This window comes from Girardinichthys multiradiatus, chromosome 3 (genome assembly GCF_021462225.1).
Source record: "Girardinichthys multiradiatus isolate DD_20200921_A chromosome 3, DD_fGirMul_XY1, whole genome shotgun sequence".
Taxonomy (NCBI): Eukaryota; Metazoa; Chordata; class Actinopteri; order Cyprinodontiformes; family Goodeidae; genus Girardinichthys; species Girardinichthys multiradiatus.
Window position 1 is genome coordinate 6,286,872 of NC_061796.1, and position 122,122 is coordinate 6,408,993.

At 39.4% G+C, this 122,122-nt stretch overlaps 2 protein-coding genes, 1 long non-coding RNA gene and 1 pseudogene across 9 annotated transcripts; 2 read left to right on the forward strand and 2 right to left on the reverse strand.

Annotated features, from left to right (window-relative positions):
• Positions 1-8,379: 8,379 nt before the first annotated feature.
• On the forward strand, positions 8,380-20,100 carry LOC124865054. The gene is made up of 3 exons (XR_007037436.1): positions 8,380-8,444; positions 16,235-16,328; positions 19,983-20,100. It is a non-coding gene; the product is annotated as an uncharacterized LOC124865054 (long non-coding RNA).
• A 784-nt stretch (positions 20,101-20,884) lies between these two features.
• On the forward strand, positions 20,885-70,581 carry spaca6 (sperm acrosome associated 6). 7 transcript variants are annotated; one of them, XM_047359799.1, is made up of 11 exons: positions 20,885-21,402; positions 39,880-39,933; positions 57,134-57,259; positions 57,329-57,415; positions 57,570-57,641; positions 57,847-57,870; positions 59,669-59,746; positions 60,235-60,338; positions 63,399-63,555; positions 66,343-66,523; positions 66,641-66,947. In XM_047359799.1, the coding sequence occupies exons 2-11, from the start codon at positions 39,909-39,911 to the stop codon at positions 66,717-66,719; spliced, it is 933 nt and encodes a 310-aa protein (XP_047215755.1). In that variant the 5' UTR covers positions 20,885-21,402; positions 39,880-39,908; the 3' UTR covers positions 66,720-66,947. The 7 variants fall into 7 exon arrangements, with proteins under 7 accessions (XP_047215755.1, XP_047215773.1, XP_047215746.1 ...); XM_047359817.1 differs by lacking the exon at positions 57,134-57,259 and having other exon boundaries at positions 20,889-21,402; XM_047359790.1 differs by lacking the exons at positions 20,885-21,402; positions 39,880-39,933 and adding an exon at positions 56,819-56,852.
• Positions 70,582-98,782: 28,201 nt separating this feature from the next.
• Positions 98,783-102,621, reverse strand: LOC124864594 (hyaluronan synthase 1-like). Its single transcript, XM_047359438.1, has 5 exons — positions 102,180-102,621; positions 100,924-101,613; positions 100,588-100,813; positions 100,357-100,489; positions 98,783-100,232 (listed from the first exon to the last, which is right to left on the reverse strand). The coding sequence occupies exons 2-5, from the start codon at positions 101,605-101,607 to the stop codon at positions 99,557-99,559; spliced, it is 1,719 nt and encodes a 572-aa protein (XP_047215394.1). The 5' UTR covers positions 101,608-101,613; positions 102,180-102,621; the 3' UTR covers positions 98,783-99,556.
• A 10,488-nt stretch (positions 102,622-113,109) lies between these two features.
• LOC124865573 lies at positions 113,110-115,149 on the reverse strand (annotated as a pseudogene).
• Between the last annotated feature and the right edge of the window lie 6,973 nt (positions 115,150-122,122).

Here is a 122,122-nt window from a genome sequence, read left to right on the forward strand (position 1 = left end):
TTGCCAGCAAAGAGACATTAGCGCACTGTGTCTCTCTGTCCAGACCCCTGGGCACCTGCGTAGAAGAGACAGAATGTAGCAAGAGTGGTGCTTTTATTTGGACAGTGACGTCACGGGGAGTCCGCTGTTACCCCTTTTCCTGGCTGTCCTGGAAGTAGGTTAATGCGGTTTATTTTTAAAGTTCCAGGAAAGTTCATACCGGACTTTCATGTTGTAACCATGGCTGTGGTCCCAACAAATGCACAGACTGGACTACTTTTGAAACTTCAGCCACTGACTTAAACCAACTAACTGATGTGGTGACATCATACATCAATTTCTGTGAGGACATGTGTGTGCAGACCAAGACATTCTGCACCTTTGGGAAAAACAAACCATGGTTTACTCCACATCACAGGACCTGCGCAGGGATAAGGCAGAAGCTCACAGCAGGGGAGATTTGGCGCATTACAGGCAGGCCAGGAACAAACTAACAATGGAGATCAAAGCAGCCAAGAGTTGCTACAGTGAGAAGCTAAAGAACAGCCTTTCTACTGGTGATCCTTTGGCTGTATGGACCGGTCTGAGAGACCTGACTGCCTAAAGGAGCCCCCCACCCATCCTGAACAGAATCATCGCCTGGCCAATGGCTTCTACTGCAGACATGACAGTAAGCCGTTCACACACCAATCCATCTCCTCCACATCCCATTCAGGAACAAATTCTTCCCATAAAGCAACCAACCCCTTACCTTCAGATCTTCTGCCTGCACTAAAGATCTCTGATGAAGAGGTAAACAGGCTCTTTCAGGGCATGAAAACAAAGAAAGCTGGAGGACCTGATAACGTCTCCCCATCATGCCTGAAAGCCTGTGCAAATCAACTCACCCCGATCTTCACACGGATCTTCAACAAGTCACTGGAGAAATGTGAGGTCCCCTCCTGCCTCAAACAATCCACCATCATCTCGGTTCCCAAGAAACCCACCATCGTAGGATTAAATGACTACAGGTCTGTAGCCCTGACGTCTGTGATCATGAAATCCTTTGAGCAGCTGGTGTTGAAGCACCTGAAAGACATCACAGGCCCCCTGCTGGACCCCCTGCAATTTGCTTACTGAGCAAACAGGTCGGCAGATGATGCTGTTAACTTAGGTCTACACTTCATCCTGCAACACCTCGACCACCCAGGGACGTACGCCAGGATCCCGTTTATAGACTTCAGCTCGGCCTTCAACACCATCATACCAGACATGCTCCACCAGAAGCTCACCCAGCTCAACGTCCCAGCCTCCACCTGTCAGTGGATCAACAGCTTCCTGACGGACCAACAGCAGCAGGTGAGACTGGGGAGCATCTTCTCCCGCAGCACATCAATAAGTACTGGTGCCCCCCAGGGGTGTGTTCTATCCCCACTCCTCTTCTCCCTGTACGCAAATGACTGCACCTCAGCGGACTCGTCCATGAAACTCCTGAAGTTTGCAGACGACACCACTGTCATTGGTCTGATCCAAGACGGTGATGAGATCAGAACTACCTTGAACTCAACCCACTCAAGACTGTGGAAATGGTGGTGGACCTTCGGAGAACACAACCTCCTCACACCCCCTCACCATTCTCAACAACACTGTGTCAGCTGTGGACCACTTCTGGTTCCTAGGAACCACCATCTCTGAGGACCTGAGATGGTCTTCACACATAGACACTTTTCGAAAGAAGGCCCAGCAGAGACTGAACCTCCTGAGGCAACTCAAGAAGTACAACCATCCTCAGGAGCTGCTAGTCATCTTCTACACTGCCATCATTCAGTCTGTCCTGTCTTCATCCATCTCAGTGTGGTTTGGCTCATCCACAAAACAGGACAGGTCCAGACTGCAACGAATAATCAGGAATGCACAGAGAATCATCAGGGCTGACCTTCCCTCCATCCAGGACTTATACAGGTCTAGGGTCAAGAAAAGAGCTGCCAAAATCTCTACAGACCCCACACACCCTGCACATAAACTGTTCAGAGTTTTACCTTCAGGCCGTTGCTACAGAGACAGTTTCTTCCCCCAGGCTGTTTCTCTGATGAACATGTAATAGAGTACCAAACAACTGCATACTGAAGTTGAAAATGCAACTTTGTATATATGTATATTTAAGGACATAAAGATATATGCAGAAATATATCTTATAAGGCACCTTTGTATATATGTATATTTTAAACAAAAAAATCCAGACAGCAAAGTGTACCGGAGTAAAAAAAAAAAGTTTCAAATTCCTTGTTTGTATGTACGAACTGATTCAGATTCTGATTCTGATTTTTGTGGCTGTATGAAACATGAAGTATCACAGTGGCGCCCATCTTTCACTTGATGCTGCTCACTGCTTGTCAGCTGGCTAAAGAAGGCTATTACCTGGCTTAAAAGAAAGAGACACTTGGCTGTTAGGAAATATTTCTACTCATGAAAAGGACATTGTCTTTTTGTTTGTTTTTTGTTTTAGTAAGTTCATTACTTTAAACCTATTGTGGTGAAGGGGTGACGATGGGTTCGTCCTGTAACTGGTAGGTTGACGGTTCGAAGCCCCTTTCCATCTGTCGCAGTTGTTGTGTTCTTGGGTAAGACACTTCACCTGCCTTGCCTGTTCATGGTAGTCAGAGGGCTCGGTAACCCAATGGCAGCCTCACTTCTGTCAGTCTGCCCCAGGGCAGCTGTGGCTACAATGTAGTCTACAACTGTCAGTGTGTGGAATTAAGTTGAACAACATAATCCTCTTAAAATAAAGTTCTACTCTAGTATTTTTGGCACTCATAATCATCACATGCAGAAGACCAATCATTATGCTGACATAATATGTGGACTCTCCCTGAATCCAGATGCTGTCATGTGGTGTCACATCAATATGTTTCTGTTTGTCGCAGCCACCCCTGGGTGTGGAGACTTTGAGTTAGATATTGAGATGCAATCACACATTAATTTAATTCAATTCAATTCAAAAATACTTTATTAATCCCGAAGGGAAATTAAATGCCGTTGTAGCTCATATTATGCAGGTTTCTTCAAAGATCCATTGTAGATGCTGATGGCTCTGGGCAGGAAGGATCTCCTGTAGCAGTCTGTCTCACAGCAGATCTGAAGAAACCTTTAACTGAAGACACTCTGTTGTTGTAGGACAGTCTCATGAAGAGGATGCTCAAGGTTCTCCATAATGTTCTTCATTTTATGAAGTATCATTTTCTTCACAATGATCTCCAGAGGTTCCAGAGGAGTCCCCAGAACAGAGCCAGCCTTCTTTCCCAGCCAGCATGTTGAGATGTTGTGTTCACATCATGGTGACATGTTTATTTCCATGAACATAAAATGTATCTTCAGTTGAAGCAGACTTAATTGCACACCGCTGCTGTTTGTTACACTAACAGTGAACTGATAACTGGTGTTTTTTACTATGTAAATGCTCTGCATTTCAGTGACAAACTGGGAAAATGTCATTTTATTGGTTCACCAGTTTTGTACACTTGAGAGAAAAGATAAATTGATGAATTTGGACTTGTTGAGTGTCACCCCCATCCCTTTCAAGACTAGTTGACAAGTCTTAATTAAAAACTTGGTCTAGCTGGCAGGGAAATTAGTTGCCAGGAACATCATTATCAATGGCAGCATTAAGCAATTTTTTTGGCAACGTTTACCGCTGCAATATATATGGGTCTGTTACGGTATATATGTGAAGCTTCTGACTGATGATCCATGCAGCCAGCAGCTGTTAAATAAGTGACTGACAGAGATCCTAGAAGCAAGTGCAAATACAGAAAAAAGCTAATGAGATTTGAACTTACAACCCTTGACATGAACTCTGAGTCTGACAGTTTCTCATTCATGGCCTGGACATCATCAACTGTTGTTAATGGAAACACTGGTCCCTAGGGCGGTTCGATTAACGCCGAAGCTTCTCTTTGCTTAAGCAAAGTATTGAGCATTTTGCCATGTAATTTCTGTGTTTCCTTCACTTCTTCAATTAAAGTTATCAGTTTAATAAACATGGCTTCTCTAACGCTCCTGGCAGTGTTTGAGCATGATGAGGCTTGATGAGACTGGGTGGCACTCGGGCTTCTTAGAGTTGGCGTGGCACTCGGGCTCCTCACAGTTGCCGTGGCATTATAGTCATTAGATGGAGTACTGGTGCTTCTTGGGTAAGCATGAAGGCTGGTTACTCTTACAGTTGGCTTATATGGTTTTAAATTGCTGCTAAAATCAAGGGGAGGAGAAGGTGGCAGCTCATCATCGCAACATGTGTCACAGTCTTCTTCATTCGTTTCCAGGGCCTGGACTTGCCTATATTAAGATAAAAAGCATTTTAGAAAAAAGTTGCTCAAATGTTATAAAGACGGCACTAGGTCTACAGACAATAATATATTGCTAATTAAATAACTTAAACAAGATTGTGCATTACCCAGCATTCCATCCTTCTGTTTTTGTTTCCATTTGTTGAAACAACAATACTAATTGGCTATGGGGCCAATTATTGTTGCAAAATTATTTGTGTGTGCATGTGAAGACCTGTGCATGTGTGTTATCGATCTGTGTGTGTGATAATATTTTAAAGTCACAGTGTCTCAAGAATAACCTCCATGGTTTTCTAAGCATAATAGTTAATTGGTTGTGTCAAAGAAACTTAAATTAGCAGTTATACGCCAGTAGCCTATGATGCAAAGATTTGTAAGCTTTTTATTTTTAAGCACCTATTGACTCATTAATGTTCACTAAAGTTCAAGTGTAATGCCACCCTGAGTGTTTGTATATGTGTACCATTCTTAAAACCTCGAAATGGACCTATTAAGTCTCACTATAGCATCAGTAAACCCTTAAACTAACAGAATTGGAAAGAGGGACATTATTTTGCATGCAAAATTTGGGGCTGCTGAGATTTGGGTACTTATCTGTGATAATGTACAAAATGTTATGTCACCCATAACTTTCTATTCCTCTAAGTTAAGGGAGGGATGCATTTTGTTTTTTGGCAAGGCTGATTTTGAGGCTGCCGAGATGTGTATAATTCATAATCCTTTGACCAGTTTATTCTGAACCTGCTCATCAAGCACCATGCCAAGCTGTGCTGCACTTCCACCACCACAAGTAAATTCTCACTCTTTGGGAAATAATGTCAGATCAGTAGCTTTATTGGCTGATATCATACCTTAAGCCCAAGTAACAGGATCAGTCTTGAAGCTGAAAAAGCTGGATCTTCCTACTCTCATAAATAAACAGGGCTACTGAACCTACAGTGGCTTGTAAAAGTATTATACCCCTTGAACTTTTCCACTTATTGTCACATTAAAACCACAAACATGATTATATTTTATTGGAATTTTATGTGAAAGACCAACACAAAGTGGTATAGAGTTGAGAAGAGGAAAGAAAATTATATATGATTTCTTTTTTTTTTCTTTTCTTTTTTTACAAATAAAAAACTCAAAAGTGTGGTGTGCAAAAGTATTCAGCCCCCTTTACTTTGAGTGCAACCAATTACCTTCTGAACTTGCCTGATGATAGCTAATGACTAAATAGAGTCCACCTGTGTGTAATCTAATCTCAGTACAAACACAGCTGCTCTGTGACGGCCTCAGAGGTTGGTTCAGAGAATATTGGGGAGCAAACAGCATCATGAAGTCCGAGGAACACACCAGACAGGTCAGAGATAAGGTTGTGGAGAAGTTTAAAGCAGGCTTAGGCTATAAAAAGATGTCCCAAGCTTGAAAATCTCATGGAGCACTGTTCAATCCATCCTCTGGAAATGGAAAGAGTATGGCACAACTGTAAACCTACCAAGACAAGGCCGTCAACCTAAACTTACAGGCCAAACAAGGAGAGCACTGATCAGAGATGCAGCCAAGAGGCCCATGTTGACTTTGGATGAACTGCAGAGATCCACAGCTCAGGTGGGGGAATCTGTCCACAGGACAACTATTAGTCGTGCGCTGCACAAATGTGGTCTTTATGGAAGAGTGGCAAGAAGAAAGCCGTTGTTAAAAGAAAACCATAAGAAGTCCCGTTTGCAGTTTGCCAGAAGCCGTATTGGAGACACAGCAAACATGTGGAAGAAGGTGCTCTGGTCAGACTACACCAAAATTTAACTTTTTGGCCAAAATCCAAAATGCTGTGTGTGGCGGAGAACTAACACTGCACATCACTCTGAACACACGATCCCCACTGTCGAACATGGTGGTGGCAGCATCATGCTCTGGGGGTGCTTCTCTTCAGCAGGGACAGGGAAGGTGGTCAGAGTTAATGGGAAGATGGATGGAGCCAAATACAGGGCAATCTTGGAAGAAAACCTGTTGGAGTCTGCAAAAGACTTGAGACTGGGGCGGAGGATCACATTTCAGCAGGACAATGACCCTAAACATAAAGCCATGGCTACAATGGATTGGTGTAAAACAAAACATATCCATGTGATAGAATGGCACAGTCAAAGTCCAGACCTAAACCCAATCGAGGATATTTGGCAACATCTGAAAACTGCTGTTCACAAACACTCTCCATCTCATCTGACTGAGCTTGAGCTGTTTTGCAAAGATGAATGGGCAACAATTTCAGTCACTAGGTGTGGAAAGCTGGGAGAGACATACCTTAAAAGACTTGCAAGTGTGATTGCAGCAAAAGGTGGTAACACAAGTATTAACTCAAGGGGAGTGAATACTTTTGCAGACCACCCTTTTCACTTTTTCATTAAAAAACCCCCGAAAAGAATCATGTATAATTGTCTTTCCACTTCACAATTGTATACCACTTTGTGTTGGTCTTTCACATTAAATTCCAATAAAATATATTTATGTTTGTGGTTGTAATGTGACAATATGACAATAACATTTTATAAGCCTCTGAAAATATGGTTTCTTAGACAGAAATTTAGTTGCAGTGCTTTCTGTGATAGGTACATTTACCTTCTTTGTCTCTTCTGTGGAATATCGTTGCCTGTTTGAAGATCAGATGTAGCCTCTGGTCGTGCAAGCTTGCGACGTCGAGCATCTTCATATGTGTCTGTCAAGCAACAAAAACAAAACACATGGTTCAAGAAGCGCGTCCCAATTGTGGCAAACCTCTGTAAAGAAAATGTGGAGAAAAAGCCATTTAGCAACTGAGGAATCATATTTCAGAAATATGACATGTACATGTGTTTTGCAAAATGTGACATAAAAAGAATGATCAAAATTGGACTCATAAATACATTAATAAGTATCCAGCAAAGGGGAGACTATCAATATCAAGGACAAAAATGGTAAACATTATAATATTATAATATTTAATTTCCCTTTGGGATTAATAAAGTATTTTTGAATTGAATTGAATTGAATTGAATAATAACCAAATTGGAAACAAACTACTTAAAGAAACTGCAATGTTAGATCTAGAAAAGAGACATATAGTGAGAGACACAATACATTTAAAACCTTTAGATCCGGGGACTTATAATGAGTAATTTTCTATTGAGCCTGTTCATGTATTCAGTACAGAAAAAAACATGTGTAACACTTCCTGTTCTGTGTCTCTACGTTGACATTGCTAGTTTCTTTGTGTATAAATGTGTTAAGTACGCTAAGACTCATCCTTTATAACATATTGTCAGAAAACCTTTGAAATGATGCACATTAGTCCTAAGTTTTAGATCAACAAACATAAGACTTGTAGAACACACAATTAGAGCAATTATCAAGTGCTGTAGTGCTAACTAGATCCTAACTGTTTGCAGAAAAGAGTGGAGATTAAATTATGAAATAATCACAGTACTTTCTCTGTTTTTGTACCATAATTTACTCTACATGCATTATATTATACTGTACTATATTATTGGATTTTATAATTATGAACTGGATCAATGTGAATCGAATTTGGAGCAAGTCTATTTTATGGATTTGAACTGTAGGAGGTGGTGTTTGCAACTATGGCTCCCAGAGTTATGAAGCAAATATATTAAATAAATAAATAAATAAATATTAAAAAACAGTTTTAGCCTGTACACTGATCTGGTCAAAATTGATACAGATAGATAGATTCAGACTGGACTCCTTAAAAACTTCGGACAGCCATTAAATTAAAGGCCAGCCTGGCAGAAAGTAATTTTGCCCATATGATTTGAGATTACCTTGATAGTTAATTATTAAGTAAATAAAATAAATTAAACTGAATTCATTTTGTTCTGTTATATTAATTATTTTATCTTGTGAAATTTATTTATTTTTTGTTTTAGGTATCATCTCTGAATAAAACATGTTGCACTGTACTTGGTTGTTTCTTTGTAGATGGTAGAGTTAAACTGCTATATCCCTCTGCTGCCACAAGGCGGGGCTGTAACCTCGGCAGTGCAAAATGTTTAGGTCTAATGAGCACATGTTTATTCTGTGGTTTTTGATGAGGGGAAGAAGAAAGCCCTGCAGCAGCTGAAAACAACTTGTCCAAACGTGATCTCTCATCTATACATCTTGATCAAGGTAAGTTTCTTGTTTCAATTTTTTCCCTACAGCCAGCGGTTTTTATCAGAGAAACAAAACCCATTTCAGCCACACCCTTCTACAGAATTGTCCTTTGCTGTACCTGCAGGCTATTTATTTTATTACTTGAGAATTTAATCATCATACTACATCACAACAATAATATTATTATTTCTGTGAAATCAATTGAATGTATTCAATTAAGTTTCAATTTTTTTGCAATGAAAATTTGTTGAAATTATAGAACTTTTATTTCAAAACTGTAAACAATGGTTGCCCAAAAAAGAAAATTAAAACCACATATATATAACAAAATGTATGAAAACAAGAACTACAGTCAGTGAGTACAATATACATTCACTGACCATTTATTAGGTACACCTTTCTATTACCAGCTTGGACCCCATTGGACCTTCAGAACAGCCCTGTTCTGCCCCTATGTGGCACAGGTTCAACAAGGTATCTGAAACCTTCCTCAGATATTTTTGGTACATAATAGCATGACAACATCACAAAGTTGCTGCAGATTTTTCAGCTGTACCACCATGTTGGAATTATGATTATTGATTAATTAATCTTTATCAATAATTATAATTAAAAATCATAATTTGACAAAATTAATTTCTTAACCAAAATCCTCATTTATGAATTGAGACCAGAGATGTCTTCTGGTGTTGTAATTGTGGCTCAACGCCTCTGATAATTACAACCGTTAAATACTCAGTAATAATTAATAACTATTAACAGAGATGTCACTGTTTAATCGACCGTTTCTACCGAAACGTGTGGAACTTCAACCTTATCTTGACTGACGAATCACTCTTGCACAAAATAAACACAAAACGCCTTCTGTTTATCTATGTGAATATTTATTAAATCACAGCCTGATACAATCCTCTCTTCCAATTTAATAATCTTCACCTACTCAATCATGCAAAGTTCTACACAAAAAGGGGGTAAAATATCTAACTAAACAAAATAAAGCAAAACAGCAGTTATGGCAAAAATGATAATATGACAAAGGGATGTGGTGGTGAGTGGGGGTTGGGGCGCAGCTCCAACTGTAACTCAGTTATACTCATAAAACCTCCCCCAACTCTGCGAGGTGAGCAGACAAAGGGTTATAAAACTTTTGGCGGCAAGCAAGCAAGCAGTAAGGTTGAAGACAAAGAAAATGGTGAATTTCACCATGAGGTTATTTTAACAGTCCAGTCTCACAGCGCACCTGCGCTTGCTCTCAGGTGTTCAACAACCCCGCAACACACACAAAGCTGGGTAGCACAGCGGCTTCCAGGCATCCAACACGGCACATCAAAGTTTCAATAAAAAGGTTACATGCACATATCATTCAGGACACATTAGATTAAATAGCAAATCTCATCGCACTAAAACCTCCTGTACCCTGCCCAGACTTTCTAAGAAAGAAATAAAAAGTAAAAGATGGGTGTTACTTGTCGTCGTCTTCCTTCTGAGCGGGGTTGAGAGAGAATGGGGTGGAAGTTGGAAGTTACTGTGCGTCCACAGTTAACTTCAGGAAAAGCGGTCAATCTTCGTCCTCTGGCCTCCTTGGCGAAAAGGAAAATATGATCTGACCATCACAGTCGACTAGAACAGAAAACAAGGTGGCTCCTTGAAACTCCGTGGTTTTTTAGTTACGTGTTAAACTCACGTCTTCGATCGGCAAAGTGAAATTTCTGGCCTTCTTATTCCAGAAACCTCAGTTATAAATTCTTCGTTGGCCAACGAGAGAGAATAAATGAGATCCACTCGGGACTCTTCTCCAGGTAATGCTTCAGATGTTGGTAACCGTGTCACGGTCTCCAGCTGAAGGCAAATGGTCAAAATGGGCGCCTTCCTATATAGCGTCCTGTGACGTCAGACTTGGGGCACCCCGTCACATCAGTCGCAATGTCCGACGGGATCTGTAGGAACGGACTGTCCTGGATACAAAATGGCCGAAAAGGCCAGGAGGCCTGGTGGCGTCCAGCAGCGTGCAAATGGTCCAATATTCAGCAGACAAGTGGTCCAACAACCACATCCCAAAGTAGTTCTACTGGATTAAAATCTGGTGACTGGACCCCATTGGAGCACAGTAAAGTCTTTGTTATCTATATGGAGCCAGTTCAAGATGATTTTAGCTTTGTAAGATGATGCATTATCCTGCTGAAAGTAGCTGCCAGAAGATATGTACACTGTGGGATGCTCAGCAACAGAAAGGCAATGGTGTTTAAAACATGCTGAGTTGGTGCTCGGGGACACAAGGTGACAATGTCTGCCATACCATTAAACAACTGCCACCAACCTGGACCATTGACACAAGGCAGGATGGATCCATGCTTTCATGATTTCTACTCCAATTTCTGATTGTTGCTGCTGAAATTGAGTCGTATCTCACCAGATGTTTTTTTTTTCAGTCTGTTGTCCATTTGTGTTGAGTCTGTGTGAATTGCATCCTTAAATTCCTGTTATTGTTGGCAAGTTTGGGACCTATGTGGTCTTCTGCTGGTGTGGGCCATCTGCTTCAAAGTATGATGGTCTGGTCGTTCAGAGATGGTATACCAAAGACCCTGGTTGTAATAGGTTATTCTTTGACCTACTTATGCTTGTCTTTCTTCTTAGGCATTAGTCTTCCAATAGTCAACTGAGGTCTGACATGAAAACTGAGGTCCGCTCAACAGCTGCTCACTAGATTTGTTTTTGCTCTTGTGGACCATTCTCTTTAAACCTAAGAGATGGTTGTGGGTGAAACTCCTGGCACTCCTGAAACCAGCACGTCTGGCACCAACAACCATGCCCTGTTCAAAGTCAATTAAATCTCCTTAACTTTCCATTTGGATGCTAAATTTGAACTTCGACAAATCATCTTCACCACATTTAGATTCCTAAATACATTAATTTGCTCAAAATCAGAGTGGCCGATTTGTTATTTGCATTAACCAGCAATTAAACAGCTTTACCTAATGAAGTGGCAAGTGAGTTTATGTTGTAATATTAAATAAAGAAACATTAAATCAACTGTTTCCTCAGTTATTTCTTAACAACTTTTTTTATGAATAAATGTACTTAAAATAAGGCTGGCTTTTTCAAAAAAGTAAAAAAAATATATACCAATAAATATGGAAGGTGCTGTACTTAAAATAACAATATAAACAGCTTTTATAATAATAACAAAACATAATAGTAATACTAATGTATGGTACTGTTAGTAAATACCTAATACACATATTGCCAGTTTGACTGTAATAATAGCATCCAAAATATGAAAGTTGTGTTTTACAGGACCGGTAATGATAACCCTCTCATTTCGCTTTGTCTGTGGTTAGTTTTAAAGAATAGTTAACTGTGAACAGTATTTCTGTCACATAGACTCGGTATTCTTTTGACCACAGAACTCTAGCCACAAAATGGCATGGGTCAGTCTCTCAGATCAATATTGCACCCATAAATACCAGCTAAAGCAGCAACGCAGTCTCAGAGACGGAAGGTCTGACACAGTGACATCATATCATATTAATAATACAGTCATGGGAGTGTTTGTTCTCTTCATAATCCCTTTCTTTGTGATTTGTATCAGGCTGAATTTGTGTATAAAAATGATTTATGTGATAATTTGGTTATATTGTGGGATTTCTTTTTAAATGCAATACTTAATATGCATTTCCAACATCACGTTCTTTTATTAGCGGTTAAAGAATTTCTACAAAGTATTTTGAGATACTGTAAAAATGATCAGGATAAAAATGAAGTAATAAAAGCGCTAGCTCTGACTACAGAATTATAAGCCATGTGATTCTACATACCAGCCTGAAAACAAATACTTTTCGTATCTAATCATCTGTTCATGTATGTTTGGCAATAATTGATGAATTTTGTTTTATTCTGAAAATATTGAAAAGGCTTAGTTTTATTCAGTTTACTGTGAAGAAATCCGCAAAGATAAACAAAAATAGATTCTAGTTTTAATTATCAGCATGAGTAAAGTGATTATTAAGCAGTGTCAGAGAGGAGTTTTAAATTTAAGTGTCAGCCTTTCAAAGTGCAGAGAACAAATTAAATATAAGCAGCAAAGACTCAGAAATCCTTCATAATATTGAGAAAAAAACATTTATTAATTTACCAGCTTAAATCAGCTTGCATCATTCATCACGGTCATCCACTGAAGTGCTTACTAAATTAAAAGGTTGCTAAAACTAGTGCATTTAATAATTCCCATACATAAAATGACAAAACAGCAACTCACCATACAGAAGCTAACTAACTCAACAGATGTTAAAAGCAAACAGAATGTATTTCTTCATTATGTCTGTACATATAATATTTCATTACAGTATTGTACGTTTGTTTGATGTGGAACAATATTTGGCCCCTCACAGATTTCTTTTGTTTTTGCTTTTTCATCACACAATTTTATATCAGACAAAGATAACTTTAGTATATGCTGAATATAGTTTTCAAATAATTATATCAGTTGGCAACAACAACAAAACAAACCCCCATCTAAACCAACATGGCCCTGGGTGAAAAGGTAATTTAGCCACTTGTTTAGTTTTGTATTACCTGTGATTAAGCACATTTTCTGGAAGGCAGAGCTCATCACTGCCAGAGATTTAGAATCAAGATATCGCGTAAATAGGACCTGTCTGACACAAAGATGGACGCTAAAAGATCTCAAAAAGCAGTACATCAAGCCCAAACCGAAGACAAGAACAGAGGAGAAATACAAAAGAAGCCATTGATATCTATGAGTCTGGAAAGTCGTTTCTAAGACTTTGGGACTCCAGCGAACCACTAAGAGAGCTATTATCCACAAATGGAGAAAACATTTATTTCATTTATTTATGTATTTCAGGAAAAAAGAACATAATTAACAGAGTCAAACATGATGGTGATAGTGTGATGGTCTGTGGCTGCTTCAGGACCCAAGCAACACACCATTACTGAAGGAACCATGACTTCTGCTCTCTCGCAGAAAATCCTGGAGGAGAATATCCGGCTCTCAGTTTGTGAACTTAAGCTCAAGCAAAATTTGGGTGAAGCAGCTGGATAATAATTTGAAGCACACCAGCAAGTCCAGATATGAAGGGTTAAAAAAAAAAAAGAAGATTTAATTTAAGTCTGTTCTGTACTCCAACTGAGATGTAGCGACATGATGGTAGACTGGCCATTCGTGGTCTAAAACCCTTAAGTGTGGCTAAAGTAAAACAAATATCTCAAGGAAAGTGGCCAAAACATTCCTCCACAGTGACATAAAACACTCATTACTAGTTATCCCAAACGATTGATGGTAGTTTCTGTCACCAAAGTTGGTACGATCAGCCTTTAGGCTGGGTTGGCTTCTTTTAATAAATTAAATCATCATTTTGAACCACCTTTTTATTTATTTATTGTAGTAAAAGTTTCTGACAAAGCAAATCAGGTTGGATTGTATTAACTGCACTGGAGAAATCAAAGAACATGATCCTCACAGTGCTGCTGGCTTTGTCCAGATGACAGAGGGTTTGTTGAAGCTGGTGTATGATGGCATCTTCAACTCCAACTCCACAGCGATAAGCAAACTGCAGGGGTCCTGATAGTTTATTGTTTGCTTACTCAGGTGGGCCAAAATTAGCATATTTATTTAATAAGCTGTTATAATACTTTTACTACCTTTAATAATATTATATTTTAAAAGATAATATTAATAAAATAACAATTATTACATATTGTATCCTCCAATGAGCACATTTTTGAATAATAATTTGAAGTGTTTTGTTGCTTTAGTTCTACATTCAGACTGTTCCACACCTTTACTCAATTTACTGAGACATAAAAACTCTTTCTGGTGGTTCTAATAATACAAGTTTGAAACTGAATTCACCTCTTAACTCATAAAGCCCTTCCTTCCCTTGAACAGTTTTCTGGTAGTTGTTTATTTTTAGCTTTAAATTAAATCAGAACTGTCAGTAATTTCAATATGTCAATAAATTAAAATTATTTTTATAACCTCTGCACAATAACTTAGATCATTGGTTAAACTAGAGCACAGTATAGCATGTGGAGTTCCATCAATAACAATGCCAGTAAATGTATTTTCAGGTACTCAATGTATATCTTGTTATCTGTATTTAAATGTCTGTGGGTGACCGACTGTTCCCAAGCAACATTATTTTTGTTTTGTTCATGTGTAAGTTATACCTAACTGCCTGCAGCAGCCCTGCTGCCACTAAATGCTGATTTCTCAAGAAAGAATTTTTGTAGCTCAAGACTGAAGCACGGTGCTTACTTGAATGCACTGTGATAGTTTAGACCAGGTTGGAACCCCTCTCTAGATTGTAATTTAACAAGCTTAGGATCCTCAGACCTCCTTAAGAAATGAAACTAAAAAACACAAATTAGATGAGCAAAACATGTTGTGCTATACATGTTACAACAGATAAAAGCTGTACTTACAAAGATAAAGGTAATAGATAAAGACAATAAATTGTTTATTGATGCTGTGTGTGCTGAGTTTATACCCCAGTTTAATTATTTACTAGTACTGGAGATGCAACAGTCTCTTTAGTTGTTTGTTTGTGGGCGTGAAGCTGAAACGTTTTTCTTTACCATTTCAATAAATGAGATTGTTTGTGACCACTAGAGGGCAGACCTGTGTTTTTTCTGTCATGCAGTCCATGATTCTGAAACACAAAGTCTACATTAGAAGCTGGACTGTTTTGGTTTCTCTGAACCGTTTATCACCTCTCATGCCCAACCTTCATGTATTTTTAATTTTTTTAATAGCCGGACAATGGTTGTTGGATGTTATTAGTCAAATGTTGTGATGATACCACTTGCTTAGGATCACATTCCAGTGTTATATCATCCAGCACACTTAAAGCCACTTCTCTATTTATACCCTGTTCCAACTTACAGCTCTGCATTGTCTCTCACTCTAACGTCACATATGACTCTCTGGCACCTTTAGGTTGCCGCGTTTGTGTGAGAACTTGGGGAAAGTGTGTTAGATCTGTGCAGAAACGTCTTTTATCACCCGTGGCTCCACTGGATCAAACTCACTGCCCCAGATGCCAACTCAAGAGTGAATTATCGCTGAGAGGGTGCCTGAGAGAGATGGAAATAGACAGAGAGGAAAGAGGGGGGAGGTGAGAGGTAGAAGTGTTGTATAGAGTGGGTGCCTTTTTGTACCGATTAGCATTGTTTTGGCTACAGATGGAAATTAAATAGTTTTCTCTCACTTTGTTTCCCTCTTGACTTGTCTCTTTTTCTTACTCTTTGCTCTTGCTAATCTTCTTCCCACTCATTTTTTTCCTGAGCTGAACCTGTGTAGGCAATCCTTATCATTAGCTGTAAGACTGATTGCTTTACTCTATCCTCGATCAATTACTTTCCTCAAAAAGTCACAAGTGAGTTTTTCCTATCAGATTTTCTACCTTTTAACTAATCCTGATGCAACCCTACAGACCTCACCTATGCCTGTGTAAAGTACTTCATCTGAAAACAATTTTTTCCCCATTTCTTTGTGTCATTTGCGCTCCTTAAAAGCTGGGCCAGCATTCTGCTGTGATAATAGGAACCCAGACAGAGATACATCATCCACAAACATGCGATTGTTCCACACATGCGCCACACAGGTGTCATGATTCTGCAGATAAGTATTGGAAATGAGACCACTTGACCTCAAAACGTGATAGCGCTTTTGCAGGAGCAGCTCCTTTTCTGAACGCGTCTGGCCGCATCAATGGAGCCCACACGCATGCACCACATGCAGCCTGCTTCACCTTTAAAAACATATTGATTTTTCTCTTTCACAGGGAGCTTAACACGATCGATTGCTGGGGTGCTTTCAAGTTCAGCGCCAGTATAAGCATCTCTTCCTCTCACACACATGCTGCCTTTTCCCCTCAGGTAATGATTGTCATTGGTCTATGGGAATAGTTTGTCTGCATTTAGAAGAAGTGTTTCTCTTTTCATCCGATCCATCTCCCTCCTCCTTGTGCACCTGCGCTGTGGTTAGGTATTGAACAAGAATTTGCTTCTCAAACCAAAAACGAGGCAAAGGCAGAGCACACCTTCTTTGACCTTTTATTATTGCCTGCCTTCAGCTTCAACACCTACTTTCTCCACCTTTTAGTGCTTCCATACCTCTGTGCATTTGCATTACAGCAGAAAATTACTTCGTACTAAAAATGTGTCCTCTATTTCTCAAAGAAAAACAAAGGTGTACATAGGGCTTTTACACATATTTTGCTATTTATTTATACTAAATGATGTAGGTGATTTCACGTTCAGTGCTATTCTCTGTTGTCCCCATCCAGCATAAACAGTCTCTGTGTTATATACGTATATATAGCATGGAGCTTCTAAGATGTGGATTCCAAAATCTTTTGGGATTCCTGAGAAAAATGTCACCTGTTTGACATAGAAGATTAAAGCTGAATCCCATTTTTGAGAGTCACTACTACCCCTAGATTTGAGTTTTCTATTGGTTTTAAATTTAAAGTCAAAAGGGGTAAGTGCATTGAGGAAAAACTTAGGACACCTTTCTGCCCTAATAGTTAGTCTTACACACTTCTGGTAAAATAACTTTAGCGAGGAACATCTTGTAGCCATCTATCAGTTTCTCACATCAGTCGGAGTAAAGCTTGTCCCATTCTTCACTTTTCAGCTGTGAGATGTTTGACAGCTTTCATGCTTGTTCAGCCCTTTTAAATTCACAGCATAGATCTGGACTTTAACTAGGCCCAGGACTGTCCATCTCTTAAATCTCGGCCAGCCCTTGGTGGATTTACTGGTATGTTTTAGGTTATTATCATGTTGTAGGAGGCAGTTCTTTTTTTACAAATGGTCTCACAATTTCCTCAAGCACCTTGTGACACACGGCAGATTTCATAGTGGATTTTGTGATGGTAACCTAGCCAGGTCCTGCTGAAGCAGAGCACCCTCAAACCATGACACTTCTAGCTCTATGCTTCACAGCTGGTATGTAGTTCTTTTCTTGAAATACTGTTTGGTTTATTCCAAACATGTCCTCTGATGTAGTATTGAAATAACTCATATTGGACTAAATCAACAGCAGCAAGAGCCTGCTGTAGGTCCTGTGGTGACATTTTAGGGTTCTTGGGAACTTCTTTTAGCGTCTTGTGGTCTGGTTGAAGGGTAAACCTTTTTTTTGAACATCCAGACCAGGGCATCTTGGCTGTCTGAATGTCCTGAACTTGTAGAATAGTTCTCTATGAGATGGGATGACTGATTTCAAATTCTTTTGTGACCTCTTAAAATCCCTTTCCAGACTTGTAAGCTGCTTATCTTTTCTTTCCAAGGCCTCAGACAGCTCTTTTGATGTCACCAAGATGTTCTCTCAACAACATTCAAGAGCACAACAAACTAAACGCCTGATGTTTAAACAGGGGAACCTTCTTCAAAACGCTTCAAATGCTGCTTTAAGTTTCGGAAAGGATAAAGTGAAGTCTTTAATCTAACAAAATGAAATCGTTGTCTTTGGTGCAAAAAAAGATAAAAGGTTTCAGTCCTGGACCACTGAAATTATTCAGGTCTATGACAGTGATGTTACATCTCCTCAAATCTAGTAAAGGGCATTTGCCTTAAAAGTTAACTTTGCTATTTAATGGCCTATGACATCTAAAGTTTGTTTTGGAGTCTTAACCAAAAGTCGATTCAAACCAAAGACAACTAAAGCACTTCTCTTTTTTAGTACGAAGTCTCTTAAAGCATCCTCATTTTATTCAGCTTTCATTGCTCTAAGTCTTGTGGTGATTGTTTTCCTCCCTTGTTTCTTTTTACATTCTGTAAAACCTGACAACAGCACTGTTTATCTCAGTATTAGCATGGGTCTATACAGCAATACTGTCATTTCCAGCATTTTGATTTCCTTTTTTTCAGTTCCTCTCTTTTATTCCCCTGACTACAGTTTAAACACAACATCCATTTCTGCTAAAGCAACCTCTAAAGTGGATTATGTTTAACACTTGGTATAAATAAGAACTACCTAACTGAATAATAAACAGAAAAATGTTTGGAAAGAATAAAGCAATTCTCTGCAGTTTTCCTTTTGAATGAGGTTGTGTTTCCAGTTTCATCGGTAGGAAACTTTTCTTCTATCACCTATATGTCCTCCCTGCTAACTGGTAGTCTTTGAAAACTCAGCAGTTAAATATGAAACTCCCAGTGGTGAGTTTTAAATATTTGTGGTATGAACTGGCTTAGTGGTTATTAACTCAGATATGTTATATTTATATATATATATATATTTCTTTTTACTTTTTCCTGCAGATTAACAGTTATTTATCTGCCTACCTACCTACCCATTTAATCTTTTCACATTTTGTCAAATTGCACCTGCAAAATTCAATGTAATATAATGGGATTGTATATGCTTGACCAACACAAAGCAATGCGCTGTTGTGAGGTTGGATGGAAAATGAGACAACTCTTCCTCTGTACTGCTGAATGTGTGTTTAGAGTCGTCCTGCTAGAAGGTGAACCTCTGTCATAGACTCAAGTCTCTTGCCATCTCTGACAGATTTTCTTCCAGGATTGATCTGTATTTAGATCTGTCTATCTTCCCGTAGACTCTCACCAGCTTCCCTTTTTCCGCTGAAGAAAATCATCCCCACAGCATGATGCTCCCACCACCTTGTTTCACAGTGGGAATTGTTTGTACTGTAAGGTGTTGGTTTTCCTCCACATAAAGTTTTTTGCATGTAGGCCAAAAAGTTCAGTTTTTCTCTCTTCTGATCAGAGCCCCTTCTTCCACATGTTTGCAGTGTTCCCTAACTTGGTTGTAGCAAACTGTAAATGGGAGTTCTTGCCAGATTTCTTTTTCTGTCCAGATTTGTGCAGTGCATGACTAATAGTTGTCCTGTCAAAAGGTTCTTCCAGATGAGCTGTGGATCTTTGCAGCTCCTCCAGAGTTACCATTGGCCTCTATGCTTTCCTATTGCTTTTCTTGCCTGGCCTTTCAGTTTAGTGGGTCACCATGTCTCGGTAGGTTTGTAGATGTGCCATATTCTTTCTTTTATCGTAGACGAACTCTATCGGACTCTGTTTGCTAATTGAATGCAATTTTTTGAACTGGAATTTATTGAGGGGAATCAGATCAGAGTAAAGGGGCCTTAATATATAAATCACACACAGTTTTAGATTTTTCTTTTAAATATTTAAACTATGTATCACTTTCTTCCACTTTAGCTATTCACTACTTTGTGTTGGTCCATCAGATAAAATTCCAATAAAATCAGTTGATGTTTGTGGTTGTAATGTGACAAAAAGTAAAAATGTTCGAGGGTTATGAATACTTTGTTAAGGAGATGTATTTAGTGCTAAAAGAGATAATAAAAATTCCCATGAAATATAAGCTCAATTTAAGTAATGTCTTTTTACCATAAATAAGACCTAATTTTGCATCTATTCCTAATTTTAAACCAAGTTCATTTTGAAACCTTTTTCTTCTAGGTTTGTCCTTTGGCTCAGATGTTTAATTTTATAATGCTTTAAATTGGCATGAAGATTTATTTTGAATCTGTGCTTTACTCCCCAAAGTCATGCAATGTGCAGATCAATTAAGTCTGTGACGTAAGAAGCAACGGGTTCTCCTGTGCCCCCACTGACCTACTATCGACTGGCGGCTATCTCTCACCCCACCCCACCACAATACCCCCGCCTCCTGCTGTCTCAACAATCAAATCAGTCAAGGTGAGTAGACTTTCCGCTCCTTTTTAATAAATTAAAAAAGGCACAGTCACCAACTTGTTTTATTTGCAAGCAGCCTTTTGCAGATTTGCGAGGTTGTGCTTGGAAAATGGTCTGACTTTAACCTTGCACATGAAGGCATGCACATCTGACTGCAGCCCTTCATGAGGTTACCCACCGTTCTGTGAGTTCTATTTCAGAAGCAGTCTGTTATAGAATGGTTCCCCTGCAAACGTTAACCATACACTCAAACTTAGTGCAGGCTTCCTCCAGGAAAAACAGATTTTTGTTCTGTTTTGGTCATAGTTTTTCTGTTTTACATCTTATGTATTTCTAAAGCTGATCCTCCAGAACCTTGAAGCACCAAACCCTTTCCCCTCCCCCATCTGCATTTCTCTTTCTGCCCCTTTTTGCCCCTCTGTCCTGTTCTGTCTCTCCTGCAAGCCGACTCTCTTTCCTGTGTGCTGGGGGGCCAGCGGAGGGGAAGAAAAGCACTCCCTGAGTTCAAGTGCACGGGCTTTAAAGACACAGCTGGTGCAGCAAACGGGGCCGAACGACAAGGGAAAAACAGCCATGGAAGGGCAGAATAATAAACCACTGACAACGTGGAGGTGGAGATGGGAATTATTTTATAAAAAGGGGAGATATTTGAAAAAAAAAAACTAAGGAAAAATGTCTCCTCCCCTTTTTTTCTCCACATATACTCCCTCCCACCTTCAGCTCCCTCCCTCGCTCTCTTCTCTCCTTCATTGCTATCCTGCATACATATACACACTCCCACAAACACGATGATTGATGTCTTTCCCTTCTCTGACCCGCTCCGTCTTTCTCAGCAACCCTTTCTGCAGCTCTTAGACTTTCCATTTGTTCTCGGGTGAAGTGTGCGGTGGAACTGGTTGTGCAGAGCTCCAGCACATGCTGTCCCAGATACACACTAAGCACCAGCAGCAGCAGTGGATCAGCGTGCCTCTCACTTTACCGCCTGTGACTTTATCCGCTGCCTTTTCCCTCCAGCACTCCTCCTCTCAGGACCGACTTCCTTTGTCCACCAGGCATGTTTCCTTTCAAAGTGCTGAACGCCAAGGGATGAAGAACAGACAAATGGTGCTTGGGGAGAAGATGAGGAGGCATTAGTGGATAAAATGTGATATTGCTGGAGCGCCATGGAGATGCCAGAGTGCCAAAAGAATATGAAAAAAACAGACTGAATATGAGGGAACGGAGAGGAAGAATCAGGTTGGAATCAGGAAAGAAGAAACACCGGAAAAAGGTAAAAAAAAAAAAGAAAGAAAGAAACTCACATTATAGTTTATTACTAATCTTAATCTACAAGAAAAAAATTTATTCCACTATGCTTTTCTGTTTTTGCTCTGTACATTTTATTTTCTCGGCCCCGTTTGTCTTAGTAAAGTCCTTTTCCTTCCTCCCTCTTTGGAACGTTTTCCCTCTAACCTCAGTCGTTATCCGTTAGCTGAGCATACATGTTTGCTCTAAGAAAACTTGCATGAAATAAGTTCAGTTCTAGCTGAATGTTTGATGTTTTTGCTGGGATGGGATGATGAAAGAGAAGGAGGAATGAAATTGGGCCACTGTTTTACTCCTCTTGTAAATCTTTATCTCTGTGTCCTGTGAGTGGTTTTGGTCTGGTTTTACTTCTGCTTTCAACTGATACGAATCTGAAAAATCACACAAGGTATTTGAATTATTTGTTCGTCATCCTGCCCACCTCGGAATTGGCGCGGCCCACCCCTCTACTTCCCGTCACTGTTTGTTTTTGGTCTCAGTATGCATCCCTCGTTATGCAGTTATAAACTAAACATAGTCTCTGTTCTTTTAAACATCTATAAACACTGAAATCAATTATCTGAATCCCGTTATGCTTTGAGCCCAACAGACACATGCTTTCGGTCTTGCATGTTCGTAACCCTCCCTCCATTGTTTAATATGGAGAAACAGTTGAGGAAAACTCATCTTCATCCATGCTCCTCATCCATGCCCATCTTCATCTCCATGAATGAAACGAGCTCTCACTCCATAATCCCTCAGTATTCAAACTCTCAATGATTACCCAGTCTGCCATTTACCGCCATTTGGCAAAAGATGAACAGCAGGGTTTCTCCTGATCTGCAAATCAAAAACCATCGAGTAAAAATGGCTTTATAATCTCAAACGATGGTGTTAACAAGATTTAACAAAAAAAAAAGAAAGAAAGAAAAAAAAAGTTAAACTAACATTTTTACGGCAATCAGATGACATGTTTGTCTTATTCTGTTGTACAAATGTGTTGTTCTAAAGTAATGTTAAAATAGAAAGGTAAACTCTGACACTGAAGTAAACCAGTCCGTAATAGCCCAGACTAATGTCAAGATCTAATCAGTGATTGGCAGATCAAACAGTGAAAGATTTTTTGATTTATTTTTTCCTTTTCATTAAATGCATCAAAACTAAGAACCTTCACCATTTTGGGCCTGTACACGCTTCAGCAAACAGCTTGTACTTTGATGTGTTTTTATTTTTATAAAAAGTCAAATAAAGATTAGGGATATATGCTTGGATGTTTAACTAGGCACAAAATTGTAAATTCGTCATTTTCTGTTTGATTTGAAACCACCTCAATTAAGGAACAAGCAGTGCATTTTTAATGGACTATAACATAGAATTGGCAATTGTGTCCAGAGCAAAAACCTGAAGTTAGTCTTGGCAAGGAAAAGGCCTGATTGGTGCATCTCTAATTCCAATAGAAACACTAAAAACTAGTTTTTGCCTTTAGACTGCTGGATAAGTTTATTTCACACATACATATACATAATAGAACATACTATGACACATTTATGTGCTGAAAATCAGAACATTGTTGATAAATCTTTTGGTCAACTATTTACTCAAAATTTAATTTTTAAAACATGAAAAGGAGCCAAATTCTAAGAACTGAGCAAGTGAGTTGTGTGGTGTAGATATGGGCTGGTTTGCCGAAATGAAGATACATCAAAGATTTAAAAAATCAGCATTCAAAAATTGCATACATTTTCTGTTATACTGTTCCTACAGTTCAAACGTTTTGAGTTTCTCCAACTTTAAAAGGCATAATAACACAGCACTGCCCCTGCCCCCACCTGATGTTGAGCACTGCTGGTCAGCTGGCTCCTATAGTTTTTGCTTGTTTAGATAGAAAAACAAATTTAGTTTTTTGGTAACATTACTGTTTTGAAAAATGTGAACTGTCATGGTTTGGAAACCAAAGGAGTGTTACCCCTCACTCTTATTAAGGTAGCAATCAAAACCTACAAGCTACAAGCGGGACTGCAGCCTAGATACCCGAGCAGATAGCCTGACTAATTATTTTGCTATTATTAGCTTGTTATGCTTGTGTTACTCTATAAATAGCAAAAAGTAAAACATTTAGTGAGATAAGCACTTAAAAAATAGAAATAGATTTGTATTTTGCTCAAGTCTCAGTATAAAAAACAAAATAACAAAGAATATGTGCTGGGAATAACACAATGAAAGTAATACTCAATATAATGGATTATTTTAGCAGCAGTAGGAGCAATGGTTGCTTCTCTTTTCTAAAGTAAAGGAATTCCTTAATTTTATCATTTTAGTGTACAATTTTTCTCTAAATATCATGACATTGGGAAGTTTGTCACGCCGTATGCTTGCCATAGCAGCACATACTTCAAGTAGAGTTGTCTCGCAGGACTTCTGCAGTGATAAATGTGGTGCTTTTCTCATTCAGCTGTGTCAAAAATATCATTCTGATACCAACGCACCTGAAATTTTACAGGTAGATCTTTCTCGTTGTTTTTTTCTCCTAGCCTTTTACTGTATCCTGTGATAAATCTCCTCTCTTCACCATTTTACTACCAATCCTTTGTTGGTTTTGATACATACATGTGACTCATGAAACTGTTCTGAAATAAATATCTCCATTGTGCCTGTGTTGTGAATCAAAACTTCCTATTTTTTTTTAAACCTGAAAGAGCAAAGAATATGACAACTGTCGTGAGCTGCATGAAAATCTTTGCTTAAACGACATCACTTCAATTGTAAAAGGTTTTTAGACATTCAATTCATCTCAACAGGACTGCCACTGATCATTTAAGTTAAAAAAACAATCCACGGGTATTTAAAACCTTTTCAACTCCACGCTGACACTTACTGGTCTCCAGCACATCTAAACATCACAGTCAACAGGAAGCCATTTATGTGCGTCACTTTATAAATCATAACTCACCATTTGCTATCAATTATGTAGTTCAGGTGTGAAAGAGATGGGAAAAGGGACCACACAGCAGGCACTGAGGTCCGGCACGGAGAGAAAGCTCCACACCATGTGACTGCTGTAGATGTGCGCGGCCGCTCTCTCACGGCCTGAGTGAGAGCTGTTCCCCCTGGACTCAGTGCTCCAGTTGAATCAGTGTTTGTCTGCCTTTTCTAGGACATGGGGGCTGAAATGGTGCTGGAGCAGAGAAAGCTCCATCTGGATACCCAAAGGGCTTTTCTACATTATTAGCACAGCGCTGATACTCTTTCTTTCTAAAGTCCACCACCAGTTTAAAACTCTTATCTTGTGTTTGGTTCTAGTGCAAAAGGTATCATTTTTAAATAAGAAATTCAGCTAATTCACTTTCTAATTTACATTACATTAATTTCTCACACAGGTTAGAATAATTTGCTGCTAACCATAGTATACTATAAAATGAAATGAGGTTTTGTTAATGCAATCAACATTTTATATTTCATAAGCTAGCTAAAGAAATCCCAAAGCTACATTGCTCTAGATATTCATTGAAAATTGATATTTTTTCCTTTTTTTTTTTAAGTTTTCCACCTGCATGGCCCCTGAAAGTCCTGTCATAAACACTGTAATACACACGTCATGCCAGTAGGCAACTTTGATTACATCAGATCCAACAACAAAACGTTTAGGGTAAAGGTCAAAAACACAGTGGAAATAAAGCCATTGAATCTCAGTTATAAGGGTTCCAAAGCAATTTCTAAGGCTTGGAAATCCACTAAGCTGTGAAAAGATTATCATCAAATGGAGAAAACTTGGAATAGTGGTGAATCTTCCAAGAAGTGATCAGCCTACCAAAAATACTAAGACTGACTTATCCTTGTGGTCACAAAAGAATCCAAAAGACCTTAATCATTCATCTACCTCAGTTAGGTTCAGTGTTTATGAACCAACAATTAAAAGAAGGTCGGGCAAAATTTGACTTAAATCTGAATCGGATTGGGTGGCATAATCTTAAACAGACCGCCCATGCTCAAAATGTGTTGAAAGAAAACACTTCTGCAAAGAATAGAGAGCAAAAATTCCCCCTCAGTGACGGAAAAGACTCATTGCCGGTTATTGCTAATGCTTGATTTTCAGATGTTTTTGCCAAGTTGGTGCAAGTTTGGGGCAATTATGTTTTCACAAGATTGAGTTGGATAGTTTTTTTGATTAATGAATTATCTTTCTTTGTCTGTTATTAAAATTTTACTTTGACAAAAAAGCAAAACAGAAAGAGATCTGGAAGGAGGCAGATAGAAAGAAAGAAAGAAAGAAAGAAAGAAAGAAAGAAAGAAAGAAAGAAAGAAAGAAAGAAAGAAAGAAAGAAAGAAAGAAAAAGAAAGAAGCTTCTATTGAAAACAGAAAATAATTATTCTTACTGATAAAAACAAACAGAATTAGTGGTGGTTTTCTAAGGTTTCTAACAGAACATGATGCATTTCTTGCTGTTGTGCTCGTTATAGAGTAATACAACTAGCTGATAGTCAATTAGGAGAGCTATCTGCAGTCAGCAAGCCTGCCGTCAGCTGTTTAATAGGCAAGTCGCCAACAGCTAACTGCTGTTTTGAAACAGCATTAGCTTAAAAAGAGGAATAGGGTGGCGCTACTTTTCCACAATATGACTGTCCATGTTTTTCACGACTGGAAATAGTCCCTTATGGCTGTATTTGCCTGCCTTGTAACTGAGAGAAAAGTGTAGCAGCCTTTTGATGAGGTGCAACGGGTGAGGAAAGTACTTCAAACTATCTGAGTGGTATGATGGAAACGTTTAACGATTTTAAACTTACTTTTTAGGTATACCTTGATTACAGTAGCCCCACCCATGCTTAATGCAGCCCTCCCGTGTAAGACACAAACACATTTAAAAGCCTTCACTTTGGAAATCATTTTTGAAAATCTGTTATTTTTACTACAAAGGTGCAAACAGTTGAAATTCTCACTTTTCCAAAAAACATTTGTTACTTAGGTTGTATACATGTGCCTAATATATTATAACATATAAATACTATAATTAGTCCCATATTTTAAAATGCCTAACTAATCCTCATACTATATAATTGTTTTACCATGCTCGTGTATTTTTATTGTAACAACTAAGTAGCTTACATCAATTACTTCAATCATTTCATGACTTAAATAGTCTCCTCATCTTTTATTTTATAAGCTCAGAACGACAGTACTCAGTCATCACATTAAAGAATATTATCTGAAGCTGAGCAATAAATCAACAAGACTAAAATACGGGAGTATTTAGGAAATAATGGCATCACCCTGTTTGTGAGCTTGCATGTAACATGTGAATGCCATGTGTTTGATGATTTCAAAAAATCCTTCCCCTCTCATAGTGAGCACATCAGAAAGACCTGATGACAAATTAAAATATTCTTCTCAGGATCCCATTTTAATTCTTAGCTTCTACTATTAGTATGACCTAAAGACATTAACTAGGACATTGAGTAAACAGTGTTGGTGTAGTGAAAGAGCAAGCCATTGAGTTTTTTATGAATAGGTTCATTTTCAGACAAATGAAAAAACAAGGAATTAGTTGACACAAAAGTAAACATTAAGTAAAGCTTAATTTACCCCGTATTGATTCAAAAAGTGTAACAGTACACATAAATCACAATGCAGTACATACCTCAGTTTTGGGGAGGAGAGTTTAAGAAATTGTCTATGAACAGCTTCACCTGAAAATAAAAGACATTTTAGAAATGTTTGTCTGGTCTGAACCAATGGCAGGTCATATGTCACACAAAATGTCTGACTATCCAAAAGTCTCTCTTACATTATAATAGAATACAGAATAAGTAATGGGAGTTTGTTTCAGTTAACTTAGCCTTCAGGATATAGGCACATGTACAGGTCCTTCTCAAAATATTAGCATATTGTGATAAAGTTAATTATTTTCCATAATGTCATGATGAAAATTTAACATTCATATATTTTAGATTCATTGCACACTAACTGAAATATTTCAGGTCTTTTATTGTCTTAATACGGATGATTGTGGCATACAGCTCATGAAAACCCAAAATTCCTATCTCACAAAATTAGCATATTTCATCCGACCAATAAAAGAAAAGTGTTTTTAATACAAAAAACGTCAACCTTCAAATAATCATGTACAGTTATGCACTCAATACTTGGTCGGGAATCCTTTTGCAGAAATGACTGCTTCAATGCGGCGTGGCATGGAGGCAATCAGCCTGTGGCACTGCTGAGGTCTTATGGAGGCCCAGGATGCTTCGATAGCGGCCTTTAGCTCATCCAGAGTGTTGGGTCTTGAGTCTCTCAACGTTCTCTTCACAATATCCCACAGATTCTCTATGGGGTTCAGGTCAGGAGAGTTGGCAGGCCAATTGAGCACAGTGATACCATGGTCAGTAAACCATTTACCAGTGGTTTTGGCACTGTGAGCAGGTGCCAGGTCGTGCTGAAAAATGAAATCTTCATCTCCATAAAGCTTTTCAGCAGATGGAAGCATGAAGTGCTCCAAAATCTCCTGATAGCTAGCTGCATTGACCCTGCCCTTGATAAAACACAGTGGACCAACACCAGCAGCTGACACGGCACCCCAGACCATCACTGACTGTGGGTATTTGACACTGGACTTCTGGCATTTTGGCATTTCCTTCTCCCCAACCTTCCTCCAGACTCTGGCACATTGATTTCTGAATGACATGCAGAATTTGCTTTCATCTGAAAAAAGTACTTTGGACCACTGAGCAACAGTCCAGTGCTGCTTCTCTGTAGCCCAGGTCTGGGGAATGCGGCACCTGTAGCCCATTTCCTGCACACGCCTGTGCACGGTGGCTCTGGATGTTTCTACTCCTAGACTCAGTCCACTACTTCCGCAGGTCCCCCAAGGTCTGGAATCGGCCCTTCTCCAAAATCTTCCTCAGGGTCCGGTCACTTCTTCTCGTTGTGCAGCGTTTTCTGCCACACGTTTTCCTTCCCACAGACTTCCCACTGAGGTGCCTTGATACAGCACTGTGGGAACAGCCTATTCGTTCAGAAATTTCTTTCTGTGTCTTACCCTCTTGCTTGAGGGTGTCAATAGTGGCCTTCTGGACAGCAGTCTTACCTATGATTGGGGTTTTGAGTGATGAACCAGGCTGGGAGTTTTAAAGGCCTCAGGAATCTTTTGCAGGTGTTTAGAGTTAACTCGTTGATTCAGATGATTAGGTTCATAGCTCGTTTAGAGACCCTTTTAATGATATGCTAATTTTGTGAGATAGGAATTTTGGGTTTTCATGAGCTGTATGCCAAAATCATCCGTATTAAGACAATAAAAGACCTGAAATATTTCAGTTAGTGTGCATGAATCTAAAATATATGAATGTTAAATTTTTATCATGACATTATGGAAAATAATTAACTTTATCACAATATGCTAATATTTTGAGAAGGACCTGTACTTGTATATAGCTTATATACCACAGGCAAAAAACAGATTTCAATATGGCTTTTTATTCGAAAAATGCAAAATAAGTAGATCGGTAGACTAGCACAGCAGAATTTTATTTCATAATTTTCACATCCCTAAGCTGAAAGTTAGACAATAACTTTGTCTCTTGGGCAGACTGGTCTGAGATGACCTAAATGCAGCTGTAGCTCAAATGACCATCTCTGAATGGACAAGACGTGAAACCTTCAAGCAGATGGACTAAAGCAGCAGAAGACCACATCGAGCGCCCGTCCTGTCACAGGTTCAACAAAACTGGATAATAAGAGATTGAAAAAATGTTGTCCGGTCCAATAAAAATCGATCTACGCTGCAGCATTCAGGCATGATGCACCATGTCACAAAGGTCAAATCACCTCAAACCAGTTTTTTCAACATGACAATAAGCTGTTCTCCAATGGCTTTCATAGTCACCAGATCTGTGAGCACTTTTGGGATGCATGAAACAGAAGATTTGCATCATGAATGTGAATCCAACAAATCTACAGCAACTGCGTGATGCTAGCTTGTCTATATGGACCGAAATCTGTAAGGGATGTTTTCAGCTACTTCTTTTCACAAAGACTTAAGGCAGTTAAGTTAAAAGGAGTTTCAACGTGGTACTAGCAAGGTGCACCTAATAATGTCACCATTGATTGTACATATAGAACAATCGTTCATAATAACACACCTCTATATACAACAAAAAATGAATAGATTGCCCCTCTGTGGGTGGAAGTTAATGTTTTCCACAGCATTTTCTCCTCCCAGCAGTGTTGAAATTATTTCCAGTAGGTGAGTTGATATCGATGAATAGCTTCCTCATGGATCGCCATGTGGCTGCTTTGTGTGCTCAAGAGCAGGCAGAGGCGGCAAGGTGGGGGTTAATATTTGCAGGCTGCAGGAATGTGTTTGGAGTCAGCAGCAAGAATTCCTCAGTTCTGCATTAGTAGGTCACAGTGCTGCCTCTTAGCTCGCCCATATCAATCCCCTCTTGTCTGTCTCTTTCTCTCTGCACAACTCTCATCTTCATTGCCACGTTCTTTCCCATCTCATTCTCGATGCACATCTTTTTCTTCTCTGTGTTCTCCCTCAACTTTTGATCCTCACCATTTCCCCTCTCCTCTCCAGCTCCTTAGATGTCTCAGACATCCTTAGAGCCCCAAGGGTAGGGGGTTGGGTTAAAAAAGGAGAGATAGAGAAAATGTCTGTGGATGTACTATGTTAGTGCAAGATCCTCATTTAACATTTATGGTGCAGGTTTCTGACACAAAGTCTTTGTTGATGTTGTTTTCTTGTGAATTTTGCTTTGCTTCAGTTAATCAGGTTTTTAAAATGATCAATTACTGTACAGGCATTAAAATCCAGCCAAAATTCACAGTGACCTCAACCCCTCTGACAGAAGTGGTCATTAACCTATTTGTATTATAGATTTGTAGCAGAGACCTAGTTTTCTTCAAATTAATTAACTACCATTTGTGTTGCTCTCATGCTTAGCCAAAATTGACTGGACTATGCAGTAAAATACACTACCAGTCGAAAGTTTGGAAACACCTTGTCATTCAATGGTTTGTCTTTATTTTTATCCCTACCTCTGGGAACTCAAACTGTTTCAGGTGACTGCCTCATGAAGCTCATCGAGAGAATGCCAAACATGTCCAAAGCAGTAATCAAAGTAAAGGAGGGCTATTTTAAGGAATCTAAAAAAATAAAATGTTATCTTTTAAAATTTTTTGTTTGCTACATAATTCTATATACTTTTGCTTCATAGTTTTGAGATCTTCACTATGTATCTACACAGAAGGTAATAAAACTAGGGAAAAACGATTGAATGACAAATTGTCCAAACTTTTGACGGAAGTTTATGTTATGTTTATTATATACAAATTATTCAATTTGAATGTATTTTTTCATTATTTTAATTAATTAATAATAATAATAACAATACATAATACTTATTATAGCACCTTTTTAAACAACAGTTACAAAGTGCTTTACATTCAAAAAATCTATTAAAACATTATAAATTATACAACAAAAATCACACAGTAAATGCCAAATCAAATAAAATATAAAAATAAATAAATAAGACAAAATGCAACAATAATAGAATAAGACAAGAGAAAATCAAGTATTAAAAGCCTTATTAAAAAAGTAAGTTTTAACCAACAATTTAAAAGATGACAATGAAGAGGCCTGTCCAATATTCAGCGGAAGAGCGTTCCACGACCTGGGAGCCCTGACCATAAAAGCCCTTCCTCCTTCTGTCTCTGGTCAAACTCTGGGAGTGGAAAGTAAAAGCAGATTAGAGGATCTGAGATTGCAAGAGGGGGTGTAGGGGGTAAGACGCTCAGAAAGATATGATGGAGCAAGACCATAAAGGGATTTAAAAACAAACTATAATTTTAAAAACCACAGGTAGCCGATGCAATGAGGACAGAACAGGAGGGATGTGCTAATATTTATGGGATCTTGTGAGAACTCTAGCTGCAGTGTTTTGTATTAGTTGAAGGTGATTTAGGAAACTTTGGGGCAGGCCAGCAAATAAAGAATTACAGTGATCAAGGTGGCAGGAGACAAAGGCGTGAATGAGAGTTTCTGCTTCGGAGAATAAAGTAAATGATCTAATTTTAGCAATATTTTTAACTTCACAAAAGGCCTACTTTGGTAATGTTCTCAAGATGTTTAGAAAAACTAAGATCTGAATTAAAGGTCACCCCCAAATTCCTGGCTTCATGAGTGCAGTTAAAACCAAGCAGAGAGAGGGACTGAGTTACTGGAGCCTTTAATGGATTATGAACAGGTAATACAGAGCTTACTCCTGTAATGATTGTATCATTCACAAAGAAAGGACACTGCAAATGCTTTTATAGATGAACTCACTGTTATAGGAGGTGTGATAAAACAGAAATGTCTTTGTATGCTGATGCCTTAGTTGCTTAGCTGTTGTTCTCATTTTAAAATAATGCTGAAGTTGATGAGTGCAGTGTCAAAAAAAGATGAAGAGTCAATGAAATATTTAAGAACCCTTTCTTTAGAACATTTCATTTGGTTTGTAGCTTTATATGACTGAAACAGCTTTATTATCCGACATATAAACTGCCCTATCTACACCTATTCAGAGACCTAGAACCACAGTGATAAAACTCTGTTGCTACTGGTACTGAGAACATTCCAGGAAACAGACCTACAGGCGTTGGACAATGAAACTGAAACACCTGTCATTTTAGTGTGGGAGGTTTCATGGCTAAATTGGACCAGCCTGGTAGCCAGTCTTCATTGATTGCACATTGCACCAGTAAGAACAGAGTGTGAAGGTTCAATTAGCAGGGTAAGAGCACAGTTTTGCTCAAAATATTGAAATGCACACAACATTATGGGTGACATACCAGAGTTCAAAAGAGGACAAATTGTTGGTGCACGTCTTGCTGGTGCATCTGTGACCAAGGCAGCAAGTCTTTGTGATGTATCAAGAGCCACGGTATCCAGGGTAATGTCAGCATACCACCAAGAAGGACGAACCACATCCAACAGGATTAAATGTGGACGCAAGAGGAAGCTGTCTGAAAGGGATGTTCGGGTGCTAACCCGGATTGTATCCATAAAACATAAAACCACGGCTGCCCAAATCACGGCAGAATTAAATGTGCACCTCAACTCTCCTGTTTCCACCAGAACTGTCTGTCAGGAGCTCCACAGGGTCAATATACACGGCCGGGCTGCTATAGCCAAACCTTTGGTCACTCATGCCAATGCCAAACGTCGGTTTCAATGGTGCAAGGAGCGCAAATCTTGGGCTGTGGACAATGTGAAACATGTATTGTTCTCTGATGAGTCCACCTTTACTGTTTTCCCCACATCCGGGAGAGTTACGGTGTGGAGAAGCCCCAAAGAAGCGTACCACCCAGACTGTTGCATGCCCAGAGTGAAGCATGGGGGTGGATCAGTGATGGTTTGGGCTGCCATATCATGGCATTCCCTTGGCCCAATACTTGTGCTAGATGGGCGCGTCACTGCCAAGGACTACCGAACCATTCTTGAGGACCATGTGCATCCAATGGTTCAAACATTGTATCCTGAAGGCGGTGCCATGTATCAGGATGACAATGCACCAATACACACAGCAAGACTGGTGAAAGATTGGTTTGATGAACATGAAAGTGAAGTTGAACATCTCCCATAGCCTGCACAGTCACCAGATCTAAATATTATTGAGCCACTTTGGGGTGTTTTGGAGGAGCGAGTCAGGAAACGTTTTCCTCCACCAGTATCACGTAGTGACTATCCTGCAAGAACGATGGCTTAAAGTCCCTCTCACCTCTGACCTCATTCCAAGAAAAATTGACGCTGTATTGGCCGCAAAAGGAGGCCCTACACCATACTAATAAATTATTGTGGTCTAAAACCAGGTGTTTCAGTTTCATTGTCCAACCCCTGTACATCCTAGCTTTCTGAAAGCTGACATTAGTGGTGGATTCAGTTTCAATTGGACAGTGACAGAGTTTGAGTATTTAGTTTGGGAAAATAAATATAAACATCACTTGCATTGGTGTTCCATCTTAGTAGATGGAGAATCTGAAAGCCCAACATGGCTGCCTCAGACAGAAAAGTAGTGCTAGCTGCATTAATAAACTCTTCATTTTTTCTTTTATTTGTTTGTATCTCATAACGTTTGGGAAAATATTCTGTAGACTCAGGAGACAAATGCTGAACCTTTTGGAAGATACATTTTGTTAAAAACTATCCCAACATTTCAGAAAAGAGCAACATACTGACAGTCAAACAAAGTGGTGGTAGTTTGATGGTCTGGGGCCGCTTTACTGCTTCAGTACTGGGTGACCGCAGAAATCTATGGAACATTTTTGCACCAGCCCTCTGTTGAATACTTTAAAAAAAAACACAAAAAAAATGTATATTGGCCTAGTCCCAGTCCAGAGTTTAAACTGATTGAGGTACTGTGGTATGACCTTAACCATGTTGTTCACATATGAAATGCATCCAATGTGGCTGAATTAAGACAACTGACAAAGATGACGATGCCAAAATTCTCCATAACAAAGTACAAGACTTTTTGCCAGTTATCGCACATTTTGTATGTCAGTTGTGACTGCAAGGTGTGGCACAACCAATCATGTTGAGGACAATAAAATTTTCAGCTTTTTTCCCTTAGATGACATTATTTAAAAACTGCCTTTTGTATTTACTTGGGTTGTCATTGACTGCTATAAAATGTGTTTGATAATCTAAAACACTGAAATGAGATAAACTAGGATAGAAGAAATGTAAAAGGTGTGCAAATACATTTTGAAGGGGCACTGCAGCTAGCCTAGTCATGAAGTACAAACACTACTTCTCACATTGCACCTTCTTTTCATATTCCAGTTCTGATTCCCAGTGCAAAAAGAGGAAAATGCAGCTCTGTTAATTTTACTTGTAAAAGAGGGATGTAACAGAATGTTGAATGGTTCCGAGAAATCTTTTTTGCTGTTGCAACAGAGATGGGTTTTATAAATCACAAACTGTTAAAAAAAACAAGGTATGAGTTTGTGTCATACTATGGAGGTCATAATGCCAAACACACGTTAAAACACTTTGTGTGTTTTGTACAAAAAAGACCAAAGGGTTGATGAATCTCTGATTTTCTGGATGTTAGAGCAATTAAAATCAAACTGTTATTACATTATTACAGTTCAAGTTTGATTGTCAAGGGGAAACATATGTACTGCTGCTTTGCTTGATAACAGGGAGTTAAAGCCAATAGTAATCAGGAGTTTATTGTATACTGTAGGCATTGAAGTTTGCTAACCTAGTGGTAAAGGGACTCAGTAAAAAAAAACCACTAGTTTAAGTCGAAAAAGATATATCTTATTTGCTTATGATGCAGAAAAAGTTAGTAAAATAAGTGTTTTAAAAACGTGAGACATCAATCAAGTTAGTTTTCATAATCCATTTAGGTTTAAATTTTTAAAAAACATGGTAATTAAAGGTTTTCAAAATTCCTAAATTTAGCTTTCTGAAAATCCTGACAAATGTGTCTGTTTATTAACTCCTCAGTAAGCAAAAATGTATTACAATTGAAAAACTCATTGTTACTGTGTGAAATATTGCTATTTGATAAAATGTGATCAATTTAATTAATTACTTTCCACTATTTATATGTATCTATCAAATATTTTATTTAATGTTTTCCAGCTTTTTCCATTTGTTTTAGCATTTTGTCTTTAGTCACTAGAAAGAACATCTTTATTTTACTTTATTTTTTCTTTACTTTATTTTACCTTAAATGAACTGTCTTACTACTCAATAACCTAAGTGGCAAAAATATATAAATCAGATTTGTGCACTTAAAACATATTATTTACTGACAGTGGTTTAAGTGTCACTACATCTCCTCTGGTAACATATTGATGGCATTCACAAGCCTCTCCATTACACTTTGCAGTGATAGACATGTTCTGCAATGGTGTTGGAGGTGTCAGTGATGCCTGCATCACACATTGCCTCCCTCAAGCGTGCCAGTTCTCTGGTGCCAGACATGGAGGGAAGAAGGAGGAGGTGGAGGAGGAGGAGGAGGAAGGGTGAGTGCGGTGTTAAGGAAGCGAGAGAAAATAAAGATGAAGACATAAAGAAAGAAAATTGTCTGAGAGCTGGAGACAAAGTGGGTTAGAAACGAGACAAAAAGCATAGAAACGTAAAGGCAAGGGTTTCATGCCAGAATATATAAGAAGGGGGAGGGTTTGGTTTTGCATTTAATTTCGGTCAGATAGGCATGGGCCGGAATGAGAGTTTTATGGCAATATACCCTTAACAAAAATACCACGGTTTTACAGCATTCAATTCACTTTATTTATATATCAATTTACAATAAATGTAGTTTCAAAGCACTTTACAAACGAAATCAATTCAATCCAATCATAGAGATTCCACATTTGATCTGAGTTTTCAGAAATGCCATCAAGTTCAGTTTCTTAGTATCAAAAGAGAATTTAAACAAAATAATATTTAAAACAAAAAAGCAACGTTTTTTCAACTGCTATTGCAAAAATATTATAACGTATTGATAATTGTAGTTAGTTGTTCCTACAGGTAAAAGTCTCTTTAAAATAAATGGCAGAGAAAGTCTGGAGCAAGCAGTTTCCTATCTGTAAAGCAGTCTCTCTCCATACTCGCCCCTACCTTAACTGTTTTGGTTCAATATGTGTTTAAAAGACAGATAGCGTGTCCTGGTGTGAAAACTAAAGGAGCATTACTGTGGTGAAGGTAAAGCTTTTTGGAAAGTACAGTCAGAATTCTAAGATCCTAAAGGAGTGCAGCTGTTAAGCAGCAGAGTGTAGGCTAGCTAATTAGCTTATATCTTGTTAGCTTTTTAGACTCCCAGTGTTTCTTTGCAAACACAAAATATCTTTATTTGAAAACAACTAATTCTTAAATCATTGTCATTTTTACATAAAACTGCTGACACTGATTTCAAACAGATTAAGTATTGACAAACTTATCCTCATTCTCTCGTCGCCTTTTTGTCTGTGAATGAAAATCAAAATAATAAATAGATATAGACTATTGTAGCTGCAATAATAAACATATAGCAATAGCATTGGACCTTTTTTTATCTCTTTTAAACAAAGGTGAATATATTCTTTTGGAGATTTTTGATTTATATTTTGTGTTAATACCGTGATACCGTGAAGCCGTATTATTTTTGACTTAAGGTTAATATGCCTTGAGAATCTTGTACCAACCTAAATGTAGTATAACATTTCTATATTGTCATTTTGATTTTGATATATACATATAAAGAAAGACATAGAGTACACACTGCCAAAATTTAGCAGTGGTTTTCCTGGGCTGATGCTCCCATTAGAGAGTAACATAGGAAGTCTAACATGCTGGTGTTAGCTAATTATTCAAGTTAACAGGTCAGTTAACCAGACTATGGTTGGCTGCTTAACAAAGATGCTACCCGAAGCTCTGCAACTGTAGTTTTAAATCTGAGTTACCATAAAGATGGTGCTCATTTAGTTTTCATGTCAGGACTGGCCATCTTTTTCATAGCAGGAAATAGTTCCAATCAACCAAATTTGTTTTTCTTATGTGACAGATATGCCTTAGCAGCTTTTCTTGCACTGTGCAGTAACAGGTGGAGAATGGGCAGTGCTGTGCTGCTCATTGCTCCATAAGCTAGAGAAAACTACATTACCCTCTGCATTTTTTTCTTCTCAAAAACACTTTGAATTCAGACATCTCAGTAAAACATTTAAAATCCTTCTCGTGGTTCTGTAAATAACTTTAACGGCTTCTCTGATAAGCTACCTAAAGTGACATTTGTATAACAAGGCCTTACATCAATGTCCAAATGCAATGTCAAACAAACTTTCACAAGTCAGGGATGAACAAGTCCATAGTGGAAGGGAAAGCTGCTGTCTACGACGGTTCTCTGGTCAGCATGGGTCAACAGGGCCACATTTGTAAGATGAAAGGAGAAGCTCCAGTTGGTTGCTTCCAAAGGGGAATAGGAGAGGTCAGGAAGTGTCCCCAGCACAAACACCAGACTCATTGTTCAAGTTCAAGGTAACACTGAGAAGGGTTTTCATTCACTTAGGTCAGCCTGCCAGCCTGTGACTAGTCTGTGTTTTTAAAAGGGCTCATAATTAGAGGAAAACATTGCCCTTGGCACCGTCTGACACTGGTGTGATGCTGATATAATTGTAAACTAATTATGCCACTTTTATCTATTTAATTAGGGGTTTTGATGCTGACTTGAGGGATGGGGCGGTTGTGGAAAGAAGTAGCAGAAAAGTTTCTTTTAAAATCTTAAAACATGAAATGTAAAATGTGCTCAGATGTGACCTGTGCTCAGGTGCCCCTTCAGACAATGAACAAGGTCAGAGCCAGAGGGTCAGATGTCAGACCACCCCCTCCCCTCCATCCCACTATATTGTGTCTGCTCACTCGTCAGCTCCTCATTAAGTCCTCACAGGGGAATTTCCTGTTCGCCTCCTTTGCTTCCCCATTCCTGCTCAAAATGGAGCAGCGTATTAGCTCTTTTTACAAAGCATGAATAATTAAATCCTTCACAGTTACTGTGCTGACAATGGGAACTAACGGCTTAAAGGTTGTAACCACACGCTAGGAATGCAAACTCTACTCAAAGGAGAACTGAAGCAGCTAAAAGTGCCAAACCTTTGAGTAGTCGAGGCCTGTAATTGATGACTTTGTGCTCTCAGTAAAATACAGTACAACACACACACACAGAGAGAGAAGCACACAGGCAAATAATTCAGCTTCTGACTCACTCCCTTTAACAGAAAGTCAATAACAATACAGGAATGATTAATCAGTCTCTCTGTGGCCCCTCCCTCGCTGCTCACCACCTTCCACGCTCTCTTCTCAACCCCTCTCGCCCTCTCTCAGGCTCACTATCGATCTGAATGCATTTGCTTCCCATTTATCCATTAGCATCCCTCCCCCCATCACGTATGTGCTGCCACTGCATCGAGTTGCCACAAAGAACCTTTTTACACAGGAGTTTCTTACAGGCGTGCAAACAGCACACACCGATGCAGTAGCGGGCATCAATGCGCCATGCACGACCTCCGACACTCTTGCGGACTCTGCACTCGGCCGCATTGCACCGAGGGATTTGGCTTGATTATTTTTGGCTGCATTGTAGTGCAAATTAGGAGGGTCCATTTCACTGTGCAGGTGCATTACATGTATTTGCGTTTGTATGTTCCACACACACTATAGCCTTAGGACAAAGCGGTGTTCTTTAAGATTTAACTGACAGCCACCCCCCCTCAGATTTTCCCCGGTTCCCCTCTTGTCATTCTGGATGGTGGCACACAGGTTGCCATGACACCAGACTGTTTTGTCTGCCCTTTGACCTCTTAAAGGGGTTCTGTGGTAAATCAGGCATTACATGAGAGGGCCAAATACAAGAGGGGGGTGGGAGGAAGGAGGGTGGTACGCATTTCCTCTGTTAAAATGAGGTCCAAAAGGTTCCTCTATACATCCGCTTTGTACCGAGCAAGAAGGTGGGGAGCCACCAAGAGGCTTCCAGTGAAACAAAGACACATGTGCACATGAAGGCACGGCAGCACTCTGCAAGGGTAAATGAACTAAGCTGGAGCTCCCAGGAGGTGGGGAGTTATTATGCTCATTGTGCAGTCGACCAGCTAAAGCTGTTTGGCTGCTTCTTTTGAAGTTATATTTATCAAGCCAGAGCAGGAGGCTTAACACTTGGAGCTGCGCTGCTTTGTTCATGCTGCAGAATGTGTGTGTGTGTGTGTGTGTGTGTGTGTGTGTGTGTGTGTGTGTGTATGTGTGTGTGTGTGTGTGTGTGCGCACAGAAATAGTTGTCAGATTCTGCGATTTGAACACCCTTAAATGTGTAGCTCAATAGTTTTGACAGGAGCCAATTTAAGCTGCAGTTTTACCTCCAGTAACGATCTTCTCTGGCACCTTTAAGCAGTGAGAACTCTGAAATGAAGCTGTCTGACAGACAGACTCTGCAGGTTATGTTGGGATGATTTGGATAATATTTAAATTAGATCTATTATTAACAACACTTAAGGAGCAGCACACCAAACAAATTGAGCATCAAATGGAACTTTGAAAAGGAGTGTACTTATAATGTAACCTGGTAGCTGAAATGTCTTTTTTTCTCTATTAATTCTTCTTAATAGGTCATGGTTTTTTATGTGCTGTTTTTTCTTTGGGTCACTTGCTTCATGCTATCAATTAAAATGTTCATGGTGGCGCCTTGTTCTGGCACAGAAAAATGTTGACTTTAGAACACGTTTCCCAGCGTTTAAATGGTGTATAAGGAAAAAGTCATATTAAAATTTGTCAGAAAGATTAGAAAAAGAGAGATCATGATGTGATTACTCTTAAGTGTTTTTTTATGTGAGCTGCTCAGGTCGCGTATCCTCAGCTGGTTAAATTTGACTTTTTGGTGTTGTGATGACAGCTTTATTCCTTTTAACGTCGATGCCTTGTGTCTTTGTGTTTTCTTTGTTTTTCAGTTGGCTTCAGCTTCACCTTTAAGACGGACATGCCGTACTCTATGTGCTCTGAAGGTAACATCTTTCCAGAGTATTTCTGGGCTCTTTATATATCTCAAATTTTTCATGCATGAAATATTTTTTAAAGACACAAACTGACACCTGCAGATTATAAGTCAGTATAAATGACTGAAACTCATTGTGATTTGGCTTTTCTGATAATGAGATTCTGACCATATCACCTTGAGGAAAAATATTAAATTGAATCTGCTTTATTTAAAAGAGAAAAACAGCAATCATTCCCACTGCTGCAGAAATGATACAATGCATTGATTATTACAGCTAACTACCTGATATAAGCTGGTTATTTCTTCAGGCTCTTTGGGTAGCCAGCCTCCATTCAGCTGCTAAACAGACATGCCGCTTGCAGTTTGCCACATGTAGTTTAAAATCCGCTTCTCCTGAAAATCAATGATGAGTGGCGTTTCTTTAATTTCCACATGAATGGAATGTTTTACGAACACCCAAATTTGTCTTTCTTGCATTCAAGGAAAAGTGTAAAAACCTCCTTTCAGCAGGCTGACTGGCAATGTGCAGCAATCAGTGGGGGCAGCATTGTTTTACACTTTGCTCTATGCAGGTGGAGAAAATGTTGGTCACTCCATCACCTTCTCTTGCCCTTCATTAAAAACCCAATGGTAGGAACTGTGTGACATATGAATCTTAGCGGTGAAAAAATGTATTTTTAAAACTTAGTCTATTTTGTTTCCGGTAGCAGGACCATCGAGGCAGGCAGACATATTGAGTTGTATCCCTAACATTGATAATTTAGGCCTCTACACAAACCAGAAACATAAAATAAAAACCACAGGGAGCCGGAATACAGCTGATGATGGTGTCGAGATACAGGCACACAAAGGTTTAAAAACATGCAGTTTCAAAACTGGTCAAGTTTTCATCCTACAGTTCCTGCGGTAGCACCTTTAATTACTGTTGACTGGAGATTTCTAAGGCTGTATGGGCCTCAGAGTAACACTTCGCCTCCTTTTACCAACCTGTTGCTGCTCGCTGCCGGTTGCCTGGCAGGAAGGCTTCTAAGATAAGACAAGATAAGATAAGATAGACTTTATTGATCTCACAATGAAGAAATAAAACTTGTTACACCAGCACTTTGTAACACAGAAGTATTGTGCAGATAGTTATTAAAACATGCAATCAAAGAAGGACAAGGTAAATGTGCAAAAACAAGTAGTAATAATAGAATAAAATATAAAATAAAATTACTTACAGTAAAAAGTAGTAAACCTTACCCTCAAAAACACAATGATGTGGAAACTAAAGGTGCAATACCAATCACTATGGAGTTTAGACGAAAATTCAGAATGAAAGACTCACCTTCACCGTCTCCACCGTCCAATGACTTCCCCGTGCGTCTCCCGGCCTTCCAATCAGCATCCTGTCCGCCTGATTCATCATTCAATCACCTTCCGACGCCTTGTTTTGAAAGAACCTTCGGCTGTGTTCCTCCTCGCTTATCAGTTGAGCTCATCCCTCCTCCACCCCACCTCCACCATCTTCCTTCACATCTACTCCTGGCTTCCTCGCTCCCTGGCCACCAATCCACCACCAGTGTCAGATCAGGGGGAAGACATATTTAAATGTAAGCCTTACAAATGATCATCTTAGCTCATGTCATTCTCAGCATTCATGTCTTCCTCCCAGGTCCGAGCGCCAAAGAAATAACCATGTAATTTCTCATCATTACAACTTTTCTAATTGCCATCCCTCTCTTTGTGAGTCTTTTCAGATTGAAACGGTAATTCTTAAAACTGCAATTGGAAGGCTATGTGCAGCATCTTTGCTAAGTCCTGTTAGGCTCTAGCAAATAGCAAAATTAACCAGCTAATATTAGCTTAATATGGAAATTTTACTCTAAAAATCCGGCACACACTGTCCTATTTTACTCTAGGTACTCCTGTCACAGGAAGATGCCACACCGCACGACTTGTTGCTGGAGCAGAATCACTTCAGAAAGATTTGACATTTGACGCAGGTAGAAGCACTCATGGGTGGCCAAAAGAAGGGAAAAGAAGACAAAAATAAGATGTTGGTCACAGCAAGAATCACATTTCCCTGATAATTTCTGACACTGCTGGATATTTCTCATCTTTGGTCAGGACGTGCAGCGCTGAATATTTACTCAGTATGTCCATATTCAAGCACACGACCTGAGATTTTCTTTCACGACAAAAGCTTTTGTCTGAGACACCCAATAAACGCACAGCGTGCAACCATCTTAAAACGCAGAACACATTCTGTGCAATATGCTTGACAACTGCAACTAAATTCGGTCTATGTTTCATAAAAGCAGTTAAATAATACTATACATTTGTGTTATTTTAAACTTTTGTTTAAATGAAAGGTTATAGTACTTTGAGAGTGTCATAACAGCCCATGTCTATCTGACAGATCAAAAGTTTGCTTTTGTGTGATTTTCGTTTTCATCTTTATTTGTCTGTCAAGATTTTTTAGCACATATTTTGAGTGTTTTTGAAATGTTGATATGACATGCATATCATGCTTAGTATGGATGATTTATCCTTGTGTCTGCATATTTGTAAAGCAAAACACAGTCTGGCAGTACGTTACAGTGTAATGCTAAAAAAAAACTGACAGCAGTGAATTAAGACATTAAAACATGCTCATGCAGTAGTCATAGTTTCAGTTCTCCTTACACATTTAGTTGTTATTGACTGTTTGGTTGGTGTTGTGCTTAAAATCTTACACATAACCTAGAATGAGTTACTAATTTTAGACTATGTTTATAACAGATAGTGATATCTCTGAGGAGCTTTGGGCCTTGAGTCTAAATATATATTTTATCCTTAAAAAATTTAGCTAGAAATAATTTCATCTAAGTGTTTTCTGCAACTGAGCAGTCATGTAGCTATTAATCATGTAGTAAGCCGCTGTGATGCAGCTTATCAAAAAGCAAAGGAGATGAAGATAATTTGTAACCTTTGACAACACGCCAATGTCGGGTGCCCTTCCAAGCTTTTTTTTTCCCCTGATTGTAACCAATCCCCGCTTTAAACCTCCGCAGTCTTCAGTGCCACATCAGGCACATTCTTCCAGCTCGCGTTTGATTGGAATCTTTGAAAGGGCGGCGTTACAAAAGGCCACTCACACACCAATCTCTGCCTGCGTAAATTGACAGCTGTGCCATGGCAACAGTTTGGCGAGTTGCCAGGCTCTCCAAGTTGCCAGGCACGAGGTTTCCATGGTAACCTTCGTTTTGCCATCTTGTACAGCAAGGTTGGTGTCGACTGAGGCGGATTACCGCAGGACAGAGAATTGCTTTCACCTGGGAGGAGAAAACGTATTCATATTTCAGCAGACCGTGGGTGCGCTCTGTAACATTAAAAAACATTGCAACATTGATGTAACCCCCCAGTCAGAGATGTTGCATGTATTATTCAAATGCAAAAGTAATCGTAGTGGTTACATATTGATATTTAAATCTGAGAACTGATGTATAAAAATTCAGGCCTGATAGGACAAGAGTTTTCCATTTTCGCAGAGGTACACGGTGTTCAGTTTATATAATCTACATCAAGAAATCACAGATAGAAAAATAGTTGTGTGTTGCTGGCAAATCCCACTGAACATTCCTTTACAGTGACACGGCAGTCTGTGTCACTGTAAAGGTTTGAGTAACAGTGATGGAGCATGCGAGGAATTTTGAACTTGGAGTGACACCGCCCCGTCTAGGGAGGGCATTTTGGATATGTTTCATAGCGCGGTACATTTTTCATGGTCAGGGCAGATCTGCTTTGAGGGGAAGTGAGAGGAAACTTGAGGGATAGCTTTGGCATAATTACACTACATTTCGGGGTGATTTCACTGTGAAAATATTGCAGACATGGGGGGTTAAGTAGAGGAGCTTGCGGGTATTAAAAAGAAGATTGGCTCCCCAACTGACCGACCAACCGTCCTTCTGAGAGCGAGGACGGGTGGAGGTATGACTGAGAGGGTAAGAGGCGGGAAGGAATGATGAATGAGTAGAGGGAGGTGGAAAGGAAGGCTGAAAGGGGCGCTGGTTAAAAGGGAGTTGCAGACATGGATTTAACTATATTTATGTTATTTATATTTTTCATATTCACAGAAAAGCTACACAAATCAAACATCTGTTGTTTTTGTGTTAGTAGTGTAGAATAATTTAGTTTAGGTTTGATCTATCTATATGTTTTATACCTTTGGGATTAATAAAGTATTTTTGAATTGAATTGAATGTTGCAGTTTTCAAGGATGTTTCAACATATGGTGGTCCTGATGTCTAAAAAGCATTAAAATAATTGTTTTTTTCTGAAATAGATTAATGGATTCATAAACCTCAAACTGTGTTCAATGTTTTACAATCCATTTCAGATTGTAGTATGTTAGCTTTGATCAAATGTATACCAGATTCCTTATAAAAAAAACAAATTTAGCCCCAGAATGGAAAGTTGAAACAGAAACTGACTTCAGCATCATTAGCTATTCGTCGTACGGCTGCATTTTCTGACACATACTAATCTGCCATTGACTGTATGTCACCAAAAGTTATAGAAAACTCGTTCAGGTCCAGCCTAAACATTACTTCCTGTGAACTCTCTCTGCTGTGACATAACCATGAAGTCAAGCTAACAATGTGGTTTTACATTGGCTGTGGATCTCTACTGTCCATTAAATGTTAGAACACAGATGTCCTAAGTGCAGAGGGATCATTTCAAAGGTTCCTGGTGTAAAGCTCTTGAATGTTCACAAGTCTAAAGTTTATTTTAATAGAATCTGCTATTGCATTTCTGCTCTCAATAATAGGATTCTCTCACTGGCATCTAGACAGCATATCATCTTGCCCCAGATATGTCTGAATCAGTGCTCGGAGTAACTTAACACTCCTGGCTTGTAGCTGTTGTAGTTGTTGGAATGTACCACTCTGCCAGCCATCCTGTAGGGAGAGCACCAATTATACATTGTGAGAGAGGAGAGAGAGCCAAAAAGGTTTTGGATTTTGAAATTCATCATTATTTTTGACATGGATGGAAAGTCTGCATTGCCTGTGAAGCTGCCTTCACCCAGATTAAGATGTCACAACTGACAGCAGAGCTGATGTTGGTGACAGATGGCAGATGGTTTTTAACCCGCGTGAAAACCTGTCAGCTATTTAGTGGAATCTGAGCTGCATTGATTTAACAGAACTTGGAATGGTTGGTAGGTTTCATCAGGGGAGATTAATGTGAGCGTAATTAGCATCTTTATGAGTAAAGATGTATTTTGTACACAACTGCGTTAAGACCGTGAAGCAGAGTGTTGTCTCTGTCAGTGTTGTTCTATTGCGAAGTCTAATGGCACTGAAATAATGGGAGGAATAGAAGATGTAGAATATGAAAGCAAGTTGGAATTTGTACGGTTACCAGTAGAGGGCGCCAACTCCTCAGGAATGAAAGGAATCAAGGTTGAAAGCCTTTTATAGTACTCCTATCAGCCTGAGAAGCTTTGTGGATGGAAAAAAAATCAGCTTCCAGGCTTGCGTCCTTGTGTGAAGAGTGATTATATAAGTTGTCCTTTTTGTTTTTTGTTTTATGTTGGGATTTTTTATCAAAAATACACAGTATACAAGAAGGGTTTATTTGTCTCACTGCAGTCACTGAATCAATGCACTATTCTGTGCAGGGCAGTTTCTACATGCACATGATTTCATAACTGGCAATGTAACCATTATTACAGAACCAAACTGCCTTTTCTATTCATATTTGTTTTTTTTTTTAGATATTTTATTACTCTTAATTTTTACTTTTTATATGTTTATGAAAATAGGTTTCCCTAATTATTATTTATTTACTTAAACACGTATATCTGTTATTGTTATTATTATTATTTGTTAAAAACATTTTCCTTTTTATAAACTCTTTTGTTATTTTCTTTTTATTTATCGTAACAATGTTTTCAGTTTCCTCATATATACCAATTCTTTGGCTTTGTCTGTAAATCTCTTTAAGACACTCAAACAAACCATAACAATTCCTTTAAGTTAAGATTGTTGACCTTGAAAATGTACTAATTTATATTGCAAGGAAGGTGTCAACAGTATGGCAGTACTACAGGAAAAGTATAGAAGGACATGAGGTAATTGGTTGTCTGGAGGACGGGAGGCAGACAGGTGCAAAGAGTGTGTTCACAGACATCTACGTCCTGCTGCTCAAGATCTTGTCTGGAGTGCAGCTCTACAATCTGGGCTCTGCAGAGTGAGGTAGTTGGTTGTATGGTTTCGCATAATAAACAGCACGGAGATAACTGTACAACCTTCTAGCTTTCCCTGCGGAGTCACTCGTTACGACGGCCAGCGTACTCCCAGCAGAGAAGTAAGTATGTTTTGTTACTCTCCCACATCATCACTTTCCCGATGCTTCATATCAGGACTTCCTGGGCTCTAACAGCTTTTATCCTCTCCAGGTTTAATAACGCAGAGTCCTTATGAAGTCTCCTTCCTGAGAGCTTGTGTGAGATTATGTGGGCTGTTACAGTGTGTGTGGCAGGTGGACGTATTTGCTGTTGGTGTGCAGTAATCAGTGGCTTCCACTGCAGCAGAAAGATCAAGCACCGTTGACAATCCTCTGTTTTGATCTAACAGCAGACCTTCAGACAAGAGTGAGAAAATGTTTGCAAGTAAAGGACAGGATACATTTATCAGATAGGTTCTTTTATTATTTTTTGATATAAAGAAAATACTCAGTGCTGTCCCAATGTCTTCTTAGCTCTCTTGTTCATTTCCCCTTACTTTAAATTGTTGACCCTAGATACTGAAACTTATCCTTCTTCAATACCTCTGATCCTCACAACGTTTCTATTTCAGATATTTCTGATTCAAGCCTATGTCTTCTTGATCAATATTGTTAATTTGCTTTCTGATGGAACCCTTCCTATATATTGAAGCCTGGAACTGGCATTACATGTGCACAAGTTATATTGCGAATCATAATAATAATAATAATAATAATAAAACTCCAGTCATTTTCAGATTTTCAGACATCTTAGATAGGGCTGCATGATATTAGGAAAACATGGAATATGTTATTTATTCGTGATCGCCACAGTAACACAACAAAAAGCAAAGACATTTTCTATAAAATAAAGCAAAAACTGAAGATTTGTGAGGAAACTGTAGCATTTTCTATGTTGTGGCACTGTTTTTGTGGTGCCTTGTTTAATGCTGTACCCCAAGGAAAACAATCGGTTTAATAAAAAAATAAAAGCAGGGCACCCAATAAATTGATCAAATAAAAAAGGTAAGTTATTGAGAAGAAAAGCTAGTATTAACAAAATTATTCATAGCTGCTAAGTGCGAGAACAATTAATAAGATAATTTCAGAGTCAGACAATTTGTTGAACCCTATGGGGCCAAAACCTTGATTTCTTTGAGATTTGGTTTGTGGTGTAATTACAGTAAAGTAAGATTAAAGTGTTTGGCCATGATGACCATTGTTACATTTGGAAGGAAAGGTGGAGCTTGACAGCCTGCGAACATCATCCCATCTGTGAAGTAAAGAGATGGCAGCACCATGCTCTGTGTCTGATGCAAGGTTTTTTGCATCAGAAGGGACTGGTCCACCTCCCAAAATTGTATCATGGAGAAAGAACATGATGTGGAAATACTGAAGAAAAACCCTTAGACATAAGTCAGAAAGTTACAGCTTGGGCACAAAAAGGTCTTCCAGACTAATCGTACAGCCAAATTAGTTACAAAGTGGCTTAAGAACAACAAGTTAAATGTTTTAAGGTGGCCATCACAAAGCCCTGATCTCAGTCTGTGAAAGAAGAAGGCCTACAAGCCTGATTCAATTACATTAGTTCTGTCTGGCAGAATAAGCCAAATTATCATTGAAAACCTCTGGAAGGATACCTAAAATGTTTGACCCAAGTCATACAGTTTAAAAGGGGGTTCTACTATATATTAATATTAATTAATGCTATATAATATTAACATATATGTACATTACTGTATTTTAAGAGAGTGAAAATAAATCTGCAATTTAGCAAATACAAATATTTTTGTTAGTCTGAACTGTAATAAAACAGGAAAAGTTTAGTTCGATTTAATGCTAGGCACTGAGAAAATATTGTTAGGGTTTATAAATATCTAGCTTCAACTGTAGCTTCTTTAAGCTTTTGCATTTTCTCTGACTTTATTTTCAGACTTCTCACCGCTCGTGGAAACCATTAACAGTAAATTTACTTCCTGCAGTAACAACTTTCACATCAAAGATGTTCCCCGACCTGGTACACTTTAGGTATAGTGCATTCACTGTCCAGAAAAGGTTGGATTTTTTTGTTTCTGACTGGTCAGTCACAGGTCAGGGATGGTCTAGATATAGAGACAAGATTACATGCAACACACTCAACAGTTTACCATAAATGTTATGACACCGTGAGCTAACATATCTCAAAATAAAAGATCATAAACCATTTGTTTATGTTTTGCTAGACTTTCTGATATCAATGCATTACTTTACACCAGGCCTATGACAGAAGCACTGTTTGCTTTACATTAACATGTTACTTTTACTTTCATGTTATCACTTCCACACCATTGCTCTATTTTCTTTTTATTACTTCCCCACCTCCCCTCAGCAAGTCAGACTGGTGCTTCGAAACAGCAGCCATCTGCAGTGCATTACAGTCAGCTCTCCTTTCTGCCTGGAAGGGTGAAAAAAAGAGGGCATATATCTAAAATGTGCTGAGTCTGCACAGCTAGTTGTAGCGTTCTTTATTGCCAGCACACAAAGATGTTCTCCTGCCAGAACAGACAGCTGGACATCAGGCGAGTGCAAGGTGTTAGGGAGGAAAGCTATATTATCTTATTGTTTTCTACCCACTACTGCTTGGCTTATTTTGTTTTTTTTAGATTTTGCACACTGCATACAGTATGTGTGAGCAAATTTCATGCAATTATCCTCTCAAAAGGCTTTTTAATATAAACCACCACCGAGTTCCTTGAAGCACCTGCACATGCAAATCTCATGCACAGAAATTCCTGCAATTCCAGTCGACAGGAACAGGTGTGATGAACAGCAACATGGCAATAATAAGCGCTGTGCAAAACCTCCTGGGATGCAACAGTGAACTGGAGCATCCCAGTCCTGAGACAGATGAGGCAGACACCATCCCAGACTGGTGATGTCATCCCCATGTTGCACTGCCAGTGCTTTGTCTCTCAGCGGCACTGCAGAGTACAGCCGCAGGCACACACACACCTGTCTGTGACATTCGGCTTTTGTCACTCAGGTTCGAAGACTGCTCGAGCCAAACAGGGCTGCTTTTTCCCTCAGCCTTGCAGTAAAATGGTGCCCCAGATAGCCTGCATCTTGGAGAGAGGTGCTCCATGGTCACCAGGAGGACCAGCAACACCTGCGCAATCCAGTCCACAAAAAACACAGGTTGACTGTGTGTGCTGTAAATATATAGGAGTTTGTCTTGTGGCAATAAAGCAGGAACAAATAAGGGGATATGTGCATCGGGAGCACATACAGAAGAGAACACTCACAGCACACACCATGGCAGATACTGTAAACACATTCAGACTGTTGTTGTTTCCATGCAAATTAGAGTGCCACGGCTTTGCCATATGACTGCAAAGATGATGGAGGCTCTTCAAAGGGTTTTATTGCATCAGAGCAGTGAACAAGACAACTGTTCACAGAAGGATTAATATACTGCTTAAGTAACAAAGACTAACATACGGGTAGTGGATGCATTAAAATTATATAGTAGGTATAGCTTTTCCTTTTTCTTACATTTATGCTAACAGGTTTAATCTCTGGAACACAGTGCTTTGCAAGACTATTCATACCCCATGAGTTTTTCCACATTTTGTCACATTACAACTACAAACTTTAATTCTTAGGCCTTTTTGTGCTAGACCAACACAAAGTAGCAGATAATTGTGAAGTGAAAGGAAAATGATACATGGTCATCATTTGTTTCACGAATAAAATCTAAAAATGTTGTGTGCCTTTGCATTCAGAGCCTTGAGTGAATACATTGTCGACCTAACTTTTGTTTCAGTCACGACTGCAAGTCATTTGAAGTGCTGTATGTCTACTAGCTTTACACATACAGAGAGTAAACATTTTTGCAAAGTAGTACAAGTCTTGGCACAGATTATCAATTTGACTTAAAGTCTGAACCTTGTCTAGGCCATTCTAGCACATGAGCATGCTCTGATATGAACCGTTTATTTGTAGCTCTTGCTGTATTTTTACAGGAATTTGTACATTTCTCCCAGTCTCAAGTATGCTGCAGATCTTCTTCAGGGATTGCATTTATTTAGCTCCATCCCTATTTCTAGCCTTGCTTTGCCTTTTGAAGAAAATCAGCCCCCATAGCATGACGCTGACACCACCATGTTTTAGTGTTGGGATGGTGTATTCAGGGTGTTAGTTTTCCTCCACACACAGCATTTTACATACGGGACAAAGAATGTAGTTTTGGTCTTACTTCACCAGAGAACCTTCGCCCACATCTTTGTCATGTCCTGTACATGGCTTGGGGCAAAATTTAAACAGAAGTCCTGATGGCTTTCTGTCAACGATGGCTAAGGTCACATAAGCTTCGGATCTCTCTAAAACTCCTCCAGAGTGAGCATGGGCCTCTTGACTGCTTCTCTGATTTATACTCTGCTTGTCCAGCTTGTCAGTTTTGGTGGACGGCCAAATATTGGTAGATATGCAGTTGTTCGAGACTCTTTCCATTTTCAGATGATGGATTGAACAGTAGATGTTCAAAGCTTGGAACATTGTTTTATTAGCTAACCCTCATTTAAACTTCTCAACTACTTTATCCCTGACCTACCTGCTGTGTTCTTTAAACTTCATGTTTGTTGACTAATGTTCTCTAACAAATCTCTCAAGCTTTCATAGAACTGGAGTATTTTTAATTAAGTTACTTGATGTTGGCACATCATAAATAAACCCAATAGAATAGATGGAAGTTTAGGGTTGCAACAAGATGTGTAAAACTAGAAGGCACTGTACATATTTCTATATGATATTTTCTGTGAATATCTGTCTGAACTTATTCTTAAAGTTCTCCAAATTGTCCATAAAGTTAATGTGCATATCTCCCCATATATTTGAAATATTTGGGAGTAACATAATTGAGCACATAATTTAAAAAATCTGATAGCCTTTTTTTAATTGCCTTTATTAGCTTGAGTGTTAACAGCTCTCCATCAAATCACAGGTCATGCCTTCTCCCATTTTAAGGCAATTATTCGTCTGTCCTTCGTAATTTGCTCTGAACGTGTGAGATGTCAGCACTGCGCTCTGTCATACAACACAGTCAGAACACTTTAGGGCCATTAATGATGCTTACCCATCAGCTGTAGTGTTTACGCTCCAGCTCGCTCAACAGACAGCCAATCAGTGGGTCCAAATTAGATTTACTTTCATTTCTGAATCCCCCCTCGAGGCTGTATGATTCTGTTATCCAGCAAACACAAGGGTGGCTCTCCATCCGCACCGATATTGGAATCACACCGCCTTTGGACATGTGGACAGATTGAGCAGCAAGTATTAGAAACATTAAATATGGAAAACAAAAAGTGTTGCAATTTCTTTGTGTGTGTGTGCAACACAAAGAGAGGTTGTGCATCCAGGGTTTGGTAAAAAGTCATAGGCCTCTTTGAACAGGATTTATTGTGTTTCGTCTCACCTCTGATGACAAGCGGTGTGATTAAGACACATTTTCTAATTGGCAAAGCTTGCCATGATGAGTTTATTTAATGTGTTTGATGTCACTCCAGCTGCAATTTGCCGCGGTGCTGGAGCTGCACCATAAATCCCGTAATCAATTTGATGACGGTGTGATTGGTGTACACATGGAAAGGAGGCAGTAATGTCAGCCTCTCAGGTTCATGAGACTCCCGGGCTTCATATTTTCCCTCAATTCACATCCTATTACAGATTCTGACCCTCCCCCTCCATCCTCATTCTGTGCTGTAGCCTCTCTGCTCATCCCCACTTCCCTCCCCTGCTCCCCCCCTCCACACACACATGCCCCTCTTTCATAGTCGCACACTTACAAGCGCACACACATGCACTCACTGCACTCTCTCTTTCAATCTCTCGCACTTTTACAAACACAGCTCACAGACTGGAGTGTCTGTCTCTGTGTGTGCTTTCTAGGGGGTTGGAGGAGGGTGTACTCGGGCTGCAGGGACATGAAGGAGGTAAAAAGAGGGGAGATGGAAGGATGGTGACTAGATAGTGAAGAAGAGGGAGAAAGAAAGGAAGGAACATGTGTGCTTTCACAAGCACACAACTGAGCAAGCCTACCCCCACACCCTCTTTCTCTCTCTTTTAATTTTTTCCCCATTTGCAGGCAGACACATTTGGTGACAGCAGCCCTGCGGAGACAAAAGGTGAAACGTCGCGTAGATGTTGTCAGGTAGGTATGGAGCAGAATAATGGAATCAATACTATTGTCTGTAACCCACCTGCTGCTGGGCTCCCTGTCTGGCCCCGGCAGAGACCATCAAGGGGAGAGGGAGAGAATGGGAGAGAGAGGGAGGGAGCTGAGAGGAGAAACATAATCATTCTGGCTGGGAGAGAACTGAAAAGAAGAGGCTGACTCTGAGGTGAATACCTGTTTTATTTGCGTTATACATTCTCATTCAGGATGTTAACGCAGATAATCAGATCTCTATTTCTGCATTGTCATCTGCAACTTTTTTCAGCACTAATGTATATAAAGCCACTGACATTAATTAAACAAATAATGTTATTCAACATTTACTCCTGTAAGTATATGCATGTGGTATTTTTTTGCAATTCAGCCTTCGTCAGTAATTATAGAGTGTCCAGGCTGCATGGGGTGAGGTTCTGTCTCTTTTAAGCTTACTTTGCACCTGTTTTCTAAACACAAATGACCTTGCATTAATAAAACATCTTTAATATTATAATGCTGGCAGCTGTCACTGTAGTATGTGTTCATGGAGTCACTGCAGAAACTTCACTCTTTTTTATGCTAATCTTTGTACTTTCTATTTTCCTTGATGATATGAATCACCATTATTTAAAAGAGAAGGTATATGCATCAGTGCAATTGTTGCAAATGTAGTCTATCCCCTATGGTCTGCTCCATGCAGCTGCTGTATTACTCGCGTGCAACATTAACAAAGGCAGTGTGCGAGATAACACCTATGCATATCTAAATTTGGCCTGCAAGCTTATGAAGTAAAATCGTTTAATAAACTATGTCATGTACAGTAGTTTGATTTGATGCAGAATATGACACTGCTAAATCCTGATTTTTATTAGGTATTTGTGTAAAATGTAAAAAAAAAAAAAAAAAACTAATAAAAAAGATTGGTTACTTAACAGATTTGCCAAGAAAAGTACAGATTTTGTTTGCGTTTTTCCCAGTTTTGAACATATGCAGTCCTCATCAGTCCATCCATGTGCTTCTGTCTGTCTACCAGTGGGTGGCATCACCTTCTAATGTTTCTGCCCATGAACTGTCTTTCTTTCATCAATGAAAACTGACAAAATGATTTTAACATGGAATAAGAAGTCAGTGTGATAATCTTTTTTTGTTTTTTTCATAGGAGAATATCTAACTATGGCCATTCTTATTTTATTCAGCTGTAGTTTCATATGAACTTCTGGTCCCGTCTTAAAGATTAATCTGCTATAAACTATAAAGATACAATTGCAACTTAAAGTATCTCAGGATGCATGCATGTAGACCCTATGTTTTTAAGTTTCCTGTGCACTGTGAAGCTTTAAGTATGCTTACAAGGAACAGCTGGAAATGCATCTTTATACAGTAGGTGACATGTAATGGTGATTAATTTTGTATCTTTTAAATATGTAAGTCTTGTGATTATGATTAATATTATAACATGTATCGTCTTTCTTTATGTTTTGTGTCTTAGCCTGTACTTAGTCTGGTTATGTTTCTTACATTTTAAACAACTTCCTTAGCTCAAAAAACCTATTAGACAGTTGAGTTCGCTCAATAAATCATGCTCCAGATGCGCATTACATTTACCAACACTTTAAAGCTAATTGTGTCTATTTAATTAATTCCTTTGCAATGGATTTAATTGATTCATTGAAGAAATTGTGTGTCGCCCTTCTTTGAAAAATGGGCTTCACATCTGCTTTTGCTGCACTGCAAAACAAATGATTATCGTGGAAGAGGTAATGTCGGTGTTTATGCAGCAGTTCTGCTTTAACTGAACCGTTTGGGCTCGTTTCTGATCCGCAGCAAAGCAGGAAACCAGGCCCATGCCGCAGCAGAATCCAAATGTCAGATGAGGTCATGTCTTTGTCTCGGTGCTGCGGCTCTGTGGCTCTTTCCATTAACACGTTTCAATTCGTCGCCTGGGTTTAGGTTTTTTTTCTCAAAAAGCTGCTGTGTTTTAAAACCTCTCAGTGTGTTTTCATTTTACAGTATGCCCCTCTGTCCCTGAGACCCTTAACCTGTGAGGTCGAAGCAGGTCACAGGTGAGGTCCTCGGGAACAGGGCTGCATTCAGTTTCATCGTTTTGAGAAATTTGGAAATATTTTACACTCTCATCATATTTTCTCTTCTCCCTGAAAAAGTAATCTCCAAAGCCATAAGGAAGTGTCAGATAGTGCAGTATCACAGTTTGTGTAATGTTGCTTTATAGCAGCGTGACTCCTTAGACTGTTTTACCACCTGTCATGTTACAATCAAGGCTTTTTGGTCTGTGCAAGAAGAGGGCTACCATGTCTCCCGCTGCCTCAGATTCTCTCAGGGGACCAACCCTATTGGCTGCCTTTGTGTTATTCTCCTCCGATTGGGGGCCAATAGGAAGACAGCCGAGGGTTGTGACCCCGTCATATATGTCGACTTTGGAGATGAAACTCAAGTTTTTCTTCTGGCTGGAGAAGTTGTTCTTATTTTTCTTTATGTGTTAATAAAATATCAACTTAAGGTATTTGTGTACATGTGTGCCAATAAGTTATTCACAAAACATCTCTTGGAAAAACACCTAAAAAGAGCCAAGAAAACCTATAAATCGGCATATAAGTTATTAGAGATGATCTAATCAGTTGGAGAGATTTCTCTTGATCGGCTCTGATCTGCAAGCAGCAGGTCAAATGGATTTTTCTTCCCCTATTCTATAAATGCATCAAAGCTAAGGAGTGATGCCCCTTTGCGGTCTGTAAATGCATCATAGTATCGACAATGGATTTTGAAAGTGTATACACCATTGCCGTAGTGCCAAAAAATAAATAAAACCATCATAAATTATTGCATAGCTTTTTTTTCCAAATATATCGTGATGCATCCTATAAATTTATCTGCAAAATAAACTGCCTGAAGGAAAAATAACATAAAAAAGGTGACAGGATTGCAGAAGTGTGCTTACTGATAAATAAAAACTTTGTCAAAGCACGATTTGATTTAATTTTCATATTCAGCCTTCTTTGGGAGTACAGTATCAGTATCTTGACAATTCCTTGCAAAAGCTCCTAAAATGGATCAGATCCAAGACATTTTCAGGTGACCCTTTAAATTTTTTGCCAAATTTGGTTTTTAACTTTGGCTAGGTCAGTCCAGCACTCTAATTTTCTTCTCTTGAATATGTTTTTTTTATTTTATTATTATTATGGGCACTTTTTTAATTCTGAAAGACAAAATCTTTCTTCAGCTTCCTATCAGACACCTGAAGGTTTTGGGTCAAAACTAATAAGATAATGAGGTAATTCAACACACTTTTAAAAATTTTTGTTGCATCTGAAAAAAAGCAACCCCAGATCTGCGGCCACCGTGTTTCATGTTTGAAAATGTTAAGAGTTAACCTTTTGCTATTGTGCCGCAAACATTAATGTTGGTTTCATTAGACCATAAGACATTCCTCCACATGATTTTAGAAACTATTAGCCGGTTTGGATTTTATCATTAGAGGACACATTTGTTTTTATTTTGGAGTTGTACTCATTTGTTCAGACATATGGAGAATACACAAGATTGTTGTCACATTAGGAACAAAACCAGACCAGAAATCTACTGTTTTTGGCTCTAACTGGTGGTCAGCAGATCCATTTCTGAAAAGTTTTTTCCAGAAAATTTGAAAATGTCCTGTTAGAAACCTCTGAGTGAGAAGGATTAGCAAAATGTCAGACAAAAGCCTACAGGCACAACAACAAAGACACACACACACTAGTTTATTTGGGATTTTCCATGTTCAGCCATCTGACTAACAATCAGACTTTGGCGGTCCTGGAGAACTCTCTTGCCTGATATTGATTGGCCTGTCTGTTCTGAGACAGATGAATGCATTAGTACCCAGCTCACCCTGCCACTGGAAATATATTAAGTTCATGTATTAGGCACCCTGTCTGGTTGCCATGGAGATACACCAGGAGCGAGGGATCGGGGAGAAGAAGGATGGGGTTGTGGAGGGATGAGGAGGCGAGTGGGGGATACAGGATGTGATGAGGCATTCGAGTTGATTTGTAGTCCTACTCCCTCTTCGTTTATTTCTGTCTGTCACCTGCGCGTCCGCTCTTACCTCCATCCTGTCGTCTCCCTTTGATTCAACACTTCAGTTTATTTTCCCTTTAAAACTGTGAAATTTATCAAGAAAGACGTGCAATGTTCATCTCATCAATTAATTTTGCTTCCCTTTTGTTCTTTATTTTTAACTAACTGGCTCCTACTTTCCATCTGGCAGTTTTCACAACTCTTTGGTTTATTTAAAATTGTAAATTTTACTTGAATTTTCTTGCTGATACCCTTCTTGCTTTGTCCTGACACATTCGTAAGCATTTAACTCCCTTTTTATCTGCCCCTCTCCCCCACATCTGCGCCACCTCCCTCCTCGGCTCACGCCATCTCTGTGCTCTGCAGTAAAACTGGTGCATTGAGGCAGCAGGAAATGGGAACCAGAGACAATAGAATGGAGGGAAGTACAGAAGGTACTGTCTGCTCTGAGACCCAAGCACTAACCCCACATGATCATGATCATTTGGATGTGTGTAAAATTTGTGTTCAAGGCTTCCAAGTTATCGTTGCAACTTGAAGAATTAGAATTTCTTCTTGTGTAGTCACCGTGGGAGTTGGATTTGAATAAAAACAAACATTTAGTTGAGTTTGGAGCTCCTGTTGAAAATGTACACAGCTACTTTGTGGCTTGCAAGTCTTAGTGTGCTAATTTGCCCCTTACTAAGCTGCTATGTGTGCTTCGTTAACGTACAAGACAGTCTTCGGCTGTGCTGGGGTCATGTTATGACAAAAGGAAACGTCAGAAGTGTGGACCGGTGCTTCAGGAGACTGGACCGTATATTCAATACGAATGAGGGCGTGATACACGCTGCAAGAGTGGGTAGGAGGCAAGTAGTCTATTTGTTATTTAATTCGATCAAAGCAAATATGTGATGTTTCCCTTTTCCAGGTAAAGGCTTTGACATCAAGCTGAAGGAGATCCTAGATGCAGTGATCCTCCCCTTGGTGGAGGAGTTTGACAAAAAGCTGAATATGGGTAACTAAAACATCTGCTCCAGTAGACAGCGAATGAGATGTTAAGTGAGGTCCAGAAATGAGAGGTTTCAGAAATGATGCCCTAAAGCATACAATTCACCTAGATGTTTTGAGCCAAATATCTCCTGTCTTCCTCCTCCTCCTCCATCTATCAGACAGCGTGTACGAGAGCAGGTTGCAGACAGCAGCAGACAATTTCATTGCAGCTGCCTCCAAACTGCCTAGAGGTGAGACATGGTCTCTTACTCATTTCCTTCATCTTTTCATCTAAAGTAAGGCACACATCGTATCATCACCACTCCCTCTGATCTCTTTAATCTTTCTGTGATAATCTAGTTACATCATTACAGGCTTTAAATAACTGTGGAAGCACAATTGCACATGCAGTAAATCTCATCATGAGTGAAGTAAAATCTTTCATTCTTTCCACAGTTTCTGGGTGTTTTCCTCCATGCGGTGAGTGTCGTTCCTTCTTTTGTCTCTTTAATAAACTCAGCCTGTTTAAATAAAATCTTTCCCCTTTTTTAAATGGATGCAGTGCCTTTCAAAAGACCTTGTACAGTTTTCATATTTTGTCTCATGACAGCCACAAACTTCATGATTTATTATTAGTTTTTGTGACAAACCAACACAACGCAGATCATAATTGTACAGTGAAAGGAAACGTTTTTGAACAAACAGCATTATATAGAACAAGGAGCACACCAGACAGGTCAAGGCTAAAGTTTTGAAGACGTTTAAAGCAAAGTTAGACAAAAAATATCTTAAGCTCAATCCATCATCTGAAAATGGAAAAAGACTAACAGACTAACAGTCCAGGCGAGGAGAGAATTTAAAAGAGAAAAAAAACATGTTTGATTTTCCTTCCTCTTTACAATTATGCATTACTTAGAGTTCGTTTGTCACACAAAATCAACTTAAAATGCACTATAGTATGTAGATGTCCTGTGACAATATGTGAAAATGTTCTACTTCAATACTTTTGAAAGGGACTGTAGTTCTGAATATTTGAAGAGTGGTTTTGTTAAACGGTTGCTAGATTTTAAGCGATGTCAGAACGTTTTTTTTTTTTACAAATAGTATCAAGATTTCACAAACTGAGTTTTAAAGAATCTGTAATCAGTGTAGAATATTCCACAGACAATGTGTCTTGTTCTCAAGCTGGGGTTTTAATGCCAAGGCTGTGAATGCTAAAGCATTCCCTACCAAACAAGATAATAAGTATTTCCTTTCTCACAAAATGAGGGACGGGGTTTCATGAGTCTCAAACTATGATTTAAATAATCTCTGTTTAGAGTATAAATATCCTTTCTGGTTTGATTAGTCAATGTATTTCATATTTCGAACTAAAAACGACCCACTCTTGACCAGACTCATTTAAACTGTCAAGTAGTGGATAGGAAGCTAAAGTCAGATGTTAATTTCAGTGTATATATAGTTTTTACTGTATCTTTCAAACTGTCACCTTTTACTCAAAATGCTGGCACACAATGGATTTGTAAAGTTGCAGTGAGATCTTGAAAGCTTTTGTAATCTAGTGTTATCAACCAAATTGGGTGGTTCTGGAGGATGACTAGTTAGAGAGGGATCAAGAGCAAAAGCGAACATCCACCATCTCACAGTAACTCCGTCTCAAAAGTGTCATATTGGTTTATATGAATGCTGTTTTATGAATGTTTAAATTGTTTTTTTATTCACATTAGGTGGTTTTCCTCTGAAGCGAATGATTATTTACGCTGGATATGGTAGTAGGAGGCAATGCCTAACCAATGATCTTCCTTAGTGAAACATAAACTAAGGGAGTTTAAAAATTGATAAAACTGCATTTAACTTGATCACTATTATATTTTTGCTTTAATTTTATATCAAAGAGTTAGTCTGATTGAAAAAGGCTGTTGCGTATTCCGTTCTCAGTCCATGTTTCACACAGGAAGATCATTGGTGGCGCATTGCTTCCGTCTTCTATTTCCTCTGTAAATATTCATTACCTTTAGTGTAAATAATCAGTTCAAGCAAACCTGATAGTGGTTTATAGCTTCATAAAATTGCATTTGCATAAACCCCTTTGATATTTTTTTGTTTTGACTTGTCTCATACCACTTGACTTTAGACAATCTGAATTTATCCTAAAAAGACACATCAAGGGATTTATCTCCTCCAGGTTTAAGATAGTACCTGTTTAGAACCTTTTAATAGAACCTCACTTTAAAAATCCCAAACCATCCCTTTAATGCTAGTTTCATGCTCCTATCAGGTTTTCAAAGTGCAGGCGCTGTGTACAACTGTATCACCTGCCAGTATGACTCCTGTGAATTCCCACTCGACTGTCCAGGTGAGAACATAACTCAGTGGGTGACAGATTTTGTTACATCACAGCTAAAGAAGATGTACTAATCCAGACTTGACAGATCCTTAAATAACTATATTTTCTCCCTCATATAAGTCCTGATCCCTGAAATGCTCTGCATTTGAACCTTCAAATGCTCTTAGCAAAAAAGTCAGGATTTGAAAACGAGACAGTGGAAAGGTTTTATTTCCACATATTATATCTTTTTGCGCAGAGCCCTCGAGGTTCTCTTTAAGTCGATGACTTCTTTATGCGGGGTGACAGCTGACTCCCACACACAGCAGTGTTCGTATCACCCCTGTACAGCTCAGCCAATGTTTAGCATATCATCACTTTTGCTGCACTCCTCAGAGACTAGGTTTAAGTTTTATCATTAAGGAAGGCTCAGACTGCAAGTGCTGCCCTATGTGAATGTTATCTGTATGTGTGTGTCTCTGTCTGTGTGCATGTGGGTGGCTATATGTTTATTTCAGTTGAAGAAATTGAAGTAATGGAGAACAGCGGGGCGCGAATGTGGTGTGGTGTGCCTTTTGACCTACCGAATGATATTGAGGTGATCTGGAGGTTTGCAGAGGAGGTATGCTCAAAATACATTGATCTGTATAGATCCATAACTGTACTTACAAAAGGTTTGGTCAACTTCTTAATGAGCTTTAGATGAAATTTTAAATAGATTATAAATAGAAACTTCTAGGTCTTCGTCCAACATTCTACTAAAGGTCCAGCTAAGAGGAACAAAATGACATAAAATAGACATAAAGGAAGACATTTCTTAAAAGAAACATGTTTTGCAAAGACTTCTCGACAAATAAAATAATACTTAAATGATACAAAATTCATTCAATAGGTGAAAATGTTTTCAAAATGTGACAAATAAACATATAATACTACAAATCATACTGAATTACTACGAAGGAATAAGACACGGTTTACCTGCTGCCATTACAAAACAAAATTATTCATACCCCTGGCAGATTTAGGTTTAAAGTAATATTTCAATTCTACATGTTTTTTCTGACTGGAATATTAACATTTTGGAGCAGCCCAGCCAGAGTCCTGGCTTGAATCTGATAGAAAATCTGTGGAGAATACTAAAGATTAGGGTGATGGCAAAGAGGCCTTCTAACCGCAAAGACTTGGAGCTCATCGAAAATACAAGCGGAAAAATGCTGAATGTCGCTTAGCAATTATAGGAAGGTTGAGTGCTAAAATACAATTGAAGGTTCTTCCTTAAACTTTGACAAGGTGAACATTTGACATACCACCTTTACAAAGGAAAAGTGTATGCATATATATATATATATATATATATATATATATATATATACAGGTCCTTCTCAAAATATTAGCATATTGTGATAAAGTTCATTATTTTCCATAATGTAATGATGAAAATTTCACATTCATATATTTTAGATTCATTGCACACTAACTGAAATATTTCAGGTCTTTTATTGTCTTAATACGGATGATTTTGGCATACAGCTCATGAAAACCCAAAATTCCTATCTCACAAAATTAGCATATTTCATCCGACCAATAAAAGAAAAGTGTTTTTAATACAAAAAACGTCAACCATCAAATAATCATGTACAGTTATGCACTCAATACTTGGTTGGGAATCCTTTGGCAGAAATGACTGCTTCAATGCGGCGTGGCATGGAGGCAATCAGCCTGTGGCACTGCTGAGGTCTTATGGAGGCCCAGGATGCTTCGATAGCGGCCTTTAGCTCATCCAGTGTTGGGTCTTGAGTCTCTCAACGTTCTCTTCACAATATCCCACAGATTCTCTATGGGGTTCAGGTCAGGAGAGTTGGCAGGCCAATTGAGCACAGTGATACCATGGTCAGTAAACCATTTACCAATGGTTTTGGCACTGTGAGGAGGTGCCAGGTCGTGCTGAAAAATGAAATCTTCATCTCCATAAAGCTTTTCAGCAGATGGAAGCATGAAGTGCTCCAAAATCTCCTGATAGCTAGCTGCATTGACCCTGCCCTTGATAAAACACAGTGGACCAACACCAGCAGCTGACACGGCGCCCCAGACCATCACTGACTGTGGGTACTTGACACTGGACTTCTGGCATTTTGGCATTTCCTTCTCCCCAGTCTTCCTCCAGACTCTGGCACCTTGATTTCCAAATGACATGCAGAATTTGCTTTCATCCTAAAAAAGTAGTTTGGACCACTGAGCAACAGTCCAGTGCTGCTTCTCTGTAGCCCAGGTCTGGGGAATGCGGCACCTGTAGCCCATTTCCTGCACACGCCTGTGCACGGTGGCTCTGGATGTTTCTACTCCAGACTCAGTCCACTGCTTCCGCAGGTCCCCCAAGGTCTGGAATCGGCCCTTCTCCACAATCTTCCTCAGGGTCCGGTCACCTCTTCTCGTTGTGCAGCGTTTTCTGCCACACTTTTTCCTTCCCACAGACTTCCCACTGAGGTGCCTTGATACAGCACTCTGGGAACAGCCTATTCGTTCAGAAATTTCTTTCTGTGTCTTACCGTCTTGCTTGAGGGTGTCAATAGTGGCCTTCTGGACAGCAGTCAGGTCGGCAGTCTTACCCATGATTGCGGTTTTGAGTGATGAACCAGGCTGGGAGTTTTAAAGGCCTCAGGAATCTTTTGCAGGTGTTTAGAGTTAACTCGTTGATTCAGATGATTAGGTTCATAGCTCGTTTAGAGACCCTTTTAATGATATGCTAATTTTGTGAGATAGGAATTTTGGGTTTTCATGAGCTGTATGCCAAAATCAGCCGTATTAAGACAATAAAAGACCTGAAATATTTCAGTTAGTGTGCAATGAATCTAAAATATATGAATGTGAAATTTTCATCATTACATTATGGAAAATAATGAACTTTATCACAATATGCTAATATTTTGAGAAGGACCTGTATATATAATTGAAACTCCTTTAACATTGTTCAAGATGCATCAAAATTATTCAAAATCTAATACTGCAAGAGGTATAAATAATTTCGGGCTTCACTGTATGTGGGGGTTGCTTGAAAGAAACACATTTGGCAAAGATCCAACAGAAGTATAAAAGAGCCCTAACAGAGTTTTTTTTAAATCCTTTAAAAGGCAGCAATCTATGCAAAACATGGCATTAAATAGATGCTGAATCACTATAAAAAGGTGAAAAGTGGTTTACATTACACACTTAAAGATGTGAGTTTGCAAATTAGCGAAAATAGCAAAAAGGAAACATACAAAAAAAAACATTACGAGAAGCAAAGATATCCTTTTTTCTTGCATTTCATCCTTATTAAAACTACAGGGAGGGTTATTTTTACATACTTGTGGCCTGAGATCCGTTGTTTCAAAACCTTAGCCACTGCTTATAGGACGCATTTCACTTTCATGTCTTTTATGTAGGAATCTGCAGCTAAAAAGGATTAAGCTTAACATAGCAAGCGGGAAGTATGCTTTAGAAGTGGAAGACATTTCCATTTTTTCTCCAAGTTATCTGAATTATGTCTAAAGTAGATTGTTGACCTCACCCTACAAATGTTACAAAACAGATTTTTTTTTTTTTTTTGCATTTTCCTTTTGTCCAACCAAAATCTGTTCTTGCATCTTACTAGCAGAAGCAATTCCTGTCGATAAACAGTGTACAGTTATATCTTCCTCCACAGGTCAAAACACAGGAAATGGACCAGTTTAAGGAGGTGACTGCAGGAGTGGACAGGCTTTACTCTATTCCATCAACTAGCTTGCAGCATCAGGGCACCTACCAGTGTGACATTTACTCAGGTAGTCGCTCCATTGTCAGGCTCTACTACTTCATCACAGGTAACAAGAACAGCCACAGTTTGAGTGACAAAATACAAACTGAGGCTTGTTATATTAAACGGTGTATATGTGACCGTTTAAAGGGAAGTTAGGTAAATGAATGTAGATTTCATCACTATATTTTGATCATGTATAATAGTAAAAAAATAATACGAATAAAGTGCAAAATTCAGAATATGAAATACAGCAGCTTGCTGAAGTTTTACGTCCAGTAGTTTTTCAGGTTTTCTGACAATATTTAAAAGTTCTTATTTGGACTTTACCTACAGTTTCACTTATTATTTGTTTATTCATCGCAACTAGAAAGTGTTTAAATGGAGGGCAAAAGAAGAAGTGTCATGCATAAAAACAAGTCTACAGCAGATGAATGGGATATTAAAGTCATATCTTTAGAAAAGCAAAGACCTCGAGAGGTATCATCTTTCAGTTGATCATCTTGAATGTCACATTTTTTACTAATGGTGCTTTGGTAATCCTAACATCTAATATTTTCTTTTCTTGCTAACTGTATTATTTTTTATTTTACTAAGATTTAACTGAAGAAATGGGTATAAATTATGGCTGTGTAACTATCTGCTTCTAACAAAGTACCTAATGATCCTATTAGAAATTTGTTCTTTGCTAAGTTGTCTATTGTGTGTTAGTCTAACACCGATATGTCTTTTAAGTATAGAAGTTTTTCATGTCTGGATGTTTATTCTATCAGAGTAAAGGGGTTAAATAAACTGAAAAACCTTCACCTAAAAGTACATAGGTATTGGAAAGAATCGCATGAGGTTTAAGGAACATCCTTTATACTGTACACCTTCAGAAAGTCTAAGGACATTAACATTAGTATCACTTTAGGATTACAAGAAAGCCTGGCTCCTCAGATTGAAAATATAAAGAAAGTCGGCTAGACTGAAGATTTTTGCTAAATATTTGTGTATTCATGGGAAATTTTTCATTACGGTTATTTGAGACATGTAAAACATTTTGTCACCAACGTTTGATTAAGAAATCCAAAGCCTACACTGTATACATACTGTACCTTGTAAAAATAATATATATATATATATATACCATGAGTTTTTTTTCACATTTTGTAGTATTTTATTGGGATTTTAGTAACAGACCAACACAAAATAGGGAACAATAGTTCACTGGAAATAAAAAAAAACATGGTGAAAGTGTGGTGTCCATTTGTATTCACCTTCTCTGAACCAATACCTTTTAAAACCGCCTCTCACTGCAAGTTTTTTAGTGCACCTCTCTACCAGCTTTGCACAACTAGGGACCAAAACAAACTCTACCTCACTCAGACTGGATGGCGAGTGTCTGTAAACTACAAATGTATTCATTTGTTTATTGTTTAAGTGTCCTGTCCCTCAGAGTGGCACTCAGAATTGTCTGAGTGCCAAGAAGAAGCCCATCAAATTTACTTTCACAAGTGGAGCATTACGGCAAACACTATAATGCTATATATGTATATATATATCTGGTTTAAATGAGCCCCCAATCAGAGCTGTCCCAGGATGAAATAGTCCCAACCCCCCAATGAATTCCAATCTCAACCCCATGAGTCCCCCAACCCCCACGAACCCAAACATGAATTCCTCCACAGGGCCACTCTTAACCAGGACACAGATATCAAACACATGTGACCAAACCCAGATACCATGAATCCCCTACCCACCGGGGCACACCCCCACAGATGAGCTCCACCCCTGAAAAGCCGATAAAGACTTATCCACACAGTGCAAGCTCCACACACAGCCCTGCTCCAAGAACATCCACCGCATCCTGCCCTCCACCACAGCACGCTGCGACAGCAAGGCAATGGTCCCGTGCATCGCCACCCCAGTCTCCGCCCTACAGCACACAGAGCAAAAAGAGCAGACACCACCAAGCACCCTACTCACAACAGAAACCCCGACCCCACACCAAGACGGGAGAAACTCACCCGCTCCCCGAAGAGATTCCCGGCCGCCGGTACACACCCAGGACCAGGCCTCACAAACACACAACGTCAATGTCACTGCAACGACAACCCAGGGAGAAACACCAACCAGCTTAGCTCCACCGTCAACCACCCCCCACAAACACGACAGAGAAAGTTCTCGCCAAGCCCATCCAACCATCGCCAGCAGCCTCAGCCCGCCCGTCCATTAAGCGTGCCCACCCTCAAGATCCTACATGTGTGTGTCATGAAAATATTATAATTGAGAGTAAAAGTTGTACATTAAAACTTGGGCCCAGGCTGTAAAACACAATTTAAAAGTCTTGCCTGAGATTCTGAATTGGATCTAGCTCTGAACTTTGACTGGACCATTCTGACCAATGAATGTGGTTTGATCTAAGCCATTTGGTCATAGTGCTTTATGTAAACAGGACTTCCTATGGCTTTACAACAACAGCTTTCTTCTTGCCACTCTTCCCTAAAGGCCAGGTTGTTGTTGTGCAGTACTAATTAGGTGATGTCTAAAGAAAATGGGTCTGGATTTTTTCGGGGGCGTTAGAAGCAAGGGGGCTAAACAATAGCACCCTGCTTTTTAGATTTTTTTGTATTTTTCCTTCCTTCACTATTATGTTGTACTTTATGTTGGTCTATCAAATAAAATACCAATAGAATATACTGATATTTGGGGTTGTAATGTGTCAAAATATGAAAATGTTTTAGGGGTATCAGTACTTTTGATTTAACAGCTTATATAGTTTTGAAACATCTAAACTTTTCTTCTACAGTAACACTCCCATCAATGCTTTTTAAAAATATTTTTTCCTTCTCTCTGTCTCTGTGTCTTTAAGTGACCCCCCAGCTTGTGGTAGGCCACACAAAGCTGCAGGAGATATTTGACCTGTCTCTGCTCCCAGGAGGGAAGTTACTTGTCACGCCTAGTGCTGCTCCTCACTCCTTTCTCCGACTCCTCCTGTTTCTTCTCACCACCTGTTTAACCACTTCACTGGTGCTGCTGTTCCTCTCCCTGGGGTGAAAACAAAGCTATTATTTGCACAGCACAAGATATTAGCAACATTGGACACCTGTCCTGTGAGCATGCATTTCTTAGGTAGTATTTTAAATCTCTTTTGTCATTGGGTGTTTCAGGGTCCTGTACTGTTCATCATTAGCAGAGGTAGACCACCCTGTAGGAGATTTGGATGAAGAGGATTATTTTGATTTTTAATTGTTGAGCTTGAATACTGTAGTCTTTATTAAAGATGTTCAAAAAGCACAGGGTATTTTGTGAAGCATTATGTCACAGTTAAATGTAAACATGTGTTTAACTGTTCTCACCACTAGAGGTCAGGAAACATGTTTTTATTAGAATAATCAACATGGTGGCTTTCTGTAAGCATTAAACATATTAAAACCAATTGTTTTAAATAAAGTACAACATATTTCTTACCATATACTTATTAGAGTGGCATGTTTTCATGAAAGTAGCTCAGTATATGCATCTTAATGTTGACTATACTTTTTAATTTACTGAAGCCACTTAAGTACAATCCTGACAGTTACTTTAAATATTACAATTCCACATATATACAAAAGCAAGAAGGAGCTTATTTGCTGCTCAAACATCAGCTGCTTTTGTGTACGTTTACAGTTTTTAGATCTGTATTAACCCTTAAAACCTTTGCTTATTATCCTCTCCTGTGCTTTAACATGCTAGTGATGTAAAAATGAGGCTGTACAAAGTACTGCATACTTGTGGAGTTGATGGGAAATGATACATTGGTTTCAAATATTTTTAAGGAATTAATTTTTTTAAAGTATCCAGTTCATTTGTTATCATCTCCGTTTTACTTATTAGTAAACTAAGATCTGACTGTATGCAATTTAAGCTCCAACTCCAACTGTTCTGTGAAGGCCTCAGAGGTTTGTTAGTGAACTTTACTGAACAAACAGTATCAATAAGACCAAGGAACACAGCAGACAGGTCAGGGAGAAAGATGTGGAGAGGTTTAGAGCAGGACTAAGTAGTATACCAGTATCCTAGGTTTGATCATCACACACCATCATTCAAAAATGGAAAAAATATGGCACAACTGCAAACCTGAAAAGACTTGGCAGTCTACACCTGTCATTTTAGTGTGGGAGATTTCATGGCTAAATTGGACCAGCCTGGTAGCCAGTCTTCATTGATTGCACATTGCACCAGTAAGAGCAGAATGTGAAGGTTCAATTAGCAGGGTAAGAGCACAGTTTTGCTCAAAATATACAGCAAGTCTTTGTGATGTATCAAGAGCCACGGTATCCAGGGTAATGTCAGCAAACCACCAAGAAGGACGAACCACATCCAACAGGATTAACTGTAGACGCAAGTAGAAGCTGTCTGAAAGGGATGTTTGGGTGCTAACCTGGATTGTATCCAAAAAACATAAAACCATGGCTGCCCAAATCACAGCAGAATTAAATGTGCACCTCAACTCTCCTGTTTCCACCAGAACTGTCCGTCGGGAGCTCCTCAGGGTCAATATACACGGCCGGGCTGTTATTGCCAACCTTTGGTCACTCATGCCAATGCCAAACGTCGGTTTCAATGGTGCAAGGAGTGCAAATCTTCGGCTGTGGACAATGTAAAACATGTATTGTTCTCTGATGAGTCCACCTTTACTGTTTTCCCCACATCCAGGAGAGTTACGGTGTGGAGAAGCCTCAAAGAAGCGTACCACCCAGACTGTTGCATGCCCAGAGTGAAGCATGGGGGTGGATCAGTGATGGTTTGGGCTGCCATATCATGGCATTCTCTTGGCCCAATACTTGTGCTAGATGGGCCAAGGACTACATTCTTGAGGACCATGTGCATCCAATGGTTCAAACATTGTATCCTGAAGGCGGTGCCATGTATCAAGATGACAATGCACCAATACACACAGCAAGACTGGTGAAAGATTGGTTTGATGAACATGAAAGTGAAGTTGAACATCTCCCATGGCCTGCACAGTCACCAGATATAAATATTATTGAGCCACTTTGGGGTGTTTTGGAGGAGCGAGTCAGGAAACGTTTTCCTCCACCAGTATCACGTAGTGACCTGACCACTATCCTGCAAGAAGAATGGCTTAAAATCCCTCTGACCACTGTGCAGGACTTGTATATGTCATTCCCAAGACGAATTGACGCTGTATTGGCCGCAAAAGGAGGCCCTACACCATATTAATAAATTATTGTGGTCTAAAACCAGGTGTTTCAGTTTCATTGTCCAACCCCTGCAGATACATTCTGTGCTAACATAAAGAGTAACATGTTTCACCATTAAAAGAATGAGATTTTGTGCAGGATGTATGGCTGTAGCTTAAAGACCACCAGAAGGTAGCAAAATACAGTTTGTCTTGCAGTCACACATTTTAGAATATACAGTACAGACCAAAAGTTTGGAAACACCTTCTTATTCAAAGAGTTTTATTTATTTTCATGACTATGAATATTGTAGCTTCACACTGAAGGCATCAAAACTATGAATTAACAAAAGTGGAATTATATACTGAACAAAAAAGTGTGAAACAACTCAAAATATGTCTTATATTCTAGGTTCTTCAAAGTAGCCACCTTTTGCTTTGATTACTGCTCTGCACATTCTTGGCAGTCTGTTGATGAGCTTCAAGAGGTAGTCACCTGAAATGGTTTTCCAACAGTCTTGAAGGAGTTCCCAGAGATGCTTAGCACTTGTTGGCCCTTTTGCCTTCACTCTGCGGTCCAGCTCACCCCAAACCATCTCGATTGGGTTCAGGTCCGGTGACTGTGGAGGCCAGGTCATCTGGCGCAGCACCCCATCACTCTCCTTCTTGGTCAAATAGTCCTTACACAGCCTGGAGGTGTGTTTGGGGTCATTGTCCTGTTGAAAAATAAATGATGGTCCAACTAAACGCAAACCGGATGGACTAGCATGCTGCTGCAAGATGCTGTGGTAGCCATGCTGGTTCAGTATGCCTTCAATTTTGAATAAATCCCCAACAGTGTCACCAGCAAAGCACCCCCACACCATCACACCTCCTCCTCCATGCTTCACGGTGGGAACCAGGCATGTAGAGTCCATCCTTTCACCTCTTCTGGGCCGCACAAAGACTTGGAACACAAAGGTTGGAACCAAAGATCTCAAACTTGGACTCATCAGACCAAAGCACAGATTTCCACTGGTCTAATGTCCATTCCTTGTGTTCTTTAGCCCAAACAAGTCTCTTCTGCTTGTTGCCTGTCCTCAGCAGTGGTTTCCTAGCAGCTATTTTACCATGAAGGCCTGATTCACACAGTCTCCTCTTAACAGTTGTTCTAGAGATGTGTCTGCTGCTAGAACTCTGTGTGGCATTGACCTGTTCTCTAATCTAAGCTGCTGTTAACCTGCAATTTCTGAGGCTGGTGACTCGGATGAACTTATCGTCCGCAGCAGAGGTGACTCTTGGTCTTCCTTTCCTGGGGCGGTCCTCATGTGAGCCAGTTTCTTTGTAGCGCTTGATGGTTTTTGTGACTGCACTTGGGGACACTTTCAAAGTTTTCCCAATTGTTCGGACTGACTGACCTTCATTTCTTAAAGCAACGATTGTCATAGTTTTTAAGGCCGACTTGACCCACATACAGAGGACACTCAGAGAAGAGTAAATTAAGTTTTTCTTTTATTTCTTTTCGACTCAGGAACGAGGTGGGCAGAGCGATCAGGAGACAGACTGCAAAAGAAGAACAGAGGTGAGTGGAGGAACAGATTGGAATATTCAAGCAAAGACCTATGCTCACTTTCCGGAAGGCGATCGATCTGCCAGGGGGAGAAACCGGTTCAAGTCTGTGGTAGTGCCTGCACGGAAACGATTGGAGCGATCTGATGTTCCAGTTAACAAAGTGGTGGACAGGTTGCGCTTCCAGCTGGAGGACTCGCAAGGGCAGCAGCAGATTCCAGTCTGGACAGGAGGTGGGTTCAGGAGGAAACCCCAGCTTGGCGTGAACAGCCTATGACGAAGGAAACAAGACGGATAATTAATCAAGGCTCAAAAAAACAAGTGGAGCTTCCAGAATTCAGCAGATAGTGGCCAGGTAAACACTACCACGGTAGGCAAAACACTCAGGTGTAGAAAAGCCAGCGAACCATCCTCATATAGTTCTCCAGCTGATGAAGCAACGACGTACACCTGTCAACACTCCGGTCTGCAGCTCCAGCGCCTCTTAGGGTGAGAGAACGTTAGTAACAGGCAGGTTGAACAACAGACTGTGACAATGATGGCCACTCGATTTCTTTACTTAGCTGCTTTTTTCTTGCCATAATACAAATTCTAACAGTCTATTCAGTAGGACTATATGTGTACTGTGTCCACCCCCTGCACAACACAACTGATGGTCCCACCCCATTTATAAGGCTTGAAATCCCACTTATTAAATCTGAGAGGGCACACCTGTGAAGTGAAAACCATTTCAGGTGACTACCTCTTGAAGCTCATCAACAGAATGCCAAGAGTGTGCAGAGCAGTAATCAAAGCAAAAGGTGGCTACTTTGAAGAACCAAGAATATAAGACATATTTTCAGTTGTTTCACACTTTTTTGTTCAGTATATAATTCCACGTGTTAATTCATAGCTTGGATGCCTTCATTGTGAAGCTACAATATTTATAGTCATGAAAATAAAGAAACTCTTTGAATGAGAAGGTGTGTCCAAACTTTTGGTCTGTACTGTACATTTATCTTTACCTTTGTGGTGACAGTAGTTCTGTGTCAGATCAAGGTCCTGAAATGATCTGGTTGCTAAAGACAACATCCTTAAAAACAAATATGTAAAAGAGGAAATATTTCCAATTGCAAAACGGATAATTTCCTAAAAGAAATGTGACATTGCTGTCATTTGCTTAATGACAGCAATGTCATCTTTTAGATTCCTCCTTGGGCTAAGACACGCTGTTTAACTGATTGGTTGAGGTAACCAGTGAGTTATGCCATCTTGAGTAAATACTGAAAACTGATTAATCCTTTCAGCTTTTCATTATCTTATTTACGAGGTTACAGAAAGAAGCACATAAGATTTTCTCCATCACAAATACAACATTTACCAAATATTAATGGATATTTTTAAACCTTTCATTCAACAGACCTACCATGAAATTTGACTATTTTGAGATTCAGGAATAACCCTGAATGATTAACTGTAAGCAGGATAGAAAAACAGAAAATACAGAAAAAATACATTGCAGCATGCTTTTCATGGCCACGTGTTTTTTTTCTGTGAAAATTAGCTAGTTTACGATATTAGCAAAATGCAGTATGGTCACACTGTTCCTCTAAATTAATGGTCAAGCCTTTCTTGAACGGCTTGTTTTTTTTTTTCTTTTCAACAATGCATTACGACAAGAAACGTTTTAGCCCTGCTTTACCAAACACAATAACGGGACTGAGTTCTTAGAAAAAACCCAGTTACACAGGCTGTAGAAGAACATTTTGTTTCATCTACTCAAAAGATAGACATCCAATGGAAAAACGTCAGAAAGTCCCATAAAACAGAACATTGTGTTTAAAGTTTCTCACTGAGTTAGTGAGGCTGTAGTATTGATAAACTTGATGCAACAGAGTAATGTTCGTTCACAGGCTGTAGTAGAACCTCCTGTTCTACACATTGGGTGTAAATATGGTGCTTTTCAGGTGCATGGAGGTGACATCGTACATCACTGCCACTGGTTATTCTTTCGGTGTATGAATTAAAATATTTACTATGTAGCCTTCTAAACATGTTTAGAGAAAATAGTATGATAAAAAGTCCAGTCATTCTAATAAAAACTAAAGAAAAATAAAGGGAAAAAAATATTTTACAGTTATAGCTGTGGTCTAAAATACTAGTCAACAGCTGGTTAACAACTAATATTTACACAATGTATCCTTTAGATGAAGTTCTGCACTTTTGATGGAGGAAAAATAAAATATAAATAAATTATATAGAGCTAAAGAGTCTCAATATTAGCAAATGCACAGGACAATTCATGTATTTCTGATCCACACACAAATATATATTGATTTATAAACTGCTGGTGGTCTGTGAACCTTACCTCATTTTTGTGTGGATTGTTGAGACTTTCCTAACTTGGCTCAATACACAATTTTTAAACAGGGAATGATCTGCAACTAATCAGTTAGCTTCCTTGTTTCAGCCAATCAAAAGAACACACCACATATGGGGGATGATTTACTTATAAGCCATTCACATTGACCCATTCAAACAACGGCGCCATATCTGTGTGAATTTCAGACATTTGAGACCTCAACCTGGCTTCTGGCAACGACCAGGAAGCAGTAAGTTCCAGCTCTCCAAATGGCCCCCGCCTGTCCCGCCAACACCAGCCCAGCGCCATCCAAGGGCAGAGAGCCCTCAGAGATCCCCAGAAACACCACAGGGAAGCCCCCACAGAGCAGCCGTCACCATGCGCCAAGCCCATCCAAATCTATGTTTGTGATGTCACCAAGAAGGCAAAGTGGTGGGCAGATTGGAACTGTACAGGTCCTTCTCAAAATATTAGCATATTGTGATAAAGTTCATTATTTTCCATAATGTCATGATGAAAATTTAACATTCATATATTTTAGATTCATTGCACACTAACTGAAATATTTCAGGTCTTTTATTGTCTTAATACGGATGATTTTGGCATACAGCTCATGAAAACCCAAAATTCCTATCTCACAAAATTAGCATATTTCATCCGACCAATAAAAGAAAAGTGTTTTTAATACAAAAAACGTCAACCTTCAAATAATCATGTACAATTATGCACTCAATACTTGGTCGGGAATCCTTTTGCAGAAATGACTGCTTCAATGCGGCGTGGCATGGAGGCAATCAGCCTGTGGCACTGCTGAGGTCTTATGGAGGCCCAGGATGCTTCGATAGCGGCCTTTAGCTCATCCAGAGTGTTGGGTCTTGAGTCTCTCAACGTTCTCTTCACAATATCCCACAGATTCTCTATGGGGTTCAGGTCAGAAGAGTTGGCAGGCCAATTGAGCACAGTGATACCATGGTCAGTAAACCATTTACCAGTGGTTTTGGCACTGTGAGCAGGTGCCAGGTCGTGCTGAAAAATGAAATCTTCATCTCCATAAAGCTTTTCAGCAGATGGAAGCATGAAGTGCTCCAAAATCTCCTGATAGCTAGCTGCATTGACCCTGCCCTTGATAAAACACAGTGGACCTCCTCCACAATCTTCCTCAGGGTCCGGTCACCTCTTCTCGTTGTGCAGCGTTTTCTGCCACACTTTTTCCTTCCCACAGACTTTCCACTGAGGTGCCTTGATACAGCACTCTGGGAACAGCCTATTCATTCAGAAATGTCTTTCTGTGTCTTACCCTCTTGCTTGAGGGTGTCAATAGTGGCCTTCTGGACAGCAGTCTGGTCGGCAGTCTTACCCATGATTGGGGTTATGAGTGATGAACCAGGCTGGGAGTTTTAAAGGCCTCAGGAATCTTTTGCAGGTGTTTAGAGTTAACTCGTTGATTCAGATGATTAGGTTCATAGCTCGTTTAGAGACCCTTTTAATGATATGCTAATTTTGTGAGATAGGAATTTTGGGTTTTCATGAGCTGTATGCCAAAATCATCTGTATTAAGACAATAAAAGACCTGAAATATTTCAGTTAGTGTGCAATGAATCTAAAATATACGAATGTTAAATTTTCATCATGACATTATGGAAAATAATTAACTTTATCACAATATGCTAATATTTTGAGAAGGACCTGTACTATTAGCCAGAAGCCATAGACAGGCGGACAGTGCCAGAGAGCATGTAGTTGTCAGCTAAATCTCCCATATAGTTTGGACATGTGCTGGTAAGTCAAAAACCCATTTGAAACATCCTTTTTCCTGTATAGTTCGTTCTATAAAGGATTTTGTATTGTATCAGCTGAAGGTTGGCATTTTTAAGCGCTTAAAGGTTGTTGTTTTCAAAAAGTACCTCGTAGGAACATGTTTTCTAATTTACTGAATATGACTGTAAAACAGATATTTTAACAAACCTCACTATACTCAACTTCAATACACACTATACAACTTATCACAATTTAGAGATGTTTGGGTTGTGATTTTTTTGTTGTGTATTTTGATCATTCCACTGTTATGTTCCTTAGGTTATTTCTTTGTATTTTAGATTATTTTTCTGTTAGATCTCTGTCAGATATTTTTTCTGAGTTTTCTTGTATTCTGTATAGGTCTATTAATGTGAATGTGTCTTCCACTTTCCACCACAGTCATTTGATATTAAATAGATTCAGCTCACCTGCAGCGTCTCATTCAGTCCGTAGCTTGCACCTGTTCTCCCATTTAAGCTCTCTGTTAGTCATTGTTCTCTGCTCGATTCTTTTGTTTTGTTTCATTCCACATCCCAATCTCCTCATGCCATGCAAGGTTTTGCTTTTTATTTCTATTATAATCCTCCTAATCCACCATGCCACTCTCGAGATCCTGTCTGTGCATTGGTCCTTCTCCAATCCCACATATTTTGACTATGGTATAGTTTTTTTTAGCTAGTATATATACATTGTCAAAAATCTAAATATATTTTTCATTTATAAAAACAGATACGTGTTTTTCTATGTTACATTCGCCATTTAGATATTGTTCTTCCTTAGCAGTATAAAAATAATATCTGCGGCAGGACTTTACACAGCATGCATGGGCAAATTAGGTCCTGTATATTTAAAATAAATTAGGGAAAACTGGTTATTTTCATCGTTTTTCAAAGGAGTGCCTTTGATGTAAATAACATCAGTTGCATCAGATATAAAACAAGCAGTACATACATCCCAACGCTGGAAAAAAAAATATGCAACCTTGCCACACATTTCCAATATCACTTAATATTTAAAAGAAGCATGAAAACAGAAAATCAGTCTTGCTTTTTAAGTGGCCTGAAAAGCACTATTAAACAAAAATCTGTCTTTATCTGTTAGATTAAGAATTGCAATAGGTAGGCCACAAAGGCAGCAGGTGAAACTCAGCATACAGTAGACCAGTTTATCACATGGCAAAAAGAGACATACCAAACAGCCAGACCTGCATACTCAACAATAAGGTCATTTTAAAGAACCTAAGGAACTTAACTGGAGTACTTGGAGAAAACCATGCAGGAGTATTAGAACATAAGAAACTCATTAGAAAATCCTCAGCTGAGACATAAGGACATTTCTTTAGTGAAAATAAAGTTGCTTTTTAAAAATGGTTAAACATTTCTAATATAATGTTTTGAAATTGAGAGTTTAGGATTGAAGAGTTTATTTTAAAACTGAGCCATCTGTATGCCATTATACTCTCAAGTCCACCATCAGAATATGTACGCTCACACAGTTTCTTGTAATCGTCTGAAGTGAGTATGAGTGTCTTCTTGGTGGAGAAAACACAATGTGAGCACAGACTGGGATCAGTGGGGCCTTATAAAGATCTTGTGGTGTATCTAAAAATAGTCAGACTCAAAGCTTGACTCTTTACTTTCCATCATACTTTCTGCTTGCCAGGGCAACTGGTCTTTGTGACACAACTAACCAGAAATGTAGGCTAGATGGGTGTGATTATTTCTTCCATATATTGTATTAGTCATGTTGGAAAAGTGCTAATTGAGTTTTTTTCTTGTATTTATGTATATAATTATACAGATTTTTAGGACAAGAAATTTGACAAGATTTGAAAATACAGATTTTTCAACCCTTAGACACTGATAGAGCAGAGCAGTGGTGAGTCTAACCAGGAAGTGTATTGTCAACCTTATAAGCCCTGTTATAGAGTCTAACTATTAGCTCCAGGATTTCATCTGTAGTGAGCAACCAGACAGGCAAACAGTATGACAGATTGGAAAGCATTGTTGCATGAAAATATGTTTTTGAAACAGATTGTCAAATTTGGCCTAATTCTACAGCAAACAACTTCAAACATGAACTTCACTATCACTTGAACTGGAAAAATGTACTGGAAAGTACACCAAAAATGTCTGGAAGTACACTATACTTTCTACTTGTACCTGATCAACATAATTTTGAAGTAACGCCACTTGAGCGCAGTTTTTGGCTACTCTGCCGTTGTCTCTCTAGAAGTTAGATAATATTACTGAGCTTCATGTATTATTTTTCAACAACAACAGACCAAGCATCAGGTTTAGATTGCCATCTTTAATAAATTACTTTGTCAGGACATTTACAAATGTCCTTTGGTATAGTCTACTCATATGCTGAACTCATCAAGCGTTGGATTGTTCACCCACTAATAGGGAACGTGAGCTGGGTTTAGACTGTCGTGAGACAGGTTAGTTTTACCCCTTCCCAGGATAACTCCTGGACGCCTTCCTCTCACCAGGAGGAGGCCCAGGACACGGCCCAGGACACGCTGGAGGGACTATGTCTGTCGGCTGGCCTGGGAACGCCTTGGGTTTCCCCCAGAAGAGCTGGAGGAGGTGTCAGGCGAGAGGGACGTTTGGGTGTCTCTGCTGAGTCTGCTGTCCCTGCAACCCGGTCCCGGATAAAGCAGAAGATGACGAGTACGAGTACAAGTACTCATATGCTGATGCAAGGAAACGGGGTTGTGTGTCTTAAATGCAAAAACAATTTAACAGCAGTCCAGTTGGATGGTTTTGGTTGATTGAGGAGTTACAATTTGGCATATTTATTTAAGAGTCAATGGGTTAAATAGGTGCAGTTTTAGTGGAAATATGGTGAATTATGAACTATCCAACAACTATTTCACAATTAGTTTAATTTAATTGTGAGATTCAAACATTTTTAGATTGATTATCTTGACAGTTCAACACTGGAGGAGGTTGGGAAGATATAGGTACGTGTGGGTATGAAACATGGGTATGAAGTGGTTAATGTGCAAATTAGGCTTGCTTTAAGAAAGCTATATTATAAAAAAAAACATTTGAAGTATTCATTACATGGGAATACATACAGAAAACCCTTCACTCTGAGCTGAAGCATAAACTTTCCTAAAGATCCAATAAATGAAACTGTTGATTTCCACATTGCTCCTCATGAGCTGTTAATGTCACTCATTATTGAAGCTTCCAAAGAACATACATGAAAACCCTTCTATTGAACATTTCTAGAAGTACTGGTGAACCACTCATTGTAAAGACATTCCACAATTTCACAAGTTTTACCTCAAGGGATGCCTCCAATGACTTCACAAAGTTTGGGAAAAGCTGTGGTCTCTGAATAAAGCTGGCATCTTTAAACTGTCTTTTTCATAGTTTCCAGTAAATGATTCCTCCTCCACCAGTATGAGTGTTCACACTGCAGTTGACCCACATGAACACACAGTCTGTAGATTATGCGCTCTAGTTCAATGACTGGCTGCAAGCCAGAAATAACAGAATGATTGAGCAGAGTTTTTTCTGTTCACTGAATGTGTTTCTTATACTTATACTCTCAGCTCCTCTTATCTCAGATTTCTTGTCCATGTCACTTTGGATATGCTTAATCTGAATATGATGCTGGAAAAAAAAAGCAGACAAATAAAAAGCAGAGCAAAAATTTATGTGGAAAATACTCTTTTGGAAATGACAAGTAAGAGCCACACCAAGACAAAAAAAAATATTTTATTGTCCTTTTAGAAAGCCAGTTAAGTCTCCTGATCTACCAGAAGAGTTTTTTTCATCTCTGCACTCCGTCCTCCAACATGGTGTCAGACCATATAATATAGTAGCTTTTGGAAGGTATTATAACGTCAGCTAAGCGGTCATGTTTTCGGAAAGTGTTACCACAATCAGCCGGAAGGTTCTCACACCCCAAACGGAGAAGTAAAGGTTAGGACGGCCAGCTGAGCAGCTCTAATGGAATAGGAGTGACAAAAGTCTGGGGCTGCAGATACCACCAGATGGCTGCTTAGGGTTTTCGTCAGACTAAAATGTGTGCAGGCTGACGTCATAGAGGGAGCCCCAGACAGACAGGGTGGGGGAGAGCAAGTTAACTACAAACAGAAGGAGGAAGTGATGCTTGGCTTTGTCATAAAGTCTGCAACAAACTACTCCTCCCTTTTTCTTTTTCCTTATGACGAATTGGAAGGTACAAAGCATCTGAGAGAATCAAAAACCCGTTTAAAATAAGGAAGAGACACCAAACTTCAACTGCCCTTATGAACTCCGATGATCAAGATTGTTGCTAAAGATTGGAATAATCTACTTCTGCAAAAAAGAAAATTAATCTGACCAAAAAGTTAGTTTAACTACCATCAGAGGTCAGGTTTTAGTGCAAGCAGATGTATCAGAGGTCCTCCACAGGTTTCCAAGTGGTCACAATAATCAAAACAATTCTGTTTAGTAATAAAGTGCCAAACTTACAACACATTTATTAGAAGGCTTTATGGAGAAAGCAAATAATTTCAATTTCAGTCAAATGAAACTAAGTTAATTCCAGTTCAAGTCTTACTCCTGCATTTGTCATGTTATTGGGAAGTCTTATTATCTGCATGCAGAATCAACCAGGGAACAGAAAAACGATAAAAGAATGGATTCATTTTTTAAAGCAGAGTAAAATAGTGTCAATGGCTTCTGGGAACGAGCGACAGCGCCTGTGGAAAGGGTGGAATGGTTAGAGGTTTGAGGAGAAACATGGATTAAATCAGAAGCATTACTGTGCTCAGGAAGACGGCGAAGACTGAGAGGGTGAATGATCCTTGTGAAAGTATGAGGGAGGTGGGTAAATTTCCAGGGAGATGTAGATGAGAGCGAAGTTGGGCAAGGTTTGGAGGTACAGTTGGAGATTGGACAGGGGAGAGTAGGATAGGGGTGGGTAGGGGCTGCTAGAGATGGAGGAGCTGCTTAGAATGTCCAAGTTACATTTTTGAGGACCCTTATCCATGAGGGTTCTGGTAATGGTGATTTGGGTCAGTGTGGAAGCCAACAAGGAATCTTCAATGTAGGAGGTTCAGAGATCACAGGGAGAGGAGCTCGAAGAAGGCATACAAAAATATAAATTTTAAAATGGTTTACAAGAAAAATCACTCAAAAAGAAACATTCTACCAGAAAGGTTGACCATCAGGAAAAAATAGTTGTCACATGGCTTTTAAATCTCCAGCAACCAAACAAGGAGATTATCAGCAGGTATGCTCTCTGCAGCCAGCAGCTGGGAACCATGCCATCCAGCAGAGATGCTACGTTCTGGAAAGACCTCGCACAAAACTCATTTATACAAACCAGGATCATAACACCATTAAGAAAAATGTGTTCCTCTTATTCCGTTTACAACCTTGTCCAGCATTATTTCCACGTCTTGTTGAGGAAAAAAAAAATGATAAATTCATTTCCATCTGCAATTGAATAATTTCCCACTAGGATAATTGTTTCTCGAACTGTGAACTTCCTTACCATGTACCTCAATGTGAACGTTGTCAAGAAAAACTTGGATCTTGTTTATTACCTCAGCCAAGGAGTCTTTGGTTGGCGTTGGTTTGTCCATTTGTCTGTTTGCAGTATATCTCAAAACGTCAAAAAGCTCTGAACGGATCTGAATAAAATTTGCAGACAGATTACTTATTGTAAAATGTTCATACAAGATGATTATATTTTGGTGGTGATGTGGAGCACCATCTGGATCCAGGATGTTTTTGAAGGATTTCATAAGTGCAAGACCATGGCGAAACAACTTGAATTTCCCACATGGTTCATCCCCTTGTCAGCAGCTGTCATGCAATGCCCAGAAGTCATCCAGAGTATAGCTCATCAGTATAGACAAAGCTAACTTGTTAAATACTATGTTTATATGGACATAAGTATTAGGAATGAAGTGCCAATAAAAACACATAATTTAAACGCGCCAATCGGAATATTCTGATCTGTTTCGGCTCAATCAGTAAGAAATTGTTTTACGAACAAGAGGAGTGGTTTATACCAATTCAAAATCCGACCTCCATGTGTGCTGGTGCATCATCGGCGCTCAGAAGGGAGCGCGTTAACTGAAAATTTTAACTGAGATGTTTTTCTAAACAGTGATGGAACAGGTTGCCAATCAATCGCAGGGCAACACGATTAACTAATTGCAATTAATTATTGTACGATTAATCATTAACATTTTAAAAATTACAGTCACGAGTAAAAATAGATTATGACAGGACACTGTCAGTCAAAATGATACATACAACGGAGAGAGTCTAGTGGAACCTTTGGCACTAAGAAAAGTCAGAACCAACACACTTCCACATTTGTTGTTTTTCTTCTTCTGTGGTTGTTTTAGGGACATTTGACAACTTTGAGCATGTCAAAGTGCTCCTATTCTGGAATAAGCTTGGTGCATGTAAACACACGTCATGATTGGATTATTTGATTTTGCAGCCATATAAAAGTGCATTCAGATTTATTAATTTTTGTTCAACCCAAACAATATTTGAATCCGATCAAGATATATTTGGAGCATGTAAACATAGCAAATGACCAAATTGCCTTAGTGGAGCTTTGTGCTCCATGATTGTTTTTTAGTTCCAACTGTTTTAACATTTAACACATTTAACATTTTTACACATCTTTATCCGGGATAAACAATAAATGTCAAAAGTGCAGTGAAACTGATTATGCTAATAAAATGCCATCTGGCAAAACAAATGTCCTGATTTTGAAAATCAGAATCCATCAGCTTTTTCTAAAACTTAACTTTGATTAATTCAACTGGCAACAGAAAAGCTACTTTTTTAATCAGAATAATATAAATTTAATTGAGGTATATCAATTGTATCTCATATAATTTTCTCTGTGTGCACCATTTAAGACTGATCAGGTGCCACTTAGGAAAGTACAAAAGGTAAGTTGAAATGAAGCAAAGGTAAAGGACACATCCTTTATCTCATGCATAGCATTAAAGTTCCTAACAGTAGTTATGGAGGCTAAAATGCTTTTAGCATGTTTATTTCAAAGTCATCTAAAGTTTCCTCAAGTTTTGACAAATTGCAGAAATAAAACATAAAATGCCTGTCTTATTTCAGGCTCCTTGGTGTTCTAATTAATAGTTTTATTTGGCCATAGCGAAGCGGAGTATGATGTGAATGGTCAAGGGAATTTATTCAGTGCTGTCGAAAAAATTGCCTAATCGAAACAGATAATAAGTTAAATGTATTGGTCCATGCACATAACCTTGTGGAACCCCATAACTAACTCAAGCGCATAATGAGAATATCTTTTATTGACCTTAGAAAGGTTAAGAGGACAGAAAAGATTTCAGCAAAAAACAGGCCATTGTGAAAACTGACGTTTCATTTTAAATCTGTGATCAATGGGACAGATGCTATAAAAACAAAATTACTTCCAATAAATTTGAATGGTGATAAAAAATTTAGTTGTACAGGAATTCATTGGTCAACAGACCAGATCCTTTTCCCGTATTTGTCTGGGTTTGGGTTTGTCGGGGACCAAGTTAAGAACAGGACAATAGCATTTGGGAGATTACCTATTTTTTCAGAGAAACCACATCAGTGGGTGTCATACACACAAAGCCAAACCCTGGAGTAAATGTCAAACTACACTAAAAACATCCAAATTAATACTTTACTTTCATTGTCCCTTTATTCCTATGTGCGAGTAAGTACAACAATCTCAGCACTTTTGCAGTGAATGCTTCCGCTTAGTGAATCCAAATGAAATTTAGAGAAATCTTTATTCAAAGCACTGTTTTGTAGATTATGTAAGCAGCATCCATCTGTCGGAAGCTATCTTTGCTTGTCCCACAGTGGTGTTTGTTAGAGTTGTGTAAGCCTCAGAGTACAGTGTCATTTGATCTTTTTTATTTTTGGCCCTTTGTTTTAGGCAGATGAAGAAATGTTTCTTAGTCATTCTAGGTTCTTCTAGTTTGTTTATGTTTGAAAAATCAATTTCTAAGCTTACATTTGAGGTGGGAATGGTAGAGATGTGACCATCTCTCATACCATCTCCTTGGAAAAGTTATATTGGGTCCTTGCTGTTTATGGCACTCATCAAAGTTGAGTAAGGCCAATGTTTTCAAAGAGTTTGTACAGTTTTTCCCTGATGGCAATTCACAGGTTTAAATTAATCTGTAAAAGGTATATATACATTCACTAGGCAATTTTTCAGTACAACTTACTATTACTAGGTCTCCTTCCCCCCTTGGTCTCTTTAGAGCTCTAGCTACTGTGGCAGGCTGGTGCCTGCCCAGCATGTTGGGGGTTCTGAGGGGTGTGTCCTGCTTGGTGTTGGGCGGGATTGCTGCCAGGGGTTTGTGGGGGCAATGGGCAACAATAGGGACAGGGTCCTGGGCTTGACCTGCATGGCAGGAGATAGCTGAGTTGGGAGATTTTGGTGCCCAACATCCCACCTGGTGCCTCTTTGGCCTGGAAGCTGCTGCTCTCCTGGTTCACTGACGACCTGCCACTGGGTGGGGTGGCATGCCTGAAATGCCAAGACAGGATATGTGAAAAAGGTTAAAAAAGAAACATTGCAACAATTAGTGCACATGAGCAGCACAGAAGAGGTAGCTTTGGCCCCCACAGGATCGGCAGTCGTATTCACTGAATTAGAATATTATTGAAAAGTTCATATATTTCAGTAACTCATTTCACTAACTGAAACACATTATATAGTTTAACTGCACACCGACTGTTTTAAAAAAAAGTATTTCTTGTAATTAGGATAATTTTCTTTTTACAGCTAATAAATACATTTAAAATTAGAAAATTACATCAGACCAATAAAAAACATTTTTAACACAGAAATGTGAGCTTAATGAAAAGAATGTTCAACACTTAGGTTGTTATTTTCAAAAAGTACTTTTAATCTGACAAAATGAGCCTCATCGGAATGTATATTCTACTTTATTCAAAATGAATGTCAGCACAGGTCGATTTGCAGTGAATTACAGGAGCATCAATTCTCTGGGTGATGCAGGACGCAGGAAGAGATGCAGGGCACTGAACCCCATGATTCACCACCATGGCCACATCCCTGAAGTTGGGGTGTTGGAGACCCCGCTCCTTTCTGACAGCAGAGTCTCCTCTAACCCAACTCCAAAGTGCTATTTGTTTCTAATGTCTTAAAATTGATGTGAAGGATGGGACCAAACAAAGCTTGAACACTTTAAGGTTCCAGCTAAAAGTGTGGTTTTTTGCTGCTGTAGCCCTTCTGCTTTTAGTGTTTAATGTGTTGTGCATTCGGAGATGGTTAACTAGTCTGCTCATTCTCCTCTGACCTCAGACATCAACAAAACATTGTCAAAACAACAGACCATTCTATATAAACCCAAGAGATGGTTGTGTGTTAACATCCCAGCAGATTAGCAGTTTCTTAAATTACTCTGACCAGTCCACTGCGGTACTAACAGCCATGTTAGGTCCAACGTCACTAAAAATGAAACGTCTTTCTTCCACATACTGATACTTATTATCTGTGTCAACAAGAAATCGAACAGGTGTACCTAATAAAGTGTCTAGTGAGTGTAGAGCCCTTCCTTGATCTGCCACCCCTGTAATCTGATCTCAGGAAGCAGACAACATTGGATTGATGCATTGACATATGGATTATATATAGACTATTTACCAGTAACAGTTCCTATTAGAGGAATCCAGCCACTTCCTTTTTTTGCTTTCGTGAAGTTCACATTTATGTATTTTTTCAAAGAACATGTCTTTTGATTTTACAGTTTTAACCCCTGCTGGTTCAAGTTCTGAGTAGGTTAATGGAAACTTTAGTATTTCTCTTTGTGCACAATTGACTGCCCAGGGACAGGTTTTTAAACCACATATATACCAAATAACTGATGCATGGAAAGCTTGATAGAAAGACTCAACTTTGATAAATAAAGGGCATGAACATCCATTTAATTTTTCTACTAATGTAGGATCATGTCATGGCAGAATCTGCCTGATCAGCGAGTAGTCAGTCATCCTCTATGAACAATTAAACTTATGCTTAAAATCCTATTTAATACCCATAACATTGGTGTAACTGTGGTTCCAAGTTCATTTGTCCCCTCAAAAGAAGAAAAACACAATGTGTGCTTATCATGCCTAATATTGTACCTCAAGGTTTTGTTCTGGGTTCTGTTCAGTTTGCTTTCTATACAGTCTACTTCTATGAGGGACCAAAAATGACAAAATGAAAAATAAATGTGTAAATAAATAAATACACATATAAATGTATAAATACATAAATACATAAATAAATACACATATAAATGTATAAATAAATAAATATAAGAAGAAATAAATACACATATAAATATATAAATGCATAAATGAATAAATATAAAAATAAATAAATACACATATAAATGTATTTATTTATCTATTTATTCATTTATTTTCTCCTTTTTGTGCATTTATACATTTATGTATTTATTCATTCATTTATTTATACATTCTTTCATTTATACATTTATTTATTCATACATTCATTTATTTATACTTTTATTTTACTTTGGGATTAATAAAGTATTTTTGAATTGAATTGAATTGAATTAAATTTATTTATTCCTACATTTATTTCTGTATTTCTACATTCCACATATATTTATTTCTGCTTTTCTGTCTCCGTATGTTAATGAGGTGGGTGGTTCTAACATTTGTCTTCAGCACCATTGGTTAGAACTGTGTGTATGATCCCGATCCTGCTGCTACTGCGTAGACTCCGGTACCGAAGTTCTTTTGGTAGGCACGATGGATGGTTCTCTTACAGCCATTGCCAATGATTTAAGGTCATTGGCAAATAATATTGACCAAAATAACTACCTCCATTTTCGTTTTGCACGGGTCATGCAGGATTTTGATCAGTTCCAAGCTGAGATGGATGTGAAGGTTGACTCCACTATATTGGACAGTCTGGAGGAAGTTGGCCGCCAACTTACTTCGGTAAAGTTAGAAAGATATTCACAGATTTGGCTTTTCCGGATCAATAACTCATCAGCGGAACACTGCCTCTACAAAACCAACACCTCTCTGCAACCACAGCAAGGCAGACATTAAGCTACAATCGTATTTTCCTCAAAACGAGCCTAACACCACGCTGGGAGACTTGCATTGGGCTCTATGCAGAGCTCGCTGCTCCTCAAATGCGCAGGGACCGTCTGCAAATTGCAACACCAGAAAAATATGATGGAGAAATATTCAATAAAGTTGCCAAGGAGAGCTGTATTGTCATTAAAATCATTGTATGTGTATGTGATCTCACATTTTTCATACTACATTTCTTGGATTGGAAATTAATACTTAAAAGAAATTGGAATTTCCCAAAGACTATAGCCTAAATAGCCAAATATTCAGTAAAATATGCATAAAATGGTCAATAACTTCACTATAGCATGTTGTACTCATAGCACATATAGATCACCTCATCTTGATCATACTATAACTCTTACTTTAAGAAAACTTAAATAGTTTTTTTTGTCATTTGTTTACCATTTTTCTTGCATTATGAGGGAGACTGCAGTGGGAATTGCCTGCAGGCTCCACATCACTCCAACTTGCTCATTGACAAAAGAAGAATTTAACTGGAATGACATATTTTAGTTCTAGTTAGTATTTTCAATTAAACTATGATTTTATGTATAGTAGCTTCATAATACATTAATAAATAAATTAACAATGTGTTATTTGTTATATTTTGAGGAGCAAACAAGCAGTAACAGATACAGTGCCTTGCGAAAGTACTCAGCCCCCTTGAACTGGTCAACCTCTTGCCACATTTCAGGCTTCAAACATAAAGATTAATTCTAATTTTTTGTCAAGAATCAACAACAAGTGGGACACAATCCTGAAGTGGAATGAAATTTATTGGATGTGTCAAACTTTTTTAACAAATAAAAAACTGAAAACCACAAGCAATTCCCACTGCAGTCTCCCTCATAATGCAAGAAACAAGACAGAAAATGGTTTTCAGGTGAACAGGATTTTGTGTGCAGCTGTAAGGGCTTCTTTAATATTGGGATTTTTATTATTCATTGTGATTTTATTTTATGTCATATTGCATGAACAAGCTGTAAGTCTTTTTTGTGTGCTCATGTAATGGCGTCCAATCTAAGGTTGTGACACACTGCAAACAGTAAAGGAAAAGTTTAATATTATTTGGTTATAATACAGAGTTATTATCAGTATAAGCAAGTCTACATCAATAAAGGCAATGTTATGTTTATTCAAAAGATTCAAAATGAGGTGCTCTATGTGTGCTATGAGTTTGATGGCACTACAACAGACTATAGTGAAGTTATTGACCATTTTATACTTATTTTAATGGTAATAAAATGACAAAAAAACTATTTAAGTACATTTTCTTAAAGTAAGAGTTGTAGTATGATCAAGATGACGTGATCTATGTGTGCTATGAGTTTGTTGGCACTACAACATGCTATAGTGAAGTTATTGACCATTTTATGCATATTTTACTGAATATTTGGCCATTTAGACAATGTTCCGGAAAAGCCGAATCTGTGAATGTCTCTCAAACCTTTCCGAAGTAAGTTGGCGGCCAACTTCCTCCAGACTGTCCAATATAGTGGAGTCAACCTCCACATCCATCTCAGCTTGGAGCTGATTGAAATCCTTCATGACCCGTGCAAAACGAAAATGGAGGAAGTTATTTTGGTCAATATCATTTGCCAAGGACCTTAAATCATTGGCAATGGCTGTAAGAGAACCATCCATCATGCCTACCAAAAGAACTTCGGTACCGGAGTCTAGGCAGTAGCAGCAGGATCGGGATCATACACACAATTCTAACCAATGGTGCTGAAGACAAATGTTAGAACCACCCACCTCATTAACATACGGAGACAGAAAAGCAGAAATAAATAAATGTAGAAATACAGAAATAAATGTAGGAAGAAATAAATAAAAGTAGAAATAAATGAATGTATAAATAAATGAATGAATAAATACATAAATGTATAAATGCACAAAAAGGAAAAAATAAATGAATAAATAGATAAATAAATACATTTATATGTGTATTTATTTATGTTTATATTTATTCATTTATGCATTTATATATTTATATGTGTATTTATTTCTTCTTTATTTATACATTTATATGTGTATCTATTTCTTCTAATATTTATTTATTTATACATTTATATGTGTATTTATTTATTTATATGTGTATTTATTTATTTACATATTTACTTTTCATTTTGTCATTTTTGGTCCCTCACAGACAAACGTAACAAGAGGTTAAATGTTATTCCTGTGTTAAAGAGATTATTTCCCAAAAGTCAAAAAGTAATTGTTTTAGAGAAACAGGTTTTCTCTCTCATTATGGTAGATTCAGGGTCAAATATTGCTACTAAAAGTTCTTAAAAGAAAGAGGAATTTTAAACACCTCCAAAACTCAGCGGTAACCATGTGTTTTCTATGTCAGCCTCAGGACAGATCCCACGGAGGAGCATTTTAAAGTCCATCGCATGTGTACCACCTGATGGACTCTCCTTCAGGTATTGTTTCCTGTTGTCAGTGTACCCCATTAATCTAACGGGTAGATACCTCTGAGAATAGGGTTAGTTTTACTGCAGAGGGTCTCTGTACAGTCTGACACAGTACTTCCAGTGGGGTACAACTTTGTCCACAAGCGTTAACTAGAGCTTGAATGGAAGATGCAAATGCATTGTTTTTACAGCAGCTGCTGGGAAGAGGTTAGATTAGCTGATTTTCACACTCTTCTGAGTTTATGAAGCCTGCTGACTTACACTGTACCTCATATCTGGTCCTGACAAAAGTAAAAGCTTGGTTCTGGATTTTCTCCTCTGGGAAAAGAAAGAAAATCTAATCACTTCTGTGTTGCATTGGAATGTAAACTCAATTGTTATTTTCTCTAACACCCCAACAGCAAAAATGTTTCAAAGTAATGGGTTCAGTTAAACACATCTTCCCTCGCAAAAACCTGTAAAATGAGGATGGAAAGATGTATTTTTGGTCTTGAAGGTAAGAAAGAATCTAATTGGACAAGTGGTACCACAAAAACTCTAATATCATGTTCTCTAAAGACTCTGCTTAGAAAGGCCTTCTTCCAGAAACTGTGGAACTACAGGGGTTGGACAATGAAACTGAAACACCTGGTTTTAGACCACAATAATTTATTAGTATGGTGTAGGGCCTCCTTTTGCGGCCAATACAGCGTCAATTTGTCTTGGGAATGACATATACAAGTACTGCACAGTGGTCAGAGGGATTTTAAGCCATTCTTCTTGCAGGATAGTGGCCAGGTCACTACGTGATACTGGTGGAGGAAAACGTTTCCTGACTCGCTCCTCCAAAACACCCCAAAGTGGCTCAATAATATTTATATCTGGTGACTGTGCAGGCCATGGGAGATGTTCAACTTCACTTTCATGTTCATCAAACCAATCTTTCACCAGTCTTGCTGTGTGTATTGGTGCATTGTCATCCTGATACACGGCACCGCCTTCAGGATACAATGTTTGAACCATTGGATGCACATGGTCCTCAAGAATGTAGTCCTTGGCCCATCTAGCAGAAGTATTGGGCCAAGGGAATGCCATGATATGGCAGCCCAAACCATCACTGATCCACCCCCATGCTTCACTCTGGGCATGCAACAGTCTGGGTAGTACGCTTCTTTGGGGCTTCTCCACACCGTAACTCTCCCGGATGTGTGGAAAACAGTAAAGGTGGACTCATCAGAGAACAATACATGTTTCACATTGTCCACAGCCCAAGATTTGCGCTCCTTGAAACCGACGTTTGGCATTGGCATGAGTGACCAAAGGTTTGGCTATAGCAGCCCGGCCGTGTATATTGACCCTGTGGAGCTCCTGACGGACAGTTCTGGTGGAAACAGGAGAGTTGAGGTGCACATTTAATTCTGCCGTGATTTTGGCAGCCGTGGTTTTATGTTTTTTGGATACAATCCGGGTTAGCACCTGAACATCCCTTTCAGACAGCTTCCTCTTGCATCCACAGTTAATCCTGTTGGAAGTGGTTCGTCCTTCTTGGTGGTATGTTGACATTACCCTGGATACCGTGGCTCTTGATACATCACAAAGACTTGCTGTCTTGGTCACAGATGCGCCAGCAAGACGTGCACCAACAATTTGTCCTCTTTTGAACTCTGGTATGTCACCCATAATGTGTGCATTTCAATATTTTGAGCAAAACTGTGCTCTTACCCTGCTAATTGAACCTTCACACTCTGCTCTTACTGGTGCAATGTGCAATCAATGAAGACTGGCTACCAGGCTGGTCCAATTTAGCCATGAAACCTCCCACACTAAAATGACAGGTGTTTCAGTTTCATTGTCCAACCTGTTTTTCTCAAAATATGACGTGGGGCTAATTTAGAGCTGTGAACTAGTGATTGAAACTCCTAAATCTGTTATTGTTGATGCCAGAAATAATAAACCCTTTAGTCTGAAAATATTTAAGGTATTTAATCCATTTTCTTTAACCTCTGCAGAAAGCTGTCATCAGTGTTTAAAGCAGTGGTCCTCAACCTGTGGTTCCTGGACACCTGAGGCCCGTGAGTCATAGATTTTGGTTCAGTGAAGAAAATTTAAATAAATCAATAAAGGTATGCCATTTAACTGAACAGAGTACATTCAAATAAAAAACAACAACCCAAAATACTACACTTATTAAATAAAAGATCTAAGCCAATGATGGGTTCTGGGTTTAAAATCTATTAATACTCAAATTAGGTTTCTACTCTGGGGAACACAGATTGAGGCTGAAGGTTGTTTTGGAGCCAGGGTTAGGATTCAGGAAATTAAAACTCATAGTGACTAAAGTCCTTTATAACAGAATAAAGGCAGAAATAATTAGGGTTCAAGAATTAAAATCCCAGGAAAGACCTTTGGGGGGCATAAAGGGAGGTAAAGTCCTTTATTTTAGGGATAAATAAAGGCCCCTCTTTTAACATTAAAGAGGAAGAGCAGCTCAAACTCCAGTCTCCTCCCCAGGGAGAAATGCTTGATTTCATGACAACTTGGATGAGTTTGAAAATGTTCAAATAAAGGTTTCATTTTTGGGGACATATAGGGTAAAAGAATAAGTAAATCCTTCACTACCTAGGATTACCAAACAAATTTCAAATTAGTACAAAAGATAATTTGAAATTACCAATATTTCAAATAATGGAACATTTTCTAGCATTTGAATTATAACAGAGGGGTCCTGAGAATAATTTTCTTCCCCAACTTTCAAAACTTTAATAACCCTGATTTAAAGTTTATTATGTCCAGTCTCTTTTGAAGTGCTATAATGAAATAAAATCTAGTTGGGGATTAAACTTAATTGTTAATTGTTCTGTTTAGGTTTTAACACTGCAGTGTTTGTGTCTGGGTATAACCATAAAATGTCAATACAGGTCTAAAAATAATTGTCTGCATTTAACCTGAGCAAAGCAAAGAGTTTCAGCAGCAAAACATTTGGATTCATATAAGAGAAGACTGCTGCTGTGCTTCTAAATTATTTGAGATCTCTTTGAATTGTGTGCGCTTATCTTTAAACAGGATCCTGAGGATTATCGATCAAAGCATCTGGAGATATGCTAAGAAAAACATTTTTGAAAAGAAATTGTTGAAAATGTCTTTAAATTACTGAAGCTTCATTAAGTCACTGAGTAGATTTGACGTCATTAAAACATTTATTAAATTTGATATTTACAATTTGATCGAGAAAAAAAATAAATAAAGTTTGGCCAACTGTGTCTCTGTCTGTGATGTTTGTCTTTGTTTCATTGGAATGAATGAGTGTTTGTTCATATGTTGCATGCTGGTGCCAATTAATTAAACAAGCTGAAAGTTCAAGATATGCCACAAATAAGGAATATATTTTGATAACAAACCTGAGTCATGATCCTATACTATAATTAATGATTAGGTTCAATTGGTAGGATTTATGCATTAAACCTGCATAATTTAAATTTACTCATCTTAAACCAAGACAAATCAAGATTATGTGACTCATTTAGAATTGAAACATTAAAATGAACTTCATAACATTTAATGTTTTATTGTTAAAACTGAGGTGACTGCAAATAGAAACAACCAGGTTGTTTTTTCCAAAATGTATTTAGGTAAATTCACAGTGGTGAACTCTGAGACTAATTTAATTAATACTAATTCATTTGAAATACATGATTATAAATTAATTTGTTCTTAATGAATAATTCTAATGATGTAAATGGCTAAAACATAGAGCCAACAAAAGCTATAAATATTTTAAATACATCAATCCTATGTGGTTCTAACTAGGTTAAAATTATATGCATGACTTGGAATGAAATTTAAAGGAAAATGCCACATTACCTACACAAACTGAAGCTAACAAAATTATAAAATAAACAGTCTAACAGGGAAAATAGACGTTTATATTAATGTATAAAATGAACGTTTTGAGGAGCGATCTATTGGCAAGAAGGAAATAGATTCTTAATTTCTTTAAATTATATGTAATGTGGTCTTGGTTTCAGAATGCAGATGTGTACATTTGTGTCCGCACACCTGGGAGGCTAGCAATTGGAAAATGGTGTCCGGACTGGACTTATGTGTACTGGAATTCAAATCCAAAAGGTTCTATCAACCCAAACTCTAACTATGTTCCACAGGGCCTGCGGCAACACATCAGTTTGATTAGAGACAAGTCCACCCAACAAGCTGACACCACTAGATATAATCCCCTGGTAATAACTGTCTGAGAAATGTGGAAGAATCCCTGGCCTACTGTTAAACGTGCAGAACTTAATGAACTTGTTTTGGTTTTAGGAGCTGATGTCTCTGGAAGAGAACCACTGGGATTGTTTCGAATTTAGTTTGTGGATCAACCTAAACCTCCTGATGAAGTTCTAGATATTACTGGTGTTAGCCCTTCTCCTAGCCCAACCACACCTCCTCAAGCATTGGTCACTTACTTAAATGTCTCAGCACCTGAAATAATGTTACAAGTTGAAACTGGATTTTCTGACAAAACACCTAGATAACATTTACGCTAAAAGCAATAACATAACAGACTGTAATGCCTATTCATCAGCCAGACCACAACTTTTCACTACTCCTCCCACGTGGTGTTCCAGATGAGTATAAGTTAGCCAATCCTATTGTCAATGGGTTTGAATCAATATTTATTTGGATTACTCCTAACAAAAACGTTGATCGCATTAAAGCAAACATCACCAGAGATGTAATGGTTGGCGTAACTGACCAATTATCCTCCAGTTCTCTTATGTCTTGGCAAACCAGAATGGCATTCCAAATAACAGGTCCTGATGGTTCAGTAACCAGAGCTCTGGATGAATTATGCACCCTGGCCCCCTGGTACCCTGACTCAAAGGTTTGAGTTTTGAAAGAGTTGGCAGCTCTACTGAGCACATCTCCAATGCTGTAAAAAATCCTTCTCTCTTGCAAGATTAAAATAAAGCTGATTCTGAGTGACAATCATCGGTCTCTGTCTTGGTAAAAACAAATTTTTCTACAACACCTGGAATCTGGAGGCTGACAGGTGCTGCCTATCTGGTCATCAGCCACGGTGCTATTAGGAGGACTGCCAGCACTTCAGCGGCTGACTGTTTTGCCCCCTGTGGTATTACAACCAGCTCTCCTCGAATCTTGTGTTTCCAAGTGTTTGTCAAAGCTAAGATCCTTAGTAACTACTCCTTCCACACAGGTCTTGCTCTATGCATCGTTACCTTGGTTTTGAAGAATCTTTGGAAAGTCCCACGGACCGTGAACCTCACCGGACATCTTACCTTGGCTGGCAGCCCGACCGGATCAGAGTACCGTTTCAGTTGCGAACCTTGTCCACCCTCCTCGAAGGATTACCTCCCTGGGTCCTGTTGGCACCTCACTCTGGATCAGCACTCATGCCTGACGCATTCTCTCCCTGGCGTATACCAACGCCCCATAAGTAAGCATATCTGCAAACTGCGTTTTGTTTCCATTGTCTATTACTTACCCTTGTTCCTCCCCATCACAGTTCAGCTTGGATTCCTTGTCACTGGACCCTCGTTCTAGTCTTCAAATAAAATAACTAAAACGTTCTTAGTTTCTGAGTGTTCTCTGCATGTGGGTCAGGTCGGCAGTCAGAACTATGACAGCTCTCGGTTATAAAAAAAAAACAACCCCATTGCCAGTTAAAAAGCATCAGCAAAAATCCTTACAGATGCACAGCATCCGATACCAGAGACAATATTCATGCAAAATAAATAAATTTTTGTCCATCACAACAGAAATTTGAGTTCCTAATAAGAATTAATCAGAATGAAAAGTAACAGAGCTACTCCAACCTGCTGCCACTTTGAGAGGCACAATTCTAGAATTTTTTGTCAGCTTTAGAAGAACTAAAGGCCAAACAGCACAAAAAATAAGTTTGACTAACTATAACTGCTTGGTCGAAACTGAATTTATTTGTCCTTTTGGATGGAGCTATCAATAATCCATTCAAATGATCCCAAGTGTCATTGTGATAGTCATCTTAAGACAATCTGTGTTATCAATATGAGGAAGGCTAGTGGTGTTTGTGAATGAGAGGTGGTGTAATGGGACGCATGTCCACATGAAGGAACAGCTCTGAACCCCGGACTGGGAGTTGTTTATTGTGGACATGCAGCCTGACTACCTCCCGAGGGTGTTTGGGCACATAATATTCTTTTGCGTGAACATCCCACCCTCAGCTGCTCCTGCAGCTGTGTGTGAGCAGCTCCACAGTGCAGTCACCCAGATCCGGACACAACATCCTCGGGCCCTCCTGCTGATAAGCGGGGACTTTCATCACGCCTCTCACTCCGCCACTCTACCAACCTTCACACAATACATCAAGTGCCATACAAGAGACAACAAGACACTGGACCTGCTGTATGCTAACGTAAGGGATACTTACATCTCCGCCCCCCTCCCCTAAAACACACCCATGATGAGTAGAGAGCGAGCACAGAAAAGGTCAATGGTCGTGGATTGAGGAGGCCAATGAGAGATTCCAAAACTGTTTCCAGACCACAGACTGGGGCATGCTCTGCAGTTCCTATGGAGAGGCCTGATCCACTGCATCACAGAAAGGAGAGTTCAGCACAAGCTCAAGTGGAGGATCAAAAGGACTACATGAAAAAGCTAGAGGAGCAACTTGCACAGAATAGCGTGCGGGATGTGTCGAGAGGACTTAAGAACATTTCTGAATTTGGACAGAGTGTCAGAAGGACAGCTGATGGAGATCAGTGCTGGGCAGATTAATTAAACTATTACTTTAACAGGTTTAGTTTTCCCCCCACTCTCTCTCCCCTCTCTTCCTGGAGATCCTTCTGCAAGGAGTTTGCATGTCTTCCGCGTGTATACGTGGGTTCTCTCCAGGTACTCTGGCTTCCTACCACAGTCCATTACTGTTATGTAAATTGGTCTTTCTAGGTATAAATGGATGCATGCATAGTTGTTTGTCCCGTGTGTCTCTGTGTTGCCCTGCATTGATACAAAATCTCAGACAGGGAAATCCAAAACTCCTTTTGCATAATAGTGCGTTGGGGTACACCCAAATTTATAATTATCTTGAATTTATAATGATCCATTGTCCTTAATACTACATGTGCTGGGGTCTGTCAAGGGTCACTTTGATGATTGTACAGCAAAATCTTTTTCTGTGATGTTACATGTCCTGAGGATAAGCCTTTTTCCATCATATTGTTTACTTTTATATCAATTCTCAATGGATGATTTACGATGCTCCTTCTCCTTTTACTGCTGACTAAAAGGCAATAAAAACAACCTCCACCCAACTGTTAAGAAAAACTCATTCCCCCTTGAATAGAATTCATAGGTCTTTTTATAGTTATATGTGTCATTTTAAAGTCATTAAGGAAGCTACAGTCCCACCCAACTCCTGTAACCAAGACGATGTACTGTTTGGGGATTCCTTGCGCATCCCCCTTATCTAAAGGGAAAGAAAATCATGTTCACTGTTTCTGAATAATTAGAGACCCACATGGAATATTTTTCCCTTATTTTTATTCAAAAGAATTTGTGTTATGGTTTTGCTGTCCTCTTTCATCACCCAGGCTGAAGTCACCGAGGTGGTTAAAAAGCTCCACAGTGGCAAGGCTTCGGGGGTGGATGAGATCTGCCATGAGTACCTCAAGTCTCTGGATGTTGTAGGGCTGTCATGGTTGACACGCCTCTTCAACATTGCGTGGCGGTCGGGGACAGTGCCTTTGGACTGGCAGACTGGGGTGGTGGTCTCCCTTCATAAGAAGGGTGACCTGAGGGTGTGTTCCAACTACAGGGGGATCACACTCCTCAGCCTCCCTGGTAAGGCCTACGCCAGGGTATTGGAGAGGAGAGTCCGAACGATAGTCGAACCTCGGCTTCAGGAGGAGCAGTGTGGTTTTCGTCCCGGCCGTGGAACACTGGACCAGTTCTATACCCTCTACAGGGTGCTCGGGGGTTCATGGGAGTTTGCCCAACCGGTTCACATGTGTTTTGTGGACCTGGAGAAGGCATTCGACTGTGTCCCTCGTGATGCCCTGTGGGGGGTGCTCCAGGAGTATGGAATCGGGGGCCCTTTATTAGGGGCCATCCGGTCCCTGTATGAGCGGAGCAGGAGTTTGGTCCGCATTGCTGGCACTAAGTCGGACCTGTTCCCGGTGCATGTTGGACTCCGGCAGGGCTGCCCTTTGTCACCGGTCCTGTTCATAACTTTTATGGACAGGATTTCTAGACGCAGCCAAGGGCCGGAGGGGGTCTGGTTTGGGGACCAGTGGATTTCGTCTGTTCTTTTTGCGGATGACGTGGTCCTGCTGGCCCCCTCTAGCCAAGACCTATAGCATGCGCTGTGGCGGTTCGTAGCCGAGTGTGAAGCGGCTGGGATGAGGATCAGCTCCTCCAAGTCCGAGGCCATGGTACTCGACCGGAAAAGGGTGGCTTGTCCTCTTCAGGTTGGAGGGGAGTTCCTGCCTCAAGTGGAGGAGTTTAAGTATCTTGGGGTCTTGTTCATGAGTGAGGGAAGAATGGAGTGGGAGATCGACAGACGGATCGGTGAGGCTGCCACAGTAATGGGGGCACTGTGCCGGTCCGTTGTGGTGAAGAGAGAGCTGAGCCGAAAAGCAAAGCTCTCAATTTACCGGTCGGTCTACGTTCCTACCCTCACCCATGGCCATGAACCTTGGGTTATGACCGAAAGAACGAGATCCCGGATACAAGCGGCTGAAATGAGCTTCCTCCGTAGGGTGGCCGGGCACTCCCTTAGAGATAGGGTGAGGAGCTCGGCCATCCGGGAGGGGTTCAGAGTAGAGCCGCTGCTCCTCCACATCGAGAGTAGCCAGTTGAGGTGGCTCGGGCATCTATACCGGATGCCTCCTGGACGCCTTCCTCGGGAGGTGTTCTAGGCACGTCCCACCGGGAGGAGGCCCAGGGGATGGCCCAGGACACGCTGGAGGGACTATGTCTCTCGGCTGGCCTGGGAACGCCTTGGGCTCCCCCTGGAGGAGCTGGAGGAGGTGTCTGGAGAGAGGGACGTCTGGACCCGGTCCCGAATAAGCGGAAGACGACGAGTACGAGTACGAGCTTTTCAGCTAACGACACTACTTCAGTATGGAGGAGACTCTTAACTACAGGACCCCTACACCCCATGCTGTGATGATACCCTGCCTGGCTGAGGATTTTTACAGTTTCTTCTGTAGGCTTGATTATCAGTCTTTCACACCTCATTCTCACACAAAGAGTCGACGTGCATCTCCCACCAATAACTCTACAACCCCTTCCTTTCCCCCTCTGTCTGCAATGAAGATCAGAGACAAAGATGCTAATAGGATCTTCCAGAAACCTCCAGGTCCTGATGGTGTCTCCCCTCTCTGCCTGAAAACCTGCGATGACCAACTGGCACCTATCTTTACTGAGATCTTCAACAAGTCTCTGGAGCTGTACAAGGTTCCCTCCTGCTATAAACACTCCACCATCATCCTAGTCCCCAAGAAACACACAATGACGGGATTAAATGACTACAGGCCTGTCGACCTGACCTGTCTGTGGTCATGAAATCCTTTGAGCAACTGATGTTGAAGCAATTGAAGGACATCACAGCCCCCCTGCTGGACCCTCTATAGTTTGCTTAACGGGCAAACAGATCAGCAGATGATGCAGTCAACTTGGGTCTACACTTCTTCCTGCACCACCTCGACCACCTGGGGATATACACCAGGATCCCATTTGTAGATTTCAGCAACATCAACCCAGGCATCCTCCCCTCTTAGTTAACCCAGCATCTTCTCCTGCTCAAGAACCATCAGCATCGGTGCCCCCCAAGGGTGTTTTTCTTCCCCACTCCTCTTTTCTCTGTACACAAATGTTTGCCCCTCAGCAGACCCATCTATGAAACCATGAAGTTTGCAGATGATACCACTTTTATTGGTCTGATCCAGGACAGTGATGAGTCTGCATACAGACAGGAGGTGGATTGGCTGGTCCACTGGTGTGCTCAGAACCACCCGAAACTAAACCTGTTAAAGACAGTGGTGATCAACGTGGACTTCCAAAAACAGGAACCAGCCTTTCTCGAGACCTCACACATAGGCAATGTTCAGAAGATGCCCAGCAGAGACTGTGCTTCCTGAGGCAACTCAAGAAGTACGACCTTCCACAGGAGCTGCAAGTCATCTTCTACACTGCCATAATTCTGTCTGTTGTGTGCTCATCCATCACTGTGTGGTGTGGCTCATCTACAAAACAGGACAGGTCAAAACTGCGACAAATAATTAGATCTGCAGAGAGGATCATCGGGGATGACCTTCCCTCCATCCAGGACTTGTACAAAATGAACACCTCACAGCCAGGGTAGTCAGCTGCTCTGCTGGAAACAGATAAGCACATTGCACTGCCACAACCCGCTATGTACATATGTATAAGTGTTATCTTTATGTGGTTGTTGTTTAGGACTGATGTTTGATATACGATGTGAACGATGGAAACTATGTAACAATGTATATGTTCAGGACAGATGAGCCTTTGAGTTTCTTGTATCATGTTATAGTTGGTAAGCTAATATTAGCACTATTGGCTAATACTGGCAAAAAACATAAGTGAACTCATGCTTTCTTTAAAGCATGAGTTCACTTAAAATAACAGGCAAATTTCCTTTGCCTGTTATTTTGCTGATGGTGGTCAGAGGGCTCGGTGGCACCTGTGTATGGCAGCCTCACTTCTGTCAGTGTGCCCCAGGGCAGGTGTGGCTACTATATAGCTCATCACTGTGAATGGGGGGATGACTAATTGTAGTGTAAAGCGGTTTGGGGTCTCTGGGGACTTGATAAACGCTATATAAGTGCAGTCCATTTACCATTTGTTCAGCTTTTTGGTTAAATGTAGTAAATAGAGTGAATTTGCTCCAAAAACTTTAATTAAAAACATTTTTTTAGCAGAATAAAATAACATTTCACATTGTTTTACATTTTTTAACATTTACAGCCAAGACACAACTAGAGAACAAATATATAAATGCATCAATTCATCAAATTCCAAGAAACAAAGTGCATTTGTAAAGTACTTTACACATAATGAGTAAACCAACTGTAATACAAAATGAATGATGAACTGTTATAATTCACAACTTCAGGCACTGATCAGAGATGACATTTTGCTTGTTGATGTTTCACAGTGTGGTGTACTCTACATACAGTGTGCAAGTTTCAAGTAAATCTGCAAAACCCCAGAGATGCAGCATTCAGTATTCAGTGCAATGAAGGAAAAGCATGACAAAGGGACAACTTAATCTTCATAAATATATCAACAACTATATACATGCACTATAGTATTATCAGTAGATTATAGTCATTCTAGAAATGACCAATATATTTTTCCCAGATTAAACTATCATAAATATCTTATAACAGGTAGTCTGCTTTATTTTTCCCTAATCAAGAGAAGCTTGAAGTTTCACAACAACCCCAAAAACTTCAGTTCAGATACTTCTGTGATGTGTAAAAATATCTCAGTATCAGTAAAATATTTGTCTTTTAATGACAAAGCTCTTTCAAAAAGTCTCTGTTGGTGGAAACACTATTGTTTTAACTGATAATAAGAATATTTCATCTCTTATTTAGTTTGCACAGACAAACTAAATAAATAAATAAAGTTATATTCATTTAAATGATCTTCAGTCTTTAAATCTACACACTAAGTGAGTAGCTTTGTCTGCGCTTTCTACATAATCTGCGGAACCAAGCCCAGTAGAGGAACATCATAAGCAACCAGTAACATAAGTAAGCCACACAACCAAAAACAAGAAACCTAATTTCCATTATCTTGGCTGGACTTGACCAGTTTTGTTGGATCTCCCTGTAGATTGTGTATCCAAACCCACCTAGAAGAATAGCAGCCCACACTGACAGCGGAAGCAGGGGGATGTAGTTACCAACCATCTTACGCCTGCCTGATGTCCCCCAGCTGCTTTTGTTCATTGTAAGAATGGCAAAGTATTTCGCAGGCAGCAAACTGGTCATGTACAAGGAGGAGTAGAGCGACATGAAGACCATCACAATGTTTTGGCGAAGGAGGCAGGCGTATGCTGCTTTCACCAGTCCAATGAGTTGGATGCAGCAAAGAACCCAGAGAATGTCCCACAGTGAGCCCGTCCAGAACAGCTGGATGATGGTGGCTGTGACAAAGAAAGGGAAAATGCCAGAGACGATGGACTCGTAGGTCATCCAGAGGTGATGCTTGTGCCACCACATGGCGTTGTAGAGCCACTCACGGAAGTAGGATTTGGTCCAGCGAGTCTGCTGGTTGAGCCAGCGAAGAAACTGGCCAGGTGTTTCTGTATAGCACTTTGAGCGAGCCGTGTATCTAAAACACAAGAAACAGAAAAACTTTTAGAAGCCTTAATAGTTAACATTTTCCAAATATGATGTTTCATGGGAAGTTTATTTTATCAGATTTTTTTTTTATGAAAATAAAAAAGGGTATGTACTTTGTGGAGTAGCCCATGCTCAGCATACGGTTGGTGAGATGCCTGTCGTCACCGAATGTGCAGTGACTTCCCAGAAATTTCTGATTGTACCAAGACTCCAGAAACTGCTGAAGGATGTCATTCCTGTACAAGCCTACATGAAAAAAAAAAGTTTTACTTAAAGTTTTCTCCAATGGCAAGTTTACTTAAAAACAAGACTTCTTTGATGCCTGTGACAATCATTTTACTTACCCAGGGGACCACTGATGCAGGACACACAGTTGAAAAAGGACTGGCAGGCCCGCTCAATGTTGAAAGCCATCCAGTACCTGAGGCTGCTCATGAAGCTGATGTAAGACTCTTTCAGGTTAAGGATCATGACGTCTCCTCCAACAGCACCATACCGGGGGTTGCTTTCCAATACCTTGCACAGCTCTACAGTGGCTAGAGGGTCCAGCTTGGTGTCAGAATCACACACCTGTGGAGCCAGAACGGTTGATTTTATCATTGAAACTCTGTAACTTTACATTTCATTTCACAAGATAGAGGATATTTTGGGTGCTTGAGCAAGAGAAGAAAAGTACATACCTGAATGTAGTCAACTGATGATCCCAGTGCCTTGAATGCTGTGTACATCACCTCCCGTTTCCCTCCCCACTTCTGCATGATGCAGACACACTGTTTGGTCTGGATCAGATGCTCCACTTCTTTTCTCTGAGGATCCTCTCCTATTACATAATCAGCATGCCCTCCGGTTCCCATTTCTTCATCCTGCTGAGCATTTGTGCGATCCCATGTGTGGTAGTTGTTTTTCCACACAAAGAAACCTGGATCCTGGTCTGCAAAAACCTCCCTGAACATGTCCATCATGTACCGATCGTCATTGGAGTTACCGTCTATCACCATGACGATACGCAGCAGCTCAGAGGGATACTGCAAAGCCTTGACAGAGTTGAGGCACTCTCTGAGATAGCTGGGATCTTCCTGGTAAGCCGAAATAGTGAATCCAACTGTTTTAGTATAGCTGCATGGCTTTGTGCGACTTTTCATCCGCCTGTGCTCGATAAGGGCGAACAGGCTTTGGACCAGAACGTGGAGCGAGAGCAGGAGTCCGTAAAAGCCAAAGGAAATGATCCCATACATGGATGTTGCCAGCTGGTAGCCCTCCACATAGGCCCAAACCATGACTCCCAGAACCAGCAGAGCAAAAAGAAAAGTCAGAATGGCTCGAAGGATATTGCCCAGCTTCTTTAATGAATGTTTCAACTTCATTTTGTTCTGTAGACCAAAAGACACCACAGACTGGTTAACTCATTAGAAAGATAAATGATGAGAAAACCTGCCAAAGGTCTCTGATAACTCTTGACAGCTTTAAGGCAGTGTGCAGACTTTTTCTAAATTTTGCTCTCAGTTTGACTAATAAATGCTCAGACAATAGGTCGGAATCAAGTGGTAAACCACTTAAATGAGTATTTAGACACGCAGATTTTTGAAAGACAGTAGCATTTTACAACTCAGAAGCAATAGTTTTGCACTGTATAAAATATAGGCATAGCTGAGCAGTATTGGTAGAATTGTTAAAAAAATATGAAATTAATAAAAATCTGGAATATGTTTGAATCAATGAAGGTATGGTAATTTAGAAATTTTATGTCATACAACATTTAAGATTTTATTATAATAAATATGTTATGTTGTAATATACAAAGTCATTGTTTTTCTTTTTTTTCATGAGTTAAAGTTAAAACATTAAATACATTTCAAATTATTGGAAGCTCCAGTTAAATAATTTCTCCCTCCTTTAATTAACAAAAAAACCGGCTTTTTTGTGTTTTTTACCTTACCTGATGTGCGGTTCCTTTGGCTTGAAATTTGCAGGTCACACATCCGTTGTTCTTTTGTCTGAATGTTTTTGGTATGAAGTTTTCTGCCTTTATAAGCACTGGGATGGGGCTACGTGCTCGCTTTTTAAGCCAAGGAAATGGTTAATGAAGCGCGCCCCCGCTGACTCAACTTTACGTCAAGTAGGATGGTGCGACCGGTGCAAACATTTGGTTTGTGTTTTTCTTATCCATGGAGACACCCTGAAAAAAACATATCTATGGGCGACTTTTTACGATCTATCTATCTATCTATCTATCTATCTATCTATCTATCTATCTATCTATCTATCTATCTATCTATCTATCTATCTATCTATCTATCTATCTATCTATCTATCTATCTATCTATCTATCTATCTATCTATCTAAACTTAGCGAAATGTATTATTACAATATAACCAGCTTCGCCTCAGCAAACCTTGCCAATACACTTTAGGTTTTTGTTCTTGCGCTGCCTCAAAACATGATGTCTAGTTATGACGTCACAGTAGAGAGAAAATAATGATGCTTTGGCTTCAAACACGTTGTTCGGTAGCTGAATGTTTCCCCCTGCTGGTTATTATGTAAAACTGCAGATTAAAAAAAAATTTAAGGAAAAACAGTTGTGGGCTATTATTTCTTATAATCATCTCTTTTTATGTTCATTATGTAGGCTGTAAGATGACATGAATAAACGTGTAGGTGTGGTTAAGTGAAAAGAAAAAAAATGTTCCTACTTTTAAACTCTGGCCAGCAACTACTAAAACTCTTCCATGTGTTTTTTTTTTTTTTTTGCTGCAGCTGTCACTGTCCTGACTTAACCATGATCACATCGCTGGAGAGTTTCTTTACACATCTGTTGACCGCTCATGAGCATCCACACCCTTAGCCACTAGAAGTTGGCATGAAACATAAACACACTTCATGTCGGACCCAAATAGAAGTCACCAGGAAACTGATGTCATACACAGAGCTCATCTGTGCACAGAATAGGTAATTTACAAGAAAGGCTATGATATGTTGGTAATCTCTGGGGGTTTTAGTTATGACAGCATTGAACTATTTTATTCAGTTAGTGCCCAAGCTTATTTACATGTTGAAACTCCTGTGATTTTCTTGTAGCAGAAAGCTACATCAGTGTTCAGGTCCTTCTCAAAATATTAGCATATTGTGATAAAGTTCATTATTTTCCATAATGTAATGATGAAAATTTAACATTCATACATTTTAGATTCATTGCACACTAACTGAAATATTTCAGGTCTTTTATTGTCTTAATATGGATGATTTTGGCATACAGCTCATGAAAACCCAAAATTCCTATCTCACAAAATTAGCATATCATTAAAAGGCTCTCTAAACGAGCTATGAACCTAATCATCTGAATCAACGAGTTAACTCTAAACACCTGCAAAAGATTCCTGAGGCCTTTAAAACTCCCAGCCTGGTTCATCACTCAAAACCCCAATCATGGGTAAGACTGCCGACCTGACTGCTGTCCAGAAGGCCACTATTGACACCCTCAAGCAAGAGGGTAAGACACAGAAAGACATTTCTGAACGAATAGGCTGTTCCCAGAGTGCTGTATCAAGGCACCTCAGTGGGAAGTCTGTGGGAAGGAAAAAGTGTGGCAGAAAACGCTGCACAACGAGAAGAGGTGACCGGACCCTGAGGAAGATTGTGGAGAAGGGCCGATTCCAGACCTTGGGGGACCTGCGGAAGCAGTGGACTGAGTCTGGAGTAGAAACATCCAGAGCCACCGTGCACAGGCATGTGCAGGAAATGGGCTACAGGTGCCGCATTCCGCAGGTCAAGCCAATTTTGAACCAGAAACAGCGGCAGAAGCGCCTGACCTGGGCTACAGAGAAGCAGCACTGGACTGTTGTTCAGTGGTCCAAAGTACTTTTTTCGGATGAAAGCAAATTCTGCATGTCATTCTGAAATCAAGGTGCCAGAGTCTGGAGGAAGACTGGGGAGAAGGAAATGCCAAAATGCCAGAAGTCCAGTGTCAAGTACCTACAGTCAGTGACGGTCTGGGGTGCCGTGTCAGCTGCTGGTGTTGGTCCACTGTGTTTTATCAAGGGCAGGGTCAATGCAGCTAGCTATCAGGAGATTTTGGAGCACTTCATGCTTCCATCTGCTGAAAAGCTTTATGGAGATGAAGATTTCATTTTTCATCACGACCTGGCACCTGCTCACAGTGCCAAAACCACTGGTAAATGGTTTACTGACCATGGTATCACTGTGCTCAATTGGCCTGCCAACTCTCCTGACCTGAACCCCATAGAGAATCTGTGGGATATTGTGAAGAGAACATTGAGAGACTCAAGACCCAACACTCTGGATGAGCTAAAGGCCGCTATCGAAGCATCCTGGGCCTCCATAAGACCTCAGCCGTGCCACAGGCTGATTGCCTCCATGCCACGCCGCATTGAAGCAGTCATTTCTGCAAAAGGATTCCTGACCAAGTATTGAGTGCATAACTGTACATGATTATTTGAAGGTTGACGTTTTTTGTATTAAAAACATTTTTCTTTTATTGGTCAGATGAAATATGCTAATTTTGTGAGATAGGAATTTTGGGTTTTCATGAGCTGTATGCCAAAATCATCCATATTAAGACAATAAAAGACCTGAAATATTTCAGTTAGTGTGCAATGAATCTAAAATGTATGAATGTTAAATTTTCATCATGACATTATGGAAAATAATTAACTTTATCACAATATGCTAATATTTTGAGGAGGACCTGTACAATAGTCAGACATGTTACGTGTTTTTTCAATGGCTCTCAGATATGTACACACCTCTGTTAAAAACCAAGTGTTTCTGACCTAATAAATGAGAACATGATTAATAATTTCTAAACTATTTTTATAATTTTAATGTGACATTTATCCTTTAATTTAACTGAAAAACAACTTATATGCAGCAAGACAGGCTACTGTGTACATGAGCAGTCAAACTTGAATCTCAATTTGATTTGGTTATTTTCTCTGGTATCTGGCTTACGTAAGCTTTCTTTCATTGGACGCCTCTGAAGTACCATTAGAATGTTTTTGTTGTTCAGTTAGAATGTGAATTCATCAGAATCATTTCCTTTTCTTATTATACTGTTTTTGAGAACAGATTCAAAAACAATTGCTGTGCTTTATTGTCATATACCTGGCTTTTCATTACAGCTTGTTAAGGTTTTTACTTGACCATGTTCCAACTGCTACCTGCCTCGGCGTCTGAAGAAACTAAGCTATTTTTTCGAAATTTCAAAGAAACAATAAAACAAGGATCTTTTACCATAAACAACATGCAAAATACAGACCCTTATAAACCTGCATAGGTTCCAGTCTTTATCTGGAGGCCATGCAAAGGCTTGGTGACTCATTCAGACTCGGTGGTATACGCCCAAGTAACCAAATTCACTTAAATCATTACTGAGGTTTACTAAAATAGTTAAACCATCTGAGAGGATACGTTTCTTAACTGCAGCTGCTCTTCTTTGCTGTGCAGGATCTCACTTAATTAATTTTGTTATTTTATCTATGTTGATACGTTTAAAGGAGGATCAGCCAAGTACCACATTGGAAACACACCTCTATAACCAGTAACAGTAGGGTTATATTGCCAGACTGGACTGCACGCTTTACAGTTTCAATCCTTTGAGAGGAGAGTTGCAGCACACTTTGCCATGATTTACAGCTGGCTGACTCTAAATGACAGTTTTATTCCTCAGCTACAGAGGCAATCTTTGAGCAGTAGGCTTTTCCGCCCATTCATTGTCAAGTTCTTCTGAGTCTGAGCTTGTTGCTGCAAATGTTCTGACCACATGCAAGGCAGCTTGATCTGTCATGCTCAATATTACGCTCCTAAGCATTTGCTTTTAGATTTACAGCTTTACATGGTTATGGGGATGAGTAATGCACATGTGGCTTTTCAAACACTTATAATCAGGGCACAGTTGTCTTTGAGAGTTGTTTAGTGATCTCCTGTTAGTTTGACAAAGTTGAGAGATATGAGGAGGTCCAAAGACCTAGGGCACATTTTAGCAAGGATAAGTGTTACTTGAATTATAACTAGATTTCACACCTGACAGCAAAACCTGTTCTTTTGCTGTAGGTAAATGAAGAAAATCATAGCTAGTGTTAAAGCCCAGATACGAACACTACTCATCCTAAAATTTGAGGAGCACCAAAGATCCTGCTTGAACAGAATAAGAGTATTTTCAGCCTTGATTACCAGTGACTGGCTGGTCAGAAACTCCAAAGATCCAATTTTATTATGATCAGTGAATAAACTGGAGTTATCGCTACGAGGTCACACCGACAGAAAATGATGCTAAAGTTGTTAATAAGTGAAAAAGAGCCAGCCCTACTTTCATCATAAATCTGTTTAAATGAAAGAAGGGGAATTCAGAGATGTAACAAGCTATTTAAAAATAAGTTGTCTTTTCCTTGACATGCTGAGACGTGAAAATACGTGTCTGCCGATTATTCCAGCTGCAGGAGAGCAAGAGACAGCAAGACTTCCATCCATCCATCCATCCATCCAACCAGGAGGTACCAAGGAGGCATCCTGATGCCTAAACCACCCCAACTGACTGGGGACCATTATGACTGGCAGAAGCAACGTTTTTACTTCTAGGCTTCCCTTGGATGAAGAATCTCCTCAACATATATCTAAGGCTTAGTCGAGCCACGCAATGGTCATTTTGGTCACTTGTATTCGGAATCTTGTTCTTTCGGTCGTGATCCAAATTTCATGATCCTGAGGTGAGGATCGAAACAAACTGGAGAACAAGACTGACAGAGATTTAAACTGAGTAGACCTGCAGGCGTTGGACAATGAAACTGAAACACCTGTCATTTTCTCCTGGCCAACCGTCTGAATGGCTTCTACTGCAGACATGACAAGAAGCCATTCACACCTCAAATCATCCCCTCTACATCCCATTCAGGAACAAATTCATCCCATAAAGCAACCAACCCCCCAACATCAGATCCTCTGCCTGCACTAAATATCTCTGATGAAGAGGTAAACAGGCTCTTTCAGCGCATGAAAACAAAGAAAGCTGGAGGACCTGATAACGTCTCCCCATCATGTCTGAAAGCCTGCGCACATCAACTTGCTCCGATCTTCACAAGGATCTTCAACAAGTCACTGGAGAAATGTGAGGTCTCCTCCTGCCTCAAACGATCCACCATCATCCTGGTTCCCAAGAAACCCACCATCGTAGGATTAAATGACTACAGGCCTGTAGCCCTGACGTCTGTGGTCATGAAATCCTTTGAGTGGCTGGTATTGAAGCACCTGAAAGACATCACAGGCCCCCTGCTGGACCCCCTGCAATTTGCTTACCGAGCAAACAGGTCGGCAGATGATGCTGTTAACGTAGGTCTACACTTCATCCTGCAACACCTCGACCACCCAGGGACGTACGCCAGGATCCTGTTTGTAGACTTCAGCTCGGCCTTCAACACTATCATACCAGACATCCTCCACCAGAAGCTCACACAGCTCAATGTCCCAGCCTCCACCTGTCAGTGGATCAACAGCTTCCTGACAGGCCGACAGCAGCAGGTGAGACTGGGGAGCATCTTCTCCCGATCCAGATCAATAACTACTGGTGCCCCCCAGCGGTGTGTTCTATCCCCACTCCTCTTGTCTCTGTACACAAATGACTGCACCTCATCAGACTTGTCCGTGAAACTCCTTAAGTTTGCAGATGACACCACTGTCATTGGACTGATCCAGGACGGTGATGAGTCTGCATACAGGCAGCAGGTGGATCGGCTGGTACACTGGTGCGGTCAGAACTACCTTGAACTGAACCCACTCAAGACTGTGGGAATGGTGGTGGACTTTCGGAGAACACCACCCTCACCATCCTCAACAACACTGTATCAGCCGTGGACCACGTCAGGTTCTTAGGAACCACCATCTCTGAGGACCTGAGATGGTCCTCACACATAGACACTGTTCGAAAGAAGGCCCAGCAGAAACTGTACTTCCTGAGGCAACTCAAGAAGTTCAACCTTCCACAGGAGCTGCTAGTCATCTTCTACACTGCCATCATTCAGTCTGTCCTGTCTTCATCCATCTCAGTGTGGTTTGGCTCATCCACAAAACAGGACAGGTCCAGACTGCAACAAATAATCAGGACTGCAGAGAGAATCATCAGGGCTGACCTTCCCTCCATCCATGACTTACACAGGTCTAGGGTCAAGAAAAGAGCTGCCAAAATCTCTGCCGACCCCACACACCCTGCACATAAACTGTTCAGAGTTTTACCTTCAGGCTGCCGCTACAGAGCACTGTTTACTAAAACCAGCCGCCACAAAGACAGTTTCTTCCCCCAGGCTGTTTCTCTGATGAACATTCAATAGAATACAGAACAACAGCATACAGATGTTGCAAATGCACCTTTTCTATTAGATATGTGTCTATTGTAAATTGTAAATTTGTATATTCTGTAATGCAAAAACAGAACAAAAGACAAAGTGTACCGGAGTCAAATTCCTTGTTTGTATGCACGAACTTGGCAATAAAGCTGATTCTGATTCTGATTTTAGTGTGGGAGGTTTCAAGGCTAAATTGGACCAGCCTGGTAGACAGTCTTCATTGATTGCACATTGCACCAGTAAGAGCAGAGTGTGAAGGTTCAATTAGCAGGGTAAGAGCACAATTTTGCTGAAAATATTGAAATACACACAACATTATGGGTGACATACCAGAGTTCAAAAGAAGACAAATTGTTGGTGCACGTCTTGCTGGCGCATCTGTGACCAAGAAAGCAAGTCTTTGTGATGTATCAAGAGCCACGGTATTCAGGGTAATGTCAGCATACCATCAAAAAGGACGAACCACATCCAACAGGATTAACTGTGGACGCAAGAGGAAGCTGTCTGAAAGGGATGTTTGGGTGCTAACCCGGATTGTATCCAAAAACCTAAAACCACGGCTGCCCAAATCACGGCAGAATTAAATGTGCACCTCAACTCTCCTGTTTCCACCAGAACTGTCCGTCGGGAGCTCCACAGGGTCAATATACACGGCCGGGGTGCTATAGCCAAACCTTTGGTCACTCATGCCAATGCCAAACGTCGGTTTCAATGGTGCAAGGAGCACAAATCTTGGGCCGTGGACAATGTGAAACATATATTGTTCTCTGATGAGTCCACCTTTACTGTTTTCGCCACATCCGGGAGAGTTACGGTGTGGAGAAGCCCCAAAGAAGCGTACCACCCAGACTGTTGCATGCCCAGAGTGAAGCATGGGCGTGGATCAGTGATGGTTTGGGCTGCCATATCATGGCATTCCCTTTGTTAACTCACTTTGCCGATCGAAGACGTGAGTTAACACGTAACTGGAGACACGGAGCTTCGGAGAGACGAACCGCTACCGTGTTTCATTTTCAAGTCAACTTTGATGGTCAGATCATATTTTTCCTTTTTGTCAAGAAGACCAAAGGACAAAGACTGACCGTTCCCCTGAAGTTAATTGTGGACGCACAATTAACTTAACCCCACTTTTCCTCGCTCGAATTCCCTCACTCGGAAGAAGACGACACAAGTAAAACCCATTTCTCTTTTTATTTCTTTATTAGAAGGCCTGGGCAGGGTCAGAGGTTGTAGAAGCGATCAGAATCGCTGGTTAGGATCTCATGTGTTCTGAATAATATGTGCATGTAACCTTGCTTGTTGAAACTTTGATGTGTTATGTAATATCGGGATCCGCCGTGTTCCCCAGAGTTGTTTGTGTTTACTATCTGAACACGGGTGCGTTGCAAGACTGGACTGTTAAAACGACCTCATGGTAAAATTCTCCATTTTATCAATCCTTTGTGGTCAGGAGTTAGGGGGAAGTTTTATGATCAGAAGATCATAAAGGACAGTCGGAGCTGCGCTCCAACCCCCACCACTCGCCACCACTCATATCCCCCTCTCCCTTCGTCTGTAGTGCCATAAACTGCTGGTTGTAGAATTTTGCATGTTGAGTAGGTGAAAATTAATAAATATTCACATAGATAAAGAGAGAGCGTTTGGTGTTTCATTGTGTGCAAAAAGTGATGTGTCAGTCAAAATAAGGTTCAAGTTCCACACGTTTCGGCAGAAACGGTCGATTAAACATTGACATCTCCGGCAATAGTTATTAACTATTACGGAGTATTTAACGGTTGTAATTGTCAGAAGCATTGAGCCACAATTACAACACCAGAAACATCTCGGGTCTCGATTCGTAAATGAGGATTTATGGTTAAGAAATTGATTTTGTCAGATTATGATTTGTAATTATAATTATTGATCAAGATTATTCAATCAATAATCATACTCCCAACACCTGTAAGTTGCACTTTAGTGTCTTGTGTAGCTTTGATTGTCTGGTATGGAAAAAAGTGAATTTGAAAATGTTGGGATACTTATTGGAAATCTCAGAGTTAAAGTAAGGATCTGTATTTTCCAATGAGGACATATGGTGTGTCGCATGATCAGGACCCAGGCGCAGACTGAAGCATTTAATGACCATGATTTATTCAATGAAAATGAGCAAAGTTACAAGGACCACAAGGAAACAAGAAGAGGAGCATGGCAGAGTCACAGGCAGGAGTAACTACATGAAAACTGGAAGAACAAGAGAATCAGACAGGGAGATAATGCAACAGGTGAGCTTAAATACTGGGAGATTAATGGAGAAGTGACATAGAATGCAGGTGTGAGTAATCTGGAGAACATGAGGAACAGCTGAGACCAATGAAATGAGAGAACTGAGGGAGAGAAGAGTAATGAAGAGAATAAGATAGAGGAGAGCACAGGAAGAAAATCTAAGGGTGTATTCACAACACTCCTTTGGTCCACTTTTATGGTCCGGATCAAAATCGAACTTTATTTCTGTTTGTTTAAAGTGGTTTGCTTTCACATTGTACTTCTTGCAAGTGAACTATACTGTGATCAATGCCACACTCCAGACAGTCGTTGTTCGCATTGGACAGAAATATCCAGGCCGGGACAGAGCACAGAGAACAACCATATATTCTGTATGCTTGTGCCATTATTACAGGTGCAAAATCATTGTGTGTCAAGAGCAGCTCATTTAATGCAGGTTTCACGACGTTCTATTTCTAATTTTGGAATGGCGTCGCCAAATGCGTGCTGCAATATTTGGTAAGGTGGCTTGTTAAGTCCAAAAAGGCGTATGTTTCCTATAGTTGTGTCGGTTCGAGGCCGGTTTGTGTTCACAACAGAAGCAAACCGCACCAGAGTTCATTTGGAAGCAGACCAAGACCACCTCAAAAAGTATGTCTTGGTCTGGTTGTTTGGTCCAGACCAGGGTTCACATGAGTGTATTCACACCTGCACAAACACTTGTTCAAAGAGGACAGACAGCTTTTAAAGAGGCAGCCAGCAGACAAAGTGCAGAAGCACATAATGCAGCGGGCTTGATTCTATGCTGGCCAGCAGAGCTTCTGGCCAGATGAGAAATAGCTCAAAATCAGTCAGAATCAGTCCAACTAAATAGAGAGCATCTGTTAACAGCAATTTTCGTTTGGCCAATATTTAGGTTTAGGACATTTGTTTTGGCTGTTCTAAACCATGACTATGCATTATTCTGTACTATTCAGCTGTAGCACTGGCTGTATGTTTAGGGTCTTGGTTCTGCTGGAACGTCAACCTCTGTCCTGTTTTAAGTCATTTTCAGATTTTTGTTCTAATATTGTCCGGTATTTTGTTCCATCCATTTTCCTATCTACTATGACCAGTTTCCTTATCTCTGATGAAGAACAGCACCCTCACAGCATGATGTTGCCTCCACCATGTTTTGCCATGGGCATCGTTTGTTTAGGGTAATGTGCAGTGTTATTTTACATCACGTATAGCATATTGCATAAAACCTAAAAGGTCAGTTTTGGTCTCATTCACCAAAGCACCTTCTTTCACATGTAGGCCTATGCTATGTCCCCTACATGGCTTGTGGCAAAGTGCAATTCTTTTGCTTTTTGGTGGCAAGACAATGGTTTTGTCTTGCCACTACGTTGTGAAGGTCAGATTTGTGAAGTGCACAACTAATCATCCTGTCAACAGATATTCCCACCTAAAAAAAATAAAAATTTTAATCAAAAGAAATCAAAAGGTTTATTTTATATAACAATATTTTATTCAGCATAAGTTGTCTTTATTATCATATTCACATAAATTACAAAAGATGCCATTCGTCTATTTTCTGCTAAAAAACTTGAGTGGGGACTGCGAATACTAGCCGGCCACAGGATGCAAATTGTGCATATAGCCAAGTCACCACAATGCAAACACACACGCACACACACACACACACAAATTAGAGTGGTCAGTTAATTTTCAGTCATGCTTTTGGACCAGAAATACAAAGAAGGCCCCCTGCTGGTAACTGAATTACTAACCTTTTCTCTGTGAGGCAGCAGAACTGACAATTGATCCGCTGTGCATCTCATCACCACAACTGCAGGACTTTAAATCCATAAATAAAAACTGCCAGAATTCAGGCAATTCACAATAGTTAAAAAGTGTACAGTTAGATTCATCAAGTGCTAAATGAGGTTTTCGTAGCTTTATAAACCTTGATTGACACAAGGATTCATCTAGATATTTATTACAAATAATATTGTCACGTCAAGTGCTTTTGCTGTCCTTAGAATTTTTTTCATAACATATATTCTTTATAGTAATTAAAAATATGTGCTCTCACAATGGAGCATTCTTAAAAGTGAAATACCTTTTAAAAATATATTATATACTGTATGTAGTTCTGCAAAGATGCAACAGCAACAAGTCATAAAAAAAGATTCTTTTAAATATGTTCTGGCTGAATAAAAAAAACAAATTTTACATTCAAGATGTCTTTTATCATAATTAACACTCACAATATGTTTTAAATCTTTGTTTTCTTAAAAAAAAAATGTGATAAATAAAGTAAGCTTAAATTAAAATAAATGGCCCATGCTTTCCAAATTTACACATTCACGTTATACATTTGAGAACGACTTCTAAACATCCTGTGGAACCAGACAAAATACAGGAACATCATAAATAGCCAGAAGCATAAATAGGCCACACAACCGAATATAAGAAATTTAGCTTCCATTTTTTTTACTGTCAGACGACCAGTCCTGCTGGGTCTCCCTATAGATTGCGTAGCCAAGCCCGCTTAACAAAATAGCAGCCCACAATGACAGTGGAAGAAGGGGAACATAGTTGGCAAACATTTTACGCCTACCTGATGTCCCCCAGCTTTTTTGTTTTATTGTGAACATTGTGAAGTACTTCAAAGGCAGCAAGCTGGTCATGTACAGAACAGAGTAGAGCCACATGAACAACATCACAATGTTTTGGCGAAGGAGGCAGGCGTATGCTGCTTTCACCAGTCCATTGAGTTGGATGCAGCAAAGAATCAGACAATGTCCCACAGAGTGCCCACCCAGACCAGCTTGACGATCATGCCGGAAGAAAGGGAAAATGCCAGAGACGATGGACTCGTAGGTCATCCAGAGGTGATGCTTGTGCCACCACATGGCGTTGTAGAGCCACTCAAGGAAGTAGGATTTGGTCCAGCGAGTCTGCTGGTTGAGCCAGCGAAGAAAAAGGACTGGCAGGCCCGCTCAATGTTGAAAGCCATCCAGTACCTGAGGCTGCTCATGAAGCTGATGTAAGAATCTTTCAGGTTAAGGATCATGACGTCTCCTCCAACAGTACCAAACCGGGGTTTGCTTTCCAATACCTTGTACAGTTTTACAGTGGCTAACAGGTCCAGCTTGGTGTCAAAATCACACACCTGTGGAGCCAGAACGGTTGATTTTATCATTGAAACTCTGTAACTCTACATTTCATTTCACAAGATAGAGGATATTCTGGGTGCTGATGATCCCAGTGCCTTGAATGATGTGTACATCACCTCCCACTTCCCTCTCCACTTCTATGAGGGATCAAAGTAACAAAACTTAACTTGAAATAAATTGAAGGTGTGAAATACTGAACATGGTATAACTGAGTGCTGTAAAAACCAACATGTGATTAATTTCGCCTCTGTGAAAATTAAAATACGTGAATTTGTGAATTAAAACAGACAACCTTACATCTGATAACCTTAATATTTATAACATTAATATTTACCATGTTATCATTTTAATGACATCCAAATTCACAGATTCTAATTTTTACAGAGGCGATATTAATCACATGTTGGTTTTTATGGCACTCAATTTTACCATGTTCAGGATTTCACACCTTCAATTCATTTCAAGTTAATTTTTGTTACTTTGACCCCTCATACACTCCTGCGTGATGCAGACACACCATTTGGTCTGGATCAGGTGCTCCACTTCTTTTCTCCGAGGATCCTCTCGTATTACATAATCAGCATCCTGTCCTGGACCACTCAGTGTGTCCATTTCCATATTGCCCTGGACTTGAGGCAGGATCCATGAATGGTAGTTGTTCCTCCAAACATAGAGACCCATATATCTTGGTCTTCAAAAACCTCTCTAAACATGTTCATCATGTACCTGTCATTATCTGTGTTCTCGTCTATCACCATGACAATACACAAAAGCTCTGGTGGGTACTTCAAGCCTTTAACGGAGGTGAGGCACTCTCAGAGGTACTTGGGATCCTCCTGGTAAGCAGATATTGTTAATCCAATGGTTTTCAAATTGGTGCATGGTTTTGTGCGGTTTTTCATCCGGTGCTCAATAAACGCAATAAGGCTCAGTACCTGCAAGTGGAGTGAGAGCAGGAGTGCATAAAAGCCAAAGGGATGTCACCATCTGGAAGCCATCAGCATAGGCCTGCAGCATGACTCCTAGAACCAGCAAAGCGAAGAGAAAAGGTGAAGATGGCCCAGCTTCTTCATAGAATTGTTCAGCTCCATTATCTCTTTGGAAAAAGAGAACCCACAGGTCAGTTAACAAGTAAAACTGAGGCTTTGGCATATACAGGTATTAGTGCATGCAGAAACATTAAATCAATCCAATAAAAGCAAATTATGTAAAGAATATCTCTAATTGAGATAAGTATAAGTTATATAACATTGCTTCCTTCCTTCACTTCCTTTTCTTTTTGGATTGAGTGATCCTTGCAGATTTACAGCTAACCCACAACTGGCAGATTTAAATTAAAATAATTTTCATTAAACCAAGAGGTTTGCTTCTGACAGGAAGTGAAACAGGCATCTTTAAACAATTTTATTTTAATTGAGTTTTGAAGTACCTGAAAAAAAACATTTAACACTTTCAATCACAACATTCTAGATAATAAATGTGAATGTTACATGATCAGGGGCAACACGTTGAACTGGGTAAAGAGTTATCTTAGTGACGGCCACAGTTTGTCAGAATGGTGGATTACTGTTCTTCATGTTTGGACGTTGCTTGTTGCGCCCCCAAAGGGCCGGCATTGGGTCCTAAGTTGTTTATTTTGTAAATGATTTTGTAAGGTCTCAGAATAATTAAAGTGTGTGTTATCTTCTATAAGTCTGTTGTGGAAAGTGTGATCTCTTCTACCATCATCTGCTGGGGAAGCAGCATCAGAGCCAGGGACTTAAAAAGCTCAACAAGCTGATAAAGAAGGCTGGCTCTGTTCTGGGGACTCCTCTGGAACCTCTGGAGATCATTGTGGAAAGAAGGATTCTTCATAAAATGAAGAACATTATGAAGAACCCTGAGCATCCTCTTCATGAGACTGTCCTACAACAACAGAGTGTCTTCAGTCAAAGGCTTCTTCAGATTTGCTGTAAGACGGAGCGCTACAGGAGATCCTTCCTGCCCACAGCCATCAGCATCTAGAGCGGCTCTTTGAGGAAACCTTCATAATACGAGCTATAACAACATTTAATTTCCCTTTGGGATTAATAAAGTATTTTTGAATTGAATTGAATTTGGTCATGATACAACATTTGTTTTTTGCTCAAGTGGTAACCTGCCATTATTAGTGCACAGGATTAATACACAACTAAGAAAAACAAATGATAGAACTATGATAGAACTTAACTACAATAACAAATTCATTTAGATGAGTTTCAAGTTAAAAGGGTTAACCAAATAAATTGAGTTGTAAGTGATGACCAAATATGCTGAAAATCTCACATCAAACATGTACAAGCTAAAGTGTCAAGGTGGATTGTAATACTGAATAAAGCAAACAAGTTCTGAATGTTAAATTACTTCACATTTTGTACTGTTCAGTAGTTCATCGATATTCAGTTAACTGTGCAGTGTTTTGGGGAAATAATTAGAAACATGTAGTGCAACAATTATGTATTCTGCAAAAAAAGCAATAAGGATTGTTCGTTGGAGCTGGATATAGGGACCACACCAGCTCCTTATTTTGCAGTCAAAATTGTTCAAAAGTACAGATCTTGTGGAGGTACAAGCAGCACTAAAACTAAAGCAAAAAACAAATTGCTACTTGGTAATATTCAGAAATATTTGCTGAAAGGGAGGTGGGGTATGATTAAGGGGACAGTTCAATTTTTAAATCAAGGAATGTTCAAACCACTTGTAAATGTTTTTGTATTTACATCTGTGAGGTAAAACTATAAAACAGTCTGAATGTGGAACTCAAAGAATGTCCAACATGAAACATTTCCAAAAGAAGTATAAAAACACAATTTTCAAAAGATAGAGGCATGAAGAGTATATTTGATTTTTATCTAATTACTGTCAGGATCTGTCAGTGTTAGGTTTTTGTGTTTGTTTACTTTCTGTTCAGCCAGGTGCTTTTCTGTTCATTCAGGTTAATGAGGCATTCTCCCTTAGTCTTCCTGCAGCACCAGCTGTTGCATGTTTCTCAGATTAGCTCCTCTCCCAGTTCAGTGGTCCATACTCCACTTCTCTCAACATTAAAGCTCTCTGGTTTTCATTTTTTGTTACTGGTTCCTCTTGTTGTCACCCTGCTGGTTACCTTGAGTGGTACCTGAGTCCTACCTGAGTCCATGCTCCTGTCATGTTCCTGTTTATGTTGTTCACCTGCCAGAGTTCCTGTACCTGGTCAATCTGTAAGTTTGTTATTCATTAAATCCTTCTCATCATATCCTCTGAAATCTACATTTGGGTCCTAGATCAACACACACCATGACAATTACAAATAAATATATGTGTAGATGTATATATGAATGTATTATTACTATATAAACCAGGAAAAAACTGTTACTTTTATAATGTTATTAAATCCATGGTAACATGTCTTTGTAATTGTTCTTATATAACTTATACTTATCAACTGAGAAAATTTAATAAGAATAATAAGTTTTAGTCTTATTATTGTAATGTGTAGGACAAGGAAATAGAATAAATTTATTTTTATTTTTATTTTTTGCCTACTTTGCATCAAAAGTTTCCAACAATCTCAGATCTATATTCCTTGAACATACAAGTTTTCATAATTTTATCTTTTATATGTTTTCGTGCCCTTTTATCCAAAAAAAACCCTGATGTTTTGAAGGGAAAAAGCACAAAATGTAATACTCTCCAAAAAAACAGTACATGCTATAAAATTGTAACAAAAATGAAAATTGCCATTCATTTGAGAGTTTAAGCATAAATCACAGATTATGGTAAAACTACAGTAAACCTTCCAGAACAGAGACAGTGTGTCTCTGTGTTCTGGAAGGTCCTAGCTACGGTTCCTTCACAAACATACAGGTTGTGAGATGCAGAATTATTAAATTGTAGATTCTCACCAGAGACAACATACCTGTGAATGAATACACATGTAATTATGTAGTAAAAAAAAAGTGTGAAATCATCCTAAACATTTTTATATACAGTACAGCTCTTCAAAGCAGCCACCTTTTGCTTTGATTACTGCTCCGCACACTCTTGGCATTCTGTTGATGAGCTTCAAGAGGTAGTCACCTGAAATGGTTTTCACTTCACAGGTGTGCCCTGTCAGGTTTAATAAGTGGGATTTCAAGCCTTATAAATGGGGTTGGGACCATCAGTTGTGTTGTGCAGGAGGTGGATACAGTACACAGCTGATAGTCCTACTGAATAGACTGTTAGAATTTGTATTATGGCAAGAAAAAAGCAGCTAAGTAAAGAAAAACGAGTTACCATCATTACCTTAAGAAATGAAGGACAGTAAGTCCGAACAATTGGGAAAACTTTGAAAGTGTCCCCAAGTGCAGTCGCAAAAACCATCAAGCGCTACAAAGAAACTGGCTCACATGAGGACCGCACCAGGAAAGGAAGACCAAGAGTCACCTCTGCTGCGGAAGATAAGTTCATCCGAGTCACCAGCCTCAGAAATCGCAGGTTAACAGCAGCTCAGATTAGAGAACAGGTCAATGCCACACAGAGTTCTAGCAGCAGACACATCTCTAAAACAACTGTTAAGAGGAGACTGTGTAAATAAGGCCTTCATGGTAAAATAGCTGCTAGGAAACCACTGCTGAGGACAGGCAACAAGCAGAAGAGACTTGTTTGGGCTAAAGAACATAAGGAATGGACATTAGACCAGTGGAAATCTGTGCTTTGGTCTGATGAGTCCAAGTTTGAGATCTTTGGTTCCAACCACCGTGTCTTTGTGCGGCGCAGAAGAGGTGAACGGATGGACTCTACATGCCTGGTTCCTACCGTGAAGCATGGAGGAGGAGGTGTGATGGTGTGGGGGTGCTTTGCTGGTGACACTGTTGGGGATTTATTCAAAATTGAAGGCATACTGAACCAGCATGGCTACCACAGCATCTTGCAGCGGCATGCTATTCCATCCGGTTTGCGTTTAGTTGGACCATCATTTATTTTTCAACAGGACAATGACCCCAAACACACCTCCAGGCTGTGTAAGGTCTATTTGACCAAGAAGGAGAGTGATGGGGTGCTGCGCCAGATGACCTGGCCTCCACAGTCACCGAACCTGAACCCAATCGAGATGGTTTGGGGTGAGCTGGACCGCAGAGTGAAGGCAAAAGGGCCAACAAGTGCTAAGCATCTCTGGGAACTCCTTCAAGACTGTTAGAAAACCATTTCAGGTGACTACCTCTTGAAGCTCATCAACAGAATGCCAAGAGTGTGCGGAGCAGTAATCAAAGCAAAAGGTGGCTACTTTGAAGAACCTAGAATATAAGACATATTTTCAGTTGTTTCACACTTTTTTGTTCAGTATATAATTCCACATGTGTTAATTCATAGTTTTGATGCCTTCAGTGTGAAGCTACAATATTCATAGTCATGAAAATAAAGAAAACTCTTTGAATGAGAAGGTGTGTCCAAACTTTTGGTCTGTACTGTATAAGAGTATTAAAAAATAGCCACCCTTTGTTTTGATCACTGCTTTACTCTCTTGGCGTTCTCTCCATGAGCTTCATGAGGTGGTCTCCTGAAATGGTTTTCCAAAAAGTCTTGAAAGAACTTCCCAGATGTTCATTAAGAGACAGGTGGAGGTTAATATTTCAGGCATCACAGCAAAGGGCAGCTACTTTAAGGATTCTTAAATATGACATATTTAAAGTTATTTTACAAGTTTTGGTTTGCTACATAATTGCATATGTGTTCATTCATTGTTTTTATGCCTTCATTGAGATCCTACGTACAATGTAAATAGTCATAAACATAAAGAAAACTATTAAATGAGAAAGGCGTTCTAAAACCTTTGACCGGTAGTGTGTGTGGTTCTCTTACCTTTGAAAGCCAAGAGAACCATATCCCCCAAGAGCTATGCAAAATGCATAGCTCTTGTTCTACATACCTTGCAATCACAAGGATAAATAAATGTTTTAAATAAACATAAAAAGCAAATATAAAAACATAAAAAGAAAATTATTGATTGGCATTAAAGAAATTGAGCCCCTCTTGTAATTGCTGACCAGATTTTTGCAGATATTCACTGGCTTATTATTATCATTATTTGCTAAAATTATTCTATAAAACAGAAACCCAAATGCAAACAACTTAAGAATTTAAGTCCTGCCCGATTGCTGTCTAAGTTCTGATGCACTCATGTATCCAGTGTTGGTCTTGCCTGACAAGCTTGTGTGGAGTTTGTTGGTTTTACAAGACAGAAGAGGAGTTAAAGAGGAGGGACCAATCTGCTTATTAACGTTTATCAAACCAGAGTGGTTTCCAGTATTAGTTTTTTTTATTATTATTTTATCTCACCCATAAAACAGTTAGGCTTACCACCGTCAACATTATATAACCCACAGTCAATTTGCTTAACAACTGTTTTCCATTCACTCTATTTGTTTTTCTTATTAGTAGATGCAGCTGGAATAAATGTTTTATCTTGTACATTTTTTTAGACTGAAATTCTTGCGCATTCTTCTTCTCAATATAGTTTAAACTCAGTGAGATAAAATAAAGAGCTTTCTTGTGCCCGCTGAAGAACAGCAAGCCCACAGCATGATGCTGCTGCATCCATATTTGGTGGGTTCTGGGTGATGTGCTCTGTTAGTTTGCCACCATGCATAGTATTTTCAATGTAGGCCTAAGGGTAATATTTACCAAAAATAATACAAGATAAAAATACAATTGCTTCAGCTCTTTATATTTTGAACATTCAAATAGCACAACCTGAAGGTTCCTAAGCCCTTAGGTAGATATCCGTTTCGTAAAACGTAAATTTCCCAGGCTGCTCCTGGTAAGGACGTGTAAAAAGCCTTAAAGTAACGTCATGTTCACTGAAGTAGCACATTGTCACACTGAAAATTCAGAAAAATCCAGCTTTTTATTTCAGTGCATTTATTTAGGTGGAAAAAAATCCCAACTTAAAATCCTACCTCTATAAACTCATGTAAAATACATGTAACTGATTTTATTTTTGTAATTTAGTTATTTCAAGAAGATCAGACTGCAATGACAGATGGGATGGAAACAACTTTCTCTTTCCTGTGTCTCCTAATTAAAAATCACTGAAGCGTCATTCTTTTCCATCTAGGGAAAATGGTGCAGATCTTGTACTTCTACATTATTTTACTGTGTTAGTAAACTTCCTTTAGCATACTTGCCTGCCTAATAACTAGACCCTTGACTCTTTTATTTTGAATATTTTGTACAAGCTTAAAATTAACACTGTATGTTTGATGGCTTTCAGGGAAATATTTTGATAAGTTAATTTCCATGATGACTGTAAAGGAGGCACTTCTCATCAGAGTGATCGTATTGTCTTTCTTTATATTCCAGCCCACTTCTTTCTATCTCCAACGTGTCGCTGTATGTTTAACAGATGTCTTGCTGCTCCTGGAAGATTCTAGTAATCCTGTCAGATTTCCTGTGCATATGTCGTGATAAACAATATCATGTGCTTAATGCATCAATTTTACATAGTTTCTGATTTACTTAATGTTTTTTAAATAGTCCTGTCTTAGTTGGCCAGACCCACCATATTTATTCCACCAGCGTGAAGCCAGACGGATTGTGTAAAAACACTACATCTTTTGTGGCTTATTTTTTATAGCCTGTGTAAGATCTGATTTATGACATCTGTTCTCGTACTTGTTCTGCCCATCTGATTGTGAACTAATAAAAAGGTTTTACTGAAAGTTAATCTAAAACAGGTTATTTGGTATAAAGAATATTATTCAGGACAAAAACCGATGTACCTGTGCTACCTTGTAAAATATAAATCAAATTATTGTCCTGCTACAGTCAGACACCAGATTCTTTTGTACACATGGCTACACTTTTTGCTCTGCTGAAAGGGCTTTTATCGTAATATTAGGTTAAGTTAAAGTAATCTCACAAATCTCGTGCCTGGGGTTGTAAGAAAATAAAGATGATATGTTCGGAAACATGCCAATTTACATGAAATAATGTCATCTAAAACAATACACTCATTCTTCAGGTTTAGAAGTTAGTGAGAGTCGGGTCATTGTCCTCCTGAAAGGCTGAAACTTCACACCAGCCTCAAGTCTTTTGGGTCAGGTATTTAAAACTATTAGATATGATGGATAGTAGACATAGGATGGGA

What these genes read in the sequence shown, in the direction of transcription:
- spaca6 (XM_047359771.1), top strand. Translation starts at nt 57,046, where the DNA reads ATGTACACAGCTACTTTGTGGCTTGCAAGTCTTAGTGTGCTAATTTGC. An exon ending in TGACAAAAAGCTGAATATGG is followed by an intron (nt 57,416 to 57,569) that starts GTAACTAAAACA and finishes TCCATCTATCAG; the next exon opens with ACAGCGTGTACGAGAGCAGG. An exon ending in CTGCTGTTCCTCTCCCTGGG is followed by an intron (nt 66,524 to 66,640) that starts GTGAAAACAAAG and finishes TGGGTGTTTCAG; the next exon opens with GGTCCTGTACTGTTCATCAT.
- LOC124864594 (XM_047359438.1), bottom strand. Translation starts at nt 101,607, where the DNA reads ATGAAGTTGAAACATTCATTAAAGAAGCTGGGCAATATCCTTCGAGCC. An exon ending in CTGCATCAGTGGTCCCCTGG is followed by an intron (nt 100,490 to 100,587) that starts GTAAGTAAAATG and finishes TTTTTCATGTAG; the next exon opens with GCTTGTACAGGAATGACATC. An exon ending in AGCATGGGCTACTCCACAAA is followed by an intron (nt 100,233 to 100,356) that starts GTACATACCCTT and finishes CTTGTGTTTTAG; the next exon opens with ATACACGGCTCGCTCAAAGT.